Source organism: Pteronotus mesoamericanus, unplaced genomic scaffold (assembly GCF_021234165.1).
Source record: "Pteronotus mesoamericanus isolate MK-2021 breed Mesoamerican mustached bat unplaced genomic scaffold, CSHL_Meso_final contig_116, whole genome shotgun sequence".
In the NCBI taxonomy this organism is placed as follows: Eukaryota; Metazoa; Chordata; class Mammalia; order Chiroptera; family Mormoopidae; genus Pteronotus; species Pteronotus mesoamericanus.
Window position 1 is genome coordinate 29,782,911 of NW_026555027.1, and position 144,179 is coordinate 29,927,089.

Here is a 144,179-nt window from a genome sequence, read left to right on the forward strand (position 1 = left end):
AAATGTATTAATGATACAATAGTTACATGGTTGTCAACTTAATTGAGAAAAAGATCTACTTTATGTGGAACTCAAGCCTTCTAAAATATCTTACTTTGAACAATTTATACCGCCTTGAATATTACACACACCAATTAATTGAATAAAAAAGAAAACATTTAGATATGGTGAAGGAACTAACAATAAGGCATCTGATCTAAATGAAATATTTTACTTAAAAATTAAACTGTAAGTGAATCATGTTTTGAAAATTTGTCATACATGTTTTAAAATGTTATTACATTTATTTTCTTTAAGTTCTGCGTCAAAACAGTTATCTGGATTTTATTAAATTAATTACTCTGAAAATTATTAAGTTTGTTACCTTCTAATATTAAACCATTTAGTTTTAGAAAATAAAGTACTTTTTTTCCCAAGTCTTCAGAAACAATTATTTTTCATGAGTCCACATACTTTGTGATTGACTGTGTCAGAAAAAAATCATATAGTCCTCTTACTGTAATAAATGGAATATTCAGGTTCTAATTTCCATAAAAATAGATTTTAGAAAATAACAATTCTGAGATTTATTAGATTTTCCAGCAAAGCATTGTAATTATCTCATACATCAACCATATAACTAGTGCTTATTACAAGTGCCAGTTGTAGTCATTTGCTGATTTTGCTGATGTTCAAAGAATATTGAAGATGTATTTGGCACTTACCTTAAAATGATGTGTTCAGAGCTTTAAGATATCTTTTGTTTTTTGACAAATATTTGTAGAGAGAATGTAATGATTTTTTTAAATCAGAATTTATGGAAGTGCATCAAAGCTTAATTGATTCTTTTTTTCTATTGATTCTGGAAGGGTATCAGGCATGTACACATTTGGGATGTAAAATTCACATCTTGCCTGGTTTGCCTCACATCCTGTTTTTTTCTAGCTGTTAGAGACTTGAGTGTTCCTCACATTACCTGAACTGACACTTGAATACAGCTCTTGTATCAATAAGAAACCTTGGATCAAGGAGAAATATGACTTCTTGAAAATAATAACGCTAATAGAGTGAAGCAATTCATAATATAGAGCCCACTGGGTGGTGATAGCAGGGGCGATGGGAATATAAGGGGCCTAAATAGTAATGGAGAAAGTACAATAAAGATTAAATCAAAAAACAAACTAACACAAAAAGTAAATAAAAATGAGTCCAAATGTAAAACATCATACACCCCTCTCACTAAATTTTTAAAATTTAAAAACATAAGCTACCATATGACCACTCTGCATGTTCCATGAATTCTACTATGATATTTTTATTCAGTAATATGTAATATGTAAAGCTATACATTAGTGTAAATTGAATAGAAAAATATGCTTTAATCATTTTACATTTGATTGGTGTAATGATTTGCTCTTGATATTTTCTTCACAATTTTATTTTTAGTTTCAGTGAAATCATGCTATATGATTCTGAACTGATTAATGATTAATAAATAGGATAAAACTTAAAGGATGCTACAAAAGACAAAATGATTTCCAGGTAAATTACCAATATATAAACTAGGCTTCCTAAACAATAGTTTTAGAGACTTTCAAAATGAAAGGACTAAGAAAAATATTGCTGATATGTTTTCTTTCTATATACCCCTCTTGTAGATTCACAATAAATTGGTGATTAAAGGACCTGAAGTGTCCTGTAATAGAATACATCGAACACTTTAGTGGCAATCATTTGAAAAATAAAAAATTAGAACTACTTTGATTGAGCATTATTTTTAACCTTACCCATTAATACTACTTAGAAAAAGAGTTTTCTTAGCACTAATTGTAACAAACTGATAATTAAGTATGAGGAACTACAAATACCTATGACATTTCATTTCCTGTGTCACCAAAGATCTGATGCTAAGTTCAAGTGTTGACTTTGCAGCATAATGCATCGCTACAACTTTGAAACTATACAAGTCATTGTTAGCCTATGGTTCCCATTCAATGTTACTATTGCACCAGCTTGACTCTCACAACTTGGTAAATGACTGACTTACTTAACTTGAACTTCTAGTAAATTCCTGAACTCCATCATCTACTTCATTCATTAAAAAGTGTCAGTAAGTCTCTATGCAGCCTTGCACTAAATATGTGATCACCTGTTACAATTTAGTATCTCTGGTGGCTGAATCAAAATGCCTTACTTTTAAAACTCAAGTTTTTAGATTATTTAGATTATTGGACATTTTACTAAAGGTTAAGTTGAATGATCCTCAATCTAAGATAACAATTTTTAGGCTACCATTTCTTTCTTATTTCCTCTTCTTCCCACCTCATAATTAACATCAAGCCATCAAAAAAGCAAATCATACACAGTCCCATTTGATGACAACCTATATTCAATATTTCAATATGCATATGAAATAGGCAGGAATTTATTTACAATTCCAATTTGTTATTCTCATTTTCCTTGTTACATAGAGTAATTTTACATTACATTATAGGTCATCTTAATTTGTATATTATTTTGATTCTCCTTTATCTAATTTACTGACACATTAATAACATAATAGCATGATCTTCTTTAATTTGTAAACACATTTAAAAATTATGCACAAAGAGGAAACACTTTGTAAGTAATACATTAGTTATAAAAATTTAGTAAAATCTTGATTATTATTTAGGTGGAGAAACTGATTTAATGTCTTATTTTTCTGGATTTAGATTCTTATAAAAGATGTCAAGATATCCTTAGCAGATTTTTAAGAGCATATGGGCTTAAGAAGGAGCTTATATATTTGTTAAAGTCACTGAAAATCACAATAAAAAGACTGACCTTTCAATGAGGTTTTATAGATTATTAACTAGAAGGCAGACACCCAAAACCTGACGTGTGCCTAGATGAGATTTATGGAAATTACATTCTTATTAAAAAAGATTTACAATTTTCAGGAAATCTCAGCGGTAATTACCCAGGCTGCTTTTGGCACATGATTGGTTGCTTTTCAAACACATTAGAACTCTTTGAGCATAAGTAGATTGAAAGCTTAAGTCTAACCATGATGTCATCATCTTCATTATCATATTCTATGGAAAAAAAAAACGTGATTCTGATGACTAAACCATAGGTACCCATTGATAGTGATTTTCAGGGAATTGCATTATATATTCTTACTTGAATCCATTGTGATTTACAAATATGAGGATTCATGTCATTAGCCCAACATAGAAAATTATGTGTTAATATCTCTTCAAACAATAATTCTCTTCAATGTTCTTTACTTATGACTTATAGAATCCTATTATATTAGTATTGGCCCCTCCTAAAGATGTGGGAGCTTATTTATGTTGTCTTACCTCCAGGATCAATAGGAATAAATTGGTTTGCTTCCTTTCATGGGAGCCAGGTCTACTGTACCTTTCAGGATGAGAAAGGCCTGAGCCTGGAAATTATGACAAATTAGCAGCTGGAGAAACGGTAAGACCACAGTCAGCAAGCATATATTCTCTTCAGAATAGTATTTGAATCAAGCTGGGACACTTGTTCGCTGGTAACCAGAAAACTCACTTTCAAATGACTATTGAAAGAAAAGGGCATTTATTTCACAGATTGCATAAATTCACAGGTTATACATTCCACATTTGGCCCTTGCCATTTGCTTTTCTTTTCTCCTTTACCCATTCCATTTTCAAACAGAGTTTATTCTTTAAACTTTTGCAGGTCTCACTCATCCTGTCTACATATTTTGATCTAATTTATTTAAATAAACATGGTGAAAACTGGATGTCAGCAGATAGGCCTACCTACCCCCAGGTCCAAAAATATGGAGAGAATTTTTGTTTTGTTTTTCTTTTGACAAGCTATTACACATGTTCAGGACTGTTTCTGAAGGAGATATATTAAAATTTATTTTTCAATTTATATGTATCAATGTGGCTAACATGATCAACCTACATTGTTTGGAAAAGCATGTGTCACACTGTAGTTATGAGGTATTGTCTTCAAACCAGGTAGGGTCACATGAACCAAACTTACAAACCAAAGATACAGTGTAGCCTCATATAAAATACATGTACCCTAAATGGGTAAGATATAGTTTGGAAAAATTAAAAAAAAATTTTTTTACCTGCCTGGTGTGGCTTAGTGGATTGAACGCAAGCCTGTGAACCAAAGGGTCACTAGTTCGATTCCCAGTCAGGGCACATGACTGGGTTGCAGGCTAGACCCCAGTGGGGAGCACACGAGAGGCAACCACTCATTGATGTGTCCCTTTCTTTCCCTCTCCCTTCTCTTATGTGTAAAAATAAATAAATAGAATCTTAAAAAAAAATTAAGGTACTCTTACCAATAGTAAATGAAATTATTGTTGAGCAACATCTTATTAAGACATTGAGATAATTGATTAAAAATAAATTTTCACAAGTGTATAAGGTTAGAATAGAAAGATGTGTGTGGTCTATAAATAGAACTTAAAATTGCCTAAATGAGAATTTAATGAATTTATGCTAAATCAGAATATACGTACTTGGGATAGATTTTATTAATGTTTGCCAAATATTCATTTTTTTCTCCCTGTTTTGCCCCTCCCTGAAGCAAGATTATAAATCTTAACTCTAGAGATCTCATGGTTGACTTGGCTTGGCCAATGAAATGTGAATAGAAGTGCCATATGTCACTTCCTGGCTCAGCTTTAAAGCCATTGTGTGATTTTACATCTTGATTCTCCCACAATGACTTCAAATGTATCCAAATAGAGCCTGGGTACTGGAATAAAGACGCAGTGGAACAAGATGAGCCTGCTATGGACAGACACTTTGAGTAACAAATATTTTTTGATATAAGCCACTAAATATTTGAGCTTATTTGTTATAATATGCTGGTGAAAATCCTGACACAATCTTTTTCTCTTTTCCTTTTTTTCTTTCAAAATGTTTATCAACTACTCTCATGGTCAAAATAAATAACAAATTAAAGTTATTTACCTGTCATGAAGTATTTTACGGTGTTCTTCTATCATTTTTGGAGGATGGCAAATTAAGATAGTTTAATTGTAGATCATTTGAAAACAAAGAATGACTAGAAAATAAACATCATCTATGTTCCCCAGCATTAAATTATTTGAGAATACTGTTGTGAAGACTACCCTTTTAAGGACAGGCTGTATTATCCTGAAATGAAAAATATCATCACATTTCTTCCTTTGGATACACACACTTATATTATGCAAGCTTCCACCCTGCCTGACTACAGAAAATTATTTAATTCCATTAACCTTGAGAAACCTCAAGGGATGTTTATGCTTAGATATTCCACAAATGAGTCCTTGCCATGCACGCTATTCTTCCCCTTCTTAAATTGTTAATGTATCTTCTGAGGTAGCTGTTGCTCCTCTGTAATTTTTATATCCAGCATGAAGAAGGGTCCATCACCTAATACTATACTACATAGCTAAGACAAGACTATTTCACTTAGGAAAATGCCATCCCCGAAGGCTTGGGGATAAAAAATAAACTATAAACAAAACAACTTAAAACATTCCATTGGTTTTTGACAGAGAATTTTAACTTCAGCACTCTGCATTCAAGACTGCCTTTGAATTTGCATAATTAAAATCCAAAATAAACATTTTTCTAAACGCGGGACCCAAAAAGATCCCTTTCCAAAAAATCAATTAAAACAAAAATATATATTTACAAGATTAATGTTTTTTTCCACTTTTATAAAACACATTTTCATAATGCATCTGAAAATCTAGTCTTATTCTGAATATTTTCTTGCAATAAAACTCAAGCATGAAATATATTTGTTTACAGCCTATTTTGTTCATTTAACACTCATTTCCCTCTGACAGTAGTATTACCGAACAAATGGATCCGTGGGGGGCCGTTGCCCAGATGCTATTACCGACACGACACCCCCTTTCTTTGGGGTCCCTCATTTGCGGGTCCTTTGCCCGCCGCCCTAAAACAATTACCAGCTCACACACAGTCTTACCTTCCCCGCTTTGCCCAGTCAGGCCAGTCAGGCCTGTCAGGGGTACCATCCTTCAGAAGAAAAAGAAGTCCGGGGCTCAGCTAGGCAGGCCTCTCGCAGTTCTCAGCACCATCTGCTTGGTCGCCACGAGCTCCAGCTCTTAATCCATAACCATGTGGCACTTTCTCATGGCCCACTAGGAAGAATCCCTTTTCCCTTCTTTCTTCCTGCGTGGTCTTCACTCTGTTCCCCAGAGTCTGTGTCCCTTTGTCTCTCCCCCAGGCCCCTGTCTCTCCTCCTTCCTTCTCCAGTTACAGTCTGCATTAAGTATTTTAAATCTTCCTGATTAGTTTTGGTGATATGCAAAATAACCTTCTTTGCATTTGAGGAATGAACCTATCCTGTTATTGACATGCAAAATGACTCTCAATGGCCCTGCTCAAGGCTCCCATCCCCCATGGCAGCCGCCCTGGGGTGGGGAGAATATATTTTTTCTTGGACACCCCATTTTCTAGACCTTGTTACAAATACCCTTCGGGGGGGCCTTGGCTGTGCTACGTTACAGGAGGACATACAAATTAGTTCTAAAGAGACATAATCAATTTAGCATTTTTAAGTCATTTCATCTGTAATTTATTTCAATTCCAGATTTCTACTCATCATCTTCTCTTCCCCCAAAATGCCATAGATATTTGTGAATTTCATACCTAACAGGGGAGAAGTATCTGAGTTAAACCCATCCTTGGTTTTTTCACCATCCTTGGCCATTGATCCATGAACTATACCATTCAGATCTGTTGGCGCTCTTCTTAGTCATTCTTTACTCTTCTGCAAACATTTGAGGCTATCTCATATTTTGTCTACAAATAGGAGACTCAGGGGATCATCATGGTACAAAAAAATGTCCTGGAGATATTTGTAATTTCCCCAAGCTTCAAAAAGAAATAAAAAAAGAAAAAAAAAAGTAAGCAAAGCAATTGAGTTTACTTCCATCTTTTTATCTATCTAAGGTCCCTGTTATAGGCACTTCTCTTATTATGGGGCTTGGAACCTTCACAAGATGTAAGAGCAAACCAGTGTTTCTTCCATTGCCCTTCTTGCAGGAACTGCTCCATCAGCCTGGGTAACACTTCAACGATCATCGGGAGTGAAGTACTAGAGTCTCCCGTCTGTGCTCTTACCAATCTGTTGTTCTGGTTTGGCACAGGCTCTGAGTCTCAGACAGCTTACACATGAAACTCAGTTTCCTTTTTAATGGCACAGATGATGAAGTGTTTACAATACAGTATATAGATGTGTGTAAATAATTTAGAAAGATATTCAAAAATAAGATGAATAGGTTACATATAAGTAGATATTGAAGGGATTAGCCAAAGAAGGTATGTTTGTAAACCATAGACACGGAGAGCAGCGTGGTGGGTGCGAGGTCTGGTCTGGGGGGAGATGGCTGTGAGGGGAAATGGGGACCTCTCCAACAGTGTCACAATAAAACTGAACTGAAGAAATAAAACATAAAATACATTGAAAATAAAATAAATAGATATTCTGTGATAAAGATAATATAGCAAGAAATTCTTGGTAAAATACAGGATTATAAACTATTTTCAACATGTCTTTATACATAAAATTTTGGGGGGCACTGGCTGGGTGTCTCGGTTAGAGTGAAGTCCTGATATGCCAACGTTGCCCGTTCCGTCCCCTGTCAGAGCACATACGGAATCAACCAATGAATGCATGAATGAGTGGAACAACGAATAAATGCTACTCTGTCTCTCTAAAAATCAAGCAATTTTAAAGAACTAAATTGGGGGAAATTTGTCAGGAGTCCATTTAAATATGTAAAACATAAAGAATTTGGATGTTTGAACATTTTTTCTCTGATTTCATAGGCAAAGGTCAGTATGTTAAAAAATGTGAAAAGTAATAGAGTAGATCGTGGTTAATATAAAATTGTATTGTGTTACATGTATGGATTTATATTTGCATATATCATATCATATAGATTACATTTGATTTGTTAAAAATGCAAGTGAATTACATTTTGAACAGCTTAGATTCCTGTTTCTTTGCCTTTCCACAAAGCTCTCTATCATGGAAATCTGCAGGTATTATGAAATCCATTAGGTATATGATATTTCTTTACTGTGGAACATTTTGTGCTTTGAATATTTAATATTTATTTTGATAATTCTTTTTTTAACATTCAAGTTATTTCTAAATTGCTTTCATGAATAATAATAAAAATAATTACAATGATAGTTATGAGAATGCCCTCAAATTTTTTTGAAGGGTAAAACCCTAAGATGTGGCCTTATTGACAGGAACAATATGGAGATCTTTAAGATTTTTGCTGTATACTCTAATACTACTATCTAAATGGTTGTAAACCTGTCCTCCCACAAAAGATAAGTGTGTCTGTTTCAGCACATTTCTTCTATAAAATGATATATTTTCCTTTCTGTTAAATGCATAAGGCAAAATGATTTTTTATAAAATGCCTTTGATTTTTAGCAAAGCTAAACCATGCCATACATTTATTTGTATGTATAGTTTCCATATTTTTATTCATATTCTTTGACAATTTTTAACTTAATAATTTTATTATTAATCTTTAAGAACAGTTTACATACTAGATATTTTCTAGATTTTTACCCTGTAATATATTATAAATGTACTTTCTAAATTAGCTGTTTTCCTTTTAATTCTGTTTGTGTTATTTTGAGGACTATAGAACCTAATTTATAACTACACAAATTTATTAAATTTACATTTGTAATTTTTCTTAGCATTAATGCTCAACAAGACTTTTTACATGGTTAACTGAAATAAATATTCAATTATAATATTTAGTTCTTTACTGCTTCATCTATTATATTTTACATTAATGTATTTTCAGAAATTACACCAATGACAGAGTTATCTGTCAAATACAGTTAACCAATTATCACAATTTTTTTGATAAAAATTCTCCTTACTACTCTACCTCACAAATTCATTTTGGAGTAATCCTTCTTTATTTTTTTAGGAAAAGAAAATCACATGCAACATATTCAGATTCATTTCAAATGTCTCTTGGAAGATACTATTGGTATGACAAAACTGGAATGAATACATACTGGGCATTTTTTATGTAATACCATGTATCTTGATATAATTTGTATTAGAAAAATGATTGAAGACTATACAGCCTCTTGGTATTCTAAGTTTTCTAGATTTACATTAGCTACATAAATTAATATTTATAAACTATAGATTTATATTTTCAATGACATTTTGGAAGTCAAGGACTAAGATTCTAGAAAGAGAACTACCTGTTTTCTTGTCTTTTTCCTCTTTCAACTTCCTATCAGGGCTATAAAATATGTCAGTCAGAATGTATCTTTCACTCATACTACATATTTATTTTATATCAGTAGGAAGTTCTCCATTTCATTTTCACACAAAGCGAAGAGTGAAAGAAGCATTTCAGGCTGACATGCTGCCAGTAAACCACAGCAGGGTGGACAGAGAAAGCATGTACACATAGAGTCATGTGTTTGCTTTTCTTGGATTGTTCCTGGGGTCTATGGATCAATTTCAGTCATATCTTACTAGTCAAAACAAACTGGCATCATCCAATATTAAAACAGAAGGGCTATGCATCCTTACTATGAATACCTCTAATTGGATTAGATTAGGTTAGATTAGATTAGATGCAGTAATAATGGTGAATAGGTCCTTAAATAAAAGGTAAACTGTTAATACCTGAAGGATTAAATGAATATTACTTGAAAGCTAGATGAATAATCCTTCATTGCTGGAACATAGATAACTTTTGGACAAAAGATATTGAAAATTAAATAAAGTAGATTAAAACTATCCAAACAAGTGTGTGACCACAAAAGATATTTAAACATATGTCTTCAATTATAAAGGTGCCAAATACAGATGATTGTATAATTGAGACTTTATCTAACTTGAGGAATGTCTAACTTTTGTAAAGATTGAATGTATACAATTCCATAGCTTTGAATTGTTTACACATTTCAAATATATTACATGAATGAAGCCTGCATTGTTAGCAAAATCTAATAAGCATAATGTAAAAAAAAGAAAGATCACATACAATTTTCAACAAAATGTTAGCATATTTAATCCAGCAACATGGTAAAAGAATAATATAATTTAAGCCAGGTACATCAATGAATGTACTAACAGTGAAATTTAATATAAAAGACTATACTTTCTTTATCTCAGAATTTTCCCTAAATACACTATTGACAATAGGTGATACATATCATTTAATTCAAATTGAGTAAATTGATGACAGGCATCCTCCTGGGTATATTAAGAGGGGGCCAAGTGGATCCTTAAACCACTTATATTATTATGCCTTAAAAAAGTTAACTTACTTGCCAAAGCTTATATACTAAGTGGCAAGAAGGAGACTTTAACCAATTCTAGTCATTATCAATACTCATGACACATAAGACTGCCTAATATTGTTTTGAATAAGTTCCTTATTTTAAAATATTTCACCAAAATCACTAATTTTCATAAATGTTACTGAAAATACTTTAAATAATTAAATAGCTAAAAAGATACAATTCATAGTGTAAACAAGAGTATTCAGTTACAATAAGTCAATGAAGTACTTGAATGAAGAAAAACAACTTTACCAAACAACATAAAATAATAATTTAAAAACAGTTTCCCTCCTGTGTTTTTGCATAGGCAATTCCTGAGGATATGAAGTTTCTAGTGTCCTCTATCTTATCATACACTTTAGATGGGTGTGTTAGTCAGTGAAACACGTAAGAGGAGCCGTTAAGAAATTGACAGAAGATTGCCTTCCTGAATAAGATGACATAATATGAAGATGCTAATTTCCTATAAAACTCCATACAAATTTAAATTCATTCCATTTAAAACTCTAGGGAAAAACAGAACTTCTCAAAATTATTCTGACATCATCTGAAAGAAGAAATGGCTGAGGATAGCAAAGGAAATTTTTAAAAGAAAATAATTAAAGGAAATCTATCACGTACTAAAATATTTTATATGCTAAAGTAAATTAAAGCTGTGTATTACTTGCCTAAATATATTGAAGCAGACAAGTAGAACAAAGTAAAGAACAAGAAATAGAATGTATTGTTTCTTTACTACTGTATATACCAGCTGAGCTCCTAAGAAAATGCTAAGCTCCGTGGATACACACTGAGAACAAAAGTCAGCTCATTCTGTAAGTTCACTAATTAATTAAAAAATTATGTCCTTCAATATATTGAGTATGTTCTTTTTAATAAAATAAATGTTGCCCATTGGTTTCTTATGTTTACTAATTTTTTAAATGTTTTTTATTGATCTAACTTGGATGAAGAAGATTTTATTTTCTGAACTATTTGATAACTGGAAATGTAGTGAATATATTCTCCCTGAGTACCCTAAATATTATCACTATCTCCTCAGAAACAGTAAACACTCATTTTAAATAATAATTTAGAGGGATGATCTCTTTGTTCATCTACCTATCTATTTTCAACGTATCTTGTGAGGAGAGATTCATACAAATGTAAAAGGGTTTATTCTGAAGCAGTCCTGGTACTTATCTTATCCTAAAGAGTGAAAGTATAACTCCAATATGAAGAATATTAAAATCATTTATTTTTCTAGACTTTATGTTATCTCCTGCCAGTTTCATATGTCCAGATTTAAAGTGGCATATTATATTCATTTCTGTAGATAGTATGTTACTTAGCTTATTTTTTCCATGTATAGAAATTAATAATATAGCAATAATGCACAAAAGCTAGAATATTCTGATTCTGTTTATACCCAAATACTATTTTCAGACAACATACCTTTCACTTCTTCCCTCCTCTAACGAGACTTCTATGTCTCTGCATTAGAATGGATAGAAATATTCTACCAGCCTTGGCCCTTCCATGGTTTTCCATTTTGACTAAGGCAACAAGAGAAGATGGAGCAGAGCACATTCTTTCTCCTGTTTTTCAGCTCATGGCTTTCTGGCATCATTGTTTTTTTAAATCCAATCCGTATAAACTGGTTGTTCAACAACAGTATATCAATATCCACAGACCTGGAGTAAAGCATTTGTGAGACTAAAGGAATAAAAGTACATTCCTCTTAAATATTATGTAATGTGGTTTCTATTAATTTTTATTGGAAACCTTGTTTTCATTATCAAATCTAATGAAGATCTAGTGCATCAAATTTGATCATAAACTATTGATGTGACAGTCAAAAATTTGGTTTTGAATTAGTTTTCCACATGAATATGAGGTAGTAGTTTTTCATAAAGTAGGTTGAAGGACCTTTAAACTGTGAAATTTATTTCTCCATTAAATTTAAATGAATTTATATTTTATTTGAGCTTTTTAGTAGGTTTATTTATTATGTGCAGTCAATGTAAAACTCAAAAATATCTTTATTATTGATATTCCAACAGATAAATATTGTATTTTAAGTTTAAATCTCTCTAGCTCTCAATCCCTTTTTTTTCAGTGTAACAACTTTAAGCATCTTAGATTCACAATTAATGTTTCATAATATAAGAGATTTTGTGTGTGTTTTTGATATACATGAATACATGTTTATACCATAATAAAAAATATATATAGAATCTTTCTTTATATTTTTATAGCACTGATATATTTAGTATCTAATTTTTAATATTATTTCATCTTATATTTACTATGTATATAGTTTACTATATTTCTCTCTACTCATTTTGCTTTCTTTGTTCTTTTTGCATTACTTTTTCTTTTTTTTAATAAGAAAGATTTTATTTTTGTTCTTTGGTTATTTTTATGTCCAAAAAGTACCTTTTGTAATGCCTTCGCTCTGTTTTTCACAGATTTCTTTTCATTTTTAATTTTGTTTTTTTAAATTAAATTTACTTGGGTGACTGGTTAGTAAAATTATGTTTCCAGTGTAGAATACTATAATGCATCACCTGTATATTGCATTTTCATCTAGGTTTTTTTTTTGTTTGTTTGTTTCTTTGTTTGTTTTTACCAGCTTTAAAAGACAGTCTGCAACAGCATAGATGGACCTGGAGAAAATTATGCTAAGTTAAATAAGCCAGTCAAAGAAAGTCAAGTACCATATGACTTGACTCATATGTATAATATAATGAACAAACTGAACTAACAAGCAAAATAGAGACTGACTCAGAGAGAGAGAGCAGGCTGACACCTTTTGGAGATGGGGAAGGATTGGAGTGGTTGAGGGATCAAGCATAAAAAACAAGTTATGGACACAGACAAAAGGGGACAACAATGTGGTGATTTGGACAAATACTATTTAACCTAAAATGGAAATGAATTAAAAGTTTTAAAATAACATCTTCCATGGTAGAACAGTTTAAGTATTTCAGTTACATAAAAAGAGGAATAAAGAAGACACATAGGAAAAGAGGTTAAGCTTTTAGTAAATTATAGCATCAACTATGAAAAAAATTAAAAGTTTTAGAAAAATCAGTGGAAAATAAAAAAGGCTCAGAATGATGACAAGATGGTTCTCATTATCCCATAAAATCACTTTGATGCTACTTTAGTGCTCTGCTAATGAAAAATAGGAAGTGCAGAGGAAGCCTTTATTCCTAAAAAAGAAAATCTAAGTACAAGTGATCAATTGATTTTGAAAAAGAAATGAACACTCTACCTTCCATTCATGCCCTGTATTTCACAGTCGTTTATCCCCCTGTCCTGCCCCCATATACTTGAAAATATAACAAAGCAAAAGCTTTGACAACAGCAGCTAAACTAATAATCATTCTAATTCTGAAATTAATTTCCTTCATTTGACACTACTTCCAAACCACCAGAAGAGCTTAGAAAGCATTCATTTATATCACAAGGTAAGTGCACAGGAAAAAAAAAATGTAGTTTTCTTTAACTCAAAATTTAATTTAAAAATTATTTGTTACTTTTCTGTTTAATTCTGTTATATGTGCTATAGTAAAAGTCAGTGAATCCAATCTGTATAAAATAGAAGTAAATGAAAAGGAAAAAATAGTGAATGTTACCAATAGAGCCCTTCTCAATGGAAAAGTCTATATGATTCTGGAAAATAATGATCCCAACAGTGATTAATGTTTACTATGAACTAGTTCCTCCCCTGTTTTATGGTGTAAGTCCCAGGGTCCTAGTATAAACTAAGGATAGAATATAAAATAAGGACACATATTGTGGATATTAAACAACCTTTGCAAGTGAAAGCCCAAACTAAGATTGATTTAACTTCAATAAATAGACATCATACATCTTGCAACTCAAAAAATCATAGAGCAATTCATATGCGTTGCCTGCAAAATTCCCTACAGTAATCTAGTGCTTGCTATTCTGATTATAGGTTACCAAGAATAATTTATTTTAGATAAAGCCTAGTAGTAAGTTTAACTGGAAATGAAAATAAAAAGTTAAACAAGTCTGAGGATAATAAATTAGTACAGTAAAGTAGCTATTTCAAATATTTCTTTTAAAGCTTTTGAACAATTTATGTTTCAAAGATTTACAAAATGTGTATAAATTACACGACTTGGTCAAATAAAAAAACATAGTGAATAGTTTAAGGATTTTTCATTAATGAAAAATTATGACAAGGAAGCTTTTTTTATTCCCTATTAAAGCTTGCTGATAAAAGAAAAAAAAATTCACAATCTGTGTTCTACCTCTATCCAAATTCAAATAAATTTCAGGCTTTAATTAAGAATCCAAAAAAAATCACATTAGAGTGAACTAGAGAAGAATAATTTCCATGATTTAAAATGGAAATATAAAGAAAAACAATCTTAGAATAATTATCTAACCTCTATTTATGTCATTTAGAGTGACATATTGTTTCCTTTTTACAGGGAAAAGGTTAAAACATTTTAGAGACTGAAGAGGCTCTTCATAGACACAATTTAGCAGATAGGTTTAATTTCATTGAAAAAAGATCCCAAATAGCATTACAATAAACAATATAGATTATAGGTAATATAACACCTGGATGATGGGAAATAAAATTAAACATTCTAAAGAAAGACTAAAGAGCTAGTTGGAACACAGAACTCATATTGTAGTATTCTTTTTAATTTTAAAGTAAGAGTTATGACTAGGATCTGAATTATTTTTTCTGTACAAGTTATAAATTCAAGTTGGAAGCAAGATCAGTTATATAATTCATATCGTCCACAAAATAATGGCAGATTGCTTGTCTAATTATAATATAAATTTATTTTGAAGTTCTTCAAGAAGAGTTGTGTGTGTATGTACAATGTATTAAATAATACCCTAAATTTAAATCCCTAGAATTTAAATCCTAAACTGGTGAATTAAAACTTATAGTCATTGGACAGATGTGTAATTTAGGTAAGGTAGTTTATGCATTCAAAAGCTGATATCCTCAGTCATGAAACAAGAATACCCACCAAAGTCATTGTAGCAATTCAATATTGAAATATATAAAGAACATAAAGGAAGGAAATTATATGTTTAGCTAAGGATTAATAAGATGTATAATATAATATTTATTATTAGAATCTGGGAAATTAGAATAAACCAAGCATGTGGGGTGTTTGAGGTGGGACCAATAATTTTTAATCTATAATTATATATTAATTATATAGAGGGTAGATAGATAGATGATAGATAGGCTGTACCTATCACATTAATTTACCAGATGCTGATGGGTATAATTCATGTAAAGTAACTAAATATTAGCGGGGAAATATTTGAGGTGACATTGTTGCTGTTATTTTCACTCTAAATATAATCAGTAATCAGTCATCTTGATAAACCTCTTGACCTCCCATCCCACATTTCTATTTTCTTTGATCACTTTTCATTTCCTCCACATCTTACATGTTTTCTTTCCTATAATTATTACTTTTTACTCAATATCATATTTTCTGTTTGTGACACATATATCATTTTCTGTTCTCTTATTACTTCTCATCATGCAGCAATCTTTTTTCTTTTTATAAACTATTTTATTTTGAGATATTATAGATTTATAGGAAATGGTGCAAACTTAGTATAGAGAAGTTCCATGCACACTTTGCCCATGTTTCCTTAATTATTACATTTAATACATGTTTAGTACAATATCAAAACCAGGAAACTGTCATTGGCATAATATGTATGTGTACTTCTATGGCATTTTATCACATGTGTAAATTTATATAACCATTACCGTAATCAAGAAACAGAATGATTGTATCACACCCACCTGCTGGTCCTCTAAAATACCTCACCTCTGGAATCATTAATCTGTTCTCTATCTCTATAATTTAGTCATTTTGAAGATGTTATGACCATTTAATTTTGTTTTTTTCCCTACTCAGCATAATTCTCTTAAGAATCATCCAAGTTGTTGCATGTATCAATAGTTTATTCTTTTTTATTGCTGCATGTAGTCGACTCATATTTTTTAGTTTTATACCTGATCTACTAATCTCTCTCTTTTTTACATTTTATTTATTGATTTGAGAGAGGGAGAGAAAAACAGAGAAAGAAGAGAGAGAAAAAGAGAGAAAGAGGGAGGGAGGGGGAGAGAGAGAAAAACATCAATTAGTTGTTCCACTTTTTTATTCATTCATTGGTTGCATCTTGTGTGTGCCCCAACCCAGGATGGAATCCACAACCTTGTATATGGGACAATCCTCCAACCAACTGAGCTACCTAGCTCAGGCCATATCTCTCCTTTAACTGATTTTTTTTTTGTTTTCTACTTGTTTTTGTTTGTTTGTTTGTTTTTCTGTTTTCCTTCTATTTCTGTGGGTTATTTGACATTTTTAGAATTTTGATTATTTGTAGTGTACTTTTAGTGTATGTCCTCACATAGGTTTTCAAATAACTACTCTACACAAGTATATTAGGCATTAATAGCAGTCTGGTTGTGTCAATATTTTTATTAGATTCAGTGAATTATAGAAATATTTCTATATTTTACCTTGTTTTACCTTTCCTGATTTATAATTGTCTTAAATATTTCCTTTTAATAATTTAGAGCTGCATAAGACAATGTTATCTTTTTGAATCAACAAGCAAACATAACTTAGAAAACTCAAAAAGAAAATGATAATTTTTATATTTACCCATATTTCTACTCTTTTATTTGTATTTTATTTCTTCTTGACCTTATGAAGATTCCTTTCTTTTTCATTTTCTTTCTGTTTAGAGAATTTCCTCTAGCTATTATTTTATGGTCAGTTTGCTAGCACCAATTTTCTTCTTTTCCTTTCATCTGACAGTGTCTTGATTTTCCCTCAAATCTTGAAAGATATTTTTGCTATGTGTTGACATAGCAAAACTCTCTCTCTCTGAGCATTGGAAAAAATGTGTTACTTCTTACTAACCTCCATGGCTTCTGATGAAAAATTCAGTCTATAATTTTTTTCTATTACATCTCATTTCTCTAAATTTCAATATATTTTTCATTGTGTTTAGTTTTCCTAAGTTTGATTATGATGGTTTAATGTGGATTTCTTTGGGATTTTTCTGTTTGGGGGCTCACTCTTGAGTCTGTAAATCTGTAATTTTGTGAAATTTGGGAAAGTTTGGTCATGATTTCAATGTGTATAATTTACATCTACACCGTTTCCCCCGTTTCTTTACAGGCTAGTCATGACAGGAATGGTCGCTTTTTTCTTCTAGTCCCACTTTTCCTTGAGACTCTGTCTGTAATTTTTCATTCTGTTTTCTCTCAGTGGTTCAGATTGTGTAATTTATACTGTTCACTCACATTTACAGACTTTTCTCTTCTGATAAACAAATTTATTCATTTAAATTTTAAAAATTATTTTGTTATTCTTCTAAATTTTCTATTTGTTGAGACTTTCTGTATCTTCATGTATTTCAAGTATATACATAATTGAAGCCACCTCTGTGGTCTCCAAGGACATTGTAAGTGAAAGGAAGCTTGTTGCCAAATAGGAACAAATGACCCAGCTCCACACCTGGCCTTCTCTCGTCTCACAGGCGGCGCGCGCGTGAGTGTGTGTGTGTGTGTGTGTGTGTGTGTGTGTGTGTGTGTGTGTGTGTGTGTGTGTGTGTGTGTGTGTGACTGATGAACCTTTTAGTACTGCAAGAGAGAATATCTAGGCTCTACACAGTATGTGATGGTGAAAGCGGGCCATTATTTTTTCTGTGAGGTTTTGCTAAAGAAGAGTGGTTATTGTCTGGAAGTTCTGTCTGTTGCCTGACCTGTTCTGTTTTCTTTGGCTAGCCAGATCAGTTGTTGGGGGTCTAGGTATTTCCAGATTATTAATATTTCTAGCACCACGTCCAGAATACATGAAGAAAATTGAAAATTTTCTTCAATTTCTTTAAAGGGACTCATCATCATATTGTTTCTCAGATCCTGAGTTCCCTAGCTGGTATGCCTTTTGTGAACCTTTCAGAATCTTATGTGTAATCCCCAGGGAATTTAGCTCTACACAGTGGAACGAATAAGAAATTAATGCATCAACTCCATCTTTCCAGAAGTAAAAGTTCAGGCTTTTACTTTCTAAGTAGAATATTTAAAACATACAAAATAATATTGTAACAGTTATGCAATTTTTAAATTTTGTGTAATGAATATAATGAACATAAACTTCATGAACACCTACAAATTACTGCCTGTTACTAGAGGAAGAAAAACCTATATCTGACCTATCACTTTGCCCTAGGTAAGGTATAAAGTAAATTGTATGTTTATAAGTCCCTCCATTTTAATTGGTTTATCAACTTTCAACAGTTTATTTTATCCACGTAAAATTACCATTTTGTTTACATACAAGCATATGTGTGTCTTTTTTTTTCAAAGCTAATGGGATTATCTTTCCATGCCATTCTACAGTTTACTAAGTAATTGCACTTCGATGTCTTTGTAAGGTCTTCTTGCAAAACATATATTCTGGAACAATGTTATTCTTGACAAAGCATTTTTAAAATTGAGAATTCATAGTATGTATTATAGTTGGCTTATTTCAGTTTGGCAAACATTGTGCGTTTCATTTGACTTTGCCTCATTTGACTTTTTGTATGTTCAACATTCCTCTGAGACACATACAAACTAGATAAAAAATTAGAATAATATAGTTTTTGTTCACTGCTCCTCATTTCCTGGGTAAGTGTATTTATCTAGGCATAGTTTTAGCTTGCTTAACATTATTCACATGTGCATTCACAGAGCCATAAATTGTATCTTGAAAAGGATCGTGACACCGAACTTATTCCAAAAGCCACTTCTCATTTCAGCATCTCAAACTGTGGTACAAATGAAACGGTTTGGATTTTCCACCTGTCATCCTTCTTAAAGTCAAAGTTGAATAACACATTCTAGTTAATGAGGACAAAATTTAACTAAAGAAAATTCATGGACTGCACAGACAGTGTTGTTTAGCTGCTGCTTCTCCATATACTTGCTTGTTATTTGTTCCTTTAGATAAAATATACATTTGCAAGGTATTCAGAATAGAAACATGCATCAGAAGCTATGACATAATCTTGCAATTTTCAGCACTATTAAAAGAGAAAGGACCTATGAATCCTAATTAGCTTTTGACTTAATTATTGCATATTATCCCTAGTTCTTCTAACAACATAAATAGTAGGACTATAACTTATCAAACTTTAAAGTCTAGCCTAAATTTATAATAAAATTCTTTTATGACTAATAGTTGGACTTTTCATCAGAAATAATGTACACTTATTGATTTTATTTTCTCCTTTTCAACAGATATAATAAAAACAATAGAAATATAATATTCATAAAAAACCAGTCAGGAAAATTTTACCATTAAAAATACTGTTCAAGAAAGTATACATACATATATACACATGCATATAAATTACTTGCTCTGTCAGTAACTTTCTAAGTATTTCATAAATATTATAATATTAATTTAGGTCATATTCATAACAATCCTTGGTTGTTGGCACTGTTAGGTTCTCCACATTGTAGAAGAGGAAACTGTGGCGCAGAGAAATTAAGTTATTGCCAAAGAGCACACATCTTTTTAGGGGTAAAACTAGGATAGAAATCTAGGCAATATACCTACAGAATCTATATTCTTTATTATTAATCTATACAGTCTCAATTATCTACATCCCCACAAAATATTGAGGTGATATTAAAACTAAACACAAGAAAGAAATTTCTTAATTATTTTTAAGTCGTAGATAAGCAAAGTTCTTAGTACTAAATTTTTTGGGATTCATATATTTGTTTCTATCTCAATTATATGCATGAGTGTTCTAATTTTGGCTAACACCAAATAACCAATTACTTTTCTTAATGCTTGCTAATCTATGTATTTATCTCCATTTAATTTGACTATAATTACTTATTCAATATTTCCTGAATGGCTTCAGTTATTTCTTTACTAGGAATCCTTTAGTGTTTCTCCCATATTCGCATCACCTGTGCATGTGCTAGCTGACTTTGCTTCTAAGAGAATTTATGTGAATGACTACTTGTTAATTCAGCTTTTAGTTGAGAGCATTCTAGTGCAGACACAAAATGGAGGGACTGAGGGCAGGCTCTGCAGTCTCACTTATTAATATCTGGGTATGGTTAAAGAGAGAAAAGGGAAGTGGAGCTCATTTTCCCTGAGTTATCTTATAATTTTCCTTTTGCTCCAATTAGAAGAAGGATAACTTTTTATCTCAGATTCCCAAAGAAGTGGCTTTAGTTTTTCTGGTTAGAGAGAGCGTACAACAACAATATAGTGTAAGAATTCTGCGTATATAAAGATAGTTCTTATTAGGAGTTGATAATTGAGCTCAGTTGATTCATGACCACACTTTATATTAACCAATCAATTGCAAGTAGTCAATGTTCTAAGAAAATCTTATAATAGTGTAACAAATGACTTTTATAGTGTAAACCTTATATTTTTACAATAAATGAGATCAAGTTTCAAAGGAGATTTTCCAAGTATACCTCCAAACACAATACTTATTTAAATAATTTGCATTTGGGAGACAATTATCTTTTTCAAACAAATACTGTTTGAATCAATAAATGGATGCATTGATAAATAAATGAACATTATAGCTCAGAAATGACTGTTGTTTTACCTATTAGCACTTGTCAATCAAATTACATGTATAACCCCTATATTAGATTCCTTTTGCATCTCTAACACATTCCCACATATTCGGTGGCTTCAATACCACAAAATATTATCTATAATTTCAGACCAAAAGTACAAAAGGAATTTTAGAAGGCTAAAATCAAGGTACCCTTTCTTCTTCCAACTTCTAAAAGTTGCTGGCACAGTTTGGCTCCTGGCCACATCACTTCAATTTCCTTTCTCCTTCCATTCTTTTATGAAGACTCTGTGATTAAATTAAGTCCACCTGTATAAGTCAGCCTTACTGTCTCAAAATACTTACCTTAATCGCACATCCAGAACCCCTATTACAAGAAATCAGACAGTGGCTGGACCAGTTTATATTTTCTCTAGCAGTGGATGAAGGTTTCTTTTCTCCACGACCTCTCCAACACTTGTTGCCTTGTTGATCATAGCCCTTCTAACAGGTGTGAGGTGGTATCTCCCTGTACTTTTGATTTGCACTTCCCTAATGGCTAGTGAAATTGAGCATATTTTTATATACCAGTAGGCCATTTGCATGTCTTTTTAAGAGAAGAGTCAGTTCAGGTTTTCTGCCAATTTTTTAATTGGATCGTTTGGTGTTTGATTGAATGAGTTCTTTATATATCTTGCCTATTAACCCTTTGTCAGAGCTGTTGTTTGCAAATATACAGACTGTGTATCATAGAAATGTCCACTCAAAACCTACATAATCTTATTAACCAATATCACACCAATAAATATCATTTAAGAAAAGAAAAAAATCAAGAGAAAGAAAGGAACAAGAGAATAAATATGTGATAAATAGGTGCTGGATTCACTTGTCACTTTTTGTAATAAACATAAAAATTTTCCCTGAAGCCTAAACCTATAACTCTTTCATATTACATTTGTAAAACTCTGTCACACAGCCTACAAGATATCATAAAACTTAGGAAGAAGCTGGACACACTCCTTTCTCCAAAGTAAGAGGTAAGATTTTGCCCAGGCCACTGCCAACATCTGTCAGGGTTTGTTAATAACTTTCTTATATGAGTATTTTATCATAACAATCCATAATCAGAGTTAGTAGTTTTCAAGAGAAGTTGAGTGGGAAGCATTTTAATGCACCTGGGGAGCTTGATCAAAATATACATGACCCCCAGCTTCCCCAATTTGGTTATGGCACTATGAAGTACATTTTGGACATAAGGGCATAAACACAGAGATTCTGGTGAGAAATTCCATACCTTCTCCTTTCTAGCGCCCAACAACTGATAACTATCACACTAGATATAATAAGTTATGAACCTTCCACAAACAATGAAAAAAAGGTATGAGTCTCTAATCTTTATACAGAGATTGTCCATGAGAAAATTAATGAGATGTATTTCTTAAGCTACCTTCTACATTTCTGTTTAACTGCAAACTAAAGTTGAGAAATGTCTAACTAACGAGATCTAGGATATGTAGGAAACGTGTTCAAAACAGGTAATCTACAACATTACTCAATACGCAATAATGACTCTTTTAAATTAAGAAAAACTGTAATGAAAAACTCAGTTATTTAGAGAAGAGTTGGCTTACACTGATTTACATAACTTTAATGAGAAAGGATGTTTAGGAAACAATTATTATGACTTTCACTTCTTGAAATTTAATGTTGGGAGAAACGGTAGCCCATTTTATTGCATACTATATTTATAAAGGATAATTTATAGTCCTTGTTCATGGAAAGCCATGCTACTTTAATAAATGTAATATATTTTTCATTATACGCACTTTTTACCTATAATATTTTCCAAGTTTGGGAACCTTGACCCAATCCTTTACTAAACTTTAGGTGTAATAGGAGGCTAATTGCAGGAAACATCTTACTTAATTCTCTAATAATAGCAATAATTTTATGGTGTTTATCACAAAAATAAATCAAAGTATAACTTTATTTAATATGACTCGTAAAAATTGGGGGAGGTGACAAGACAAATGTTTCTTTTACCTAAGTGAAGGAATTTAAAACATCTTCAATTTATTTTTTCATGAGAATCTATAGAGTAGGTACACTTTTGAGATTCTATTGTCTTGCTAAGAAGGGAAAAAGTCAGCAGAAGGAAATAGAAATTGGAAGATTCATATGGAGCAAAGTAAATCTGAATTAAAATAATAAATATTTTTATGCCACCAAGGTTATTGCTTCTGTATTTCCAATATTTTTGATACGGCACTTTTATATTTTAATGGCCTTGTTATTCATAAATGAAAGATAATCCATAAGGCCATTAATTTTCATACAAAAAGCCATTTGATAATTCTCATTCACTAGAATTACTATGTAAGAGTATTATATATTACTATATATAATGAATTGGGATAGGCACATTATATCTTATTAGAATACTGTAGGAAGTTTAAATATATATTTTAGAGTTAAGGTTTCAGAAGTTGACAATGATCTGGAAAATACTCTATTTCTTTGTGTGCTCTGCTTTCCATTCCTTCTGAGAAAAATTCTCTTTGCAATGTCCTAAAGAGAGGGCAAGTTATGTTTGCACTGTACTGTGTAACAAGGTTCTAGAGTTTGATCTATTACCAGGACACAGCCAATTTTTAACCAAAACTAGTTCATAAATAAATATATATTAAAATGCACATATAAATATATGTAAATATACATATGTTCATTATATATTAATACATTATATATATTTCAATGAACATATGCATACATTCATATATATCAACATAATGGGGTTTAGTCTAAGAAGCAGTCTGGTCAAAGAAAATTATTGAAAAAGGTGGTATACACTAAATTGAACTAATTATATTGTCTTACATGTTAAGTTATATTAATGGTGGAGTACAAAGTTTGCAATAAGGGATTTCAAGCTTCTGTGGGAACAACTATTGTTCTTCAGAATTTAATCAGTGGAGGTGTTATTAACATGCTAGAACTATTGTTGTGTGTCATAATGATATTACAGACTCTGTAAGGCTTCACCAAAAGGTCAAGTTTCCTGCTAATATTATTTCTTTATGTATCCATGTTATTAACCCGAATTTTTAGAAACTAACTGAATTAACTGTTTCTTGCAAACTGGAAGAGCTCAGAATTTACACGATTGCATGTCATTGTAGCAAGCCCCCATTATATAGTGATTTTCGAAGGTTTGATGGTAGCTTAGGTAAAGGCAGATGATGTAGAATTCTGTGCATAAGATTTTAAGTAACCGAAAGTTTCTTACCATATTTTCGAGAAGCGTTCTAGTTTCAAGAAGCGTCTGGTTACCAGACAGCTTGATAACAAAGCTCAACCACTGTGTCTCTGTAGTACATAAACAAAGAACATCATGTGGAAGCTGAGAACTATTTTCACACATTCTAAATTGTTAAGCTTCTTGAGAAAAGAAAATTTAAAAGGACCAATCTTAAAATACAACAGGTGGATGCTGAGCCTCCTGCTAGAGCTCACACAGTAGGGGACCTCTAGCTTTGCTATTTATTTACAATGATTCTGGTTTGCATGACACTTTTATATAGAAGCAGGAGGCTATTTGGGATTTTAAAATTTGAATCATAGTTCCATTGTACTTCCACTGAATTATGAGTCAAGAGTTTATTTAATGTTACCGGTGTTGTTCACTCAACAGATGATTCTGTTTGGTATGTTAATGAAGTACGGGATTTGTTGCATCGGCAGGACAGTTTAAATGTCATTCAGAGAATTCTTTTTCAGGTAAATTGCATATTTCACTTTTAGCTTGGTAGAAAAATTCTAATGTGAAGATAATGTTATTGAAACTAAAAAAAAACAAGGGAGTATTCTAATTTATTAAATTATTCTCAAACTTTGGGAATATTATTAAATATTTTGTGACTAATTTAAATTGTCTATAACATGATAGGAAATGTATAAGGTACACTTCCCAGAAATGAGTGTGGAGAAGATGATTGTGCTTAAAAAATAGAATACATGGTATTACATACAGTAAAACTTGGTCTGTACTTTGCAACCCAGTATAGACTCAGAGTTGATTTGTATATAATCTACTACAGCGTCATTCTACTTTTCTTTGCCTTGTTGTACTGTGTTCCCATGCTCCAAATATACAGCATTTTCCCTTCATTTTGATTCATTTTGCTCATACACAATTGTATCAGTATAGTGATGATGATAATTAAAATCAAGATTGATATTATCATACCTGAAATTTTATATGTACAACACAGTATGCTAAGCTCTTACATGCATGATTTCATTTTATACTCAAAACAACCCAATGCAATAGGCATCAGCAGACTGGCTACATGAATTGGCTCTGGAATCAAAGCACATGCTCCAATTTCTTCTCTACCAGTAATGAGCTTTGTGACCTTTTTATCTACCTCCCTATGTGTTAGTTATCTTACACACAGATATCTCATTATCATAAAATGAAAATAGTATGTCCTATTCAGACAGTTGTGAAGATTAAATGAGTACTTGTCACATGGTAAGCAGTTCTTAAATTATTGTAAATTGTTGTTTTTATTAATATACTTAGATACAGTTACAGTTCAGAGAATTAAGGCTTAAAGATGTAAAGAAATTTTCATTATTAGATAGCTACTAAATAGTTCACACAGCATTTGTATATTTAGCTATTAGGTATTCTTTCTGAAATCAGAGCCACATTTGCAAATGCTTTACCTGCACTATAATAACACTAACAACAGAGGTTTCTAGCAACACTGAAAGGAAAGGAAACCAACAGAGACAAGAGGGAAGGAGAGGGGAGGGGCGGGGGGAAAAGGAAGGGAAAAGGCAAGTCAAGGAACATATAGCAAGGACTCATGGACAAAACCAAAGGGGAAGAGCTGAGGGAGGGAAGGAGGGAGGGGGCAAGGGAAAGTGGTGGGGGGAAGGCAGAGACAAATGTATTTGAAAAAAATAAATTAATTAATTTAAAAATTAAAAAAAAAGAAAGGAAGAAAGACAAAAAGAGTGGTAGAAAGAAAAAAGGAGAAAGAAATAATTTGAAAAGAAGTGAGGCAAGAAAGAACAAAGGTTAAAAAAAACCCTTGGAAATCAAGAAAGCTTAATTAAAAATACTTTTCTATAAATAAAAAATAATATAAAATATTATCAATATTTAACCCCTATCTATAGAGAATCCTATACCTTTAATATAAAGGGGTTGAATGTTTTAACTGAATACAATTGAAGATGTGCTGGGTATAGCAAGTAGATGAGAAATGCACTTTGGTAACGGTTATGCATATTAGAGTAGTTCTTGTTGGAATGAAGAAATAACCATATGGACAGATACACATTCTCCTATGAAAAAGCTGAAGAATGAATGTAAATTAGCAATTATGAATTGTGGAATGCAGAAAACATGACAACTGATATTTAGGGGGAAATAGAACTAACAATTACTGGCAGAGTACCGTGGTCCTACATGTTCATTCTTACATCAATTATCAAATGATTCCATAAGTATTTATTATTCAAATTGTGGAAGTAATAAAATTGATACTCATAGATGTTAGAAAGTTTTCTTAACATCATACTAATGAAATAAAAGATTAATAAAGACCAGCAAAATTAAGGAAACATAAGGATATAATGTTTTAGTTAAAAAAAATATTTATGGCAATCCAAGCTGAAAATCATTTAGAATGGTATTTTAACATCTGGTGACAGTTTTAAACAAACACCTGCCAGGTGCATTGTTGGATGGTTTTGGCTAATATCATTACCACAATGGACCAATGATGATCTCTGTGTTCCCGGTATCACTTCATGACCTAGTTCTTTGATTTGGCATGCATTTCACGTATCTGAATGTGCAGTCTTTAAATACTTACATTTTACTTTTAACTTTATTCTATTGTTCACACTATTACAGTTGTCCCTGTTGTTCCTCCTTTGCCCCCCTCCATGCCGCCGTCGCCCCCGCCCCTGCCTTGCTTCCCTCAGGCCAGTGCTGCACTGCTGCCTGTGTCTAAGGTTATGCATGTATGGCCGCAATTGTGTTTTTAAGCAATTTGTTCCATTTGGTTAACTTGATATTGTTTGGGGATTGACTAATAAATTACTAAACACAAAACAAAAATTACTGAGATAGAATCATTTAAAAGTTGTTCTTGATTAAAATCACTAAATAACAGAAGCAGGTCAGATAGGTATATTTGTGCTGAATAAATCCCATGTATGATGAATGACAATATTACAAGGAGTTTGGGTGTGGGAGCATTGACTCTAAAGTCACAGTGGAAAAGTCATTCAGTAGAAATATAAGAATGAGTTGGCTAAGCATCCCCTGAAAAAGTACGCTGGAAACCAGTTCAATTTGCTGTGGTAAAAAAAAAATGGAATAAAGCAAGCACCAGGATGTAGGAAAAAAAGTGTGTATGCTGTTAAATACATTCCTTCAGTTTTGAAGACAATATCAACCTTATCCAGAGGATAAAACCATTGAAAGAAATGGAAGATTAAAAGAAGATGAATTTCAAATGAGATGGGAGGATTATACAGGCATGAAGCTCAGCCAGTATTGTTATTTATAAAACAAGGTGATGATCACTTACTACAGGATCACCCTAAAAATTAACTTGATCATGTATAGGACAGTACTCAATACTTAATACAATCTGAAGTTTTATTTTGTTCACCTCTCTTAAACATCTCTAGACAAGTACAAAATAAAAGCCCCCATTTATGATTTAAGTTAGCTTTATCAAGTCTCCCTCAAGGTGTATCAGTAGAATCAATATTTTAAAAAAATGTTTATCTTTTGTAAACTTCTGCTTCCAATAATCTTTCTTTGCAGAGCTAGGACTTTTTTACAATTGTCATTTAAGTTCAGTGGTCTCCATTTTCCCCGTACTACCCTTTCCAGCCCCACTGACCATTACCAGAGGGGATAAGGGAGGGGCACGACTCGGGCAATAAGGGGAAAGGTCATCAAGGAACATGTATAAAGGACACATGGACAAACCAAAGGTGGGTAGGACTGAGGGTAGGAGGTGGGGCAGAGCTAGGATTTTTGACAAGAACTATGCATGTGCTTTGGAACCAAGAGACTCCAAATTAATATGTAAATCTCCTTTTCAGTTAACACTTGCAATTTCTATAGGCAAGGGACAAGCAAATGGCAGATTGACTTTATCCAATATGGTATAATGTATTCTGTTGCCCACAGATAGTCCTTATCTGGAGGCAACTGGGATCCATTCCCACAAATGAAATGCCTTAGCTGAAGCCTGGGAGTTGGGGAGAAAAACAGTGAGGAGTCATTTTTTTCTCTGTTTCTTGATTTAAGGTCACTTTCAAGTAAGTGGATAACCAACTTCTAAGATACCCCACTAGCTTAGAAACTTTAGGGACCCTCATTCAGGCCATAGTCTGGAATATAGATCTGTATTATCAATTAAATAATAATAAAACTGGGAAGCTACTAGTACTCATATTATAAAATGTAAATTCGGTAGGATGTTTTAAAGACAATGGATATATTCTAATTACTTTTTAAAATTTTCACTATTTTTCTCTTGAATGCAGCTTAACATTGTTGATCCCAAGTATATTAAACAATATACTGTATTGTTCTTTTCACTTTATGTGCATTACATTCTTTATTTAACCAGCTCTGTTTCTATGTATAACTATTTTTGTAAATATCCATTCTAATATTTTTTCTTTAGTATTCCATGTTTCTAAAAACCCATTGAACTTGATTTGTGTTTCACTGTAGTATCAATATACCTTATATCTTTCTTTAGTCCATTATTTTCTATGTAATTCATTCAACATATGAATTAATTAAATGTTTATTGCCAGGTATAAGGAATAAAACATGATGGAGACATTTGGCTCTACTTTGTAGGAGTTCATAGTTTGTGCATAACTGTTCAGTAGAATTATAAAGCCACATAGGTAATTTTAAATTTCTCAATAACTTTTAAAGAGTAAAATAAAATAGTTAAATTAATTTTAATTATATATTACTATGTGTAAAATATTATTTCAGTAAGTAATACAAACAAAAATTTACTAAGATACATTGTTTTTCTCATTCTTAGTCTTATAAATCTCATATAATTATGGTATACTTCAACTTTGGCTACCACATTTCAAGTGCTCAGTGGCTAGTGGCTACTTTATTAGACAGTGCAGGTATTATGAATCAATAAAGATATACAACAAAGTCTGTCTAGAAGGTATCCAGATAGGTAATATGAAAAAGAGATATTTATTGGAGAAGATACAATAAACATTGTACATAGGACAATGATACTTCAGTCCCCTTCAAAGTAGGCACCTTAGAACCTCACTCAGTTCTTCCAATCTCCATCAGCTGCCCTGAAGTATTTTCTTGAAACTTATTGATGACCTGAAATCTCTTTCCTTTCAAAGGTGATTTTACTTGGGGAAAAAACCAGGAGTTTCAGGGCACCAAATCTAGAATGGAGAGGGTGCTGTCAGCTGGGTGATTTGATGTTTTACCAAAAAACTGCACAAGATGTGATGTATGAGCCAGTGTGTTGTACTGATGAAGCTGCCAATCACCAGTTGCCAATAGCTGTGGCCTTCTGAATCATCCAAATACTTTCTGCGAAGGAATATCCAAGCCTAATGCAAACTGTGATGCAAATTCGTTGCTCTACACAGTCACTTTATGACAGCCATACCGTACACATGGTCACTTACCGGGGTCTACCACCCCAATTACTGCTACAGTGAAGTTGTCATTGTTCATGAATGCACATTCCTGTCCACACTCCTTGGATGTGAGGTTACATCCATATTGCTCAAACCATTCAATTATGTTAACAATGCCTGTACTTTTTTTGGACAGGTCTTGTATGTAAATGAAACAAATGTTCTTAGAATGAATAATTTTGAAGAATATTAATTGTTTATTGTGGGGAAGATTTTATAAGCCTATAGTAGAGGGAATTTTCAGTAGTGTAAAAGCATTTTCTTATATAGCCATGGACATGAGATGTCCAGTAATGAAATGGAATCAGCTTTACTTATTTAAATTTACAATACTTCCACAGCAGCAGATCTATAAATGCCATCAGTAAATTTTGATAAACTATAGTTTAGAAATCTTGTCTTGTATCTTAGCCTTTCAGAAACTTAACACTTGGAAAGTAAAACAGACACCATCATGAATGGTCATAAAATGGGAAAAATTATGTTTGATAGAACTCTAAGGTGCCTGGGAAAATCTATTAGCTTTATGGGACTACTTACCTCAAGAGAAACCTCTGGATGTGGTGAAACTATGTGTTCATACTCTGTGATTCTGTGATTTCAAGACTTGGTAATTTTCTTAGAACAGTAGTTTGACATATATTGAAGTTCCAATAAAATACTGCACAAAAAGAAATGACTATCAATCATAATTTATGTATGTCAACGTGCAAATATTTCAGTGTATTTGCAAAACTGCCATCTTTACCTTTCCATTTGGAAAAATTGTTTTAACAAAATTTTTTAATCTTTTTAAAAAGATTTTATTTATTTATTTTTAGACAGAGGGGAAGAGAGGGAGAAAGAGAGGGAGAGAACATCAGGACATGGTTGCCTCTCACATGCCCCCTGCTGGGGTCCTGGCCCACAAACCAGTCATATACCCTGACTAAGAATCAAACCAGCCACCATTTGGTTCGCAGGCTGGTGTTCTATCCACTGAGGCATATCAGCCAGAGAAGTTTTTGACAAATATTTTTATAGGACAATATTTGTCCAAAAAAGTTATCTTTTTGTATGACTCTTTTGAATGTTCACTAGATAGTTCAAAATCTTCATCCTTAATTTCACCCAATTTTGGCCTAGGGGATATACTTATCCAGTGAAAACAAGGTTTGTCAGCCCCAGAGCAGTTGATATTTCAGGAAAGATAATTATTTTTGTGGGGTGCAAATATGTACATTGTAGAATATTCAGCAGCATCTTTGGACTTTAAAATGACTGATATTCTTTTTTTAAAAAAAGGAAATTTGGAAACAGACAGATATCTAAAGAGGAAATACAATGTAATGACACAAAGAGGACATCTCTACCAGCCAAGGAATGCCTAAGGCCACCAGAAGTGAGGAGACAAGCGGGGTACAACAGATTGTTCCTCATAGCTCTCCGAAGGAATAAACTCTGCTGACACCTCAGTCGAGGATTTCTAGCCTCCAGAACTGCGAGCCAATTAATTTTTGTTGTTTAAACTCCCCAGTCTGTGGTACTTCATTACAGCTGCCCTAGGAAACCAGTACAGGTTCAGGTAGAAATTCTCTATCTTCTCGTCTGCATAATTTTCAATGTCTTAAATTTGCATTAGTTGCTATTTCATTTTACTGTCTGTTGGAAATTATTTTACTAACATCTTAGTATAAAAAAGGAGAGAAGTTACACATTTTTTTTCTTTGCAATTCACTGTATATCTCAGCAGTTAACATGTGTAAATCATAATATAACTTTAAGCTAAATGATTCTGTCTAAAAAATTGTTAGTGTTTAAGAACAAAATACTATACTATGGAAATAATGAAACTTTTAAAATAAATACTGAATAGGGGTTGTGAGACAGCACAGATCTTTTATGAGTTATGCCACTGGATTACTTTACATAGGATACATTTTTAAAAGCTGGAGCAGTGCAGATAACTGATTTTCAATGATGCTATATATCTTTTCTATGCCTGATTAGCTGCTTGCATTATTTATAGCTCTGAGTTTGCGATGGCAACATAGGTTAAGATTCATGAATCTTTATGCCTCAGTTGGCAAGGCAACTAATACATCATTAAGCTTCCCCATTCTTGTTAAACTTACCTGTAAACCAATAGTGTCAGTTCTGAATTATTTTTGATATCGAACCTATTGATGAACTGCGAAAGTTAAAATTAAAGTGTGATTTATGCTGTGATCAAGAGCATGGTGTTAGAGCAGCAAGTAATCTGTGCAAATTATAACCATAACTATACTTCAGATTCTGCTTTATAGCTCTGCTATGAAGCTCTACATTCTTTTGCTTTCTCCCTCAAGGAGGTTCCTTAGGATGCGTGCTGATAAAAACCAGTCTTTCAGATCTTGATGACTTTGTGAACAAAGCTAAAGCACCTGCTTTTTCCCCGCTTTGTAGTTTCATTCAGCTGGAATTTTAAGACTTTGAACAGATGAATGCGAACAATATGATCTGTGCTCTATTACTTGTAGCGGAGCATTATGGATCAGAAAACCACTCACTGTATTTCATGGTAGTTCAGAAAAGCTTGATCTCTCTCCTAGTTAAAGGAATACATGAGTCATTGAAAGCTTTACTTTCCCACATCTCTAGGCTCTATTTGAAGGCTAGCATTTCAATTCCCTTCAGCTTATCTCATTTAAGCAGACAGTTTTCAATGATAGCAGGTTATCAAGGTGCATGTAGGTACAGATTAAGTTAGATACAAAAATTACGGATAAACCCACTGGGCCAGAATGGCAGAATATCAAAGGTTATGTATTAAGGTGGGCAGATTATCTGAAATGTGAATGAGTAAATATCATCAAGCCTGAGGGTGCTGGCAGCAGGAGTCTCTGAAATGGCACTAATTCCTCCCAAATACTAGATATGCCCTAACTAGCCCATGGGATTGTATTAATAGCTTAATCATCATATCTCACCAAAAGATGAAACACAGGAGGTTTTTGCCTTCATTTTCTTCCTCTTTTATTTTGTTGATCTTGAAGTAAAAGTCAGTGGTGCAGCATATCCTTTGGTTTAAGTGCTTAATTTGTGCCTGCTTATAAATACAATATTATCAGTACTTTAAGTTTAGAAAATGTCATCCCTGAACTTATTCATGTTTTGTACATATGAAAATATAGATGTAAATACATTTTAATGATTATAGTAAAATCACATGATGTAATGGAATTCCTTATGAGATTTTATAAATAGAAGTTAAAAATAAATACTTACCTTATACATTGCTGTGTATAAAAATGGATTTGAAAATAAATTATTTTTAATTTACTTGTGAGACTGGGATTTAAAAATATGTAACATTAAGAATTATTTCATAGAGTGGAGTCCTATCAATTAAAGTTTAAAATTTTTCAACAATATAGAAATATATTTTTCCTGGTAAATATTATTAAGCTTTGACAAATGTAAATATATTATATGAAGAAATGAGTGATTAAAATATTTTATTGAAAAAATATATATATAATTTCAATGATCAATATTCTAATTTAAATTCAATAAGAATCTAAGGAGAAGAATATATCCTCAGAGAATAATGCCATTGTAGGAGTATATTTTTTTCTTTTCTGCCTCAAATGTCTTAATGTATCTTTGATTTCCTGAAGTACACAATCAAATTTTCAACATTTAATAAATGTATATGACTCAGTTGATGACTATATAAAATTTATAACATTATTTATTCAAAATTTACATGCCAGGAATATTAATATTTTGGGGTTTTTGTGATAAAATGTTAAAAAATTTTACTCTATTTACATATTCATTTTAATTGCCAATAGTTTCCCTTGTACTTTCTCACAGAAGTGAAATTATAACTGGATAAAATTGTTCTTTGTCACTTATTTGCTATGGTTTATTAAGCAGTGCCAACCAATACACCAGTGAGAGTTGTCAGGCTACACCCTCCTACTTCTCTGACAGAATGGGCGTATATAATTATGAACAAGTCCCACATTGCCTACATTGTTCCTCACTGGAAATCATGGGACTATGAAGTAGATTTACTTATGTGTGTGAATATATGTAAATATAAGCGTTAGGGTAAGATAAAAATGACTATTGTTAAAAAGTGTGTTATATTTAAAATGTGTTATGATTTTTAAAAGTATTTTCTTGTATTACACACATTTCAATGAAGCTATTCAATTAGCATCAAATTTACTAAATGTTAAGTACCTCAGTGGATACTAGAGCTATAAACATGCATAAGACAAAAGTATCCCTCTCCTCTTTTTAGGAGAGACTGTGGCAAATTTCCATTTGCTTATCTATTTTCCTGAGTCTCTCTTATAATTAGGTTGGGAACGATATGACTAATTTTATCCAACAGACCATGCACAGAAGTGCTGTGTGTCACTTTTAATTCAAGTACTTAAGCTTTTATCAGTTCTCTATACTGCTACTTCAGCTGTTACAGTGACACCAGGATAAATGTATTAAAATGAAACTGAGCCATAATACTGAAATGGTCTGAACACGTGCATCACTGCCTGACAGACAAGTGCCCTGCAGAGAAAGGCCTGCATCAGGCCACTGAGAGAGTGAGACTTGCTTGTGGCAGCTTATTCTTGCTCTCACAGATCCAGCCTAGATCGCTTTAATTGCAATGGATAGAAATCAACTTGGAATTAATGTAAGAAAATAAATGAAAATTATTACAATGATACAAAATTATCCCTTCTGAATGGTCTACCATCTCAACCATATGAAATGAAGAGATACAGAAAGGCTTGCAGAGACCTAGAAGCAGTTTTGGATACCTTAAAAAAGTTTTGATCTCTAATCTCTGCTTCTCCGTATAGTAGGATCATTCATTTCACTACCCATATCCTTCTTTCACAAGGGAGTGAATACAGCTCTGGGAGCTCCAAAACCTTAAACATGCAGTGCGTGCCACACAAACGCCCCTTCTTCCTTGGTAATAATTGAATTATACAGGAGGATATACTGATTTGGTTACTCTTATTTTATTGCACATGCGAGACAAATCGATTTTAGTCACTTGAGTAGAGTTCCATTTGAATCACAAATCCAAGCTTTCATAAGAAATTTTTGGCAGGTATGTGGACTACCTTAGCTCACATTCAAATCACTTGTTTGAAGCGGTGAGGTGAAACTTTTCCAAAAATTAGTTATTTCCAGAAGAGAGTGTTATTTTAAAAATGTGTATATTTCCCCAATACAAAATTGTATAAATTAACAAAATCTCATTTATTTAGTTTATGTTTTCTACAAATATTTATGAAGTTTCTACTATGTGCCAGATACTGCAGTGTGTACTGGAGATAAAGTAATATACAAAACAAATAAGGTCTATGCCATCATTAATTTTTATTGCAAAGGTTTACTTTTAATTTTCCTTTGGAATTAAATACCCCCCAAAAAAGAATAACCAAAACATCATTAATTCCCATGAGGCTGGGAAGGTCCTTAGATAATTAATATTTAAATAAATTACTATGTAAACTAAAACAAACTTGCTCTATCAAATATTGTGTTTCTGAGAATGAGGAAGAAGAACCGATAAATAACTCAAGTGTTGAATGTAAGTGAGAACATGAGGGTTAAGACTTAACATGGCTTCCCTGGCTGGTGTAGCTCAGTGGATTAAGCACCAGCCTGTGGACAAAAAGTTCATTGGTTCCATTCCTAGTCAGAGCACATGCCTGGGTTTCAGGCCACATCCTCAGTTGGGGGCGTGCCAGAGGCAACCAATGTTTTCCTTACACATGGATGTATCTTTCCCTCTCTTTCTTGCTTCTTTCCCCACTCTCTAAAAAACAAATTAAAAAAAAAAAAGAAAAGGATTTAACACAGCTTCTGAAGAAATGGTAATTTTAGTTCATTTACCAGTCAGAGTTCAGTTAGGACAGCAAAGTTACTATGAGTAAGATGAGTATAAAAAATATATTATCTAATTTATGCCTTACACAGATGTCAGAACAGATGATTAAGGAAGTATAGGCAGCCAGGGAAGGAATCCACAATAACGTAATGATGGCATGAGTGAACAAATAAGACTCTTAGAAATCAGAGACACCTATTGCATCTTGCCCATATAAGTTCACAAAGGGACTCTTATAGAAATATTATAGAAGCTGATATCTTCATATATGTATTGCTTTCGTTGATCTGTATCCAAAAACCAGTGATGAACCTGGGGGCACTGTTGGATAACAGATTCAACAGTTAGAAAGATAACAATTGAAAAGATATGAAACAGTGTGACCTGCCAGGTACCTTTGTAGGTCTGTAACCATATCTAACTGTGATAACCTTACAATAAGAATGGCTCTACTTCATTTTGCTATCCAAATTTTCTGTAAGTATTTCTTTTGGCTGGCTATGACTCAGAACTATACAGGAAAGCAGAGTTTAGGAAACACAATTCTTGGTTGTATCTACGTTAATGTAGAAAAATACAGTGCATTAAGGGAATAGTGCTAGTTTTCTCATAATAGCAATTAAGGGGAAATAACTGATTAAGTAAAATATAACATGTTAAAGTACCTCTACAGTGTCCTCTGTTTTTATTTAGAAACATAATTTTATCTTCATTTAAAAATGGACTATTAGACTACACATAAAACATGTATAGAATGTTTACATAAAAACAGTTCAAATAATATTTTTGTATTTAGTCATGTCATAGATATATCAAAATTAATTTTCTGTAAATAATATTTTGAAATTATCAGTGTATGTGAAATTTCTCTCCTGGTGAGTCAGGCAATTATTTTAGGCAGGGCACGTCTTGTTTTAGATGTCAGAAATCCAAAACCCAGTTGCTTAAATACAAATAGGGAATTTATTTATTTATAAAATGGAGAGTTCAGGGGCAAGTGTTTAAGTACAGATAGATACAAACACTTAAATATGCTGGGATGCTGCTTTTCTCTCTCAGGACTCCAATTTTCTCTATGTTGGTTTTATTATTAGCTACATTTTATTCATATGGTAGAATAAAGGAATTGATCAAGAGCTTTTCCAAGGTTTAATTCTAACATCCACCACATGAGAGTGTCCTTTCTTAATAGGTCAAACAAAACTTCAAAAGATGGTGCTCAGTAGCTTGGTTTAGCCATATTCCAGTCACTAAAACAATCACTGCAGCTGGGGATACAGCACCGATTATCATGGATAAAATCATATGCCCACTTCTGTAGAGGTAGGTAAGATTCATTTGCACTCTGGAATCATGAATGTATTTCTAAAAATAAATAGAGCTCATGTTGCTAGAACTAGGAGGAATCGATTGTGGGAAAATGTTTCTGGTTGAATTTTGTCTTCCCAGAATCCATGTGTTGACCTTTTTTGGAAATATAATCATTGCAGTTATAAGTAAAGTTAAGATGAGATCATTAGGTAAGACATTAAACCAAGACGACTACAGCCATTGTAAAAAGAAAAAAATTGCACACAGAGACATTAACCTAAGGAGAATGACATTTGAAAATAAACTCAGAGAGCAAGATGACTCAAAGACAAAGAGTTGTAGAGTTTCCCAGGAAACCACCAGCAGCTAGGTGAAAAATAAGGAACAGATGATTGTTCATAGTCCTCAGAAGGCACCGACCTGTGTACAACTTGATCTTGGACTTGTGGCTTTCATGACTGTGAGACAATAAATTTCTGTCATTTAAATAGCCCTAGAAAACTAATAGAAAAGGCAAAACCAATAACTCTCCATTACAATAGTTATTGTAGATTAGCTATCTTAAATAAATCCTAGTATTTCCTACAATATCACAAAAGCCTAATTATGCAAATTTCCAACTTTTTAAACTTTTAACACACTGATAGGAGATAATGAGAGTCCACAACTCTTTGTATGGAAACGTATACGTATTTATTCCCCGTGGTAATAGGCTTTGTGTCTGATTTATATTACCATGTACCTCAGAATCTAATAGAGTTCCTTGCATAACAAAATAGGTGCCAATAAATATTGATTGATTTTAAAAAACTATAAATTTAGTATTTATAGTAAGAACTTACTCACAGTGGTGTTGGTGAAATGTGCTAGTCACTGGATTAGTTACTATCATGGAAAGAAGCAAAAAACACAAATGTTCACTTTGAAAAATGTATTAGTATTCTATTGCTATTGTAGCGAGTTGCTACAAACTAATGACTTTAAAACAATATGAATGCACTGCCTTATTATTCTGTAAGTTAGAAATCTGGCATGGTTTTTAACTAACTAAGTTCAAGGTGTTGGTAGAGCCGAGTTCTTTTCTGAGGGGTCTAGGAAAAGTTCATTTTCTTATTTTTTTCCAGCTTCTAGTGGTAACTCATATTCCTTGCTCCTCCCTGAACCCCCTTTCTCCATCTTAAAACCCAGAAAAGTTGCCTCTCTGATCATGCCACCATAGTCTCATCACCCTCTGACTACTCTGCCTTCCTTGTCCACCCTTAGTGACCCTTGTAATTACATTGGGTTCACTTGAAAAATCCAGGATAATTTTTCTATTTTAAGGTAATCTGATTAGTAACTTTAATTTAATCTGCAAACATAATCACCCCTGTCATATGGCATATTCTTCGCAGATCCAAAGGATTAGAATATGAACAGCTTTAGGTATACATTGTTCTACAATACTTCCCACAAGAAGCTCACAGTCATTTCCTTGGAGTGAGATGGGAAAAAGGAAGAAAGTAGAGATGCTTATTTCAGGTTTCCAATGGAATGCTATAGTTATTCTTATCTTAACTGATTAAATGGATACTTATTTGAAGTGTATTATCACAGTACCCTAACTTCTTCCTTGCACCGTGGGAGTTGTTAATAGAAGAACAATCACACATTTGTGTTGTATCTTTTCCACAAAGTAATATATTCAAAAAATTTTATAGCTCTCTTATATTTAAAGCTATTGATTAACTATGATACTTTAACACAATTTAAAAACCATATTGAGATCTATTCATATTCTCTAAAGTGTTAACTCTAATTCAATACCATATTAATATAAAGCTTAATGGTAAAGTATGTTCTGGAATATGTATTTTCAGTGTTTCAAAGATGTGCAAAATTGATGAAAATATTTTCTTAATCCAGAAAAGTACTAAACTATGCAGAGTTAATTGCATAAAATATGTTAAAGAATAAAATATGGCCCACAGACATAGTAGGAAAGATTGAAAATAAACCTTTTACTTTTTTTCTCCAACATTTTTTAGCATTTAGAAAAGCTGGAATCATAAAATGTCTAATAGATGGTAAAAGACACAGTGTTATAGTTCCATTGACCTCAAAGATGAAGTTTTAATAAGAAATCACACTTGTAGGACTTGGCAAAAGCAGGGTGACCTGAAGTGCAGGACTGTATAATTCCTAAATTTACTGCTTAAAAATCTTTTTAAAAGAACTTAATCCTTGAGAGGTGAGTAGTCAGGGTTTTCTATAAATGAGTACATTGATCTCAAGGGGGTTAAAACCAATGACATCCAGTGAAGGGTTAGAAGAGTTGAATTTTGGGCTAAAGCTATGATGACAGTTATAAGCCATTGTCTAAGGTTTTGTCCATGTTTCATTGTTAGATCTTACTGTTGAGATTTATTATGTGTAAAAAAAAAAAAGCTTCTAATGTCTTGAAGGCATTTTGGGCTAATTTCTTATTCTGGATGTTTAATTCCATAATATGATTTCTGAGCCAAAAAAAAAAATCAATACAGTGTATTCAAAAGTAGGTTAAATTACCAGCTATCATTACCTAAAAGACAAATAATTAGTAAGGATAAAAAATAACTACAATAAAAATAAGACAAATAATGCAACAATAAATAAATAAATAAATAAGAATAAATCCTGTGTTTCATGTACTCACAACTGTAAACCTACATTTGCCCACTCCTTTATATGCAGGGTAGAAGAGAAAATAGCCCACTAAACCTTTTATTTATTCTCTGAACTAAAGTTTCAGTAAAGATTTTGCAAATCATGTACCTTCCACACTTTTTCACACCTTATAATATCAAACTTTTATAACTCAACATAGTAGCTTAACTGGTATTTATAGATCCCTAATAATTAGGAGAGCAGGCCAGTTTGCTTTGCTTTTACAATACTTTCTAGAGATTCTTAAGGTCATGTAAAAATATTGCATTTTCTCTGTGCTACTTTTATTTTGGAAGCATAATCTGAATAACTGCATGGGAATGACAGTGATGTGAACAATTTTACTCTCTAAACTTTGGCTCAGAGTCTCTCTATAAATTAAGAATATAAAGCTTTCATGGGTGACTGGGACAGAGGTCATGGAGAAGGAGAATTATGATGCTTCCACTGGAGGCAGTTTTTGCCTCCACTGATCCCTGTTGGTGTAAAACTTCAACCAACAATTTTGGTCCAAGATGGTAGAAAAACAAATGGAAGCTGTGTAAACCTCCTCCCAGGATCAAATTAGAATTACAGTTAAATTGTAGAAAAACCATCCTGAATAACCAACTGAACACTAGCTGGAAAGAAGCCTTATAACCAAGGACTTAGAGAAGGAACCACTTCACCACAATGTGACTGGTAGTGAGTGCAGAAGAGGTGTGAGAATGCTGTCTGGGCATGCATGGGGTGCTTCTGAACTGTCAGAGGGATATTTGAGCAGCCAGGGGGTTCTCCCTGGGAAGTATGTGATCTAAACCTCAAGCTGGGCTCCCCAGCCTACAGTACCAGAACCAGGAAGGGAACCCAGATAACATCCAGCTGTGAAAATCAATGGAGTTTCTGTCCGCCAGGGAGAGACCACTAGAGATGCAGATGCCCCTTAAAGGGCTAATACACAAAATCCGTTTGAAGCCACTCACCCTGGATTCTGGCAGTGGGAGAGCAGAGTGGACCAGAGATGCATGAGGAGAGTCTGGGGCAGGTGACTCTGAGGAGACAAATGAAGAATCAGCAGCCAGGATTCCTGTGCTGAGTCATTTCCCGTGCTGCAGAAACTATCTTCTTGGGCAAGACACTCAACTCCAAGTGGCATCAGTCTGAGAGGAAGCAATAGTGGTGCCCACAGGAATTACTCTGCCCCACCCTGTGGAGTTTAAAATGAGAGGCTGAAGAGTACAGCTGAAGGCTATCTCAATGATTAAGTTTAACAACTAAGGCAGATCTCTGTGGGCTTGGAGACTTTAGCTGAACAACCCCTGGACCAGTGCTGGTGAAAGGAGGCCTTGGTGCACAGCCTGGTTCTTTCTGCAAGCAAACAGGCCCTGTAGGGGAAGCCACAAGCTGTGGATCACTGATAGGTCCAAAGAGGTTACCCAGGGCCAGTGACAGGCAACACCTCACGCAAGTCTGAACCAGAGACTTCCCAGATCCACCTAACACATTGAAACAAACACAAACAGGCAACCAAAAGGGGAAGGTAAAGAAATGGGCCCCAAATGAAAGAATAACAGAATCTTCCAAGAGAAATAAATAAAACACAGGCAAGCAATGTGTTAGATATAGAGTTTAGAGTAATGATTGTAAGGATACCAAACAGAATGAAAAAAGGCATAGAAGCAATAAAAAAGGAAGAGTCAGAAATAAAGAATGCGATATCTGAAATAAATAATACACTGGAAGGAATAAACAATAGGTTAGATTAAGAAGAGGACTGAATCAATGATTTGGAAGATAAGGTAGAAAAAAACACCCAAACAGGGCACCAAAAGGAAAAAAAAAATTAAAAAGAATGAGGAGAGCTTAAGAAATCTTTGAGACAATATGTAGCATAAAAACATCCACATTATGGGAATACAAGAATGAGAAGAGACTGAGCAAGGGTTCAAGAAACATTTGAAGAAATAATGACTGAAAACTTCCCCAAGTATGGTAAAAGGAAAAGACACACTCATCCAGAATGTACAGAGAGTCTCAAACAGGATGGACCCAAAGAAGCCTACACCAAGACACATCATAATTAAAATGACAAAGCTTCAAGAAAAGGAGAGAATCCTGAAAGTCCCAAGAGAATAGTAGGCATTACTTACAATGGAGCTCCAATTAGACTGTCATCTGATTTCTCAAGAAACATTTCAGGCCAGAAGGGAGTGGTGTGAAATATTCAAGGTGATGAAAAGCAAAGACATACCACCAAGGTCACTTTACCCAACAAGGCTATCATTTGAAATTGAAGGAGAAATAAAGGGCTTCTCAGACAAGAAAAAGCTAAAGGAGTTTGGTAGTACCAAACTAGTGTTACAAAAAATGTTAAATGGCTTGTTTTAATAAGAAGGAGAAAAAGAAAAAGAAGAAGAGGAAGGAGAGGAAGAGGATGAGGAGAAGGAGGAAGAAGAAGGAGGGGAGGGAGAAGGAGAAGAAGAACAACAACAATAACAACAACAACAGAGGAAAACGGTTTAAAAATAAAAAGGCAATAAACACATCTCTCAATAATCGCCTTAAATGTAAATGGCTTAAATGCTACAACCAAAAGGTACAGGATAGCTGCAGGGATAAGAAAACAAGACCCATGCATATGTTGTCTCCAAAAGACCCACCTCAGATCAAAAGATACACACCAACTAAAAATAATATGGATGGAAAAAGATATTTCATGCAAATGGAAAGAAAAAAAGCTGGGGTAAAATATTTATATATGACAAAATAGACTTTAAAACAAAGGCTACAGTTAGAGACAAGGGACACTACATAATGATAAAAGGAAAAATCCAACAAAAGGATATAACCTTAGTAAACATTTATGCACCCAACATAGGAGCACCTAAATATGTAAAGCAAATCTTTATGGACACAATGAAGGAGATTAATGGAAATACAGTTATAATAGAGAATTTTAACACTTCATTGACTTCAATGACTACATCTTATAGACAAAAAATTAACATGGAGACAGTGCCCTTAAACAACACACTAATTCAAATGGATTTAGTTGATATCTCCAGGGCATTTCATCCCAAAACAGCAAATATACACACTTTCCAAGTACATTTTTCTAGGATAGACCATATGATAGGAAACAAAACTAATCTCAATGAATTTAAGAACATTGAAATCATATTAAGCACTTTCTCTGACCACAATGTTATGAAACTAGAAATTACTTGCAAGATTAACACTGAAATGTACACAAAGATATGGAAGTTAAATAACATGTTATTGAACAATGAATGGGTCAACAGAGTGATCAAGGAAAAAATAAAAGATACATTGAAACAAATGAAAATGAGAGCATAACAATCCAAAATCTACTGGACACAGGGAAAGCAATCCTAAAATAGAAGCTGCCCAAGAGTCCATCCGTAGATGAGTGGATAAAACAACTATGGCATATTTACATATTGGAATTCTACTCAGCCATAAAAAGAATATTTTACCCTTTGTGACAGCATGGATGGCTTTGGAGGACATTAGGCTAAGTGAAATAAATAGTCAGAGAAAGCCAAATACCATATGATTTCACTTGTATGTGAAATCTAGTGAACAAACTGAACTAATAAGCAAAATAGAGACAGACTCTACATAGATAAAGAGCAGGGTGACAGGTATGGTGGGGGGCGGGGTAGAGTTAGGAGATAGAGGGATCAGGCAAAAAGGCAGAAGAACTCATGGACATGGACAACAGTGTGGTGATTGCAGGGGGAGGCGTGTATAGGGGGATAGGTAGTAATGGAAAAATACATTAAAAATAAAATTGGGAAAAATAAAACAAAAAACAAAAACTTCAACAAACCAATTTAATTACAATAAATAGATATTTCTGGTTTCCACTGAATTCTAATTGGCTGGTATTGCTTTGATATGTTAATAGCTGATGATCCAAAGATACTGAAACTGATTTAAATTTGCTGGATAGATCCGAGGAGGAAAGAACAGATTTGACAGTGTATTTCAAGTCTGGAAATACAACACTTAATATTAACATACATTGAATACTTGATCATCCTTGTGTTGAAAGAAAATTAAAATGGCAATTTCTACTCTTTTACAGTGTATTCATTTCCATTAAAAATGTAGAATATGGCTAAATATAGAATAAAAACTTCTTAAATAAGGACTTTATCAAGTACGATTCTCAAATACTTTCTAAAATTGATGATATAACTCAATATGTTATAAATTGTCACTAAAATATCGTGATTGTTGCATTAAATTCTAAAATACCTAATGCAGGCTTGGAAGTCCTTCTCTTTTCTTTTTTTTTTTATTTATATACTTATTTTTTACTAATTGCATTTCCATAGCAGAAACATGTCCTCTTTAGTGAAGTTGCCAATATATTAACTTAGAGAACCACAATATAGAAGTAGTTTTCCTTAGCGGCTCTCTGTTCAAATCCCAGGTCTACTATTTGCCAGATATACGACCTCAGGAAATTTTACTGCAGTTTCCTTTTTTTTTTAAATTAATTTATTTACTTTTTAAATACATTTGTCTCTGCCTTCCCCCCACCACTTTCCCTTGCCCCCTCCCACCTTCCCTCCCTCAGCTCTTCCCCTTTGGTTTTGTCCATGAGTCCTTGCTATATGTTCCTTGACTTTCCCCTTCCCTTCCCTTTCCCTGCCCCGCCCTTCCCTCTTGTCTCTGTTGATTTCTTTTCCTTTCAGTGTTGCTGGTCATATTTTCCTTGCTTCTTTGCATTGTTGGTTAGGTTCCGCTTATAGGTGAGATCATATGGTATTTGTCTTTCGCCCCCTGGCTTATTTCGCTTAGCATGATGCTCTCCAGTTCCATCCATGCTGTCGCAAAGTTTAGTACTTCTTTTTTTCTTTCTGCTGCGTAGTATTCCATTGTGTATATGTACCATAATTTTTTGATCCAGTCATCTACTGATGGGCATTTAGGTTGCTTCCAACACTTGGCTATTGTAAATTGTGCTGCTATGAACATTGGGGTGCATAGGTTCTTTTGTATTGGCGTTTTGCTGTTCTCAGGGTATAGTCCCAGCAGGGGAATCGCTGGATCAAAAGGCAGTTCCATTTTCAGCTTTCTGAGGAAATTCCACACTGCTTTCCATAGTGGCTGCACCAGTCTGCATTCCCACCAACAGTGGACTAGGGTTCCCTTTTCTCCACAGCCTCGCCAGCACCTGTTGTTTGTGGATCTGTTTATGATGGCCATTCTGACCGGTGTGAGGTGGTACCTCACGGTGGTTTTGATCTGCATTTCTCTGATGGCTAGTGATGCTGAGCATCCTTTCAAATGCCTCTGGGCCCTCTGTATCTCCTCCTTAGAAAAGCATCTGCCCAGGTCCTTTGCCCATTTTTTGATTGGATCGTTTGTCTTCTTGGAGTAAAGTCGAGTGAGTTCTTTGTATATCTTGGAGATCGAACCTCTATCTGATGTATCATTAGCAAATATATTTTCCCAAACAGTTGGCTCCCTTTTCATTTTGCTGATGTTTTCTTTAGCCGTGCAGAAGCTTCTTATTTTGATGAGGTCCCACTTGTTTATTCTTTCCTTTATGTCCCTCGCTTTAGGAGACATATCAGTGAAAAAATTGCTGCGTGAGATATCTGAGAGTTTCCTGCCAATGTTCTCCTCGAGGACTTTGATGGTGTTGCGACTTATATTTAAGTCTTTTATCCATCTCGAGCTTATTTTTGTGTATGGTGTCAGCTGATGATCCAATTTCAATTTTTTGCATGTAGCCATCCAGCTCTCCCAACACCATTTGTTGAAGAGGCTGTTATTGCTCCATTTTATGCTTCTGCCCCCTTTGTCGAATATTAGATGTCCATAGAGACCTGGGCTTATTTCTGGGCTTTCTATTCTGTTCCACTGGTCTATGGGTCTGTTCTTGTGCCAGTACCAGATTGTTTTGAGTATAGTGGCTTTGTAGTAGAGTTTGATGTCCGGTATTGTGATCCCTCCTACTTTGTGTTTCTTTCTCAAAATTGCTGCGGCTATTCGAGGTCGTTTATGGTTCCATATAAATTTTTGAAATGTCTGTTCTATTTCTGTGAAATACGTCATTGGTATCTTAATAGGGATTGCGATGAATCTATAAATTGCTTTTGGTAGTATGGACATTTTCAGGATATTAATTCTTCCAATCCATGAGCACGGTATATGCTTCCATTTATTTGTGTCTTCCTTAATTTCTTTTTTCAATGTTGTATAGTTTTCTGCATACAGGTCTTTTGTGTCTTTGGTTAAATTTATCCCTAGGTACTTTATCTTTTTTCGTGCTATATCGAATGGTATATTTTTTCCTGATTTCTTCTTCTTCTATTGCATTGCTGGTGTACAGAAACGCCTTTGATTTCTGAATGTTGACTTTGTATCCTGCTGTTTTGCCAAATTCACTTATTAGGTTGAGGAGTTTTTTGGTAGAGTCTACAGGGTTCTCTATGTACACTATCATGTCATCTGCAAACAATGATAGTTTTACTTCCTCCTTTCCTATTTGGATGGCTTTTATCTCTTTCTCTTGTCTGACCGCTGTGGCTAGGACTTCCAATACGATGTTGAAAAGAAGCGGTGAGAGCGGACATCCTTGTCGTGTTCCCGATCTTAGTGGGAAAGCTTTCAGTTTTTGCCCGTTGAGTATGATATTGGCTGTAGGTTTTTCATATATGGCCTTTATTACGTTGAGGAATGCCCCATTGATTCCCATTTTGCTGAGTGTTTTGATCATAAATGGGTGCTGTACCTTGTCAAATGTTTTTTCTGCATCTATCGAGATGATCATGTGGTTTTTGTCTTTTCTTTGATTTATATGGTGTATCACGTTTACTGATTTGCATATATTGAACCATCCCTGCATCCCTGGGATGAATCCCACTTGATCGTGATGGATAATCTTTTGAATGTATTGCTGGATGCGGTTTGCCAATATTTTGTTGAGGATTTTAGCATCTATGTTCATCAGCGAAATTGGCCTGTAGTTTTCTTTCTTTGTAGGGTCTTTATCTGGTTTTGGGATCAGGGTGATGCTGGCCTCATAGAAGGAGTCTGGCAGTCTTCTCTCCTCTTGGATTTTTTGGAATAGTCTGAGAAGGACAGGGGTTAGCTCTTCCTTAAATGTTTTGTAAAATTCTCCTGGGAAACCGTCTGGCCCTGGGCTTTTGTGTGCTGGGAGTTTCTTGATGACTGCTTCAATTTCCCCAGCTGTTATCGGTCTGTTCAAGCTTTCTGTTTCCTCCTCCTTCAGTGTTAGAAGATTATACTTTTCTAGAAATTTGTCCATTTCATCAAGATTTTCAAATTTCTTGGCATATAATTGTTCATAATAGTTTCTGATGATCATTTGTATTTCTGTGGTATCAGTTGTTATTTCTCCTCTTTCATTTCTGATATTATTAATTTAGGTCCTCTCCCTTTTTGTCTTGATGAGTCTGCTTAAAGGCTTGTCAACTTTATGAATCTTTTCAAAGAACCAGCTTCTGGATTGGTTGATCCTCTGAATTGTTCTTTTTGTCTCTATGTCATTCAGTTCTGCTCTAATCTTGACTATTTCCTTCCTTCTACTTGCTCTGGGATTTATTTGTTGTTGTTTCTCCAGTTCTTCAAGTTGTAGTGTTAGGTCTTTTATTTGAAATGTTTCTATCTTTTTAAGGTAAGCCTGTATTGCTATGAACTTCCCTCTCAGGACCGCCTTTGCTGTGTCCCATAGGTTTTGGACAGTTGTCTGTTCATTTTCATTTGTTTCCAGAAATTTTGTGATTTCTTCTCTTATCTCATTATTGACCGATTCATTGTTTAATAGTGTACTGTTCAGTCTCCATGAGTTTCCAAGTTTTTGAAGTTTCTCTTTGAGTTCGATTTCGAGTTTCAAGGCCTTGTGGTCTGAGAAAAAGTTTGGTATTATTTCAATTTTCCTGAATTTACTGAGGCTTGCTTTGTGTCCGATCATGTGGTCTATCTTTGAAAAACTGCCATGAGCATTTGAAAAGAATGTGTATTTTTCTTCTTTGAAATGTAAGGTTCTATATATGTCAGTTAAGTCTCTTTGATTCAGTGTGTCATTCAGCGCCACAATATGTTTATTAATGTTTTGTTTGGAAGATCTGTCCATTTTTGACAGTGGGGTGTTGAAATCCCCTACTCTCAGTGTGTTGCTGTCTATATCTTTTTTGAAGTCATCCAACAATTTCCTTATAAACTTGGGGGCTCCTATATTGGGAGCATATAAGTTTACAATGTTGATGTCTTCTTGATAGATTCTTCCTTTAAGTATGATAAAGTGCCCCTCTGGGTCTCTCTTTATGGCCTTTGCTTTGAAATCGACTTTGTCTGATACAAGTATGGCAACGCCAGCCTTTTTCTCATGTCCATTTGCTTGGAATATTTTTTTCCATCCCTTTACTTTCAATCTGTGTAGGTCTTTTGCTCTGAGGTGGGTCTCTTGTAGGCAGCATATGTGTGGGTCATGTTTTCTTATCCATTCAGCTACCCTGTGTCTTTTGATTGGGGCATTTAGTCCATTCACATTGAGAGATATTACTGATAGACACTTACTCATCTTTTCTCTTTGTACTTGTGTTCCTCTCTGTCTCATTCTTTTCCTTCATCTGCCTAAACCAGTCCCCTTAGCATATCTTGGAGTGCTGGTTTGGTAGAGATGTATTCTTTTAGCTTTCTTTTGTCTGGGAAACTCCGTATTTCTCCTTCGATTTTAATGGAGAGCCTAGCTGGGTAGAGCAGCCTTGGCTGTAGGCCCTTGCTTTTCATGGCTTGGAATATTTGTTGCCATTGCCTTCTGGCTTGTAGTGTTTCTGTTGAGAAGTCAGCTCCTAGGCGTATCGGGGCCCCCTTGTATGTTACTTTCTCCTTCTCCCTTGCTGCCTTCAGGATTCTCCCTTTGTCTTTGACATTTGCCATTTTAATGATGATGTGTCTTGGAGTGGACCTCCTTGGGTCCCTCTTGAGTGGGGTCCTCTGTGCCTCCTGGATCCATGAGAGCCTTTCTCTCCTCAAATTAGGGAAATTTTCCATCATTACTTTTTCGAGGAGGTTCTCTATTCCTTGCTCCTCTTCTTCTCCTTCTGGTATCCCTATTATACAGATATTATTGTGTTTCAGGTTGTCCTGCAATTCCCTAAATGCTTCTTCATTCTTTTTGAGCCGTTTTTCCATTTCTTGTTCTTTCTGGGAGCTTTTTTCTACCTTGTCTTCCATCTCACTGATTCGATCCTCAGCTTCATCCAGCCTGCTTTGGATTCCTTCTACTGTGTTCTTCAATTCAGAAATGGTATTCTTCATATCTTCTTGTGTCTTCTTCATAGTTTCTATGTCTTTTTCCAGGCTGATATAGTTTGCTGTAAGATCCTGATAGTTTCTCTGCAGTTTCTCATAGTTCTCTTTGAGCTGGCTGAGCTCATTGAGCTTCCTTAGAACCATTGTTTTAAATTCCATATCTGATAGTTCCCTTGCCTCTATTTCATTGAGCTCTCTCTGTGGGGAGTCCCCTTTTCCACTCATTTGGGGGGAACTTCTTTTTCTTCCCATTTTTGTGTGAGTCTGTTAAGTATTTTTGTCCTTTACTTTTCTTTCTGGGCTTGCCTCTGATGATGTCAGTTGTTGACCCTATAGGGCCTTGGGTTGTTTGTTTGAGCCTTTCAGGAGTCTAATGCCTGTGTCTGACTCCGGCTTGGAGCAGCTCTGTGACCCCTTCGGTCAGGGCTGGGCTCTTTTTTGGGATCTCTCTGCGCTCTCACGAGAGCTCCTTGAGCGCGTTCCCAGCGCGGCAGGGTCCCCCCACCTGCCTGGGCTTGCATGTGTTTGCCCCAGACCAGGGGGGCTTATTCGCGACCTCCCGTGCTCATCTGGCCTCCCTGGCACGCGAGCTTCGCGGCACTGGTCAGTTTAGGGTCTTCTATTGTGTGTTTTCCCCGCTTTTGGCTCTTTGGGTGCGTTGCTTGCCCTCGCCAAATGGGGACTACGGAAATGGGAGGAAATCAGCTCTAGGACTCTCCGGTTAATCCTGTTTCTGGTCTCTCCTCCAGGGACTCTGGGCAGCTCTACTTATTTTGTGGGCTGCTCCGCAATCGCGGCGGGTAAGTCAATTTACGCCTGCCCTTGCCCCTCTGTGCAATCCCTCGCAGGCCGTATGGGTGCCAGTCTGTGTGAGGCCTTGCCGGCAGGTGCAAGCGTTGGCCAGCCCGCGTGGGTCACACACACGCTCGCCAACCCTCGTCAGTCACTCGGCGCAAGTGTGCGCGCCTGCTCTGGGTGTTTTGGGGGTGTCTATGTTTGCTTTTCGGCTTTTGGCTCTTTGGGGGTGTGGCCTCTTCCCGCGCAATGGAGACTTCGGCAAGGAGAAGGAGTCGGGACTCCCCGGTTCCTCCTCCCGTTCTTTCCCCAATGCCTCCGTTTCTAGTCTCCCCTCAGGGGCCTCTGGGCAGTTCTGTGACCCCTTCGGCAGAGGATCCAACCCCTGTGCGGACTGCGTTTCAATCGCAGGCAGTCTGGTTCATGCGCGCCCCGCTTCTGCCTCTTTGGGGTCGCGCTTTCCAGCCCACAATGGAGACTACCGAACGGGGAGGGAGTCGGGACTCCCCGGTTCCTCCTCCCGTTCTTTCCCCAACGCCTCCGTCTCCAGTCTCTCCTCAAGGCTCTCCCAGCCAGTCTGCACCTAGCCCCGTAGCTCACAGGCGTACAAGCTCTGTGCGGAGCGCACAAAAGGCAGGTTAATTGATTCCCTTATGCCTGAGCGAGATGGTAGCTGCAGAGTGGGAAGTGCGTTATCACCCGGGCTCCACCAGCCACAGTGTCAGTTCTCTTCACAAAGGTTTCCTCACCAGTCTTTTCCCAGGCACCAGCCCACCCTGCTGCCGCCTCTACCCAGAGATCAAGGAGGGTGGCTGCCGCTGCAACTTTTGCGTTTGCCCTTTAAATGTCTTTTTGCATCCCTAGCCACCTGTCTCTGGCAGAGAGCGCCCCTAAGCTTTTTGGGGTTGCGTTTTGTCTGTATTTTCTCGGCTTTAGCGGCTGTAGTTTAGGGGTTCCTGTTTATGATTCAGACCCCGTTCTTCCCGGGGGGACGCTAACTGGCCGTTTCAATGTCCCTCTGGTGCCAGTGCCAGTGCCCGTGCGCACCCGGCCCACCCTCTCGAGCCTCCACCGCAATTCTCACCCGTTGGGATGTGTGAGAGTCGAATCCACTGTCCGCGGCACCAAGGCTCCTCTCCCACTATCGCTCCACTGCTTTCCAGGTGATTACTCCATTATTTAGTTGCAATTCCAGTTTGGTTTTGGGAGGAGGTCAGCGTGACTCCCTTTCACTCCTCCGCCATCTTTCTCTCTCTCGGAAGTCCTTTTCTGATCAAAATGACTTACCTAAGGGACTTACTGTTCTTTAGTGTATTTTTTTTAGGGTTTTCTTCATGGAACATTATTTGATGTCTATTAGCTTAAACTTCAGAGGAACAATGATAAAGATGACACGGTAATAATGTTTGAGAAGTCCGCACATAATGGGGAGATTTGTAGATACCATTTTAGTACATGTTGTAAGTATTAAAAGTATATGAACAAAGTGAATAAAGAGTAACTAACTTTGCTTGAGGCCTGCACAGACACAAAGGGGATTTAGGTCTGGGAGAGATTTCCAGTTGTACCTTGTACAAAATGAGCATAGAGGGCTGAAGAAGTTACCAGGCATAAAGAGGAATGTATTCACCAGTCTAGTCAAGACACAGAAACCACAGGAGGTTTAATGTGAATTGTTAATACTAAAGTGTATAAAAGAGGAAAATGAAAACTCAAAGATATGAAGGAACAGTAAATACAGAAAATGGTCACTCCCTCTAGAGCTGAGGGAGAGTGCCCAAATAGGGAACGCATTTGGAAAAATGCAGCCCTCCCTCCCTACCCCTCACCCCAAATCCGGGTTGAGAGCCATAGTTCCTTGGAAAGAGTAAGTAAGCAACTTGCTGGTGGTGAAGAAGGTTGGGGCTCAAGCCAGTTTATGGGATCAGGCTATTATATACCTGTGAGAGGATGAGGGTAGGTAGAGTCAGTTCTCAGGAACCAGGACCATGTGGCTGATATGTTCATGGGGGTGTCTACAGGCAGGAGGTGGCTTAGAGGACTGTGGCAGTGTGTGTTGCTGGACCTCCGTGAAGCCACTGGGAGCTGTGCTGGAGGAACAGGAGGGATGCCTTTTGGAACAGGAGCAACTTCTGTTATGGCCCTGCAATGGGCAAAGCCTTCACCCTTTACTGGCAAAGCCTTATTTGGTATCAGCTGGCTGAGGAAAATGCATGGTGAAGTCTCACAAAGCAAGGCAAAAATGAGTGGATTAGAGCTAAGAAGCAATATGACTTGAGGGATGTTGGCTCCAGGTGATCATGGAACAGCGTATATTATTTGGGAAATATCGAATAGTTAAGTATGACTTAGAGGGAGTAGCTTTGGTAAGGTATGTGGAGGGGCTGGGATACTGAAGCCAGAGAGTCAAAGAGCTATAAACAAATTCTGAGCAGACCTTCCAGACAGTGATTAGGAGAGACTTGTTCTTTTGAATGTTCTCATGGAAGATTCAATGAATGATTGAAAGTCCTTAAAGGAATGAATCTTACTCTTGAATGTGCATCAGAATCACCTGAGAAGATTAAAAATATCACAGGATTCTTTGCCCATTCTACACCCTCTGTGTCAAAATACATATATAGGGTGGCACTCTTAAACCAGGAGATTCTAAGGCTGATTGAACTGGGTTTTATCACAGTGAGGAGATGAGAATGGCTGACATCAAGATAGCAGTAATGAAGACAGTAATGGGAAAACTGAATCTTCTAAAATTGCTTATTGTTAAGTGACTTTTGTTTTCTCATAAGCACCTTTGTACTTGAAATATATACAGTTATCTCTAGGCAAAATTTCATCTTCTGTACCCTTTCCCTTTGACACTATCACAACAAGTAATTCAAAAACTCATCAAAATATGTCTGGAAACTTTCTCATGTCAATCACTGGTATTTTGGTGTAAATTTAAAACACAGTGTTATTTTTTTTCTTAGAAGTATTTGAATTTTGAGTTTGACCTGCCGCTTCAGAATATAAGACTTTGTTCTCACTGTAGTGATTCTAGTACAAGGGAATGAGGGGCTCCGGTGGCTCGCCCTGGAACACTGAAATTACATAAAGAAATGATCACTCCATCTTACAACACTTAAATCATTTAAGTGTTATGAAAAAATAATAAAATATTAAAACTCAGAACCCAAATTTTCATAATCCTTAATTAACAAAGCATATGTATATGATTTTCCCTTTAGTTGATTCATTTCTTTTGTCATTTTCTATCTGGTAAGGGTTAAATCTTACACATAAGAGACATGGTAAACTGATATACCTGGTGTCTTTGAATGTTTGGTCATGCTGAAGCTGTTGTCCTGTGCGGAAAGAACCAGAAAATATTGATCTTAAAGGAAGAGAAGAAGCTTACTTAGTTTTATACTAAGCAAAGTATGAGTATCTTGAATCAAAGACTACAATATTTAAAGTTTTTTTTAAGTTCCTTGGTAGAATAATTAGCAAATCATTACTGAAGCCAAATTCACATGACATTTTCCGACAGTTAATTATGTTTAAGGTCTGAAATAATGCAGTGTGCTATGTTGACAATTAAAAAATAGATTTGAAAAGGTTTCATGCTTCAGTGCAATTTATTTTAGTGTCTGAAAAATTAGTTTAATCAAAAAAATGGTTCCTCCCTTAAAATGGCCAGTTCTGACAATTAAAATGTTAATAAAAGTCCACTTGGTTCCACATGTGAGACATATTGAGCAGATATGCTTTAGAAATTGAAAATCTTTCAAATCTGCAGTTGCTGTACTGCACCCTTGATACTGCTTTATGTATTGGCTCATTCAAAAATAGCTCTCATGGTTTGGAATTGTGGTTTATTAAAACAAAAAAGAATGGAAAAGTAACCGTACCAGAATTGTCTGAAGTTTCCAAACAGTTTCTTACTCATTCCATTAATAGAACTGTCACGACAGAGCACTTCATTGGCAATATTCACAACAGTTTTCAAGGACCACCCAAGAAAGAAACCAAGGCTGTTTATCATATCTTATACTTGACCAGTTGTTAAAAAGACATGGTAATGACAAATAATACAAATGTATTATAAAACCATTCTGAGCATTTAAATTATTCATCCATTTGGCTTAATCCACAAAGGGTTCACAATGAAATGCAGATGTTAGGGGAAGAGAGTGACAATGATTGTTTATATTGCAATTAAATTCTTCAGAATTTTTTAGAGCATCCTTTTTTCAAGGTCTCTGGGTAAGAAGGCCCAGTGTGGTTGATATTGATTGAAAACGAATACATAGAGCTCACCACCACAGTAGATAATCTGAATAAGATAAATAAAAGGGGATTCTGAAATATGATTGAAGGAAAACAAGGTTTATCCTTGAGAGTGGAGATGTATTTTAAATATAGCATTTAGGTATATGAGTACTCATTTCAAGTGATCCTGAAGGCAGCCAGTCAACACAAGAATGAGTGTTGTAAGAAATGAAAACCACTGTGCGAAGGCCTGAAGGCACACACAATTAGTAAAGATATATAGGACTTACGGGAGAAAATAAAGGAAGACATCTAGTAAACAAGACATATATGGTCATCATTTATCATGATCACAGTAGAGTGTCCAGTAGAGAGTGTCCTTGTTTCTGCAATACTTTACATATTCACTGGGTGAGAGGTGAGAAGACAGCACCTATAAAACTATAATATGAGAACTCACCAGTTAGCTAAGTGGACATGTTATAAAGGGTAAGTGTGTTGCAGCCTCCTGAGGCTGGGCAAGTCCACTCAAGACTCAGATAAATGGAAGAAGATACGTGGAGTCATGGGATGCTTGACATGCCTTTATTTGGGATAGTCACACAGGCCGCAAGCTCATGTCTGTGCTGGCACCCAACTCTCTCTTTCTTTCTTTTTTTCTGTAACAAGTCCCTATCTCCTTAAGTACTAGCACAAACAAAGCAAGCTTCAGGCCAGAAGGAGAAGTAACCTAGCATGAGCTGCGCATGAGAGCCTATTCAAGGCTAAGGGACAGTTTATCGCACCAGGGCTCGAGGCCCTGAGACACAGGCTCAAGGCTGTGAGAACACTGCTTTATCAAACTCCTTCAAGGCTGTGAGAAGCTGCTCCCCCTAGTTACTCAACTATCTGGGTGAGGGAGCCAGACTGCCTTCATTTACCCTACAGGGAGTCTCTAGATTTTACTTTTATGTATCAGCTTGTTCTGTTGATCTCACCCAGACCTGCTATGCAAAATGTTGAACCTGCAATCTTTGCATCATGTCTTATCATAACCTTCATGTCCCAGGTTCTCCTCTGTTTTCTGACTCTCATGTTTTCTAAGGACAATTATTTCCTATCTCCTGATATTTTTCTGGCCTTCTGTTGCCATTTGTTACTATCAGATTCCACATTCCTTACTGCCTCTAGTTGAATCCTTTGGTTAAAAATAACTTGAGAGTTACCTCAGATGAAGACAGATAAAGACAATTCCTTAGCATTTAAATGGGTTGAAAGAACTATTATCAGAATCTAAAAGGGCCACAATGAATACAGAATTTAGTAACTCCAAAATTCCATATTCAGGACATAATACAGTATGTTACACATTTTTTTTTCTATTTGAATGATGCACCTGGTGTTGAATGCAGTTGGAAATATGTATCAAAGCCTTTGGTCAACTATTTGTTGTCAACTATTTGTTCCAGTGGGAAGTCAGACTCAAGTCTCATGTATTATCTGATCAACGTAATGAACACCACTATAGTAAGAGACAATGTTTAAATCTACTTATAAAGGATCAATGGCATTCTTGTCATTAGAAGTATGAATCATTGGAAGCAATTTTTTTTCATTTTTTTGCAAGGGAGGGTGTTTGTTTTAACATCTTCATAATGAATACTTATTAGATGTGTAGATCTACTTCCCACTGGATCAGTGACCTTATCTTGTTCAGTGAAATAAAATTTAATTGCCTTAGGATGTAAAATTTGTGAGTTAGCAGCTACTGTTCAGTACAAAGTTCTTACTTTTGCCTACTTAGCACAGGATATAGCGTTAACAGACCAAGAGTTACACACTTTTTCTTATATGTCAAGACAAAGTAATTGAAAATAGTTTTAGGAACCTTTTACATACTCCATATCTCAGATCCCTGGTTTTTCCTTTTTTCCCCCAGTTCATAACAAAGGAATATGCTTTCACTGTAAAGTGAATCTATTTTTCTTTGCACGCAAGGGCAACACCCTAAATATGAAAACTGATACGAACCACATAGGTCCATAAATATTTTCCACAGAGAAAAAAATGAATGAAAGCTTGGTGCTAATAGTGTTTGATGTTAATAAGACTTCTATTAGGCTGCAACATGGACTAAATTTGTTTTTGTGGAATTATCTATGAACCAACAATCATCCTGTATATCATTGTTTCCAAAGAAAATTACTTTCCAAGTGAGGAATAACTGATATAATAATAAAATAATCAGAATATAACATGTTTGAGAACTGATAACAAACAGCTTTTTTTCTTGTTTTGGTCTCTACTTGTTACATACTTGCATTTTACATGGAGATGTGTGTGTGAGGTATACTTCACACTTAGGAGTGAGGTATACCATTCTATGCAAATTCAATATTAACTCAATTATCTTTAGTCATTACCTGTGAAACAATTTTTAAAACCCTCTTATTCCCACTATTAAATAAAAAAAATGCTAGTGATATTCTGTCAGCTTCAAATTGACTGATTTATCACATCATTACCTGGACATCCTGCATCTATATTCTGTGGATGGGTATACCTTTAAAATAATAAACCACTATGCTTTCTATTGTTGAAAATGTTAGCATAAAGGCAACTCACATTACCCCAAAAAATGACCTTGGAATATTTAGATGGTTTTAACTTCTATAGTAATGATTCTTTAACTATGTGATACCTCTACCTCTGTAATCAATTACCTACATAAAATATCTAGATTGGTTGATTCTGATTATTGACTTTATAAAGACAGATTTTATAATCACAGATTATAAGTGGATAATGGTTAGGTATTTAGGATGTTCATGGTCATAACAACTCAAACTCCTAAAGAAGGGGATAAATTTTAATGGGTTCACTCCTAAACTGCTGATTGAGACTGTGAGTTTCTAGTAAAAAGTAAATTTTAAAAATCAAATAATGATTTCCTCTAGATACAAAAAGACAATATTTTTACATCCTTTTAATTTCCAAGTTATGACTGTATATTTACAGAATATATATAATGTGTGGGGACCCAAAAACCTGGAATTTATTTATTCCACACACATGCAGGGAAAAGTAATACACACACATGCAGGGAAAAGTAATAAAAAATGTATTTTTATCTGTTTAAATGATTAAAATTATTATGTAATCCATACGATTGTTTTTGGTTTTAAACCATCCTCAAGTATCTTAACTAAGTATTCCATTAACCAAATCAAATTCACAATTAGTTAGATTTAGTAAAGCACACATTATTACCTGTATTTGCAAATAATTAAAAGTAAAAGAGAAGAATATCTTGAAAAATTAATTTAAAAAAGAATCATTTAAAATGGTAAATTGACTTCATTAATTTGAAAACAGAATTGAATCTAGGTAGAATCTTATGCTAAATGATTTGTCCAACCTAAATGAATGCTGGGTGGATGTGGGCAAAGGAGGAAGGGTGGGGACATCTTTAATACTGTCAACAATAAAAATGAAGTTAAAAAAGAAACTAATTGGGGGCCCAATCAAAATTAAAACTAAACTACAGAACCATCATTCAGAACCACCTGATATCTAGTTAAATGGAAGCCTACAACAGAGATTTAAAGAAGCCACATTGCCATTGGTTAGAGGGGTGAAGATGCAGAGCTGGTTGGCTCTACATCCATATATGACACATAAACATCAGGGAGGATCTCTCTGCTGTGGAGATCCTCCCCTTAGGAGGAGCGGCCCCAGCCCCATACCAGGCCCTTAGCATAGGGTTCTAGTGTCAAGAAGAAAAATACCCATGACTCCTGGCTATAAAGACCAGTTGGCATTTTAGCTGAGGGAAATGGAGTTTCCTGAAGTCCCAAGCATTCTTCTTAAAGGGCCCTTGGGTAGACTTATTTGGACTCACTATATCTGAGCTCCAGTGCTGAGGCAGCAGTTTGAAAGGAGATAGGGACACGTGATGAGAAACTGCATTGCCTGGCATCAGGATGAGAACTGGAGGGACAGCTTTCCCCAAGGCAGAAATGTTGGCAGAGGCCATTATTCTTTTTCTGAGATCGGTCCTCTCCCCTGGAGCCAGCAGGTTGGTGCCATAACTGTGTCTTCATTAACCTGGCTAAGGACCTGAGCCTAACAATAATGATTCTCTGAGATCCTGCCCTCCCAAATTTCTGTGCCCTTATAGCTGTTTCCAGTGCTTTTCCATACAAATGGGCTGTTTTGGTTCTTGCTTCTCTCAAACGAACACCATCAGGCCCCAAGGTGACCCATGCCTCTGGCTAAGTGGCCCCAGACCCGGCACTAGCAGTGGTTTGGCTTTTCCTGGGTGTCTCCAAGACCAGAAAAAGTAACAGCTATTTGCAGATCACTTTGTGGCTCATTGTGGGTGGCCCCAGAAAAAAGCACTGGTGGCAGCTGACCTTGGCCTGCAACTTCCGGGAGGCACCAGAGTCAGCAAACCCAACTGACAGCTTCAGACCATATCACAACTCCACTCAAACAAGCTACACTCTAAAGGGGCAGACTGAATGTCCAGTAGAGCCCCACTGAAGTAAGTCCTGCTCCCTGGGGTGGGCCTTTGCACAACTGCTCCTGCACAGGTTAGTTTTGGTGGTCACAGACAGTGTTTGCAGCTGATAGGCCTCGGGGTGAATCCCTCTCATTGACATGGCAACAGCAAACAAGACTCAACTACAACAGAAGGATGCATGCAGCCCACATGGCAGGGGGCACACCTGGAGTGCCCAGCTTGGGTGATCAGGGAGGGACTGCCACTGAACCCTATAGAACACCTACTACTTAAGTCCATGCTACTAAAACCAGGAAACATAACAGCTCTACCTAATATATAGAAACAAAAACCAACAGGCAACCACAATGAGGAGACAAAGAAAAGTGTCCCAAATGAAGGAATAGAATAAAACTCCAGAAAAAGAACCAAACAAAAATGGAGACAAGCAATCTACTAAATGTAGAGTTAAAAATGCTGGTTATAAGGATGACCAATGAACTTAGTGAGAGTGTCAACAGCATAATAAAGGACACAAACCATAAAATAAATGAAGGATACACTAACTGAAATGAAGAATAATTTACAGGGTATCAACAGTAAAGTAGATGAAGTCAGAAATCAAAACAGCAATTGGGAATATAAGGAAAAAAAGGAAAAACACCCAATCAGAACAGAAAAATGAAAAAAAAAATAAAAAAATGAGAATAGTGTAAGGAGCCTCTGGAATAACCTCAAGCATACCAACATTTGCATCATAGGGTTGACAGAAAGAGAAGAGAGAGAGCAAGAAATTGCAAACCTATTTGAAAAAATAATAAGGAAAATCTCCCCTAACATAATAAAGGAAATAGACATACAAATTCAGGAAGTGCAGAGAGTCAAAAACAAAATGAATAAAAAAAGTTCTACACAAAGATACATTATAATTAAAATACAAAAGGTTAAAGACAAAGAGAACCTTAAAACCAAGAGAAAAGCAGTTAGTTACCTATAACAGAGTTCCCATAAAATTATCAACTGATTTCTCAACACAAACTTTGCAGGCCAAAACAGAGTGGTAAAAAATATTCAAAATGATAAAAAGCAAAAAACTACAACCAAGATTATTCTATGCAGCAAAACTCTCATTTAGAACTGAAAAATAGATAGTGTTTCCAGACAAGGAAAAATTAAAGGAGTTCTTCACCACCAAACCAAGAAGTACATGAAGTGTTAAAGGATCTTCTTTAATAATAAAGGAAAAAGAGATCATAAATATACATAATAAAATGGCAATAAGTACATATCTATTAACAAATGAATCTTAAAAAACCCCAAAAAACAAAGAAGAGAACAGAAACAGATTCATGGATTCAGGGAAAATTTTGACATCTACCAGGTGGAAGGAGAGGGGTGGGAATGGGTGAAAAAGTTTAAGGGATTAAGAAGTACAATGGGTTGTTATAGAATAGTCACAGAGATGTAAAGTACAGCATAGGTAATATAGTCAATAATATTCTAATAGCTCTGTACGATGTCAGCTGGGCAATAAATTTCTCAGGACGGTCATTTAGCAAGTTATATAATATTGAATCACTTGGGTGTACACCTGAAACTAATATATTATTGTATGTCAACTGTAAATGAAAAATTTTTAAAAAATTTAAATTTTTAAAAAGAATTAACCTTAATACTCATAAGAAAGTGTTTTACAATTTGTAAATGTTATAATGCTAATTTTATTATTTTTATTTTGGGAGAACTTGAACATAAAAAATAAAATGAAGATGCTAAGTAGAAATGTAAGGACACTTGTCATGATTCTTTAATTAGAATATAAAATTAAAATATTGTTCTACCTAAATCAAAATTACATTGTAAAATATATTCTCCCCAAAGCAGATTTTAATTACTTCACTCTATAGTAATCTTATTAAGAGTTCCTTTCTAATGTAAATAAGAATATTTTAAGTCTATTATGACATTGCATTATACAAATTTAGTGTATTTTTATTTTTATTTAACACTTTGAAATACAAAATGGACTGCTAAAATGTTTAGAAATATTAGTAATATTTAATTAAATGTAAATTATATACATATATCTCTCTAATAGTATATATTTTCTATCAATAGAGCTTTCCTGAAAACACATATCTATATTTATATCTTTGTAAACATATCTATACTTATATCTATATTTACTGTCAATAAATCTCCTCTAAACACATGCAAAATAATATATTTAACTAATCCTTTACTGATATATAGTTTGTTTCATTTTTTGCTTTGAATAACAACTCTATGAAGTATAATAAACTTCATAGTCCCATAGGTATTTGCATACATATTAGATTACATTTACAGGTAGTGTATGAGACAGAATAGTTCAATCAAATAATATGTTTTTCTTAGATGTTAGTAACTGCCAATATTTCTTTCAATTGCACCAATTTATTCTACCATCTACCCAGGCTAATGCCTATTTCCCTACACCCTTACCAGTACTTAGGGTACCAAGACTTGTTCTTGGTAATATGATAGGTAAAAAATATTGCATTGCTTTAATGTGTATTGTTTGATTATGGGAAAGGCTGAACATCTTTTTCAGGACCACTATGATTATTCACTGCCTAGGGATGTCTAATTGAGGGGATGATCTGAAATTTAGTCTATAAACAGCTGTAAGCAATATGCTGTGATGGGGGATGGGGATTGGGCTGCTTGTTCTAACTCACAGCAAATTGTCAGAATAGTTACTAGTAGCGGCACTGATTTGCTTAGAGATATTCTTTGCTATTATTCTATGAAATTGTCTATATCTGCCTTAGAGATACGATTTTTTAATGTTAAGCATATTTTTACTTTGTCAAAGAGGTACAAATAAATTTCAGTTTCCTTTGGATTGGTTATTAGTATTGTGGTACATATTTACCACATAAAGTTTTCATTTTATGTAGTAAAATAGCCACCTTTTCCTTGTTATGCTTATAAAGAATCCTCTTCTTCAATGTAAAGAGTTACTCTTCACACATATTTTCTTTTATATATTTAAAGTTACATATTTACATTAAAATTTTGAATCCTCTAAAATATAGTTTGGTATAAGACTGACCTAAAAATCAGCTTTTTCTTGTCTCCAAATAACTAATCATGTCCTCGTTCATTGAAATGTCCTTTTAAGATTATTTCTAATATATATTGAAATCGATTTCTGGATATAGATTATGCTTTGGACATATGTCCAAGTACATAGAACTCATTTTATTGTTTTATGATTATAATGTAATTTAGGCTATAGGGGAATTACTTCTACCTCACTTTGTTTTTCCCAGAATAGGTTGTCTGATCTTAAATGTTTAATATTATAGGTATCTTTAGTGTCATATTTTTAAAAATCTAGCTTTCATTTTAATTGGTATAATAATTTCCTGGAGATTTAAAAATGTTTTTCATGTGAGCCCGGACTGGTGTGGCTCAGTTGGTTTGGCATAGTCCCACAAAGAGAAGGGTCACTGGTTCAATTCCCTGTCAAAATACATGCCTACATTTTGGGACCACACACCTATGGGGTGCATACAGAAGGCAACTAATCAGTTTCTGTCTCACATCGATGTTTCTCCCCCCGTCTTTCTTTCTCCATTACCTTCTCTCTAAAAATAAATAAATAAAATATTTATAAAAAATAAAAGCGGAAAATATTTTCCATCTGATTAGAAACAATAGAAAACTAGAAGGTAGAGGAAATTCTTATATGAAAATACATCTGGAAAAAATTACCAATATACTGTACTATTTACAGAAGAGTTGGATACAGTGAGATAATACATAAGGTATCATGCTCATCAGTGACACATTTTGGAAGTTCTTATCTTTCATGAATTTTAATCTTGCTTAATGTCCCTTGGTTTAACTGCAACTATTTTTATAGTTTATATACAATCTCCCTGATGTTGTACAATGAAAGTAGTGTTTTGGTGACATTTGACTGAGCCATTTACCCTCTTTGGATGAACTCTTTGTAGATTTATTTTATTTTATTTTTAATTAAAAATTAAGTTTATTTTCTGGAAAAAGGTGAATCAAATCCTAAAACCCATGTCTCCAGAAATAACCACTTTTATTATTTTGATGAACATCATTTCAGTTATCTTTCTATATAAATATATGTACACATGTAATTTTATAAAATGAGATTCATACTACAACTGCTGCTTTTATATGCACAATACAGCTGCTTTTCTGTTTATTCTTTTTTTTTTTTACTGTTTTTGGATTAATCTTTGCTTCTTGATTTTTATGACCCATCATTTTATAGTTCTGAGACATTGATTTCCCCAAGGACATGTAGATTTATTTTTTAAAAAATTCATACCCTATATATCTGACTTCGAATATCTGTCATGACCATTTAGATCCCAAGATCTTATGTCAACCTGCAGATTATCCTAGAATCCATCCCCCATATTTTGTTGTCAGTTTCAACTGTTTGCTGCTGAACTGGACAGAACAAATTAGAAATTTAAAATATGCTAAATGCTGAAACAGGTAAAAATAAATGAGAGATATAAATCTCATAAGTGATTAGTTGAAAAACTTGCACCAAGACAGTATTTAGTTTTGCAAAATCACTAATTTGTAGCTCTGCTATTTTATCTGCCCATTGCCTCACCTATATATCAAAAAAAGTAGCACTAATATTAAATCATACTCTTGTATTTAAGCAAACAAATAGTACAAAACTAAGAAACAAAGATATTTGAATTTGGGGTTTTAATTATGCTGTATGGGAAATGTTTGAAAATATAAATTATGAGGAGGACTGCCTGTTCATCCTTCCTTCACACTAACCCTTAATCAAGCCTCTTTAACCTTTATTTCTGGATCTATTTCTATCTTCTATTAATTCCTAAAATTCTATCATTGCTTTCCGTGTAACTCACAAAAATGAGTCAGGTCCTCAACCTTTAGACATTCCTTTCGTCTTCTTGTACTCAGAGATTGATTGAAATCAGACCATTTCTTGATGACAACAATAACAAAAAACAATTCATAAAGACCTTCTTCACCCACGTTTCAGTTGCCTGAGTGTGCTCCAGCCAGGAGTAAACCCTCAACCCGGGCATGTGCCTTCACCAGGAATCAAACTGAAGACCTTTCACTCTGCAGAAAGATGACCAACCAACCAAACCATACCAGTCAGAGCTATAATTTAATATTCTTAAAACACATTTTCCAGGTGTATTGGCTGCTGAAGAAATACTGAACAAAACATACATGGTTTAGGCTTGCAGAGATCTATATTTGGTGACTTATGTCTAGTTGCAAGAGGAATCATAATCTATTTCTAAGTTTCCCATATATAAAATATATTTCATAAGATCAACAAAATGGAAATATATATAAAGTGAAATTTATAAAACTTAAGTATTCATTTTGTGCAAGTTGGACTAAATAGAACTGATCTAAATCACAGATGTTAGAGAACTGTGAAATCAGATACACTGGAAATTGGACAAACTTTCTTGTTTGCCTTACAAGCATTTTATATGAATATACAGGATCTGACACAAATAACACCTCTTTATTATTACAAAATCTTTTATTACAAAATCATAAGCATGTAATTCTGTAACACAGCAATATCACACTCAAGCAAACAATATGACATTTTAGGTGAGATGTTCAAATTAAAACTATAAATTATTATACCCATATTATTACCCTACTAACCACACTAAAGCAGGTGCTATTTCTTCCAGACCCTGTATATAAGTGGCAAAAAAAGAATTCATAATAGATAACATTAAATGGTGTGCCATGAAAGTAAAAATCTGGTATTGATTTTCTTATCTTAAGGAAAGTCATTACTTTTGATACTTGCATTTTACTAATTTGATGACTGAGGAGTAGTTATCACCTGGCCAAATGTATAATTTAATCATTTGAATCTGAATGTCCTCATGGTGAAGTTATTTCAATATTGGCAAATTTTTAGTTCTGTGCTCATAATTAATCTTGTGCAGACCATTTTTACATAATGTAAATCTATTTCTTGCTTCTAGTAATTGCATATCTAATCTACTGTGAAAAGAAGCAGCCAATATTGCATCTGCTGAAGTAACTAAAAAGTACAACTGAAAACATCATCCACTAATGATTTTTATCACTTAGCTTTACTTTGTTAACTTTTCGAACTTTGCAAAATAGAGTTATTTTTGGCCAGAACCTTGAATTCCAACTTCTATTTGGAAAAAGAAGTATGTCTTGGCACGAAGGAATCCTTTATTGTAAACACCACAAGTTTCTTGTTGACGATTATGTAAAGAAAGCAATCCAATAACCACTATTGACAGAAAACATACTTAAATAAAGCTGCTTTTCTTTTCTAAATTGAAGCCCAAGGGACAAATATGGAACAGTGAAAAATATTTTGAATAGCAGTGCTATTATAAAATATGCTTGAAAAAGTGATTACTTCATTATAGTTGTTCCTTCCTTTAGTTGTAAACCATCCTGCTCCAAGGAAAATGATCTTGAGCGTAATGTGTTACTTCTGGTCATGTCAGCATAAGGCCCTAAAGGTCTGCTCTGTGAAATTAAGGGGTCAAAGGCAAATTCATCAGGTAGAAGAATCAAGAAAAAGAACTCAGTTTCCTGTTGAACTTGTCCCCCAAAACACTAAGCTATTATAGGTTAAATTCTGCTGATCAGTAAAAGCTGGGGTACTTATTGTCAACAATTTCAAATTAAGAACAGAAAGTAAGGATCTATTTTCTCCATCAATTTCAAAAATATGTGGGGAAATTCATTTTTGTCTTATTTTTCTTTATAGAATCAATAATAGAATATGAATTATTTGGTTTTTTGTTTATTATTTTTTTCCTTTTTTTTCCCCTGGCAAAACATTTTAATTCTGATTTGTCCCCTGAGTTGGTTTTTGACAGGGCTACTTGATTTCAAGTTCTTCTTATCACTCTTTGAGTTTCTTTTCAAAGCATTATTGTTAATGGAAGATGATATCTCACTAGAGAGAAGTCAGTTTTCCTTGGTAAGAGAGGTATTCAATTCTCTACTGGACACCCAGTCAAAATCCTGATGTCTTTGTGTAGTATCAAGGGCCTCGGCATCAAATTTCATCACGGAATACTTGTTTTGTCACAAGGTTTACCACTCATGGTTTTCTAACCCCAGAGCAGCAAGCTATTTCCAGTTGTGTAAAAACATTCATTTTCCCCATCTTTCTTAATTTGACTAAATAGTAATGATTTTGAACCCTATACTATCACCACTGTATTTATTTTATTTTATTGCTTCATCAAATTTAATATCCTAGAGCAGGGACTTATCATAACCTCAGTAAAGATTTTTGATTTATAATAATTCCTAACTATTGCTCAAATTTGAGTTCTTACCTCTACCTTAGCAAACTCTTCCATAATTTTTCTCAACTTCAGTTATTAGAGCAGGCTTTATGAAAATTTAAATTTCTTTGGAAGTATGAAGTTTTAAGTGAATATCAGTTTGTGGTGGGATATCAGGTCTTCCTGCGATTTACCTGATTTATCAAGACTGAAGAAAAGCTAAAAGGTCATATTTATTTCTGGTTCAACACAAAACGTTTAGTAGCAGAGATTTAAATACCACTACAAATCCATCATATTCTTCTTTAGAGTATTTGCAAGTAAAGAAAAAGGGGTATATTTTACATGTGAAAGCGTTTATTCCATTGCTTGGTTAAGTATTTAAAACTTGACTTCTATGTGAATCTCAACCAAAATTTTATGTTACAAATAAGTGTTTGTTTTCACAGTCATTTTCTGCTTTATACATGAAGTTTTCAGGTAGACTTCCGTCGAATGAATCAAGGTAACTAGTTTGAAGTTAAATGTTATTTTGGATCAGGTATCACCTTCTGAGTTATATTTTATTATTTTCTCAGCAATAATAAATACTACCCTATAACTGAATGTTACATAATAGAAAAGTCACAAACCTTAGATATTTATAATATATTTCTTCCACTGCAACAAAGAATTGGAAATATGGATGCATCATATATAGTTTTTAATAAATATGTGTTCTAAGTAGCATAAATTCTATGCATGTAACTTATTATTTGATAATTATAAGAAAACAATTTAAACTCTTTGTTCATATCTTCATTTCCATGCATCATGTATGAATATAATGTTTTTATTAATTCTGATAAACTCATAAGTATATATCATTCCTATTGAGCAGACTTGTATAAAAACCAATTTTAGAGTAAAAATTTTCCTAGTTACATATAAATTTATTTTAAATTATTCAGCCCATTAAAAATCCATAACTATTAAAATGTCAGCTATCTCTGTTCACTTATTCCAATGAAAAAATGTATGTTGTTATGATTTCGGAGCACTGTATTTGCTTTACCTCTTTTACTAGAACAAAAAGCGAAGTCCTCTTGATTTATTACAATAATTAGTGACTTCATAAAAGAGTATGCTGTAAGTTCTGAGGCATTTGGTTACTCTTTTGACTTTATATTTTTCAGTGTAGATTCATAGCTTTATTATATATTCACATAATTTTATGAGAGCATGGCATCTAAAGTAAATACATGCATTTACCTCTTTCCATAAAAGTTAAAATAGAGGCACAGTAAACTTATTGTTATTAAATAAGGTCAATAGTCAGAGTTTAAATTTTACTCTAATGTTCCAATTGTTTACTCTCAGTTAATGTTATCAATAGGTTGTAAACATTTTAAAAATTATATTCATTCAATTTTCTTGTTCTTCTTAATGTACCTTGTAATTATCATTTAAAAATACTTATAGATCATCATAATATATTCCTGTCTTAAAATCATATGGTAAATTTAAATGGCAATCTTTTTATTATGAAACACTGCAACATGCTGTTCAGTTTCACAAAACATTTAATAAAAGTTTATTCATATATTAAACAATTTACCTACCTAATATAATTAGGCTAATGTATGAAGAAAGTCAGGCTTCTGACAATATTTCTTTCATAACAAATCTTGAATTATTTCTTTTTTGTTGATGAATCTCTGAGAATTTTTTTAATTTGACATACAAATGTCACTTATGAGAATATTGTAGTATTCTTTTCTGGTATATAATATTTGCTGAGAATTTAGACAAGAACTTTAAATTATCCCTGGAATTTAAATATGTGACTATAAAATGTCAGTTTTATATTGTACTTTAAGGTAGTAGCTGATGTTTTAAAACTGTCTGCTTAGTTGGAAAGATGTAAAACTAAACACTCATGTTTTTCTTTAATTGCCTTTGTCTCCTTCTTTATTCAAATTCCTTCCTCATTTTAATATATACTTTCTGCCTCAACAAAGGCCTCTGTATTTATCATATGGTTAAATTCTTTTTCTCCTGAAGCCTCAAGTTGATAACATTAGTTTCAATTTTAGTTAGCAGATTTTCCTATGCAATGGCCAACTCCAATCTGTGATATGTTGTTTATTTAATCTACCTGTCAACACAGAATATTCAGCTATAAATCACTGGCTTATTTCTATTCTATATACACTGTCATATCATATTCCTACTGGTTGGCTTCAAAGTGGCTGCTATTTTGTTCTTCATTTTTTGGGTGTACATTATAAAATTTCTGGGCAATTGTACCCTGATCAAATCTATTTAAACTACTGAATTCTCATAGTGTGACAATCACCTCAGATTTCCTGGTTCATTAAAATTGGATTATGGTTCTCATTTCATTTTCTAGCCTTGAGTTTAACCTTCATTGGAAGCACTGAAGCCTCTCTTTGTTTCTTGGTTGTGGCAATAAATAACTTCAGAACAAGCTGAAAAGGTCACCAGTTCTGTTGGAGGATATATGCATTTACAAATAGGTTAATTAAACTGTTAAGTTAATTTCAAGTTTTACTTCTTAATGTCTCATTGTTATTTAATCTATATTTCTGCTGCTTATAATACAGTTTAGTTAACATATAATCCATATATAGTATGTTATATATCACCTTTAGACATCCTACTTTACTTCCTCATGGCATCAAAATGTTTTTAAAAAATTAAGACATTATGTTTAGTTACTTTTAGAAATGTTATTTACTTTACAATTTTAAAATGACTATCAAGTTCTAGTTTACAGCACATTAAACCATGTAGATGTATGGAATAATAAGAAAAGAGCTAACATATTTCAAAAGATCTTACCTATTTACTTTCAACAGGCATACTGAGGCCCACTTTGCTTTACTCTAGTGTTTATATTATACACACAAATAATATTTTAACTTTGGTCACACTAGCTTTTAACAAAGTATGTGCATTATTTTTTTTTTTTGCTTGGCATATAATCCAGTTCAATTTCCTGTATCATCAACGCTATTATTTCAATAAAATAATATCTGGAGTTGTACCTCGATATTTTGGGAAAAAATAAAAAGGTCTCTGTATAACTTTCTTATTTTTCCTAAAATAAAAAGACCTAAGTAAATAAATTATCAGTCATTTAATTTCTAAAATTTTAGCATTTCTCCATATTTTTGAGCTGATAAATGACCCTCTTTAATTAGACAATATTAAGTGAATTTGAGAAGATTTGTTGGTTTCCATGTCTAGTACCAATATCTATCTCTTTTTAAAGAATGTGGACAAGAGGTCTTCTTTGACCTTATTCAATTATTTCTATGTCAAAAAGATTTTTATTAAAAATATAACAATAATTTGTTTTGCCATATTTTTTCAATTTATAATTTCCAGTTAAAAATAAATAAATGTTAGCTCTTTCAGTCTATTCAAAATTGTTAAAAAATTAGTATTAGGCATTTTTCACAAATATGTTTAAGCCAACAAATAATTTTCTTTTAAAAATATAAATATAATGACAGGTATATATAACTTTTATGCACTTACGTGTACATTTACATGTATTTTTTTATTATTGTTCAACTACAGTTGTCCCCACGTTTCTCCCCATCACTTTCCCCCTCTTTACACACCCCACCTCCCACTCTTAATCCTATCCCCCCTTTGGCTTTGTCCATGGGTTCTTTATACATGTTCTTTGATGATGTTTCCCTTTCTTTCCCTCATTATCCCCCTTCTCCCTGCCCTCTAGTTACTGTCAGTTTGTTCTTTATTTCAGTGTCTCTGGTTATATTTTGCTTGCTTGTTTGTTTTGTGGATTAAGTTCTACTTATGGTTGTCTTTTAAATAAGAGTATTTTGTTGATCATTATATATATTATGAAGAGAAATATGACTTCCAAACATTAACAATCAACAATTTAGTATGAGTTGTTCAAGGTGCTTCATCATCTGTTTCATTTAATATTGAGAGCTACATTAAGTCAAATAATTTCAGTATATATTTTTAAGATTACTGTTCTATTTCTCTTATGTAAAAATTATTTTACTGATTATTATATTTGTGGTATTTGTGTGATATATATGTAGGTAAAGGTTGGGATAAAATGAATAATTTTATGATATTTTTTATTTAAATATATAAGCTCTTTAAATATTTAAAAAGCATTATTACTAATATAGCAGTATTCCCAAGGATAGTTCAAATATAAGTATTTACCTACCAGAATGTTTATAAGAATTGAAGTTAAATCACAGATTACTCAAAACAAATAGATCATGTCATACTCATTTTCTAAAAGGCAAAAGCTAAAGGTTCAATGTACTCAAATGATTATCAAACAATTTGTTTCTGAAATCTCATATATACTGTAGCATTCAGATTATCACATTATATGTTACTCTATGAATTATTTTAGCCTTTATAACAATGTAAAATGAGGCCCTGTTTTGCTTGTTTTGAAAACACTGCTTGAAAGGATATTACTTGCTAAATGAATCATATATTACTGGAAAATATTTTATATATTTAGCATAAATTGGCTTATAGATAAATAATTACAAGTTTTTAAAACTGTTCTGAGGAATAGAAACAGAATGCCATAGAGAAGAGAGGTACTCCCCTAAAAGACAAATATATAAGATAAATTTTTAAATACCTAAATGCCTATTTGTAGGTGGTCTCCTTCAGTGAATACTTGGGTGAACTTCTGACTTGATATTAATTTCTGGCTGTCAGGTCTTAAGTGATACAGATTACTGGGGCTTTTTCCCATAGTGTTGATGTAAATGATGAAAGCAGTGATGATGTTGAAGCAGATTAAAGAATAATAAGATTCAAAAAATGTCAGGGCCAGAAAAGCAGTGTTTTGTGTTTCAGTCAGGAGAGCAGGACTGAGAACCTGGATGTCAATGGTCAGTTAGGGCATCACTGGCTCCATAACAAGTACCAGAGACTGGTGGTTTAAACTATAGAAATGTTTTGTATTGTTTTTTTCTCCCAGTTTTGGCACCTAAAAGTTTAAGATTAAATGTTGACTCATTTGTTTTTTTTCCTGAGGCCTTTCCCCATGGCTTGCAGATGGTCATCTTCTCACCATGTGTTCAGGTATTTTTTTTCTATATACACATATCTCTTGAGTCTCTCACTCTTCTAGTAAGGACATTAATCCTATTAGATGAGGGCCCCACCCTATGATTTTAATTACCTCCTGAAATGCTCTGTTTCCAAATTCAGTCACACTGCAGTGTTAAAGCTTGAACATATAAATTTGAGAATACAATTTAATTCATACAGTTAGTTATTATAAGAATAAACATAAAACCATGATAATAGGCAACACACTCTTAGTACTCATTTACCAGTTGTATTCTCAATAGACTCTTGAAAGAATCTAAAATTAAAATGCACATCAGTTATAACAAATAACAATGTCAAAAGGCAAAGAAAACCATGTGGTCGATGGGAAGTCATGAACTGAGAAAGAACTAGATCTGATGTCTCCTATGATATTTTCAGTCATGAGATACAGAGGGCCCAGAGACATTTGAAAGGATGCTCAGCATCACTAGCCATCAGAGAAATGCAGATCAAAACCACCATGAGGTACCACCTCACGCTGGTCAGAATGGCCATCATAAACAGATCAACAAACAACAGGTGCTGACGAGGCTGTGGAGAAAAGGGAACCCTAGTACACTGTTGGTGGGAATGCAGACTGGTGCAGCCATTGTGGAAAGCAGTGTGGAATTTCCTCAAAAAGCTGAAAATGGAACTGCCTTTTGATCCAGTGATTCCCCTGCTGGCACTATACCCTAAGAATTCCAAAACGTCAATTTAAAAGAACCTATGCAGCCCAATGTTCATAGCAGCACAATTTACAGTAGGTAAGTGTTGGAAGCAACCTAAATGTCCATCAGTAGATGATTGGATCAAAAAATTATGGTACATTTACACAATGGAATACTTCACAGCAGAAAGAAAAAACGAACTACTACACTTTGTACAGCATGGATGGAACTAGAGAGCATGATGCTAAGTGAAATAAGCCAGGGGGCAAAAGACAAATACCATATGATCTCACCTATAAGCGGAACCTAACCAACAAAACAAAGATGCAAGGAAAATATGACCAGCAACACTGAAAGAAAAAGAAACCAACAGAGACAAGAAGGAAGGAGGGAGGGATGGGTGGGGGAAAAGGAGGGGAAGGGGCAAGTCAAGGAACATATAGCAAGGACTCATGGACAAAACCAAAGTGGGGAAGGATTGAGGGAGGGAAAGGGAGGAGGGGGCAGGGGACAGTGTTGGAGGGAAAGCAGAGACAAATATATTTGGAAAAATAAATAAATTAATTTAAGAAATACCAACATTAAATAATTTGAAATTAAAAACACAATACAATTTACATTAGCCTACCCAAAAATGAAATACTTAAGGATAAGTCTATCAAAATATGTAAAAAAAAATCTGTAGGAGGAAAACTACAAAAAATGAAATCAAAGAAGTACTAAATAATTAGAGAGATAGACCATGTTCATGGACAGAAAGACTCAATATTGCCAAGATGCTAAGCGTTTCCCAACCTGATCTATAGATTCAATGCACTCCCAATAAAAATCACATTAGTTTATTTTATGGATATACATAAACTGATTCTAAAAATGATATGAAAGATAAAACATACAGAATAGTCAACAACTATTGAAGGAGAACAAAGTTGGAGGATTGATACTTCTTGATTTGAGATTTACTCTAAAAGTACAGTAATCAAGATAGCGTGGTATTGGTGAAATAATAGACAAATAGATAAATGAAATAGAATAGAGAACCCAGAAATGGACTCACATAGTTAACTGATCTTTGACAAAAGACCAAAGTAAAGGTAGCTTCTTCAACAAGTGGTGTTGAAACAACTAGACATCCAATCCATACACACAAACACACAAAGAAAACTGTACATAAGGAATTAACTCAAAATGTATCATAGACCTAAATGTAAAATGCAAAACTATAAAACTTCTAGAAAATAGCATAAGAGAAAATCTAGATTGTCTAAGGTGTGGTGATGCTTTTTTTGATACAATGTCAATGGTACTATCAATGAAAGAATAATTGAAATGCTCAACTTCATTAAATTAAAATAAAAATAAAAAATTTCTATGTGAAAGACAATGTTAAAGAATTAAAAAACAAACTACAGACTGGAAAATATGTGAAAAAGATAGATCTGATAGATTTCTGTTTTGTGTTTTGTACAAAAAGTTGTTCTACATTCTATGCCATCAGGGCAATATAAATTAAAACAAAAAAGATATTGCTAAAAGGCCAAGTCCAGAAAACTAAAAACATCAAATTCTGATTATTATGTGGAGCAACAGGAACTCTCATTCATTGCTCATGGGAATGCAAAGTGGTATCACTATCTCAGAGGACAGTTTGGTAGTTTATTAGAAAACTAAACAAACTCTTAACATATGATCCAGTAATTGTGTGTTTGTTTGTAAGTACCCAAAACAATTCAATATTTGTTTCCTCACACAAACATATGCGTGGTTGATTATAGCAGCTTTACTCATAATTGCTAAAATTTAGAATCAATCAAGATTCCCTTCCATAGGTGAATATATAAATAAATTGTGGTAAACCCAGACAATTAAATGTTACTCAGTAATAAAAAAGAAATGAGGTATCAACTATAAAAAAGGGAAGACACTTAAATACATATAATTAAGTCAAAGAGGCCAATCTGAAATGTTACTTTTCAAAATTTGATTTTGGTGATTTACAAGAAAGAAGATCTTTCTTGCTTAACTTAAATTTATTTATCATATTAATTTCAAAAGTAAAGAATTCAAGTACAGCTTTACTAGAAAAGAAGCATTAGAAGGATGGGAAAGACTGTGCCTACTTTTTTCTATGATAGTCCAAATTCCCAGTATAGTAGCCAATTAGGCATTTATGAGTATTGTTGAATAAATTATTCAGGTTAAATACATAGAAAATACTTCAAACATAATCACCATATGATTTGTTCATTTACACATATTTGCCAAGCATTTTTAATCAAATCAGGTAGAAGAGGGTATGACACTCCCAAAGCAGAGCCCTCCCATGCTGTGGAGGAAGCTCATGAGAAAGGTACCATCATTTTGGAGTCATTCCAGTGGCATAATGGATTGATTCAGAATTTCCATGAAACATGAAACAGAATTAATCACCACATATCACATTTGTCCATGCTAAAAATGACTATGAGTAATGAGAGAAAAGGACCCCATAAATTTAGGGTGATTTATGCAGTCCTAAATATAGGAGGACCCCATAAATTTGAATATAGGTGCTTTGGTATAAATGACCCATATGTTGTCTAAGAACATAGATGTCCTAAGGTTCAATCTCATGCTTAGAGGAGTCATCTTTAAACAAAACACTTTCAAAAATAATTTATATAGTTCAAAATAATAGGGTCTCACTTCTGCTTCTGGTGTGCAAGTGTGTCTTTTATACTGAGAGTTGCTCTTAATGAAGGGAGAAAAAGCATTCGTGATGAAGTGGCCTAGAAGGGCATATGAGTCATTATTTGTAGTTTCCTATAAATATATGTTACAAAATTATCCTTGGAAACACTGCTTAAATTGGATTCTGAGAACAACCACTTATGAGAGGTGTTACCAATGAGAAGAGAAGTGGCTTATAGGGCGAATAATGCTGAATATCTCTCTCTTCATGAATTAAAGGAAATAATGAGACCATCAGAATATGATGTACTCTACAAGGAAAAAAAAGCAAGCGACTCCAGAGTTCCACACTAAGAATAACACAGAGGATATTATACAGTTCTAGAAGGTTGTACCTTTCCCACAACTGTTTGCAATTTATGCTGTTTCTATCCATTTCCACAATGTGATTACAGGAAAAGCCTTTCTTCTGGGAGAAAACAAGTATGTAGTGTCTCAGCACTACACAAATTGACCTTGTCCACTTGCATAATTTTGAATAACTGGTCCCTTAAGGCAAACCATATCTCTAAAACATATGTTTACAAGTGTGAGAAGAATCATGTCATACTAACTGGAAAGTTAGGTTGAAAACTTTTAAGTGCCATTATCATCTAAACTGGGGAAATCAAGTACGTGAGCTTTGAAGCAAGCAAAATAATTATCATCTATATGGAATTTCAAAAATGTAATAATGCAAGCAAATTATTAATGGGTTGGAAAGGCTCTTCATAGAAATGTTAATATCACCTTCAAATTAACTCAACAAAATTTTTTATGTTAGTTTATATGCCAGATATGAAAGTTCTAAGTCCTATGAGGCCTGCCATGAATTTCAAAATAAAAGGGAAAAAATGGAATGATTTAAATGTTGTATAGAGAAATAATTTATAAACAAGATTATGAGAGGTTACTAAAATCCCACAAGGTAATAAACGCATCCCCAAATCATGAATTATGGTGAACTGCAGCATATGTTTTGCATTTTGAAAACTGAGTGAATATATTTAAAAAAAAAATAAACTAGCTTCTCCAGTTGTTCAAAGTGGGAAGACAATACAAAATGCAGTGATCGAATGATGCATGTCAATATATTCCTTCCAGGCAATGACTATAACTTATTTGCTTTAATTTCTCAAGACACGTAGAGTGTGTGCCTAAGACATAAAAGGGGATAAGTAAGTGTTTAAATAATGAAGTTAAATTGAGTCCTGATTAAAATAAGCAATAGAGTCAGACAGTTTTAGTTCCATCCTTGGAGCCATCATTTTTACATGCTGAGCTGTCTTGGAAAAAGTTATTTAATCTGACTCTTATTTTTGTGTTCTTTAAAATAAGAATAACTGCTCTCCCTTTGTCAGGTCTTTTCAAAGATTAAATGAGGCTATATAAATATTATCAAATATGACACACAGGGGCATGCTGTCAGAACACAGCGAATGGCAGCTGTTGTTCATAATCTCCTCCGGGTTTTAGGAATTTCTTATTCCCCAGGACTGCTCTCTTTGCCGCAGCTAAAATGCCACCTGATTAAGAGTACTACCTTGTCTATTCCCAGTTTAGATTACATCTCCACTCCTCTCCTGTCATTTCTAGTCAATTCATTCACTTAGGTTAATTCTTATCATTGCATATACTGTGTTATTTAAAAATGAAGTGCTTTTTCATGAATCCTCTTTAATATTTTGTGAATTATTTAAAAATAAGAAACTTGTCATGTATCTTCATCTCTCCAGTGACTGCTACAATTTTATTAAATTCTATTCTACCATTAAATTTATGGAGGCACAGGAAATAATTTTCCTTACATTTCTTTAGTTTTTATAGATAAATCCTTGTTGAAGAGAACAATTTAGTTTTTGGACATTATGTTATAACATTATTAAAAATAAAATATAGCCCTGGCTGCTGTGGCTCAGTGGATTGAGTGCTGGACTACGAGGCAAGAGGTTGCCAGTTTGATTTCCAGTTGGGGTATATGCCTGGGTTGCGGGTCAGGTCCCCTGTTGGGGGCACATGAGAGGCAACCACACATTGATGTTTCTCTCCCTCTTTCTTCCCTTCCCCTCTCTCTAAAAATAAATAAATAAAATCTTAAAAAATATATAATGTTATGATACAAAATATTGTCATCAATTCATTTTGAATGCGGAGTCTTTGATATCTCCTTATGGAAAAAGTAACAAGACCAGGAAAAAGAAGAGAAGTAGTGCTAAAAGAACAGTCTAGATATAGGGAGACTTCTTCGGTGATTGTCATACACAAAATGTTCATTCTGTTTACCTAGAGGTAGATTAGCGCAATGTCAATTAACCATAAGATCCAAGAAGAGGACATATTATGCTATGTCCTGACACTATTGGAGTTAATCAGTCTATTACATGGGATAAACATACTTCGGTATATCTTCAGAGGTCAAGTAAAATAAATTTTAATTTACTTTGTGAATCATAAACTTCAAAGGTATTTGAGTTCCTTATAAAAATGAATTAAATAAGGAATTGGGAAATGCCATGAATAATATATCCAAAATAGAATATTCAAAGGAAACAACATTAATGAAAAGATAATATATTCCTCACCTTTGGAAATTTTCATCCTTGAAGCCTATTTATATGCTTTTCGACAAAAGCATTTTAGAGTTACTTTCAGATAAATTTAGATTAATTTCACCCATCACAGTATTTCTTATATCCTTAACTATGAAGACAGTTGAAATATTATTTACTCTGTTTTGATATTTTAGAGAAAAGAGAATTGTATCACCTAAGTCTCTGGAATATATTTAATAGATTTCAGAAATTATAATATGATCAAGTTCCCCAAAATATAGAACTTTAGGACAAAATAAAATGAATGAAAGAAAATGAATGAACAAAGGAAGGGAGGAAGGAAGGAAGGAAGGAACGTAGGAAGAAAGGAAGGAAGGAGAGAGAGAAAGGAAAGGAGAGAGGAAGGGAGGGAGGAAGGGATAAAGGACAAAGGAAAAATGAAGTCTCTTGGGATATTGTTTTTAAGATCTTTATATAGCTGAGGTGTGAAAATTAATATTATATCAGAACTCTTACCTCTAAGGCAGACTTCAGGGAGATTTTAGGTGAATTTGGTAGGAATATCTCAGAAGAATTGTGCTTCAGATTTGAGATGCAGAGACTGTGGTCATTGAGGGAACTATTACAATGGCCTGACAGATTTCAGCTCTTTTTTGTCCCGCTTAATATAATCTTCTGTTATATACACTCCATTGCAAGAGCTTGTAGAAGCACACTTCTCAAATTGTTATAACCTAATTCTTACACAAATAGTGGGTACATGTTAAAATTTTATTTTACATATTAAGTGATAATTTCAGCAGAATGACGTGAAATGGTCCAAAAATAAAATACAGAAGCAGAGATGTACACAGTTAACTATGGCAATAACAAGATATGATTGCTAAATTATGCACAAACTGGTTAATGTTCTGTAAGCTAATTGAACTGCAACTTATGAGGTCATTTTTTTTCTGTAGGTAAGAAAAAGAAAACAATTAATACACCATATACTTTTCCTCAAAATTAACCTGTAACTATATAGCATTGTAAAACAACAGACTCCCAATCAATTATGAAGTTATTCCAACAAAGTTAAATTCCATGAGAGAGACAGGTAGCATTAGAGAAACCTATTAAGACATGACCTAGCATGATTTTAAAGTCTCACAATTATCATTTGCCCTATTTATAAGTATTAGATATTTTTTGTCCATACCAGCTAAAGAAGGTTTAAAAGAGCTCAAGGCATGGCTCTAAATTATTTATTAAATTCAAGGATGAGGAAGAAAAAAATTCATAAATAATAAAAAGACTGTTCTAAATATGTGGAGGAAAGTGAAATCCCATATTGACACTGATGAGTGAAAAAAAAAAGATGCAAGGTAAAAACGACAAACACACACACAGCCTTAGCTGGTGTTGCTCAGTGGATTGAGCCCCAGCCTGCAAACCAAAGGGTCACAGGTTCGATTCCCAGTGTATGGTACACACCTAGGTTGCCGGCCAGGTTCCCAGTAGGGGGCGTGTGAAATGCAACCACACATTGATGTTTCTCTCTCTTTCTCCCTTCCCTGCTCTAAAAATAAATAAATAAAATCTTTTTAAAAAAAGAGACACGTATACAAAATTCCTATTTCTTTGAGTTTTATGATAGACATGAAATAATTTTTAAACAGGGAAAATCTCTATTTTCTGGCAGAGTGGGAAAGGGACCAGTTTCAACTAACAGTAGAAGAATCACAGGTATTCTCAGGGACTAATAGTACATACAGACAACCACGAACATCTCAAAAGTAGGACACATGGTGATGATTTGTAAATCTTCTCTGAAAATCAGATACAGACCAGGCCAGACAAAAAGGGTGGCATAATACTGCTTCTGATTATGTATTAGACTGACAAACAGGCCTCACTTACCATGGCACTTTCAGACAAATAACAGAGAGACTTTGCAGGAAGAGAAATCCAAATGCATTCTAATTAGAACCCCACAGTGGTTTAGTGTCATGAATGCTTCCTCTGTTTACCTTTGTTTTTTCCATATTTACATTTCTAAACCAACAAAGGATGTTGAAGTTTTATCTCTTACTTTACTCTTGAACTCTTTATGAACACATACCTCTTCCATATTTCCTACTCTCTCTGTGACTTATTCTATTTCTAGGAAATCACTTAATAAAAACTCTGCATTTTGTCAGCTAAGGCAAATCCTGCCTTTTCCCTAAGGTAGAATTTTTCGCACCCTCCCCGGAGGAGACTTTGCACTCCTCCTTACCTGTGTATTTCGGGGCTGTGGGTCAGGCTGGAATCCTTCTCTCACTCTGCTGCTGCTCTTGTACCCATGTTAGTGTGCCCTCTTCTCATTCTTATTTCCTTGATGAAATACCTGCTTCGGTGCATTCATAAAGAACTTTGGGCTCTGACTGCTGTGGCTTAGTGGGTTGGGTGGTGTCCCAGGGCCAGAAGGTTGCCAGTTTGATTCCCAGTAGGGGCACATACCTGGGTTGCAGGCCAGGTCCCAGTTGGGAGCATGTGAAAGGCAATGGATCTTGCACATTGATGTCTCTCTCTCTCTCTTTCTTTCTCCTTTTCTTAAATTCTCCCTAAAAATAAATAGCTCTGGCTGAGGTGGCTCAGTGGATTGGCACTGGTCTGGGCACCAAGAGGTCGCCAGTTAGATTCCCAGTCAGGGCACATGCCTGGGTTGCAGGCCAAGTCTCCACTTGGAGGTACATGAGAGGCAACCAAATCAATATTTCTCTCACGCACTGATGTTTCTCCCCTTCTTCCCCTCTCTCTAAAAGTAAATATAGAAATTATTTTTAAAAAAAGAGCTTTGCCTTTTTTTTTGGTACTTGCCTTATAATTTTCATTTTATGAAGTTTCTGACTTTATTATTAATATGTTTTCATTAAACTGGAAATATCAGTTAGACAGCCAGAAGTGTCCTAAAGAGACAAGATGCTGTCACAAAGGTATTCTGTACACTATTCTCCAGTAAAACCATCTAACGAGGATTTAAAGAATTATACATCTATTAAGCAAAGTATACCTGCTTAAGAACAATAAACAGTGCCATGCTAATGCATCTGATTTTTAGTAAAGTTAATGGACAGGAAATTTCATGAGGACAAGCATCAAGGATTACACCTATTGTACTCATCATTCATTACTTAGCAATGTTTCTATTACCACACAACAGGCATTTATTAAAGTAATAAGTGACTCAAAATCAATTTCCAATCATCATACGTATGGATATCTAGCTGGTATTTAAGACAGCTTCCTAACAGAGCTTGGGGCTTGATACTATGAACCAGTCAAAAGATAACTAATTAAAAGATAACCAGTCAAAAGATAACTTCTACTTATATTGTTTTGGGTAGACACATCTAAAACAGTCCCCAAAATAGGGGGTGTATTATCCGTTTTGTATTATTTTGTTTGGTTACTCTATAAAATAGATTAATACTGAGGTATGTAACCAGTCCAAGATTCTGAATTTTTATGAAGATTTTTAAATATATTGTTCAAAATTAAAAACAATTTGTTGAAATTTAAAATCCATTGATTTATAAATGTGTCATCTTTCTTTAGGGTAAGAAAATGTAGGATTCTTATTTTTTCATGATTAATTGGATGGAACAAAAATGTCAGTATATGGTACTGGGAACTCTGTTCTTTCATTTAATTAAGAAATTAAGAAAAAAACATAAAATTCACATACTTTATCATTATGAAACTTCAGCCCCAATATCCTAATCACATGTTTCAACAGAAGTGAAATATTTAAGATTCTAAATTATTGGGAAAATACTGATATTCTTATATCATTATATCACATTTCAGAATGAAGCCACTTAGTTTGGTATTTGGCATTTAACTGTAGAGGTCATAGATTGTGAGTAGAAAACTACTATGTTTTAAAAAATACAATAAAATAAAATATAAACAACATAATTCACTGTCATTATGAGAGCAATTTTCATAGTGGATAATAAGTTTTCAACTTAAACATTTCTGGGGTAAACAAAGCTTGTAATTTATGAAATTCTTCCTAGATAATAGTTACACATATTTTTGTAAAGACATAGGGAAAACTACTAAAAATATTTTTTTCTTCTTTGTCATTTTGAAATGTGAGTCATCAAAGACTATAAAAATGGAAAGTTCTGAAAACATAAAACAATCTAAAATTAATTTATTATTTTCTTATTTAAACAAATCTTTTTTATAGATAAGCAATGTATATCAGAAGAGTCTAATATTTTTATAATACTATGTTTAAATTCAAATGATATATTTTTCAATAAATATTCATTTATATTTATTTGTTTTAAAATAATTTTTGTTGTATTTTTCCATTACCACTTGGTCCCTTATACCCCTTCCCCCTACAATCACCATACTGTTGTCTATGGCCATGAGTCCTTTTTCCTTTAACTACTATTGTAGTTAATAATTAATATTAAAACAAGTATGCAGTATATCAGAAATTATATTTTAAAGTACTAGCATATTGGGTTTATAATAACATTTGGACTACTTTGAGGAAACTTGAAAATTTTTGCTGTATTAATAAATAAGAGACATGATTTCTGTAACTAAAATCAATTTAACATGCCTTTGTTTTATGGTCTTGTTTTTTAATAACATCAAATGAGAAATTATATATTATGTCTTCACTATGAGTTCTTTGAGAACTGAGAACTTACAAGTTACCAAAGTTAGTGTCATGTGAGTCCATTATCAGACTTTTAACAAAAGTGAATTTTCTGGATAATGAAATTTTAATAATATTAACCCAATAACAACTATTTTCATGAAAATATTTCTAAAGTGCTAAATATTTCTATGATTTTCTGAAAAGTACTGTGAATATGCAATTGGTGAGTATATTATTTTTTCACTCTTTATTTTATTCTTTTAAATTACTTTTTTTTGCATTTTATTGTTTTCTTCCGTTATCATTTATCCCCCTTGTACCCCTCCCCGCCCGCCCACAGTCACTACACTGCTTGTAGCGCTGTCTATAGTGCTGCGTTGGAATGTACATGTGAGTGTTGTAGTTCAAATAATTCGACTTAATCTTAGCATGCTTTGGTGCTTTTAAAATTCTTCCACCTACTTTTCTTCCATCTACTCATTAGCACAGTTTTAGCTTGTTATAGTAACTTCTACTTATATCTAATTGACCTCATTTAAAATATTCTGTCTCTAGGATGTTCTATACATGGAAATAAAATATAACTCATGATTCATATTGTACATACAATGACTTAGAATCTCTGGTTAAGGCATTGAAGACAATTTCTATGACCATACAGCATATAGATTTTCAATACAGACATTCTGTTACTTAGATATTAAAAATAATTCTGTTTTGTCATTCTATCATCTAAATAATATGAAACCATTGTTAACAAACTTTAATATAAATAAGATGTTTGTAATCCCATTAACTAATAGTCTGCAAAACAAGTAAGCAGAAGCAGAAACAATTATAGAAAGGAATCTTTGCACACAAATTAAAAACTGGAATTATTGCTGGCATTGTAAAAGAAACCTGATAAATTTTTAGGCAATAATTATGTAATTTAGAGTCCTCAGACAAAATTCAGGGTCCTAAAAGTATTATGTACTTGGAAAATAAAAAAAAAATAAAGGCAGGCGAACTGAACTACAAATATAAAAATTGCAACTATATGGTAAGAAAAACCTGCTTAAAATAATAATTGAATGCCATGTGATTCAGTTTTAGTGATTAACGTGGATGTAGACTTCTAAAAAGGATTCTGGGAAGTTTTCTGCTTTTGAGATAAAAGAAATAAACTGAGTGGGCATTGCCCCCTTTTCCTTCGTCCTAGCTTGAGCATTGATCTAATGACTAAAGTTAGACAATCATTTTGCAACCAAGAGGAAAAGCAAATAAGTTGATGGGAATCAGAAAGATACTGTCACTGATATCATCAAGGCACTGAACCAAATTTAATAAGTGTGCCCCTTATTTAGTGCAAACAATATTCCTGACTGATAAAGACATTGGCTAAAATGTGTTATAGATAGATGAAATAGACAAATCTTGGAAATAAATATTAATTTAATTTGGTTAATTACTTTTGTTTTGAATCTTTGTAGAAGTAAATGGTACATTAGTGTCTGCAGCTTTCCATATATGCAGTATTCTCTGATTTAGCAGTTGATGGTACTGATAAAAGCATATTCAGTAGCCTGAGAAGATCTGTTTAAATATCAATATGTCAATTTTTATTTGTGTTTCCCTAGGGGCCTCAGGTTCCTCCGTGGTTACTAAGTTTACTTATTTCACAATGTCAGGAACAGATTAAATGCTGTAATGTATGTAAAACACACAGCAGAGTACCTGCCATATAGATTTGTAATATATTGTTAATTAGGTATATCAATTATTTTATAGACTACATAAGATTAAATAAAGTAATAATAATCTCTTAAAATTATAATATCTTTATAAAACATAATTTACTTGACTTATTGGGTATTTTCTAAGTGCTTACTAAGTATCTGGAACTCTACCAGTTGCTGGAAACACAGGCATAATTAGAACATAATTCTTCCTGGAGGTCTGGAATAACAGGGAATATGAAGATATCAACAAAGCCTGGTAAATGCTAAAATATATAGTTATGGACAAGGTACAGAAGGAGTAAAGAAAGAAGTATACTTAACTTTCTTACATATACTAAAGAGGGGACGTCAGATATTTGTCCTGAGTAGTCGAGGGAACTTAGGATACAGGGAGAAAGAAGACAATGACATTTCAGGTGGAGGGGGAGCATACATAGAGGCTGGCAGATGCACAGCAGTGCAGTATGTTTGGGAAAAGAGAACTATGTTTGTATCACTGTGACAGAGGCTCAGTGAAGTGGCTGGGATGGAACAAAACATTTTCCTCAAGTAAGATTTTGAAAGCCCTTGTATAGTTCTTAAAGTTTGGATTTCAAATCACTATAAAGACTGTTTTTCAAATTATATTCCATAGAATCCAATTAGTCCACATAAACCTTTCAAGACTTCTAGCTTTTCTAAGAATAAAAGACGAAGAGGTTCACTTTTAGGATTCATTCCACAATTTAATCAATTTCTTAATTTTTTGTTAGTGCATGATTGGTTTTGAAAAAAAAAGCAAGCTACTGAAAAATTACCTGATCATCCAATAAACTAGTTGTATTCGCATAATTATTGTGCAGAAGTTTGTTCTAGCTAGAATATGAACCATGTTCATGTGGAGGACATTACCAATCATTGTGAGAAAGTAGATAAGGTGAACTAGAACTAAAGTTCTAAGAGTGAGAATGAAAAGGAGTTGGCAGTTGTGATAATTTAGAAGATAGAATCAACAATTTAGGAGATGTAGTACAAAGATTTGAAAAACACTTTCTTTTGTGCCTCCTAAAAATAACTGTTAAAATTAGTGGTTAAAATAGTTGATAAAAATTTTTATCTGTCTTCATACTTTATTATATTTATACCTATTTTTTGAAGTTTAAATATTTAAAAATAGAATGTCTGGCATAGTTAACAATGGACATTTAAAAGAATGTTCATTTCTATAAAATGTATCCAATAAAACCTAAATTCTATAGTAATTGATTCCAGTCATTATATTTTACAGAAAGAAACGAATGTTAGTAAATATTTACATTTAAATATTTACACTTGTGTGAAATTAGCATTTGGATGTATACCTAAGAAGTCAATTTGTTTCTAAAGTTACTCCAACTGTTGCTAAGAAATAAAATCATTTTATGTTTGTGACAGTACAACAACCTGGGCTAAATTTTTAGAGGACAAAAATTCTTAACTAATATTAAACCATTTCTTTAATATCTGGACCATTCAATTACGGATTTTTTCCATTAAAATGAGGAAATAATATATTTTATTTACTTAACATTTATAAATCTTTATAAAACATCAGACATGTGACAAAATGAAAGTTGCATTATCATTCTAAGGAAAATATATATAATATAACAGTCCAAATAAAAATATTAAAAACATCTTGGGTTAAGTATCTTTTTTATTCATATTTTCTTCTAAGGAGAAAAGTTGCTTCTACAAAACCTTCAGGGAGCAAGATGGACTAATTCTTCACCTGCCACAACTACGAATGACCTTAGAGGATCAGATGAAAGACATAGCTTTGCTGACCATCTACTGTGAGTGGGCCAACAGAGGAAAAGAGAAATTTTAAAAGCCATTGCTAGCTGAAGTTCCTAGGGGGTTTCGCTCTGGGACATTTGCCCATGGCTTTAGAGTTGAATGAAGAATAGGAAACCACCTGTCTATTTGATAGCTTGTCTTCCTGGAATGAGCAGAAATCTGTTTAAACCTAAAGAAAAGCCATGGGGGCAGAGGTGTATAATTTATGTGAGACTAAAACTGTAATTAGCTATAGGAGCTTGAGAGCTAATGGTGCATGATTTTGAATGGCTGTGTTTCATACTGTCATACTCCTCAGGAAAAAAAAGTCATAGAATTGATGAAATGTAATTGGAGAATGATATTTGGACAGAATAAATAAAATTCTCAATAACTGAATATAATCCTTAAAGGTTGTTTTCTTATTTCATAAATTTAACATGAACAAAATTAAAATTGATATAATTGCTAAAATTGATTTAATAAGCATGAGTACACCTTGGTGGAAGACAGGTGCATGTAACACAAAATGTAAAACTAGTGATTCAGGAAGAGCCTATTAATAAATACTGACAATTATGAATACATATTCAAACTACAGTAGGATTTGTTAGGATTTTATACACAGAGTTGAGCTTCAGGTACAAATATCACAGAGAAGCAGTCAAGAATATTGACATAGAAGCACAATCTATGTTAATACCGTATACATTTCTTTATAAATGTTCAATTCCTGCATTCTGTTCTGAAATCATTCTAATTTGAAATGCTATATCAATAACAAAAAGTATTTTAGCAGAATTATGTTTTATATATTTTACTTAGAAAAGTGTATGCTGTATTCATTGTTGTTATATCTATCTCTTTAAAAAGTCTATTAAACATACCTGTGAGTTAAAATTCAACCATAATTTTTATCTTCCTAATTAGTGCCAGTTCCTGGTTTTGTGCAAATGCATGTGTGTTTTTTGTGTGTATTTAAATATAAATGATACACACATTCTACTTTTGTCCAAAGGTACAATGCAATGTTATACTTGAACTATGACCAATATCAATCCGAATACTTGCACTTAAATTACATTTGAATTAATTTCAGTATTAAAATATCCACCATAAAATATCTCCAACAAAATTGCAATGAAATATGAACACAGAGTTCAATTGGTTATCAATTACTTCTATTCTAGAGTGATTCTTCTTTTTCTTTCTCACGTCTCCTTCTCTTCCTTTTCATTCTTTATTCTTTTCTGAAGATAATCTTGAGGTGTGAAAACGGTGATCATGGATATGGACACAGTGTTGTGATTGCTGGGGGAAACAGGGTATAAAGGGACTAAATGGCAATGGAAAAATACAATAAAGATAATGTATAAATAATTAAAAATATAAAAATAAATAAAAAGTATAGTATTACAAAATGCAAAAGATAATTAAACTAATCTTACCAGTTTAAGGGGGAAATAAATGTTATTTCTGGTGTTATTTAAAAAAGAGATTTTGCAAGCAATACTTTGGTTAGTCTGCTCTTTCCACCCATTCATTTAGAATGCAAAAATCAGTAATTGCATGGAATTTAGTATGCTATCTTTGGAATTAAATTGCCTAGGTTACATTAGCACTGTCAATACTTCTTATAAAACCTTAGGCAAGACGTATTCTTTCTTAGGATAATTTCTGCATCTCTGAGTAGGAGATAATCATAACCATATTTCCTAATGTTAATATGTGAATGTGAAAATACATTTTTATTATTTTTAATGTGAAAATACATTCTTTATTATTTTTTGTCTATAAATCATGTTAATTCTATTACAGAAAATACATTTTTATTATTTTTAATGTGAAAATACATTCTTTATTATTTTTTATCTATAAATTATGTTAATTCTATTACACTTGTCTCAATTTTTCCCCCTTTCCGCCTTCCACCCATCCCACCCCCACTCCCCGCTCCCACAGGCAATTCCCACCCTGTTGTCCATGTCCATGGGTCATTCATACATGTTCTTTGTCTAATCCCTTCTCTTAATTCCCACCATCGTCCTCTTTCTTCCTCCCCTCTGGTCACTTTCAGTCTGCTCCATGCTTCCATGCCTGTGGCTTACTTTGCTCATCAGTTTATCCTGCTGAACAGAGTCCACTTACAGGTGAGATCATATGGTAACTGTCCCTCATCAACTGGCTTGTCTCTCAGCCCAACACTCTCCACTTCCATCCATGTTGTCGCAAAAATGCGAGTTCCATCTTTCTTCCTTTCTTTTCTTTCTTTCTTTCTTTCTTTCCTTCTTTCTTTATTAAATATAGATTGATTTTATTTATTTATTTTTAAATGTCAGAGTTAATTATAAAATATTAAAAAAATTTAAAACCATTATAAAGTCTCAGCAATTAAACCAACATGACACCAGCATGGAAATAATCAGGTAGATAAATGAAATATAATGAACATTCTAGAGACAAACGTATATATCTGATTAATATATGTATGATTAAATTGGTATTTCAAATCAATGGGGAAAATAAGGCTTATTCCACAATTAAAGTGCATGGACCACTATTACTTGAAATAAAACAAATATAGAGCCCTATTTCAAACATTATACAAGAAATATTCAGGTGAGTTAAAAGTCAATATGTAGAATCTAAGGAGTTTTAGAAGAAAATAGAACTAATATTTTTCATGACCTGAAGTAAAATATTCAACCCTAGAAGTTATAAAGTAAATATTGACAATATGACTATATTAAACATTTAACTATATAGTCATATACATATTAAAAAAGTTAAAGGACAAGGAATAGAATACAAAAGTATTTGCAACACATCTAAAACATGGTTAATAGGTTTTTTGTTTCTTGTTTTTTTTAGGGAAAAATGTTCTACAAACCTTTAATCAATAAATGGGTAAAGAATACCAAAAAGTCATTTAAAGCTTTAAAAAATATAGAAATAGGCAAGAAATATACTAAAACAGGTTTAGTTTCAACAAATAGTAAAGGAACAATTAAAATAAGATCACTGTCCTAATGTTAGTGAGTACTTGAATCATTATAATTGCTTTACATAATATAGGTGAGTCCCTTTGCATGGTGGCTGGCGTAGGTTTCATAAATGGCATCACATAAAAAAAAGTATAAGAATATAAAGATAAATGGTATTAAGATTAGCATGCATAAAATAAATAGGTTGTAATGGTAGAACAAACATTTATTCAAGTACAAATGTATAATTGGTAAAACTATATTTTATTCATTTAACTAATATATTGAATGCCTATTTTATACCAGTACTATGCCAGACCTGCAGATAACATATGAGTATGCAATGGTGAATAAAGTTTTTTTTTTAATTCAATATATTTGACATGTAGCATTGTGTAAGTTTAAGGCATAAGTGTGTTACATTATTACATTACATAATTAGAGTTGAATATTATTCTCTGTATTCACTATATGGTGCATTAGATCTCTATGGCATATTCATTACTTGTTACAAATCTGTGACCTTAAACACCATCAATCTTCCCCAGCTCCTATTCATTAGTAACAATCATTTTACTCTAATTTTTATAGCTTTGACTTTTTTTAGATTACATATATAAGTGAAATCATAGAGTATTTGTCTTTCTCTGAGTATCTTGCTTAGCATGATTTGCTCAAGACCCATCTATGATGTCATGAATGGCAGAATATCCTCCTTTCTCAATGGCTGAATAACATTCCATTTTGTATGAATACCACATGTTTTTTAATGCATTCATCTGTTAATGGACATCTGGGTAGTTTCTGTAACTTGTTATTGTGAATAATAGTGCAATGTATATACAAATGCATATATCTTATCAAAACCCTGGTTTTCATTTTCTGGATAAATATTTAGAAGTAAACTTGCTGGATCATATGGTACATGTATTTTAATTTTTTAAGGAACCTTGAAATTGTTTTCCATAGCGGTTACATCAATTTACCATCTCAACAGCACTGTACAGTATAATATTCACCTTTTCACGACATTCTCAAGTACTTATTGCCACTTGTCTTCTTGATTATACCATTCTAACAGGTGTGAGGTGATATCTCATTGTGGCTTTGACTTGCTTTGCACATCTTTTCATGTGCGTTTTAGCCATTTTGATATCCCCTTTGGGAAAAAATGTTTAGTTCTGCTCATTTTAATTGGATTGTTTTATTGTTACATTGTATGAGCTCCCTATATATTTTGGATATTAGCCCCTTATCTAATACAAGGTTGGAAAATATTTTGTTCCATTCTGTAGGTTTACTTTTCACTTTGGTAATTGATTCTTTTATTGTAAAAAAAGCTTTTGAGTTTGATGTATACCTATTTTTTTTCCTTTTTTTGCTTGATCATGCCACTCCCTCACCCCTTCCTCCAGAGTTGTCAACCTGCTCTCTATCTATGAGTCTGTCACTATTTTGCTTGTTAGTTTAGCTTGTTCATCAGGTTCCACATATGAGTGAAATCATATGGTAATTGTCCTCTGACTGGCTTATTTCATTTAGCATAGTGTTTGATATTTCATCATTAGGGTAAAGGAATGCAACTGATTTCTGCATACTGATTTGGTATCCTGCTGCTTTACAGAAATCATTGCATAATTCATTAGTTTTTTGACTGATTCATTGGGGATTCTCCATGCATAAGATCATATCATCAGTAAGTAGCAACAATTTTACTTCTTTCTTTCTGATTTGGATGTTTTTTATTTCTTTGCCTTGACTCATTGCTCTAGCTGGGTCTTACAGTACTATATTAAGTAGCAGGAGTAAGAATAGCTATCTTTGTTTTGTTGCTAATATCAGAGAAAATGTTTTCAATAATTTTTCATTGAGTATAATGTTAGCTGTGACTTTGTTATATAGACCTTTATTACGTTAAGGCATGTTCTTTCTATACCAAATCTCCTAAGTGTTTTTGTCACAAAGTGATGTACAGTAAAATGTTTTTACTGTATCTATTGAGTTGATCACATGATTTTTATCTTTCATTTTTTCCAATGTATTACATTTATCAATTTATATATGTTGAACCACCTTTCAGTACAGATATAAATGCCAGTTGGTCATGGTATATAACCTTTTTAATGTATTCTTGAATTATGTGTACTAATATTTTTAAAGAATTTTTACACTTATATTTATCAGAAATATTGGTTTGCAGTTTCTTTCTTTTAAAAAGTTTTTGTACCCTCCTCTCGTTTTGGCATCAAGGAAACAACAGCTATACTGAATGAGTTCGGAAGTGCTTCTTGCTTCTTAATATTTAAGAAGAATTTGATGAGTATTGGTATTATTTCTTTAAATGTTTGGTAGAATACTCCATTGAAGTTTAGTTCTGGAGGGGTTTTTTTGTTTTTGTTTTTGTTTTTTTAATTACTGATTCAATCTTTTTACCTTTTATTGGTCCATTTAGACTTTCTATCTTTTCCTGATTCATTTTTGGTAAGTTTTGTGTTTCTAGAAATTTATCCATTTCTTCTGGATTATGCAATTTGTTGGTATATAAATTTTAATAGTCTTTTGATTCTATTTATTTCTGTAATATCAGTTATGATGTCTCTTTTTATCTACTTTCATTTACTTAATTTTTTTCTTTTTCTTCTTTTTTTTAAATTTTATTTTAATTTATTTTTTCAAATACATTTGTCTCTGCCTCCCCCCCACCACTTTTCCTTGCCCCCTCCCTCTTTGCCTCCCTCAGCTCTTCCCCTTTGGTTTTGTCCATGAGTCCTTGCTATATGTTCCTTGACTTTCCCCTTCCCTTTTACTTAATTTTTTTCTCTTTTTTTCTTAGTCTAGCTAAAAGTTTGTCAATTTTGCTTATCTTTTCAAATAACCATCTCTTGGTTTTGTTCATTCTTTGGATTGTTTTTCTAATCTATATTTCATTTATTTCTGGTCTAATCTTTGTTACTCTAATCTGCTAACTTTAGGCTTATTTTTCTTTTTTTGTAGCTTCCAGAATATAAAGTTAGCTTGTTTATTTAAATAGTTTCTTATTATATGTATATATTGCTATGAACTTTCCTCTCTGAATTGTTTTTGCTGTCTCCCACAATATTTAATATGTTGTATTTCCATTTTAATTTGTTTCAAGGTAAGTTTTCACTTCCTTTTTGAGTTCTTCTTTGACTCACTGGTTGTTTAGAAAAGTGTTGTTTAGTTTTCACATATTTGTAGATCTCACTTTCCACTCATTGAGTTCTAGTTTCATATCATTGTGGTCAAAAAAGGTAGTTGTTACCATCACTTGATTTATGCTAAAGAATGTTCCATATTTACTTGACAAAAATATGTATTCTGACATATATATATATATGTATATGAATATATATATATTCCACTTGTTCTAACACAAGGGGCAATTCCCACTCTACCTTGATGATCTTCTATCTGGACAATCTATCCTTTCCTTGGTGTGGGAAATAATTGACTATTTTTTAAAAATATGTTCTCTGCTCTCTTCTTCATCTCTTTTTATTCTGGTATACACACAAGCTTATTTTAGATCTTCCAATGAACTGTGAATGTTCTTGTACAATTTCTTCACTTTTAAAAAATCTTAGTTATCTCTCCCATTCTGCATGAAACATTTCTATGTTTTTTTCCTCAAGCTCATTTAGTCACTCTTCCACCTGCTCTGCTCCATTTCTAATGTCTTTTTATTCATTCTTCATCTCGTTTATTGAGTTCTTCAGCTCCATAATTTCTGGTGTTTTTGTTTTGTTTTGTTTTAGGATTTCAGTCTCTTTACTAAAGTACTCCTTATGTTCATTAATTTTATTCCTGATATCATTACATTGACTTTCTGAATTTTTTGTAGTTTATTGAATTCCTTCATAACACCTTTTTTGAATTCATTATCAGTTATATAACAATATCTCATATCTTTGGGTTGAGTTGATGGGAAGTTATCATTTTCTTTTTGTAACACTGTATTATGGTCACTTTTCATGGTGTTTGGTGTAAAGTTTCTCTGTCACTTTGAAGTAGCTAACATCTTTATTATTTAGGTACAACTTGGTTCATTTTCATTCTAAGAGTTCATTAGGTTGGTAATTAGGAGCATTTCTTTTGGTTTCCAGAAAGTGGAAATATAGCACTTGGCTATTGCAAATAGAGCTGCTATGAACATAAGGGTGCATAAAGTCTTTTAAATAGGTGTTTTGGGATTTTTAAGGTATGTTCCCAACAGTGGAATTGCTAGGTCAAAGGGCAGTTCCATTTTTAATTTCTTGAGGCAACTCCAAACTGTTTTGCACAGTGGTTACACCAATCTTCATTCCCACCAACAGTGCACTACGGTTCCCTTTTCTCCACATCCTTGCCAGCACTTGTTTATGTATTAAAGATAGCTATTTTGATACATGTGATGTGATGTTTCATTGTGGTTTTAATTTGCATCTCTCTGATGGCCAGTGATGTTGAACATTTTCTATACGCTTATCGGCCATCTGTATGTCTTACTTGGAGAAGTGTTCTATTCATGTCCTTCACCCATTTTTTAACTGGATTGTTTGTCTTCTTGTTGATGAGTTCTTTAAATATTTATATGTGTTCTCATTTTTCATTTTGGTGATGGTTTCTTTAGCCATACAGAAGCTTTTTAATGTAATGTAACCTTATTTATTTGTTTTTTTTCTTTTATTTCCCTTGACCTAAGAGATATATTGGAAAAAATATTGCTAAGTAAGATATCTGAAATTTTTCTGCCTATGTTTTCCACCAGTATATTTATGATACCATGGCTTATATGTAAGCTTTTTAACTACATTGAGTTTATTCTGCTGTATGGTTAAGTTAGTGGTTTAGTTTCTTTTTGGTGTGTGTGTGTGTATACCTGTCCAGTTCTCCCAATACCATTTATTGAATAGGATTTTTTACTCCATTGTAGGCTCATGCTCCCTTTGTCCAATATTAATTGACCATAAAGACATGAATTTATTTCTGGGCTCTCTCTCTGTTCCATTGATCTTTGTGTATGTTCTTATGCCAGTATCAGACTGTTTTGATTACAGAAAGTTAGTAGTATAGCTTGATATCAGGTATTATGATCTCTCCATCTTTGCTCTTCTTGCACAATATTGCTGAGGATACTCAGGATCTTTTTTGGTTCCATATAAATTTTTGAAATATTTGTTCTAGATATGTGATTTTAATAAGAATTGTGTTGAATCTACAGACTGCTTTGGGTAGTATGGACATTTTAATGATGTCGATGCTAATTCTTCCAATCCATGAACATAGTATATGTTTCCATTTATTTTAGTTTTATTGATTATTTTCATGGTCAAGAGTTACTTTTTTATGTTCCTTAGAAACAAATTTTAGTAGTTACATCCTTTTGATTTTGAAGTGGAAATAGCTGCAAATATTGGGAAGAAAATTATAATAGTTAACAAGGAAATTTTTAATGTTGTTTACTAGCTTATAAAATATGTTAAGGTAAGGATTACTAACAAATACTGTAAGATTAATTTAAATAACAGTATAAGCAAAAATCTCTGTCAGAAGGGTAGAAAAAATTAACAAGACAAAAGAATATAAACCATTTTTTAAAAAGTAATAATAAATCTCAAACATAAAAACATTAGATACTAAGGAACAACTTTGGCTCCACATATAAAAAGTAAAAGTATCTTGTCCAGTAACTAGAACGATGCAGCATACATGTTTTACTAGTTTTTTTTTTTAGTAATAACTTGAACACTAGCAATGCAGAACTCTTTTTATATCATTAAAATGTTAATTCCTTAGTATTTGTACAAAATAAATGAATGGTGTTTTTCAGAGTGCTTTTGTTTCAGGTCTATCTAACAGAATATTTGAGTCTAGATAATTAACAGATATATTCTTAGAGCAATTACTGAACTTTTAAGAGTCATAATAAATGACTGCTATGCTTTTTTTTGTAAACTGCATTTCTCTTAATTTTAATTTGTTTCAAGGTAAGAAACAAATAAACTCTTAAAACTCTAGTGAGTAGTAATGGAAGCAGTAGGAGGACTTGTGCCTGGCAGAACACTATTGTATGTTGCCATAAATCAAATGTTGGTAGGATTTTTGTTGTTATTTTCTAAATGTGCAAAATGAAAAAATGCATTCCTGGAGACTAATAAGATATGTAGGTGAAGATTTCTAAACTTTTCTAAGATTCCCAAGTTTAATAGGAGGCCATTGAAGCTTTGGAATACCTTACAGTTCCATTATTTTGATATATCAAGAAAGATATTCTTTTTTCTAATGTTTTACTTATAAATGTATAGGTACATTCTCCAGATGGAGGTTTAATGCTGTTTAAAAATACTCCATTTTAAGACATTTTTTCCTATTCCACTCTACTCTGACCACCTAAATAAGTGATGTGATCTTCACCTGGAGAACTTTGCCTCCATGGGACATTTGGTGATATTTGCAGATATTATTGCTTCTCGAATGAGTGACAGGGAAATGCTATTAGCATCTAACAAGTAGAGGTTGGGAATGTTACTAAACATCTTATAGTGACCAGGACCACTACACCACAAAGATCATCTGCACTAAAGTTTACCAGAGAGAAGCTTGAGAAACTCTGGTCTACAACATAGAAAACCTGGCTCTAGAAGAGGCTGAAGCTGGGAAAATGGAGTAAGAAAAACTTGTGAAGTGTTTTGTGTAATAGAGTGTGTTTGCATAATAAGCTGTCATTCCTTTTCCTTCTCTACTAACTGGACCTAATATTCAGGAAATAAGTTATAATTGGTAAAACTATTCTGACCAAAGATGTCTGCTGGAGACTTCAGGGACTGCTGAAGTTTTCTCTTCAGCAAAGTAAAGAAATCTACACTACGAATCTGTTTTATTCTGTTGCTCTTTTCTGGCCTTGAGTTCTGTCATTTGAATTTATGATACCTGAAGTTACAGCAGCTATCTTATAACTATCAGGTAGCAAACAAGTGGGTCAAATCCAACATTCAGGAGATTTTAGAGTGAATAGATCCTGTGTCAGTATTCCACTTAAAGAACTCTTATTTATAGAATATGACTAAATAAAAACATGTGAGATGGTCATATCCAGCTATAGTTGGATAGTTGATAAATGACACCTCTGCTGACAATAAAATAAAATCCATAAAAGGTACTAAATAGGTTTTATTTTTAATGTACTAAAGAGGAACGAGGCATCCAGACTTGAGAGTCTAAGATCTTTTGATAGAAAGTAAGTTCAATGATGCAGACCTTCTATTTGCTGCTGCTATTTATTCACAGAACATTTACTGATTAACATTAAAGTACAGAGCTACAAAATATTTTAGGAGTCAAGGTTCTGCAGAAAAAGAAATTGAAGACAAATGAGTCAAATATTCTACACATGAAAGAGTCTGAAAAGGTGAACAGAAAGTAGGTGTTAAGGGGCTAAAAAGCAAATTTAACCATCTGTCATTGTTGAGAATTCAACAACTGGAGCTAAGGGTCAGCCAGAAATATAAAATAAAACAGGTAAAAAAAAAAATCCCTGCTTTTAGTGAAGAACACAAAAAGCCTAAGTCCTAGGAGGAAGGGCAAAGTGGAGATATCCCACCTATCAAAAATAAAGCAGAAACGGCCACAAAATATTTTACTTTCTTATCAGATCAAGCTAAACTATCCACATTTTTTTGTCTGCCAGAAGAAGAATAATTTTATCTGAGGGAATATAATACCACCCAGAGACTCCATAATTTTTAATCATAATATCCCACATTTAATATAAAATACCAGATTTGACAAAACAATAAGAAAACAATCCAAGAGGAAACAAATTATTTTTTAAAAAGACAAAAAAATAAATGTACTGTGATCTAGATATTAGCATCAGAGAATGGATTTTAATATAACCACGACTGGTGATTGTTGCTTCTCGGATGAGTGAGAGGGAAAGGGAGAGAAAGATAAAGTGATTTATTAACAATTTATATTGTAATATAACAAAAATATATTAAAAAAATTCTAGAATTTAAAAATACACTAAAAGATCATTGAATAGATATATTAAAGGCAGTTGGACATATAAAAGAGGTTTAGTATTTAAAAAAAAAAAACAGTAAAATAATCCAAATTGAACTATATACAAAAAAGATAGTAAATACAAGGGAAAACATAAAACCCCATACTAGTCACAGTAAAAGTAAAAATATGCATCTGTTTTGAATATCAGTTTCAGAGTTAAAGAGAATGGTTCAGTAGTAATATTTGAAGAGATATTTACAGTCTAGCATTTGAAGAGATACTTATTTCCAAAACTTTCAATGATATCAAGTCACAAATTCAAGAGTTGCTATAAATACCAAAGAAGACTTTCTAGAAAAACTTAAAAACCCCTAGAAACATTTTGGTCATGCTACTGCTGAGCACTGAAGAAAGCAAGGGAAAAATATTCAAAGCCACCACAAAAATAAATAAATAAAAAAATAAAAAGGAAGGAAGAGAGAAAGAAATGGATAGGAAAAAGTTTATTTTTAAAAAAGAGCAATACTAAAATAACTTCTAAGCTCAAACAATGGGAGCCAAATTACATTAGAATGAATTCTAAAAAGTAAGGAAATTAAATAAATGTCAACCTAGATAGAATTCAATGTACAATATAAACATCTTTTAAAAGAAATATAGATAAAAATTTTAGCGAAAAATAACTGTAACACATTCAGTAAGAATATAACATTTCTAATTTTGTATGCATTTAATATATTAGCTTTATTGTATGTAAAGCATAGATTCACACAACTAAAAGGAGGAATAGTTGTATTCATAATCAATTGAATATATTAATGTTTCTCTTAGTAACAGACAAATGTACTAACATTTGAGGAAATATTTAATAAATAATGAATTATAAAATTAATAATTTTAGTTTATTAACTTAAATAAAATGTTATAGACAAGAACTGCAGAATATATAACTCTTTAATGCCTCAAAATGGAAGATATTAAGAAAAATATTATATAGCTGTATGTGTATATTTATGTCCATGTAGGTGTATGTGTATATAATGAAGAATTCATATCCAAATTATATGAAGGATTCTCACAAATAAGAAAAAAATAAATAAATAGAAGAATACTCAATACGTCACAGAAGGGAGTAGCAAAATGCCACTTAGCATAAGCACCCATATTCAATATTTAGTCATCAATAAAATGTGAAACAAAACCACAAAACTCCATTATTAGACTTCATTTTAAGCTCAAATAAAAATACATAGTAAAAACAAAACGACTAAAAAGGTTAGGTTTAATTTGAATAGGGAGCAATCAGAATACTTACTACTGATAAAATAACAGTTCCTAATAAAACTGACTATATGCACAACCCCAAATTCAGTAATTCCATCCACAGATATATATTTGACATAAGTATACTTTTGAGCATTAGAAAATATATATGTTAATATGAATATGTATCCATTATTAAGAATGAACTGATGTCCATCAAACATTGAATAAATAAACTGTACTACTGTCATACAATGGCATAGTCCATAACAATTAAATGAACAAACTGCTACATGCCTGAATGTGGATGGAACTCATTGATATTATATTGAATTAAAGGAGTCAGCTATAAAAGAAAACATACTGCTTGATTTTACATGTAAAATGTTGAAAATACAAAATTTATAATATACACTTATATCATAATATTATATACATATTGAAGCATTACACCCTGGTAGGCGCCTGAAGAAAGCTTATAGAGTGTTGGTAATAGTCTGTATTTTGATGTGACTAGTCATTGTACAGATACGTTCATTTTATAAAAATGTAACAAGTTGTAGAGTCAAGGCTTGTACATATTATTTATGCATGCATCATCCTTTAATCCAATGAGTACCAATGAAATGTTCTTAAATTTTCTGTGATTTAGATTCAAAATTTTCCAACATATAGACATTGAAAACATAATAGTAACACTGTTACCATGTGCAAATAGCATCTTGAAAATAAATTGATGTAGAAGAAACATGTTTATGTCTTTATTTTGGAAGGATTGTAGGTATGTAGGATGGATTACATGGTGCAATTTTGTTGGCAGAATGATTAGTTTGAAACTGATCTCATTGCATGCTCAGTGGTTTCCCTGTGAAGTTGGCAGTGAATTCTTCTCAGCTTGGTATAATGCAGTGACTTGAATTGTCGATGCCCTTCAGCCAAAGACCACCAGGAAATGCTACAGTTGAGCAAGCTGGGTTTACTGCCGGTAGCAGCAAGGGAGAAGATACACCATTTTAAACTATGGGGCATCTCAGCAAGAGACTCATAAAAAACTTGTTATAGGATTTGTGATTTGGTTGGATAATTTTGGGGAAGTCTATGCATATGAGGGATTGCACTGAATTGGGGGATGTCAGAAAGCGTGGCCAATTTTCTGACTTACTCTAGTAAGAATGAAGCCATGATTTCTGAAAAAGCAGTAGTAGTCATTCATTTAGTGAGAGAAAGGGATGTCTGGCATTTTATATATTTCACAGTGACCCTTTGTCTCACTTTATCATGATTTCAGAGTGACTTCATTTGACAGAGATGTTCTGTGACATTCTTTGTGTCCAACAGGAGAATAATATGATTTAGTTATAAACCTCCTATCACTTGGAATAACATTGAGAATTAGCTCTGAATGCCAAATAAGTTTGAAATAATATTTTAACATTGACACCTAGCTATGAATGCCATAATAGCTTGTACTAGTAACATTTTAACATTGAGGTATATCTGTAAGATCAGGTCAGTTCAGCAACATCATGGACTGTTTTTTTCTTTGTCAGTATCAAGACAATACCATACAGGTTCCTGGTTTTCCTAGAGGCAAATACACTCATACACTCATCTAATTCATTACAAAATCACAATAAGCTCACATGGCTACTAATACAAGAAGAGAAGTTGGGGTACAGGAAGAGGTCATGAAAGAAAAAGAAAAACATGACTATGAAGTTTTAAGAACTGATGGATGTAAATATATAGTAAAAAATGTTGTCTGTATCTTCTACCCTCAATTAAAAGAGAGATAAGTATCTTGTTTCTAAAGAACAAGTCAAAGAAAATATACTGTATCCTTTCACAGAAACCCAGAATGGAAATGTGTGGTTGGAAACGTGAACACACAAGCAATGAACCAGGGAAAAGGGATATGTTCCCAAACTAGATTTTCTCACCCAGGGAGACTCGTCTGGGGAGTCAGGCAAGGCTCCTCCTCTAGGTTAGCCCAACAGCTCAGAGCCAGTCAAATATATGTCCCCGTGCGGATTTCGACAAACTCATCCAGGAATGACCTACATGGACTAAAGGGCAAAAATACCTTCCATCAGTTTTTAAGCCTTTTAAATCAGAGATCTTTATAAGAATGAACAAGAGACACAGTAATAATTGAGTAATAATTTTCATCACAATAGAAGTGGTATTCTAAAGCTAGATTAAATATGATTTAGAAAAGAAAGATAATTATTTAAAAAATAGTTTTAACTTAGTGTACCAGCATAGTAAAATCTATATATTCTCTTATTATTTCTTAGCCCAGAAATACTGAAAATGTGCAAGAATTAAATGTTCTGTCACCAAGCATGTCAAGAGACACACTTAATTAAGTTTGCTACCACTCTTCCTTAGATGGGCACAGTACCAACATTTCAGATATTTCTGTATCATGATTTCCCCCATATATCCTTTGAATCTTGTCAGTGAAAAAGGGGCCTTGATCAGTAGTTGAAATAGGTATTTAAATCATAAATTGTCAGGCACCCTCTCTGTGGGTGGGTAAAATTGATTTTAAACACAGGTCACTAATTGTGGCCTTGCTGAAAAAGTGAGTGAGTCAGGCATAGACAGATTGCAACACCAGATTTAGGAAAGACTGCATTCAAAGTCTTCGTCTTTAAAGTTGCTGTAACTTGAAGGATCCTCTTGTTCACAGGAAAAGTTTCTTAAGGCTATTATCACAGGATGGGACCTGTTAGGAAAAGCTTGTGAATATGAAGAGTTGCAGAGATTACAGATATTTGATGATATATATCTTTGTAAAAATGTGCAAATTGGAAACAGAGTAAATGGGAAAAATGGGGTTCATCAATATATTTTTAATATGTTTTATTTTAGATTAACAAAGTTTAATCATAATAAAGAATCACTGATTCCAAAAATAGAACAACATAGAAGACTAAGGTATTGGGTTATCCAAAACTGTGTTTTGTTTCAATAAAACAAAAGACACATATTTCATTTCACCAGTAACTTCATTGACTTGGATATTTTGAGAATGTTGGCTATCTCCTGCATGGTATAATGTAGCTTGCTTTCAATTAATGTCTCAGTTTGATCACATTCAACATCAACTGGTCTATCCGACCTTGGAGCACTGTCTAGCGAGAAATCTCCAGCACAAAATCTCACAAACCACTTTTGACAGGTTCAATCAGTCTCAGCACCTTCTCCACACACGGCACACATTTTTTTTTTTTTTGCATTTCAGTTATTTTTACCTTTCTTGAAATAATAGAGCATAATATGCCAAAAATGTTGCTTACTTCCTTCTATCTTCAATATTAAAAAGACTACACAAAAATTCACCATTATTGATAAGTTTTTTTAAATGCATGCTGATATGACACTTGTCAAAATACAACCTAACAAAATTGCTTCAAATTAAGTTAAAGGTGACTAGATGCTACTAGAAACATCTTATGAAAACAATCAAATGAGCTTTTTGGCCAAACCAAAATGAGAGAAATGCACTATTACAGCACAAATTTAACATTATATGTATGTATTACAGTATTTAGAAGATAGCTTTTGGCATGTTTTATTTTATTGATTTAATAGGTGTCACCTTTCATGTTATAGCCTTGTATGATAAGCATATATTCAGGTGTTAAATGATTACAAATCTTGTGTTTTAAATCTCTAAGTATAGAACAGATATGCAATTGCAACTTAAATTTAAATATATATATAAAAAACGGTCATTACCCACCTTCAAAATCAATTTTACTCATTATATGCGTGAGATTGCCTCTATTCTTTAGAGTTTTATATTATTATTTAAATTTTTTTATTCTTGTTTATTCTACTGCAGTTGTCTGAATTTTCCCTCCTTTGCCTTCCTTCGTCCTGCCCAGCCCCCACTCCCACAGTCAATTCCCACACTGTTGTCCATGTCCATGGGTCATTCATTCATGTTCTTTGCCTAACCCTTTCCCCTTCTTTCCACCACTCCCTGCTTCCTCCTCCCTTCTGGCAGCTGTCAGTCTGTTCCATGTTTCCTTGTCTTTGGTTCTGTTTTGCTCATTAGTTTATTTTGTACATTAAATTCCTCTGAAGTGAGATCATACCGACTGACTTATTTCACTTAGTTTAATAGTCTCCTGCTTTTTTCTATGCTGCCTCAAAAGGTAGGAATTTCTTCTTCTTTCTTCCTGTTGTGTAGTATTCCATTGTGTAAATGTTCCAGTTTTTTAATCCATTCCTCTGCTGATGGACACTTAGGCTGTTTCCAACACTTGGCTGCTGTAAACAGGGCTGCTATAAACATAGGGATGCATTATTTAGATCCTTAAATTCTTATATTATTTTTGTTTTTACTTAATACTAATAAAAATCTTTTAAATGTTTATAGTTTCTAACAAAAGGTGCACTATGCTCTTATATAATTTAACACTTTTTATTTTTGAAATACTGTTTTTTTAAATTTTTAAAGCAATTTATCATACTCAATCACAGTTTTTGAACTTAAATTCCTGTGCGAATTGATTTCTGAGGAATAGTCTGTTCCCTTTAGCTTCTTCAGGTGGTCAAAAGACAGTATTTGTACATACTTCTCTTTGTTGTAAATATTTAAACCATAAAAGAACTGAACAGACTTTGTAAACTAAAAAAAAAAAAAAAAATATTTGGATGAGATTCTGATTACCCTAAAAATTATCTATCAGTTGAAAGTGAGTCACCAGTCAGGATATTAAAAACAAATATTCATTCATGTCAATGAAAATAAAATGTATCATCATAAAATGTCCCTGGCCCACATCTCTGTTAAACAGCTCTTATCACAGATGTTTTCCTTCAGCTGCTCTAGGAAGATGTGCCCATTGCTGCCTTTGGCCCTCATCGGTCTTTTGTCCAAGGATCGCTTTACCTCTCAACTTTACCCTCCCTTATCTGTGGTTGGTCCCTTCTTATCTTCTTTTAATATCTCCAATATGCCTTTCTTACTTTCTGTCACAAAATTATTCTCATAACATTTGTTATCACATACAATCATCTTGATCATCTATTATTTTAATGCTCATTGTTGATTTTTATTTTAAAATGTTTATTCCCTAAATTCAGAAACTTACCTGCTTGCTTCACTGAACTACTAAAATCTTTAAGGAATGGGGTAGCAAGAAGTAAGGTATTTAGGGAGTCATTTGCCTTTGAAGGTTGCAATTTGCTGAATGTTTGCAGTATAATTATACTGTTCTCAAGTCCAGGGCTAAATGCTCGTACAGAAAATGCATATACCTGTTTGCATATACTTCTTTTTAAAGCACAGAGAATTATCAATTATTCCAGTTCCTGTGTTACAATGAGTAGAGCTTTTTTGTGTGAAGGCTTAATTTCTTCCTTGTATCATTTTATCTTTCAACTTAGAACACTGTATACCACAATTTCTGTCCACAAATATGGGTGCGTGCACTTTATTTTTGTCTCCTAGAACCAAACAAGAAAGGTACTGGTTACAGAATTTTTTGACATTTGATTTACACTTAGATCAACAGGAATGATAGGGAATGAGGGCCAAATATTTGTTTTCACCAATTAATCCATTTATTTAAAAAATAATTATTAATCATCTGGGCCAGATTCTGCTGGAAGCACTCAGGCTACAACAGTGAATAAAATAGACAAAATTTTTGGAACTAATGGAGCTTACGTACTTTCTCCTATGGAGAAACAGGTAATAACATGCATAAAATAAGTGTTATATTAGAATTAAATAAATTAAATGCTGTTATAAACAGAAAGTCACTATAGGCAAATGGAGTGATATAAGTGGTATTGGAACTCCTGGTGGGAGGGTATTATAGTATAAATGTGTTCAAGGCAGGGCTTGTTGTAGAGGTGAGATGTGAGCAAAGGTTTAGTGAGGGACTGAGCAATGAAAGTAACTGGGGTGAAGGCATTCAAGACAGTATGACAAAAAGACTTTGAGAAGTCTACCATGTTTGTGCAAAAGCAAAAAGGCTAGTGAGGCTATAACAGAATGAGCTAAAAGCGGAGATAATATCAGAGAAATAACAAAGAGCCAAATCGTGGACGGCCTTGTCGGGTAGAGATAAACCAATGATATGTAAGCCTACACATGACATAATAATCTTTGAGTGAATGAACTTGTTACAGAATTTGATAAACAGCAAAACTGGATAGAAGTATCTAGAACTGTCCTTTAGAATAGAGATTCTCAGTTGTGAGAGGCTTTTCCTTTCTCCTTTCTGTAATGTCTGCACATCTTTTTGAGTGTTATGACTTAAGGAAAGGGTTGGGGCAATGCCCTGGAATCTGGAGAGTGCAGGCCAAGGATGTTGCTAAGAAGTCCATATTGCACAGGACAGCCTCTCTTAACAATGAATTAGCAGGCCCCACATCCAAAAAGTGCTGAGGTTAGTTATATGGTAAGTTCCTGTCTTAGAGCCTTGACTGCTGTTTCCCCGAAGATAGTAGATATCCTAAAGTATCTTAAAAGTATATATAAATAACCTTGTATATATAAGGTTAGATATAAATAAAAGTATATATAAATTATATGTATATATATGCTGTTATATATGTGATTAGAAGAGCTATTCTGAATTTAAGAATATATTTTAGATTCATAAATAGTACTATAACACTGCATCATTATTTGCCTTTTTGAAAAATTTCAACTGTAAATTACCCACTCTACATACAAATGAGGTATTTCCAATTCTATCTAAAAATGTTTTATCTGAGAAAAGAGAAAAAAAAAGCATGGTCTGCCTCATGGAAGAAAAATCATGCAAAGAAAATATCAGGTCTCCAAGTGCTGATTTGGGCTTCCTCTGCTGCTTGGCTGCCACATGACCCCAAGCAGTCCTTGGCTTCTCTGGCCCTTAATGTAGCCATTCCTAAATGAACACAGCACTGCCAGCTCATAAGATCATTGTGAAGAGGCTCTAATAAAAATTCACTTTTCAAAAATGCTGCATAAATGCTAAATAGGGTAAAACAGGTCTTGTATCTATCACATTTATGGGAGCTTTACATGTGGATTCCCCTGTAATGATGAGCACCTCACTGAGCTTCAACATCCTTTTCAAATACCGTAGAGGCCATCATTTTATTCATGTGAATGGAAGAGATATATAAGCTTGTCTATTTTCCACACAGAGAAGCAAATAGATCATAAATATGCACATGTTCTGCTATATGCATAAATATATAAAATCTGTTCATAACTGCTCTTTAGGTAAAGGATGTAACATTGTGTTTTGTAATAGAGCAAGATATTATATGTCATATTTGGGTGCAAAGGGAAACATGATAGATTAAATATTCATATCTTAACTTGTCAGAATTTTTAGGGAGATTTGAGAGTAAATAAAATATACTGATAGCATAATTAAATAACTATTTTATTGGAATTGGAATACTATGTTCTTAGGTTAGATTGTTTTCTTATTTTAATTAATATATATGTAGTTACAGATGAATTCAGATAAATCATCTTCAATGTTGTCCAATTGGCATAATTCACTCTTTCAAACATAAGTTTTAATAAGTTGTTTTATATTATGTACTTAGAATTAATATTATATTTTAAAAAATTATAAAAGTGTAACAAATGAGAGTTTCAAAATTCTATTGGCTGAAGATAGATAAGCATTGTATATACACATGGGTCTAAAGTGGCTGACCCTATGCATCCTTGGAGATGTGAGTCTAAGTCAGGTTGTATACAGAAATCTTCACCTATCACTATTTTTTTTTTCATTTCAAATGCTAAAAGGAAAATATTGTGGCTCCAGTGATATCAAGTGTGTGAAGCATGTAATTTTAACTTTACAGTGATATATATTTTTTCTTGTGTGGTATATACCCATGGCCTCTTCAAATGCTGAAAACAGAAGAGATAATAGTAGTAATCCAGCCTGGTGAGTCTCAAAGTGCTGCTCATTTCAATGACTTCTGAAATTCAAAATTGTAATAATACAGTTTACTGGGCACTGCTTCATTCAGTGTATCTGAGCTTGCGCCTCAAAAAATCAATATGGATCTTTAAAAATATTAGTTTTTCAGTGATTCTGTTGAGCAATCAGTGATAGAAACTATTAACTCAATCAACCTAGTATTTAATAAAGAAGGAAAATGAGTCTTAGAAAGGTTGTTATTTCGCAAGAATGTATAGCTAATTTGCAGAGCCAAGTCTATAGACCTAATACCCAGTCCGAGTTTATTATAACTTCTTCCCTTAAAAACAAAGGATACCTGTAGGCTTAAAATTGTAGAAATTTAAATTCTATGAATGAATTAGCGTTCAGTCTTTTCCAATTCCATATGTGCATGTTTGTGGTATGTTTGTGTAATGTTGAATTTTACTTTTTTTCCTGAATCATGTTTCTCTTACCCTAATTTTCTAGTCATGAGATTGTTTCTTTCAATAAGTTGTACCTATGTTTAGCTTCAATTTGTGTAAAGTTGATATTTTTAAAATGCTAATAATTTTGAATGAAAAATAATGTCTCCTTACTATTTCCTAAGGTGTCTTACAGGCGTCAAACACCGGAGAGGTTGCTCAGGAAGCATGATCCGTGCGATGTGCTGTGAGCGAGGACAGAATGTTGAGATCTCAACAATACCGAGGCTCCTGAGAGCTATCTATCGTATGAAAAGTGTCCAGAAGGGCATGGCTGTAACCATAAATGGCTTAAAGTAGTAACTGAGCTTTGTATTGGAATTATGTTAATAGCACATCGATCGTGTCATTAATGATTTATCATTACCTACAGCAGGAAGATGGTTGCATTTTAGGTTGGTTGTTATGTTCAACAACTATTGTCTAATGTATATATATTCTTCAAAGGTAAGACATTCTGTACAATTAAAAGAGTGAATATGGATGCTACCATCACTTTCAAAGAATCTTCTAGAACCCTCTGAACATTGACTAGTCTTTTACGTTTAAATGTATACGTTATTGTACATGATATATTCCACAATGTCTATTATTTATGTCTGTAATCTATCAACAATATATAACATCATCATCATCATAACAAAATGTATATTCAATCTAAGCCTTTTTTACTTCTATGTTTGTATTTTAATGTCTTGTTTTACATATTCACTCAGATGTCTAAAAAGCATTTCAAACTTTTTAATGGAGAAAATGTTAATAGGTTAATCTGTTTCTTTTTCCTTTCACAAGGTATTGGCCTATTGCACTTACCCCTTCTTTTAAGAAAAGATTCACTTTGACTAAAGTAAGGTATCAGGAAAACAGGAAGAGGGGAAAAAATGTTCAGTTCTCTTTGGATGTTGTGCTCACGTTGAAAAAATTGAAAAATTCAAGGTATAAATTTAAAATGTATGTAAAATATATGAGAAAAATGGGCAAAACATTGAAATTTGCCCCCAAAATATTATGCCTCCTTAAAAAACAATTGCCTGGGTTGAGATACAGTGGACTGAAAGTTGGAGACTAGCGATATGCATTCCAATTACACACAAGCCTGATAAGGTAATAAGACATCAGGCAGGAAATGGAAGTGTGCAGAATCTGAGGGCAGAAGCCATTTGAAGCCTGGTAGAAACTCCTGAAATACCTCTAGCTTGCTCTCGTCCCTCTCACTTAATTATTTCTACTCAATTTCTCAACTTAGATACACTATCACATCTTCATAAATGTACTCTGTTACATACCCACAAGTATTTTACTACTTAGCACAACATTCAAAATTGGAAATTTATTTTAATGATTTTATAATAATGTCTATTTTCTCCTGTACTGTGAAAACTCTAGTGTTTTTTCAGTGCTGAATGTATGGTAGGTTTTTAGTATATCTGATCAAAGAACAAATAAATGAATGAAATTATTAGTTATCATAATTCACTTGGTATAGTGTTCCAAAGTTGTGTTGTGGTTGGGTAAAAAAGATCTTAAGAATATATCCATACATACAGAAAAAATATTTTCTTTTTGTGCTCATTAATCTTCAAAGCAACATATTTGAGGCTACTTGAGGATCTTATTCTTGTTTTTTCTGAGATACATTGATCTCACAAAGCCAATTTCTTATGTGCACCTGAGATGAAATAAATATAACAAATACAATAAAGGCATCCCTCAAACAAATCATGGGTGAAGTATTGGGTAGGTCAAAAAGACAGTATTGTTTTTCCATAAAATAAAAGACACATTTTTCATTTCCATTAATAATTTTTATTGATTTGGATATTTTGAGTATGTTGGCTATCTCCTGCATAGTATAGCACTGATTGTTTTCCATTAATGTCTTAATTTGATAGCTATCAACTTCAACTGATCTGTCCACCAGACCTTGGAACATCATCCAGCAAGAAATCTGCACAAAACTTCACAAACCACTTTTGACATGTTCAATCAGTCACAGCACCTTCTCCATGCACTGTACAATTTTTTTTGTTTTTGCATTTCAGTTGCATTTTTACCTTTCTTGAAATAATAAAGCATAATACGCCACAAAAGTTGCTTATTTTCTCCCATTTTCAATATTAAAATGGCTACACAAAAATTCATCAATTTTGATTTTTTTTAAATGCATAATGATATGACAGATGTCACAATAAAATCTAAAAAAAATTGTTTTAAAAGAAGTTAAAGACAACTAAGTGCTACTAGAGCCATCTTATTAAAACAATCAAATGAAGTTTTTGGCCAACCCAATATATTTTACATGGTTGGAAAAACTTGCTTAAGGTTACTAGACTAACCTTCCCCTGAAAGGCCAAAGCTGCAAATACTGAGGAGCATTTCCAAATGAACTCTCTACCAAGTTATGAAATCTTGTTTATTTATTCTTCAGAATTTCATAGTCTATCATCCTTTTAAAAAATCTCTTAATTTACCCTGGCTGGAGTGGCTCAGTGGATTGAGTGCTGGCCTGCAAACCAAAGGGTCACTTGTTCGATTCCCAGCAGGGGCATATGCCTGCGTTGCAGGCCAGGTCCCCAGTGGGTGTATGTGATAGGCAACCACACATTGCTGTTTCTCTCCCTCTCTTTCTCTCTCCTTTCCCCTCTGTCTAAAAATAAATAAATTTTTAAAAAATCTCTTAATTCTTAAATATTTTACCTCCAGTAATTGTATAAAAGAATTTTAAACATGCAGTGTTATTTCCATTTATATAATAGCTCTCTGAATAATTATACCATGTATTATCACACCCACAACCACTTTAAAAATGAGGATGCTAAAGTTTAATGAGGTCAAATTACATGCAGAAGTCTGTACAAAATGTACATGGGAGAGTTAAATTTTAAACCAGCCTTATTACACTAAATATAATTTTTCTATTTCATCATGATTTTCTAATATATAAATATAATATACCAACTGTTAGTAACTTTCAGAGAAAAGCATTGCCAGTAATTAAACATCAACAACTCTCTTCAAGTTATATGTTATCTGCAGTTTTGTCACTGGACTCCTATCAAACTCTGTAAATGTTTGGATATGTGAGTGATTACAGTATCAGATATTTCAGAGCTGGATTTTTACATAATCTACATTAAGCACCATTTAGTTCAAATATTTATTTTATGCATAAGAAAGCTGAGACCCAAGGAGAAGGGATCCTTCTTTTAGAAGAAGCCAGAATTGACTCTTCTAACATATTTTCTACTATATGTAAATTTTCAAGTAATTGTTTATCTATGAGAATGGACTAAGAGATTAGATCTCAACTTTGCCTGTACATTCTCTCCCTGCTTTGGGCACTTCTTTACGTTTATATTTTTATTGTTCAAGTACAGCTGTCTCCATGTTCCCACCACCACTTTCCCCTGCTCCCCCACCCCCACCTCCCACCCTCAGTCCTTCCTCACTTTGGCTTTGTCCATGGGTCCTTCATGCATATTCTTTGACTTGAACTTTCCCCATCTTTTCCCTGTCCCCCCGGCCCCCAACTCCTCCCCTCTTGTTACTGTCAGTTTGTTTTTTATTTCAGTGTTGCCGGTTATATTTTCTTTGCTTGTTCGTTTTGTTTAAGTTTTGCTTATAGGTGAGGTCTTTCAATCCCTGGCTTATTTCACTTAGCATAATGTTCTCCAGTTCCATCCATGCTGTCATGAAGGGTAGTAGCTCACCCTTACTTTCTGCAGCATAGTATTCCATTGTGTAAATGTACCATCATGTTTTGACCACTCATTTACTGATGAGTACTTAGGTGGCTTCTAATACTCGACTATTATATATCGTGCTGTTCTGAATATTGGGGTACATAGGTTCTTTTGAATTGGTTTTTCAGGATTCTTCGAGTATAATTCCAGCAGTGGAATTGCTGGGTCAAAAGGCAGTTTCATTTTTAGGTTTTTGAGGAAATTCCACACTGTTTTCCGGCTGCACCGGTCTGCATCCCCACCAACAGTGCACTAGGGTTCCCTTTTCTCCACAACCTCACCAGCACCCATTATTTGCTGATTTGTTTATGACGGCCATTCTGACTGGCGTGAAGTGATATCTCATTGTGGTTTTAATTTGCATTTCTCTGATGGCTAGTAGTGCTAAGCATCCTTTCATATGTCTCTGGGCCCTCTGTATGTCCTCTTTGGAGAAGTGTCTGTTCAGGTCCTTTGCCCATTTTTTAATTAGATTGTTTGTCTTCCTGAAGTGGAGTCATGCGAATTCTTTATGTATTTTGGAGATCCAGCCCTTGTCCGACATATCATTGGCAAATATATTTTCACATACTGTTGGTTCCTTTTTCATTTTGCTGATGTTTTCTTTAGCTGTGCAGAAGCTTCTTATTTTGATGAAGTCTCATTTGTTTATTCTTACCTTTATGTCCTTTGCTTAGGGGACATATTTCGGTGAAAATGTTGCTGCATGGGATATCTGAGAGTTTCCTCCCTACTTTCTCCTCTAGGACTTTTATGGTGTTGTGACTTATATTTAAGTCTTTTAAAGATGTAGGCCCAGAAACAGTCCCTAAAATCTCAGGTGTTAGATTTTAGCCTCAGTATAATTACATGAAATTCTTCAGTTGATCCTGGTGTATACCATGAGTGGAGAGCCAACAGTTTAAAAACTATGTAGTTACCGAATATTTCGTCAGCATTTAAACAGAAGTTCTCTCTATTAACTCAACTGAATCTCCCCCCCCCTTTTTTTTAAATTTCCTTTATGGACATTATTTTGCATTGTTCCTCCACTGAGCTGAATATTTGCATGTTTGTGGTATGTATTTAGTCTTAACCACTTCTATGTAAAGGACAGAATAGTTAACCTTTTCTTCATGCTGTTTATATAAGTAACAGAAGCAAAATCCCATTTTAAGCATTTATAGTATTGACTGTGTAAACATACATCTGTGGACCTTCTGAAAATGAAATTTAAAAATTACTTAAATTTAAAAAATTTGTCATTTTTGCCACCTAAAATTTTCATATGTATGCTGTCAGATATTGGAACTTAATTATAAATTTATAGATACAGCCACTTTATTCTGATGTGTTTACCCTTTTTCCCATTCTCTACTATGTTTTTGAAAGGAAGGGATTAAGATTCAATTGTTTAATAGTTGAATTAACAGTTATAATTCTTAATGGCTGTTAAACATCTCTATTTATGCACCATTTTATTTCTTTCAGTGAAATTTAGCTTACTCCTTTCTTTAGGATTGCCCTAAGGGTAAATGATTAATCAAGGGAGTCTTTATGCTGATTCCTTATGATGCACATATTAATTACATGAATAATGACCATAGTAGCCAAGAAAAGGAAAACAGCAGGATAAATCATAATGTAAATATATACATGAAAGCCCATAAGTAATATTGTTTGAGAGAATGTGTTTGATATAATACATGTGATGACATTGAAGAAACATTTATCTTCATATGGAATGTGATTGGTATCCCAATATATTAAATGTGTATAATTAGGTATATTTATTTTCTTCAAGTTTTAACAATGGTCTCATGATGAACAACTTTATGAATCTATGATATATATATATACATACACATATATAAGTATATAATATATATGCTGAAAAAATATAAAGTCCATGCAATAGATCATAATTATTTTAGAATAAAGTTACCAAAATTAGAAACTGTGTTTTTGGTAGCTACATTATCCTCAGAAATGGAAAAGAGAACTTTCTCAGCTAGAGTTAATTCTAAGATGATCTGCATTTCATTAATTTACAAATGAAAAATGAACTGAAGAGTAGTAAATGTGTTCAAGTTCATGGTTATGATTATGCATGACTGTAAAATTGAAATGAAATGATTGATATTTTGATTTTGCCTTCCAGATTTAAGTTTCTGAAAAACATTTTCTGAGAAAATTTTTTATATATATATATTTTTATAGCCTAATTATATAATATGCTTATATGCTTATGATATACTCAGAATAAATTTAAATAATAATATGAGTTCCTTTTATTTTAAATTTATGAAAACATAAAATATCTACCAAGTGGGTTAAAAATATTGATAAAATATCAAAACTGTCTTCATTTACCACAAGATTCTGTTTTCTAACCTTTCTTTGACAAGACATGTCACCTTGACAAGCCTGTTAGCATAAATGACTTACAGCTCGCTGAACCCTTGTATTTAATACAGTCAGGACCTTACACTTCAAATTGTCATCCACCCTTATCATGTTTAAGGATGTCAGTCTCTAATCTCAAGGATATTACCTTCCCAAACTGTAAATTCTTCAGATATTTGTCTTTCTATATCAGCATCAAAATATGCAATCTTTGATCACTAATCTAATCCTTTATGGAATGTAAGCAGGTAATAACCAAATAAAATACAAATTTTACTTAGATTGATAAATTGTCATTGTTATTTCCTTGGGATTCAGGAAATGACTTCAGGGTTTGCTGATGTCTTATATTATTTAGGATAAAATTCAAATCTGCAGTCTTGCACAACTTAAATAGAAATATTTTATTTTTAAGTGCTATTTATGGTCTTTAAGTTTAATTTTCAGAGAATTTATTTACCAAATGTAGACTAAATTAATAAAATCTTGTATAACATCTATGTATATGAAAAGGAGTACAATATTGCATGTAATGAATGGTTAGATAACAATTAAAAACAACAAAATATTAACTATTTAAGAGGTATCTGCATTCATGAACTCTTGTGACTTCAATAAAATTGGACACCTTATGGGTGCTAACTTTTCCCTAATTATTACCCAATAGTACTAATCATTGGAAAGCTCTAACATAACAAATCAACATAGTTGAACACTATTATGTACACATGATACTATGTACACATGTAGTACACAATAAGTTAGTTACAGAATTTCTTTGTAAGTGCAAAATAACGAAAAAAACTATGTGACTAGATTATAATGTAACAAATCATGAAGTATCTATGTAGTGGAATATTATATCATGCCAATATTTTACTTTTCATGAAAAGAGAGTAGTGTTTTAATGTGTTTTTGCCCTATTGGAATTTGAGGTTTATGCCTTATCAGCATAAACATTTGTAGAATGGGAAGACTTCTTTAAGAGGAAATTATCCAAAAATTTTATTTACCATGTGCATTTAAATGTTAATAAGAGAAAATACATGATATGCAATGGATCTGTATAATAAATATCTCTTCCTTAATCTAAAAAATGTTTAAAGTATTTAAAGAGAAACATATAAACCACTCACCTTTCTTTAAGAACTAATTAGCAATACAACTAAACTCACTTACTCCTCAATCTGTAAATGTTGGAATCGCCTAATAGAAGCAAACATTGTTGGAAACTGGAGATACAAAAGTTATATTTATGCGCTCATGAAATATAATATATGGGAACACTGGGGATAAGCAGATATATTAGAACTGAATACATAGAATGTTTAAAGACTTAATATGAGACAATTCTCAGTTTTTACATAGCCAACAAGTAGTTATAAAACTGAAGGCACTATTGAAGAAACTCTAAAATTTTTCATATGTCAGAAATTTGAATGGAAAAATCCCCAAATCATATTTTTGTATTGAAGCACCAGGAATAATGGACTATGAACTTGATCTGAAATCATTCCAGTGGAAAAAATTAAACTTTAGGCTGAGTAAATAAATGCATGAAAGGAAAGGTAGCCCCATCAAATGAAAATCAAGGATGCAGTTTGACATTAATAGTCTTTTACAATTTTTTGAAAATGTGACAATCATTCTCAAAGTCTCATCAAAGTAGCTAATCAGATAGTTTTAGAAACTTGTTTGAGTTGTACATATATACATTAAGTATGTTAATGTATGAGTATATATGCTTATTTTCATGATAAAGATGACATTTTGAAATAACTGCAAAGAGAATAAATATTCTAAATTATCATTTCAACTAGTAATATATTTTGATAGCCTCTAAAATAACAATTAATGTATTTTATTAAAATATATTGTAATATGTTTGTCAGGTATATTTGGCTGAATCACTTATGAGATGAAAATAGTAAGACTAGGTGATAGAAATCTAAACTTTCCTAATAAATCTTATTGCAATGAAAATTTACATTCTACTGTTGTATATAAGGGGTAACTGGGACAGATGTTTTATTTTCCTTATTAAAATTCATCATAAGTGAACTATCAATTTAAAATAGCTCTAAGCACAAAAGCCAGCAAAGTCAAATTATTGAATGCTGCTTTGTAATGAGGGAAAAATTAAAAATAGTTAAAAGATAGCCTTGTAGTAACAAATATGATGAAACAATAACTTGAATTTGACCTCACAGGTACTTCTTTTAAGAATGTCTTTGTAAAGGATAGAAATAGTAAATAGTGTGTCTTGCTGGCATTTTTTGTGTGAAACATGGTAGTATTTTCTTTTTACATATGACAGAGGACACATGCTTTTCTCATGTTTATATGTTGAGAAGGGACTTTTCATTCTGTTTCAGGAGAAAACAGCAAGAGAACCTTCCAGAAACTCCAAGCCTCCTCTTATTTTCCCAGGCTGACTTAAATGACTACTGTATTTGAGAGAGTTGCATAAAAATGACAAGTCTGCCGTTGGGAGCTCTCTCTTTGGGAATTGCCTGCCTGCAAAGAGAGCACCTGGGATCTGCCGGTGGCGGTCCGTTGTCCAACACTGCCTGTAACACAGCAGAGCTCTGCTATGGAGTATAGATTAAGAAACCTATTTGACCATAAATCCATTCTACCTTCTTTAGTGTGGATTCATCAGGGGAAAAACTGAGTTTTGATTTTGAGACTGGTTCCAAAATGATTCTAAATTTGGGCACTAAAAACGGTGCTATTTGTCATCCCTCTATAATCTATTTGTATATGATACTCACACATGGCAGCAGTTTTATCAATTAAATTTCTCCTTTAAAATTCAAACAACATATAAAACACACCTGATTATTTATTTATTTATTTATTTATTTATTTATTTATTTATTTATAGAGAGCAGGGTAGGGAAGGAAAAAGAGAGGCAAAATGTGTAGTTGCCTCTCACACGCCCCCTACTAGGGACCTAGCCCACAACCCAGGCATGTGACTTGACTGGGAATCAAACCAGTGACCCTTTGGTTCACAGGCTGGCACTCAAATCCCTGAGCTCCACCAACCAAGGTGCACACCTGATCCTTCATGGTACTTTTCATTTTCTACATCAGATTATTCTGGTTATGTAACCATTTTATATACATTAGATTATTTCATATATTCTGGATTTTGTTTGTTTGTTTCTTTGGTTGGTTGGTTGGGTTTTATTAGCTATTTCACATAAGAGGGTAATTCTGGTCCATGTTAGTCCCTCTTGACCAGAAGCAGAAGTGCTCATTCTTTCTTTGTTTATGATGTTTCTAAATATCTATCTGTAGTTATTCTCAAATGAGCTATCAAAAAACAATTATATTTGCCAAATATTCATACACTTCAGGTATTGTAGTCATTCCATTTAATTTTCTAGAAATCTCCTTCGAAGGGCCCTGCTTTACCAACCTGGACTTCTCTCTCTTTTTTTTTTAATTGGCTATTTTTTAGAACAGTTCAGGTTCACAGAAAAATTGAGAGGAACAGAGAATGCACATAAACCATCTACACCTTAAAACATACATGTTCTCCCATTAGCAATACCCTCACCAAAGCTATAGATTTGTTAAAATTGATAAACATTATCAATTATGACATTAGTGTGTCATAATCACCCAAAGTCCAGTCTAACCGAAGGACCATGTTAGATATCAAGAATTATCTGGGTTTACATGAATGTTTTATAACATATATTCAAAATCATATTATCATACAGAGTATTTTCAAATCTAAAAATCCTTTGTGCTCTACCTCACCCAACTTTCTCACCCAACTTCTGATAATCACTGATCTTTTTAGTGTCTCCTTGGTTTTGCATTTCCCAGAATGCCATATATTTGAAATTATAAAGTAAGGGCAGAATTTTCAGATTAGTTACTTTCTTTTTTTCAAAATAAAATATATTTACTGTAGGATATTTGGAATATACAGAGAAACCATAAATATGGCATTTAAACTTCTCCATTATGGTATAGTCAAGCTAGAATAATTATTGTTAACATATTATTATATTATTTTATTTATTTATTTTTTTATTCTTGTTCAAGCACTGTTGTTTCCATTTTCCCCCCACCAGTTCCCCCTGCCCCACCCATCCCTGCCTCAGACCCTCAATCCTACCCCCTTTGGCTTTGTCCATGTGTTTTTTATACATGTTCCTTGACAATCTTTCCCCCATTTTTCCCAATTATCCCTCTCCCTGCTCCCCTTTGGTTACTGTCAGTTTGTTCTTTATTTCAGTGTCTCTGGTTATATTTTGCTTGCTTGTTTGTTTTGTTGATTAGATTCCATTTATAGGTGAGATCATATGGTATTTGTCTTTCACCCCCTTGTTTATTTCATTTAACATAATGCTCTGCAGATCCATTCATGCTATCTTGAAAGGTAGGAGTTTCTTCTTTCTTTCTGCTGTGTAGTATTCTATTGTGTAAATGTACCATAATTTTTTGATCCACTCTCTTACTGATGGACACTTAGGTTGCTTCTAATTCTTAGCTATTATAAATTGTGCTGCTATGAATGTTGGGGTGCATAGGTTATTTTGAATTGGTGTTTCAGGGTTCTACTTTCACTGAATAACATGCATTTAAGTTTCTCCCACATATTTTTATGACTTGATAGCTCATTTATAGTTAGCTCTGAATAATATTCCATAGTCTGGATGTGCCACAGTTCATTGACCTGTTCATCTAATGAAAACTATCTGGACTGCTTCTAAGTTTTAGTAATGATGAGAAAAGCTGCTGTGAATATCTATGTGTAGGTTTTGTGTGGGCATGTTTTCAACTCTGTGGCATAAGTACCAAGGAGCATAGTTGTTGGCTCATATGGTAAAAGTATGTTTAGTATTCAAAAAACCCTGAAACTGTCCTCCAAAGAGAGTGTGCCATTTTTCAATGCAACTAGCAATAAATGAGAGTTCTTATTGCTCCACATGCTCATCAATATTTGGTGTTGTCAGTACCCTGGATTTTGGGTATTTAATAAGCATGTAGTAACATCTTGTTGTTTTAATTTGATTTCTTTGATGACATATGAAAAGCATTTTTTTCATATTTTTATTGTTGTTCAGTTACAGTTGCCACCAGTTTTCCCCCATTACTCTCCCTTTTCTTCATATTATTAATTGCCATTAATGTATCTTATTTGGTGAGGTATCTGTTCAAGTCTTGGGCCTATTTTATAATGGATTATATTTTTATTATTGAGTTGTAGGGTTTCTTTTTTCATTTTTTGCAATAGTCCTTTATCAGATATGTCTTTTAGAAATGTTTTTCCCAGTGTGTGGCTTGCCTTTTCATAATCTTCACATTGTCTTTTGCAAAGCAGAAGTTTTCATTTAATGAAGTTTAGTTTACCAATTATTTCTTCCATGGATTGTGCCTTTAATGTTGTTTCCTAAAAGTGACCACCATGCCCATAACATCTAAGATTTCTCTTGGATTATCTTCAAGTTTTATAGTTTTGTATTTTTCAATTAGTCAGAGACCCTTTTTGAATTACTTTTTCTGATGATTCTAAGGTCTGTGTCTAGGTCATGTTTTGCATGTGGATTCCCCATTTATTGAAAGGACTCTCTTTATTCCATCATATGTCATTTCCCTCTTTGTCAAATATCAGTTATCTATATTTATATAGGTCTATTTTTTTCAGCCTCTATCTTCAGTTCCATTGATCTATTCATTCATTATTTTGTTAATACCATACTGTCTTGACTACTCTAACTTTATAGTATCACTTGAAGTCAAATAGTGCCAACCTCCAACTCTGTCCTGTTTTAACATTGATATATCAATTCTTGGTCAAATGACCCCATATATTAAGTCACATGAAGAAAAAAGAGCAACAGTAAAGGTAGTTATATCATCATAAAAGGTAGGATAAAGACATTTTATTCATTCTTCTTTTAACTTACTTAATAAACAATTACAAAAACTATATGTATATAATATATTGTTGGGACTATAACATATAGAAATATAATACATTAACCAAAAATGACATCAAACAGATAGATTGGAGAAAAACTACATTGTACTGTTGTGTTTTGTGTGGAAAGAGATAAGATTAAAAGATAAGTGTCAGACCTGCTTGGAGGATTATAAACAGATTTGTAGAGCAGAAGCTACAGACTTGAAACATGCTTTTAGGACATCATATTTGTGAAAAAGTAATTTTGTGCCATTTGTACCATTGCACATGTTGGAGCTACTTGTTTCAGGCTATAGATATTCTTTAGCAAGACAGAAACTGTTTGATAGTTGGGATGCTATTGTAACTGATAAAGGTGTAATTAAGCAGTTTAGTAATGATCTGTGAGAAAATTAATATCAGCAGTTACAAAGTAAAGATCATTTTTATGCAGAAACAATGTAATTAGCAATATTGTTATGGTTGATAACTTGGAGGGCAGTCCATGACCCTAAGAAGACTGTAGCTTGGTGGGGAGCGTTTGGAAAGAAACAGTATAATAGCATTCATTGGCATTCATTTTCTGCTTTTACTGTAGTACTAAACAGGAGAGTCAAGCCCAGGCACAGGGAAGAAGTCACAGTTTTCAAGCAGAAATCAAAGAGAATAAATGAAGTCCAGAAATTTGTGGCCTTGTTAGCATGGAAAACCCAGATGATTCTAGTCCTCAAAATCTAGTAAATGAGACTAAAGTTGTTTTGGTGATAAATGTTCTTTAAGTTTCCCATTATATAGGTCACTTAGCCTTGCAACAAAGTAAAAACCAAAGGTCTTTCCTTCCCACACAGCCTATAATTTCAAATAGCTTCATGTTGAAAAAGAGCGAACATATCTCAAAGAGTTGAAAAATAAAGCCAACTTAAAAACTTAAGTCTAGAAAAAAATTGAGAGAGGTTATCAGGATATAGACAGTTTTAGAAGCTTATTAATTGTTTGAGGAAGTTGCTTCATCAAAGATAACAAGAGCCTAATATAATAACAGCTGTGTCTGTTGAGTATTAAATCATTCTTTTGCACTCCAAACTTTCAATAATAGGATTTAAGTGCAGACTGCAAAGTGAACATGTTTTTCAGTAACTACTCTAGATGATACTGTAAGCAAGGGTGTCCAAACAGCAGCCCTCAGTCCACATGTGGTCCAGGATGACTATGGATACAGCCCAACACAATATCATAAATCTACTTAAAACATTATTTTTGCTCATCAGTTTTCTTTAGTGTTTATGTATTTAATGGGTAGCCTGAGGCAACTCTTCTTCCAGTGTGGCTCAGAGACAACAAAAGGTTGGACACCCCTGCTAGAGGATGGTGAGCAAGGTAGGATTTCACACACACACACACACACACACACACACACACACACACACACACGAAGTTGAAGAGACTTGACAAGGCTACTCTTCCCAAAGAACAGACTCTCTCTGAATCTAAGGAACCTCCCCCACCCACAGGGAAGAAGGCTTTTACAAAGGCTATCCAGCAAGACTTCATGCTTGTTATAAACTAGTAATTGCTATGCGTGGTTTACTATCTTTACTCTTCTCAAAGTGTTTATGAGGGGAACACAGAAGAAATCAAAATTTATTTATTAAAAATTGTGTATTTATTTTTACACGTTTAAACTTCAGTTACCTTCAAAGTACACCTATCAATACATTTTTTCCACTACTCAAAACAGTTTCTGAACTCATCAATTTTGAGGCCTTTTAGTGCTTCTGCAGTTTTTTTTCCTACATCTTTCACATCCCACATTGGCAAAATATTTTCCTTTGAGTACTTTTTTCATCCAGGAAAACAAAAAAGTCACTTGGGGCAATATCAGGTAAACAAGGAGGGTGGGGCAGGGGGGGTCATTCCATTTTTGGTTAAAAACTGTTGAACACTCAGCGCAGTGTGGGCAGGTGTGTCATAAATCACCCATCATGAAATGGGCACACACATTGAAAGGGTCTTCAGAAAAATTCACTGAAGCTGAATGTAGCCTCTTACAACAATGCCAGCTGTTAACGCTGATGCATATGGATTCCTAGAACACTCACCTGTAGTACAGAAGAAGCCTGTACTATGAGGGGCCCTCCCTCCAGAAGATAATTCTAGTGCTTTTTGTGTCACCTTTGCTATAAAGGTTATTTTCTCTTTATTTACTATTGCACATTACTGGGTAGGGCAAAATAACTTTTCTTTTTAGTTCATAGCTTGACAGTCCATAAGAAACCATGCAGTCAGTGACCTAATGGAAGGGACTGCACATTTGTTGGGTGTTTGGGACTTTGAGGTGAACATAATGACTAGAATTATGAAATAAGCACCAAGACTTAACACATACTTCTCTTGGACACATACCTTTATACAATTTTGGAAGTTATTATTGACAAATAGCTTGTTTTAGCCAATAAAATGTTGACAGAATTTATGAGTTCCATGTTCACTTCCCGCTGCCACAGTGATTATGAAAGCTTCCACCTGCCTGACTCCAAGGTGATCACTATATTCAGAGCCCCTCTGGTGAGCTGTGTTTAACATGTATTGTGACTGAGAAATAAATTTAAGTGGCATTAAGCCACTGAAACATTGTCTTTGTTTATGAGCATAATCTAGATTATTCTTATTAAATTCCCTGAGAATACGGTGACTGTCATCTGTACTGGATATAACGTGGCCAAAAAGCCAAACAAACAAACCAGAGAAGAAACTGAAATGTTTGTAATCCAATTTTTCCTCCTCTCCTTGGACACATAGTTTGAAACTTCCAGGTTCCCTTGCATTTAGATGTGTTCATGTAACTTAATTCTAGCCATTGAAATATGACTACAAATGATGTGTCCCTCTTAGAATATAGCCTATTATTATTTTTCATATTTGGTCATCACAGTATTTCCATTTTAGCCACCCATCCCTGCAAAGAAATACAAAGAACTTTGGAAAATGTATTGAATAGGGGAGCCAAAGATATATTCATCTTGAATAAGTTATTCATAACTTGGAGAAAAGCCTTCTACCAAATAGAAAGACCTGCTTTGGAGCTTAGTAGCATTTACTTTGACTGTGGAGTTATTTTTTATCACAGTTGGTGTTCATTTTCCTTAGTCCCCTTCTTCATTGTCTTTTTCTTGTCTACAGACAAGAAAAAAAAGTTCTCATTGGTATGATAGATGTTAAGATGCCTATCTGGGGAGTCAATATTTTTGAAGAGAGGTTTTTCCTTCCGCAAATCAACAATGGAAAAGCAAAGGAGGCACATAACACAGTCTTGTTTTCCCAAACCAAATAATTAAGGCACAATATGATTAGTAGATTGTACCTCAATAATCTTTACTTCCTCCCAAAATAAAAGAACAGAACGACTACACAAACACTGAGCTCCCTCTGAGGATATACTCTTTTTTCCCTCAAGCACTCTTCTTATATGAATAATGGAAAGTGAGAGCCTGGAACACCACATTTGCTGAAATGAGAAAACTAAGGTGGTGATGATCTCATGCAGGGTGGTGACGCTCAAAAGCTGGTGAACTATTGAATGTGGTGCACATAATAGCTTTTATTCTCAGTTGTCACTTTTAGTCTTCCAGTCTTTGTAGTTAAACAGAAAATACCTGACCTGTCACCAGATTGAATCATGTTAAACTACTATTATTATCATAGTCCTGTATGGTTATTGACAGGACTGATTCCAAGACAAATGCTTCACTCTTGTAATCTGGGGGAACTTGTCAGAAGTGATTAATTTTATTGCTCTAGTCAGATTCTGTGCTTGCCTTCTGACTATTGATTTCAGTTTTTTTTTTGGCTTCTTATCGCTCAACTTAGTAAATGTTTTTCTTCAATTTTACATATTTTCTGCATCTTGTTTATTCCTTCTTGAGCCTGTTTTCTCTGAACCCCTTTCTAGATAAGGCTTTCAGTAATTTCAGACTGACAGTGAACTAACGTCTAATTTTTTTCAGTTTTACTGAGAAATAATTGAACTACATCACAGTAAAAGATATATAGTATGACAGTTTAATTTGCACATATTATAAAATGATTATGGTTTTGTTTCAAGTTAAATGTCTATCTTTTCTTCCCATATACACCACTCTAATCAGAAAAACAAAACAAAAACTAATAAACTTCCAGAATCAGCCTCCTTGAGGGCCTAGTCTCTTCTCTATTCAGTTATGATGTTGCGTGCGGCCCTCATAATTAATTGTCTTTGTATAACGGAGTTCCTAATTTTCGGAGCTTCTTTCTTGGGGCTTTTGTAGAATGGAAATGTAGGAGTACGGCAAGAAATAAAGCCTCTGGTCATTAGCTGACATTGGTCATTAAGTATATGTCAACTATTAATTATGGCTATTGAATCTTGTCCTGGCCTGTTTCAGACAATGAGAACACAAAGAACACAGTAGAAGATAGAGATGCAGCTAATAGCAGTCTTGACATTTCTCTGTCACAAAGGCCTGATACAATTTCCAGCACATATTAGTTCTATAAATACTTATGCAATGAATAAATGAGTGAATGAATACCTTTAACCGTTCTTCCTCCTCCTCTCTTCACCTTTACTTTCCTTTTATTTATTTTCTACACCATTTAAAATTTCCCATTGTAACTCAATGTCAAAGCTACCATCAGATACTTTCCATATCATTCCTCTCCCAGTCTAGTTAAACATCAAGTCCACAATTAAATTTAACTCAGCTCTGATAATTTCACAATTTATTTATGGTAATGATTTCTTCTCTTCATTTTATGTATCCAAATATTACTTTTGCTACTTTTTTTACTGACCTCAATTTGAAATTACTTGCCATAAAATAGATTTAAAAAACAAGATATTGTTTTTTGGTAGGCACAATTTTGTATATTTGTTTTATTTTTATTTTTAAATGTTTTACTGTATTTTTTCCATTACCATTTAACCCCCATACCCTCTATCCCCCCTGCAAATCACCACACTCTTGGCCATGTCCATGAGCCCTTTTTCTTTTTTGCTTGATTCCTCCCCTTTCCAACCCTGCCCCAGAGCTGTCAGCCTGCTCTTTATCTATAAGTTTGTCTTTATTTTGCTTGTTAGATCAGTTTGTTCATTAAGTTCCACATATGAGTGAAATCATATGGTACTTGTCTTTCTCTAACTAGCTTATTACACTAAGAAAAAAGTTCTCTAGGTCCATTCATGGTATCATAAAGGGTAAAATTATCTTCTTTTTTACTTCTGAGTAGTATTGCATTGTGTAAGTAACCCATAGTTGTTTTATCTGCTCATTTACTGCTGGACTCTTGGGCTGCTTCCATATCTTGGAGATTGTAAATAATGTTGCAATGAACATAGTGGTGTTTAGGTTCTTTCAAATTAGTGTTGTGGGTTTGTTTGGATATATTCCCAGAAGTGGGATCAATCAACCCAATTAAAAAATGGGCAAAGGACCTGAATAGACACTTCTCCAAAGAGGACATACAGATGGCCAATAGATATATGAAAAGATGCTGACCATCACTAATCAGAGAAATGCAAAGTAAAACCATAAAAAGATATCACCTCACACCTGTCAAAATGGCTATCCAATAAATCAACAAACAGCAAGTGCTGGTGAGGATATGGAGAAAGGGGAACCCTTTTGCACTGTTGGTGGGAATGCCAATCGGTGCAGCCACTGCGAAAAGCAGTGTGGAGATACCGCAAAAAAAATTCGAAATGGATCTGTCTTTCGACCAACAATCCTACTTCTAGGAATAAATTTTGTTTTAAATTCTCACTAGCTCTCCATTCCTTATGAAAAACAAGGAAGTTCATAATCTTTGATTGGACATGTATGACCATCTGCCAGATAGACACAAACCATATACCCGAAGCTAATACACATTTCCACATTGCACTGCAACTCATACCCTCTCTTGAACTATAGCAGGACTGTTATTGCCTGGGTTAGCATTTCTGCAACTTCCTCCCAGCTCTGCAGTTCTATTACTCTTTCATGGTGGATTGCCTTTGTCTTTAGTTGATTCTCTCTCCTTTTCCTTTATTTTTAAATTTTCAACACCTACATAAATTTTCATAACTTCTAGGAAATATTTGTTTTGTTCTAATGTTCAAAAATAATGCCTCTTTATTCAATGGTATTACAGTTCACATACCTTTACTTAGCAATTATTTCATTTGAACTTATTATTACAATTATTTCCTGGCATATATATCTTCTGCATCATTACTTCTGAATTTTATCTGCTGGTTTTGAAGGCAGAAACACATTATTCAGTTTTTAATTTTTTTAATCACTCTGCAATGCCTAGGGAACTTCAGAAAATGTTTTAAATTTGGTTAAATGTTTGTATATTTTTCTTCAAATATAACTATCAAAGCATAAAAATTTTACAAAATTCAAACCATATAATAAAAATAGAATCAGTAAAAACAAGAGCTAACGCTAAATGTACTCATAATTGGGGTTTTTTTTGGCTATTTTTGTAATATAATATACATTAAGAATTTATTATTAATGAAATTTATTACTTGATGATATTAGTATCTAACAATTATGGAACATTTTATACGTGATTTCATTTGGACTCCACAAAATCTTCTAGAAAGAAAATATAATAACCTGTTATCTTCATCTTATACAATAAGAAATAATGTCACAGAATTACTTAATATCTCAGACCGAATAAAACCTTCACTGTAAACTCAATTCTGTGTCCTAATAGCTTGTTTAGTTTTTCCTTTATAGCATGGGGGAATACAATAAAAATATATTTCCACATGGAAGGTGTTTTTCATTAAAAACAAATTGGGCTTCACTTAAACTACAGGTCCTAAAGATAAAAGGATTAAAATCTAAAATTTTGAAAATTTAATGTATCCAATCTAAGCACAATATTAGTATCCATGTAACATGGAAATTATTTCCTTATTATTAAAACATTTACTTTAAATATTTGACATACCCTCTCTTAATGGAGATTATGTTATTTTATATAAGCTTCTGAAAGTTTGTTATAAGTAGTTTGATATGCAAAAATTACAAACACTAGTTATATGGAGTAAATATATGTTTTATAGTATTAAATGTACTTTGTTTATTCTTACGGTTGGTAGCACCTACTTATTGACTGTAATTTAATAAAAAATGAATTACTATTCCTATTAAATGTCATGGAGCCTGGGTATTAATGCCTTGGTCTATATCATGTGGCAGGGAGTCAATATGTAAGGACTAATTCTTTCTTGTTTGAGTACTAGGAGAAAATGCCCCATATATATCTATTTAAGCAAGTCAGGGTGATACATGACAAGATGCAATACCAATATGTATAGAGCTATAGAGAAATATAAAAAAAACAGAAAACATCTTCAAAAGTCATTAATGCTTAAAACCATATAGTTCAATAAAAATGTATGATTTTGTACCTAACCTGTCAGTCTCTACCTAAATTTCTGTTGCACTATGACTGCTATCAGATTAGGAAGAACAAATCACTATTGACTGCTAAGCAAATTTTCCATGAGAGTTTCAACATTTATAATCTTTTTATAAAAATTGTCAATTAAGTTATATGCTGCTCCTTGAATAGCATATAGTCAGTCACTGTCCTTTAATTCAGCTCAGAGAGACATGATATATAATGTTATTTCTTTTCAAACTAAATTTTAGATAATAATGTATGTCTATGGAAAGGCAGATTATGAGAGTTAGGAAGGTCAGAGAACATTGAAGAAACAGAGATATACACACAGGATCTTTTGTAAAAATCCAGAAAGATAGATTAAAATTCTATATAGAGCTAAGTACTGGATCTGTGACAGTTTTCTAATCCCAAGAATAATTGAAAATGAGTTAAGCTTTATAGAAACAGCTTATTGATTCAAGAATCAGACAGAATTGTAATATTGTAATATCCAGTGCAATTTTTACTCTTAAGCTTAGATTTTGTTGGACATGAATATAAGAAAAAGAGAACTAAATCTCAAAGCAGCCAATATAAAAAAACAGTTCCTATGTAACTTACATTAGGACTTCAAAGAAAGTGATATGAATAATATTTTAAATCTATATGGTCTATATTGTATAATATTATATCTGCACTTGAGAAGAATGTGTATTCTGGTCTTGTTGCATGGAATGTTTTATAAATGTCAAACAAGTCAAGTTGTCTGATAATGTTAATCAGGTAATCTATTTTTCTACTGAATTCTCAATTACTAGTTCTATCAATTATTGAGAAAGAAATGTTAAAGTCTTTGACTATATAATTGTGGACTTACCTGTTTCTTCCTTCAGATTTACCACTTTTTGCCTCATGCATTTTAAAGTCTATTATTAGATCTATATGCAATTAGAATAGTTTTATATCTTCTTATAAAATTGATAACTTTAAGATTTTGTAGTGCCCTCTTTACCTCTAATAATTCCAAATCCTGGAGTCTACATTGACCAAAAATAGCTCCTCTTATCTTTCTTTTGGATAGTGTTAGGATGACATTTCTATATTCACCCTTTTAATTTTGAACTGTCTATTTTTAGACTTTGCAGCCTCTCAACTCTACCACGGTAGCATGAAAGCAGCCATTGACAACATGTGAATGAATAACCTTAGTTGTTTTTTTACATAGCTTCTGACAAGCAGTTGGTTTGAATTTTTTGCTGGTTTCTCTGTACCATATACCTTTTACTTCCTTATCTTAAAAATTTTCTCATCTTTAGTTTTCAGCAGCTGAAAATATGGTATGACTAAGTGTGTGTGTTTTCTTTGTTTTAATTTTGATTAATGATTTCTATCTTATTTGTCACTAATTTGGGAATATTTTTGTCCATCATTTCTTCATTATTTCTTCTTATTCCTTATGGATTCCAAATATGCATATGTTACAGTCTTGGATCCCGCTTCAATGCTTTATTCTGTTTGTTGTTGCATTGATTTTTCTTCATTCTTTTATTCTCACTTCCTTTTAGTTTGGGTACTTCTATCTACCTGTTTTCAAGCTCTCTAATTCTTTGTCAGCTGCTTTGAGTTTACTGATCCCTCAAAAGGACTCTTAATTTCTATTACTGTTTTTTCTAGCATTTATATTTGCTTCTTTCTTATAACTTTGATCTCTGTGCTGAAAATATATATGTAACCTTGCATGTTTATTTTTTCCATTAGGGTCATTAACGTAGACCTACTGGACCTGATATTTCCAGCACACCTGTTATATTTGACTCTTGTACTGATGATTAAATTGTCTCTTCAGAGCGTATTTTCTCTTACCTATTTGCATGTGCCATAATTTTTTGTATAATGGGGGTCGTATTGTATAGGACAGGGATTAGTGAACTGTGGTTGTCAGGCCAAATCATTCCTGCCAAACCAGGTCAGCTTTTACACAGCCCATGATCTAGGCATGATTTTTAATTTTAAAATGTTTGAAAAGATCAAAAGAAGAATGAGTTGTGTGACATGGAAAATTGTAAAATAAATTCTAACAAAATGAAAGTCATGATATTAAACCTATTTTCATCATATGTGGTGCATTTTTAAATCAAATAATTTAACATATATTTTCCTTGGTGTTAATCTTCAACATTTGTAATGCTCACCATCTGAGGCCAAATAACATTTTTCTTCCATTAAATTAACTTTATCTTTCAGTATACTCATTAACTATTCTAAAAGTTAAGTCTTTAATAATCATAGGAATCCTCTCTGGAAATTTAATCTCCAGTAATAATTGTCATCTTCTAATATTGACATAATTGTTCTTTATATGCAAATACATATTATTTTAAGAAATTGAGATGCTCAACTAATTCCTAAATTTCAAAAGCTTTCTGTATCTGGAGAGATACCTGAACTTCAACCTTTAAATAAGTGTGGGGGGGGGCAGAGACAAATGTATTTGAAAAAATAAATTAAAATTAAATTAAAAAATAAATATTTAGTTAAATTTTTGAATTATTTAAAACCTTTTATTAATTCAAATTCCTTCTAGCTCATTGAAGAATCTTATCCTATGAGATTCCACAGATATTCTTGAGTTTTTCCCTGAAAACCCTTTAGACTACTCAGTGCATCTTTAAAATATACATGTTAAACACAAATAGGATTAATGCTTTCAAATTTTTGAGTTTTTTAATGACCATAAAATCTTAAAATTCTTAAGCAAAATAAAACTATTTTTAATAGAACAATTTCTTTTTTAAGATTTTATTTACTTATGTTTAGAGAGGGGAAGGGAAGGAAAAAGAGAGGGAGAGAAATATCAATGCGTGGTTGCCTCTTGCACAACTCCTACTGGGGACCTGGCCAGGAACCCAGGCATGTGCCCTGACTGGGAATCTAACCAACCACCCTTTGGTTCACAGGCCAGCACTCAACCCACTGAGCCCCACCAGCCAGGGCAAAATAAGACTATTTCAAAACATTGAAATCAGGATGTTATATATTGTATTGCCTTCTGCAACCTTTACGTCAATTTTGTTTACTAACTAGAGCAAAGTCATCTCTGTTAGAATATGCATTTGAACTGTCAGAGCTTGAATGATGACACCTGATACTGGACATAGAAAAGTTACATGACAAAATGCTATTCTACCAAGTGCCATAAACAATTATTATACATACTATTGACAAATTTGGGGTGCACCTTTATAATGCAAAAATTAATATTGAGCTCCAGTCACATATGAGATAAATATTAGTTCTTTAAATTGTGATGGTTTGTAAGTTATAATTATAGTTTCTTAGTCTATCTTCCTTTACTTCATTCACTGAGAAATGTTTAGATAATACTTATACGATGTAGAAATACATGCATGTGCATGAGCACATGTGTCTATCTATCTATCATCTATCTACTATATCTACCTCCTATCTGTGTGAAATCAAGATGGCTTATATTATAGTACAGAAAGAAAAAAAGAAACAAAATATTTACATATCAGTTTTGATTAAAAAATTAATATTCAAATGTCACCTTTTCAGCTTTATTAAGAATACCTAATATTTGCTTACCTATATATTTCCAGAGTCATTTTATTAAGAGTTGTCCAGGAGGTTTAACCTATAAGCTAATCTATTTTTAATTATTATTGGACTGATTTAATAAATAGTTTGCAAAACTTCCCTTTCTATTACGTCTTCTTTTCTTTCTTTTGAAAGACTAAATGCCATGTTACTAAAAAGTATTATATAATTACTCAGTAAGTATTATACAGTTACTCAATATTCTCTATTATGCCTGAAAATATTAAATAAATTACTCTTTAGCACAGTCAATATATGTGGATATTTAAGGTTTAATTATTATTATTTAGAGAGCATTCATCTACTTATTGTAAGGCATTTTAAATATAACATAATTTAAATTCTATTTAGTATTTTCAAAAAAGCATAATGAAAAGTGTTTTTGAGCATTTGAGTAATGATTTTGGACATGAAAAAATTGAATAAAAACAAAAAGGTGTATTTTGTCAATTATCAAGTGAAGATATGGTTTATATAGAACCTAGATTAGCCTTTCCTTTTTTAAGTGAATTATATAGGTCTATTATATTTCCTTTCTCATAACATCAATAAGAAGAAAATTATATTTCTAAAGATTTTTTGGGGGTAGAGCTGAAGGCCAAACTTAGGCTGATACTGCAAACAACAAAAGGAAATATATCAATTGTGTTTCATTTGCAATGCAAATTGTGAAAGTCGATTGTCTAGGTAAAACTGTTATGGTTTCATTAATTAACATGATTGCATTTTAACCATTTCTTTGCCTAAAATAGGTATTTTAGTGTTAAAAGCTTGAATAAATGCGGAATTGGGGATCAAAAGATAAATTAATAAAAATGATCAAATATGGAAAGTGAACTAATATTATATAGTACTATTTATAAAATCAGACACTGACTAAAATTGCAGGTGAATGCTATTACATGGATGGAAACTAGATTTCTTACTATATATCATGACAGTAGAAAACCTACTTTATTTCATGTTAATAAGAGTATAAGGAATCATGAATATCATCAAAGTAAAACTGTACTGGGTAGAATTAAATAAGAAAAGAATGCTTTATCTAAAAATGCTACAGTAAGAATTGAGGCTACTGCAATAAGAAAGAGAGATCAAAAGCAATGCCATTGAAACAATATAGTTCTTAAACCCTGACGTGAGCTAGTGACAAAATACCAAAGAACATTAGGGAGGAGAGTGGTCAATGTGACTAGTTCCTATATCTTTGCTAATTGGTAATTATTGAAGTTAGGTTCTTTTCCTTCCACAGAGACTCAGCAATAAGAATCTTATCTTTCTTGATAATTACATTTCAATAGGATGACTCCCAAGTCCTTGAGAAAGACATTCGTGGGTTGTAAAACTGGGGAGAAGATTTATCTACATTTTAAAGGAGAAAAGAAAGAATTAGCAATTACATTTTCTAAAGTAAATAGCTCTAAGTAATGGGTAGTCAGAGGTTTATAGTCAGGAAAAAACTTGTCTAAAGTTTAAGCCAGCTGTGAAGGACACTAAAGTTATTTTGGTCAGTATCACATAAATTATTTTAGCTTTAACAAATAGTTTGTGATATCTGAATACAAGGAGGTATGCTAAGATGTTTAATGATTAACATCACTTGAAAAAAGAAAATAGTACATATAAAAAGTTAAAGAAAAATAATTTATGACTTGGAATATGTAAGAAACATTCCATATTCTACAATACATTTTCGTCAGAGAAAATCACTACATATTGAACAGATGTTACATTTATTATTGTGGTGGTTTTGTTTTTTGTACTTCAAGGAGGAAGTAGAGGGGACATTGATTAAGTAGAATAGAATGTATTTGCTAGAAAACTATAGTGAATTGTTATATACAATTCTCATTTGGTAAGTTAAGTGCATCTATCATGTTCTTTTTTTGAATGTGTAGCAGCATGAGTGCTCATCAAAATCCTATTGAAATTCTATAAATCTGCAGGTAATGAGCAATGGCAATGTTAAAAGATACATACGTAGACACTGAACAGTATTTTAGAAACCGTCTTGGCACGCTTAGAAAACAAATAACTGGGGAATCTGGGCATGACAGTGAACGACACCACCATGGTGACAGTGTACATTTTGTGGACTAAATTCCTCCTAACCTTGAAGACAGCACCTAGTTTCCAGCCTTTTATGATCCACATAGGATAATTTATCATAGGCTACCGATTCAGATGTGAATACACAGTGGGAGTTGCTTTTCTAAAATCTATTTGAAACAAGGGAAGTGTCACTGCCCAGTTGAAAGAGTGCATGTAAGTGTCAGGGCCAAATTAGAGCAGAACTTATCAAGATATAAACTGGAATGCCACAGTCAGGTTTAGGGAAAATATAAGGCTATCCCTCTCTTGGGAAATTTAGCTCTTAATAATATCAAAGTATATGGAGTAAAATAAACTAATATCATTATATAATGAATCCTAAGAAAAGACCAAGTCCTTGTGTTACGCCAAATTTCTTCCTGACTGAAGAATATTGGCTGCAAAAGTGTAGGGTCAAGAGGGTAAAACAAAACTGGAATTGATAGGATCCGGCTACTGTTGGCAGTACTTGGAGTGGAAGAATAGGGTCAGATTTTTAAGTAGTTGGGTCAGAGGTTTCTCTATAGATAGAATATCTCAGGCCAAAATGTATAGCACTCATTTGGTGTTATATATACCTATATTTGTCATCAGGATGAAGGCTCAGGTAGCTAGATAACTTTGTGTTTTTCTATTTTCTGCCTTGAAAAAAAAGGATCTATTTTAAAACTAGTGTAGCCAGGTCCCTGCCAAGTCTTTTTTCTAGTATGTATCTAACAGTGTTAAGCAATTGAAAATACTGGTCACTCTAGGCATTGAGTGTGTCCCTAGGTAATGGAGAGGGAAAGAGCCTATGATTAAAAAGGTGAGATTTGAAGAAACCCATAGGCTTAAGGTCCCTTAAAAATAACAGGCATTTTGTTACTTATATCTCTATAATTATAGGAAAACAAGTCATAGTGCAACTTCCCTGTTTCAGGCCAAACCTTTTCTTGTTCTAAACCCTTCTGATTGCATCCAGGGTAAACAGAAGCACAGAAAGTTCCCTTAGGTTAATGGTGCCTAAAAACATAACACCAACTACTCTGTTTTCATATGTGTTATTTTGTAGTGTAAATATAAGCATCTGTTCATTGTGCTTTCAGGTTATAACAAATTATATTCAATGGAGATGGATTAGAGAATGGCTGACTCAGAGAATTATGAGAAGAAAATAAACTATAAATTATCAGAAAATAACTATCTGAATTTCCCTTAGTCTATTTGGTAAGTGGAGTAATTCAGAAAAAATGGGGTGTGGAGTGACAAAGTTTAGTAAATATATAAAAATCAAGATGATATGTTATTTTAGAAATCAAAGTCTTAGGAAGTTGAAACAAAAGTCTTGGCATGTCATCAAATCAAATGGGATGCTAACTGGAACATTAAGATATAGGTTAGAATCAAGAACCAAGACTTGATAAATTGAAAAAACAAGTATATAAGAGTCAATTTTGAGATCATGAAAGTTCAGGGCATTTGGTGTTTAATAGACATGAAGTTTTGGGTGTGTGGACTGGTTGGATTTAAATAAAAAACAACAGAAAATATGCTAGGATCTATCTCTAAAATTTTTTATTTATAAAATATATAGAAGTAGGTAATAACAGAGAAATTGATATAAATTTATATATCTAAAAGTTAATGACTACCTAAAGGTTGGAACTGCATAATTTATGTCTTCCAATAATTCATATTCTTTCAACAGGTCTTCAGATAACATTTGCTATGTATCAGACACTAGCACAGACTGGATACACAACTATAGCTAAGGCATAATCTACTCTTAAGGATGCCAATATCTAACATTGGAGACAACATTAGTTTCTTACCGTTGCAATATAAACTATCAAACATTTAGCAGCTTAAAATGCACATGCATCACCTCACTCCTTCTGTGGTTCAGGATCGGAACACAATTTAGAAGAGTCCTCTTTCTCAGGGTCTCACAAGGTGGAGGTCATGGCATCAGCCAGTACACTTTTTGCTTTAGTTTGGGAAGAAATCTTCTTCCAAGGTCTATCGAAGTAGGTTTATTTCCTTGAGGGCCATTACTTATTACTCCAATTTATCTGCTGGAGGCGGCTTGATGTACCTAGAGTCTAGCATTAGCTTCTAGAGTCTGCCAGCAGTTCCTAGAGGCCTTTCACATTTTCTTGCCCCATTATACTTTCTTAATGTGGCCACTTATTTCTGTTAGCCAGGCAGGAAAATCTTTAGAACAAGTTTGCTGCAGCAAAATGAAGTCTTACATAATGCAATATATATATGTGAGTGACATTCTACCACCTTTGCCATATTCTCTTATGCACTAGCCAGTCACAGATCCTGCCCACAACCAAGAAAAGAGGATTATACAAAGTCATGAACACCAGGCATTGGGAATCCTTGGAGGCCATCTTGGAGTTTTTTCACCAGAGAGACTGGTATACGAATAGAAATGCAAATCAAAATTGTAAGCCCTGGCTTGTATAGTTCAGTGGAGTAAGTGCCAGCCTGCAAACCAAGGGATTGATGATTTGATTCCCAGTTAAGGAACATGCCTGGGTTGTAGGCCATATCCCAATTGGGGGCATGCAAGTGGCAACCACACACTGATGTTTCTTTCCCTCTCTTTCTCTCTCCCTTCCTCTCTCTCTAAAAAAATAAAAAAAATACAATTTTTTTTTAAATTATAAGACAGTCATGAGCCTAAAATAAAAACTTTGGATAAGAAGGACATAATTTGCTTTATGGAGGACAATGGAAAAAGAGATTGTGAGCATTAACTTAGCATAGATGGTATTTGAGGTAATGACTCCAAAATGAGTAGTACTTTGAGTAATCTGACAAGACAAGAAGGGAAACAAGGAATTCTGAGAGAGCAAACATCATGAGTAGCTATGCCAAATTTAAATATAGTGATATGTCTCGTCTAAGTACCTTTAAATAATGAAATATTAGATACAGAAGAGTAGAAATAAAACTAGAGACAAGTATCAGATCGTAAAGACTCGGTTATAGCTCTGTGAAACTTGAACTTCATTGAAAAATCATGGATCCATTAAATAGTTATTCTCAAACAGATTTTCAATTCAACATTGAATCACAGCGTATGAATGAAGGGACACAAAATATCTCAAGTTTATTCTGATATACATCTTGATCTACTACTACTGAAAACCATTGGATTAGTAGACATGGACCATGCCTAATTTTACATACTTGATGGTTATTTTGGCAATAATATAAAGATACATTGGAATAGTATAATACATAGATTAATTATGAGGGCCAGAATAAACGCAATGGTAATAACAAAGAAGTGAAGATGGCAGATTCAAGAAATATCTAACAAATGTGTAGAATATGATGAAGGATTTGAGAAAACAAGGATGGACTGAGAGAATAGTTAAGATTCATTTCCCCAACTCTTCCATTGTTTATGCTGGTGATAATACTACCAAGTTAACTGAGAAGAAGGTAGAATAATAGAATTAATAATGAAGGTCAATACTTCACTTTTAAAAGTATTAATTATAAAGTGACTATCATAGACCAAATACTAAGAAATATTCTCACTCTTGGATAACTTCTTGCCCTCTAACTTTGGAACCTGTAAATATGATGAGATGTCATCCCCATGATTATGTTATATCTTATAGAGAAAGGAAGATTCAAGCCTTTTAAAATAAAAGTGGAGAGAGGGTACATTCAAGAGTAAAAGTACTCTTCTGATGGTAGAAGGAGAAATCAAAATATTTGAAGTATAAAAAGAATTTAATATTAGTTTAAAGATGAATAAACTACACAACAAAATAAACTAACAGAAATCTCTAGAAGCCTCCAGTATTTGAGAGCCTGACTGAAAACAAGTTTGTACACGGGGACCTCAGTATAACAAACACAAGAAATTGTATTCTGCCAACAACCCAAATGAACTTTAAAGCAAATTCTTCCCCAGATCCACCAGATAAAATCCTAGCCCAGAAGATACTTTTATTATGACCTTGTGAGAACCTAATCAGGGAACCCAGCAAACCAGCCAGGCTACAGAGCTGTGAGATAATAAATGAGTTATTTTAAGGTGTTAAATTTGTGGTTACTTGTTATACATTAATGGAAAATGAAAACAGTGCCTACAAAATATTGAGATCAATATATAGCACTGGCATTAGGTATTTAATGTTGTAACTGGAGTAAAGAAGCTGCAGATGTTGGTAAATATTAAGACATCATAGGAATGTAGGTTATAAGGACTGAGCCATGTGAAATCACTGATATCAAACTGTTTTGAACTAAAAAGTTAGAAATTTAATCCGATTCAATCTAATTCAAAAAGTTAACATCCTAAGAGTACACTAAGTTTTCCAACTTTTTTCTATCAGATACTGCTAGATGTACAATGTCAATAGTTCACATTTTGAATTCTATGTTTGTCAGAAATGCAGTATCTGTAGAAATATATGATCAAGTAGATACTTCTAATAAACGAAGGATACTTTGTTCCCTCTCATGAGTCCACTTACTTGTTCAAATAATTTTCTGAAGACTTTTTGGAAAATATTTTATTTATTTATTTTTAGAGAGAAGGAAAGAGAGGGAAAAGGAGAGGGAGAGAAACATCAGTGTGTGGTTGCCTCTCGTGCACCCCCTACTAGGGACCTGGTCCACAACCCAGGCATGTGTCCTAGACTGAGAATCGAACCAGTGACCCTTTGATTTGCAGACAGACGCTCAGTCCACTGAGCCACACCAGCCTGGGATGTGACAACTTTGAATAGCTGTCTATGTAGAAGTTATGAGAGGATGTAAACTTGATATATCGGGAGAGTGGAGAGAGGGTGCATTGTTTTGAGTAAAAACTTGGCAGATGTAATGATTCTCAAAATAATCTCTAAGCATAACTATATTTCAGTATAAAAATAGAAATGGTTATACAAGAAGCTCAAGTCAAAGAGCATGTACCCATAAACTGGAATGGTAAAAAATGCATTGAGTTACAAAAATGAGAAGAAAAATTCTAAGTTATCAAATAAGAATGAACCCATGATCCTCTATCAGGAAAACAATATTGTCAAGAACAATTGAAACAAATTAATGGGAGAATTTGGCCTTTTTAAAGATCAAAGCATAACAAGCAGCACTAGACTAACTAATATTGGTATACTTATAAACAGCAGGGAATAAGAAAAAAATCAGTGATGAGTAGTTTGGAAGAAAAGTCTAAAATAGATATGTCAGAAAAGATGACAAGGTTTAAACAGTGAGCATGGAAAGAAGCATATTTTTATTTTTATTTTTTTTTGTTTTTTGTGTTTTTTTTAAATTAATTTATTTACTTTTTAAATACATTTGTCTCTGCCTTCCCCCCACCTCTTTCCCTTGCCCCCTCCCTCCTTCCCTCCCTCAGCTCTTCCCCTTTGCTTTTGTCCATGAGTCCTTGCTATATGTTCCTTGACTTTCCCCTTCCCTTCCCTTTCCCTGCCCCCCTTCCCTCTTGTCTCTGTTGATTTCTTTTCCTTTCAGTGTTGCTGGTCATATTTTCCTTGCTTCTTTGCATTGTTGGTTAGGTTCCGCTTATAGGTGAGATCATATGGTATTTGTCTTTCGCCCCCTGGCTTATTTCGCTTAGCATGATGCTCTCCAGTTCCATCCATGCTGTCGCAAAGTTTAGTACTTCTTTTTTTCTTTCTGCTGCGTAGTATTCCATTGTGTATATGTACCATAATTTTTTGTTCCAGTCATCTACTGATGGGCATTTAGGTTGCTTCCAACACTTGGCTATTGTACATTGTGCTGCTATGAACATTGGGGTGCATAGGTTCTTTTGTATTGGCGTTTTGCTGTTCTCAGGGTATAGTCCCAGCAGGGGAATCGCTGGATCAAAAGGCAGTTCCATTTTCAGCTTTCTGAGGAAATTCCACACTGCTTTCCATAGTGGCTGCACCAGTCTGCATTCCCACCAACAGTGGACTAGGGTTCCCTTTTCTCCACAGCCTCGCCAGCACCTGTTGTTTGTGGATCTGTTTATGATGGCCATTCTGATGAGCGTGAGGTGGTACCTCATGGTGGTTTTGATCTGCATTTCTCTGATGGCTAGTGATGCAGAGCATCCTTTCAAATGCCTCTGGGCCCTCTGTATCTCCTCCTTAGAAAAGCATCTGCCCAGGTCCTTTGCCCATTTTTTGATTGGATCGTTTGTCTTCTTGGAGTCAAGTCGAGTGAGTTCTTTGTATATCTTGGAGATCAAACCTCTATCTGATGTATCATTAGCAAATATATTTTCCCAAACAGTTGGCTCCCTTTTCATTTTGCTGATGTTTTCTTTAGCCGTGCAGAAGCTTCTTATTTTGATGAGGTCCCACTTGTTTATTCTTTCCTTTATGTCCCTCGCTTTAGGAGACATATCAGTGAAAAAATTGCTGCGTGAGATATCTGAGAGTTTCCTGCCAATGTTCTCCTCGAGGACTTTGATGGTGTTGCGACTTATATTTAAGTCTTTTATCCATCTCGAGCTTATTTTTGTGTATGGTGTCAGCTGATGATCCAATTTCAATTTTTTGCATGTAGCCATCCAGCTCTCCCAACACCATTTGTTGAAGAGGCTGTTACTGCTCCATTTTATGCTTCTGCCCCCTTTGTCAAATATTAGATGTCCATAGAGACCTGGGCTTATTTCTGGGCTTTCTATTCTGTTCCACTGGTCTATGGGTCTGTTCTTGTGCCAGTACCAGATTGTTTTGAGTATAGTGGCTTTGTAGTAGAGTTTGATGTCCGGTATTGTGATCCCTCCTACTTTGTGTTTCTTTCTCAAAATTGCTGCGGCTATTCGAGGTCGTTTATGGTTCCATATAAATTTTTGAAATGTCTGTTCTATTTCTGTGAAATACGTCATTGGTATCTTCATAGGGATTGCATTGAATCTATAAATTGCTTTGGGTAGTATGGACATTTTCAGGATATTAATTCTTCCAATCCATGAGCACGGTATATGCTTCCATTTATTTGTGTCTTCCTTAATTTCTTTTTTCAATGTTGTATAGTTTTCTGCATACAGGTCTTTTGTGTCTTTGGTTAAATTTATCCCTAGGTACTTTATCTTTTTTCGTGCTATATCGAATGGTATATTTTTCCTGATTTCTTCTTCTTCTATTGCATTGCTGGTGTACAGAAACGCCTTTGATTTCTGAATGTTGACTTTGTATCCTGCTGTTTTGCCAAATTCACTTATAAGGTTGAGGAGTTTTTTGGTAGAGTCTACAGGGTTCTCTATGTACACTATCATGTCATCTGCAAACAATGATAGTTTTACTTCCTCCTTTCCTATTTGGATGCCTTTTATCTCTTTCTCTTGTCTGACCGCTGTGGCTAGGACTTCCAATACAATGTTGAAAAGAAGCGGTGAGAGCGGACATCCTTGTCGTGTTCCCGATCTTAGTGGGAAAGCTTTCAGTTTTTGCCCGTTGAGTATGATATTGGCTGTCGGTTTTTCATATATGGCCTTTATTACGTTGAGGAATGCCCCATTTATTCCCATTTTGTTGAGTGGTTTGATCATAAATGGGTGCTGTACCTTGTCAAATGCTTTTTCTGCATCTATCGAGATGATCATGTGGTTTTTGTCTTTTCTTTGATTTATGTGGTGTATCACGTTTACTGATTTGCGTATATTGAACCATCCCTGCATCCCTGGAATGAATCCCACTTGATCGTGATGGATAATCTTTTGAATGTATTGCTGGATGCGGTTTGCCAATATTTTGTTGAGGATTTTAGCATCTATGTTCATCAGCGAAATTGGCCTGTAGTTTTCTTTCTTTGTAGGGTCTTTATCTGGTTTTGGGATCAGGGTGATGCTGGCCTCATAGAGGGAGTCTGGGAGTCTTCCCTCCTCTTGGATTTTTTGGAATAGTCTGAGAAGGACAGGGGTTAGCTCTTCCTTAAATGTTTTGTAAAATTCTCCTGGGAAACCGTCTGGCCCTGGGCTTTTATGTGCTGGGAGTTTCTTGATGACTGCTTCAATTTCCCCAACTGTTATCGGTCTGTTCAAGCTTTCTGTTTCTTCCTCCTTCAGTGTTGGAAGATTATACTTTTCTAGAAATGTGTCCATTTCATCCAGATTTTCAAATTTCTTGGCATATAATTGTTCATAATAGTTTCTGATGATCATTTGTATTTCTGTGGTATCAGTTGTTATTTCTCCTCTTTCATTTCTGATATTATTAATTTGGGTCCTCTCCCTTTTTGTCTTGATGAGTCTGCTTAATGGCTTGTCAACTTTATTAATCTTTTCAAAGAACCAGCTTCTGGATTGGTTGATCCTCTGAATTGTTCTTTTTGTCTCTATGTCATTCAGTTCTGCTCTAATCTTGACTATTTCCTTCCTTCTACTTGCTCTGGGATTTATTTGTTGTTGTTTCTCCAGTTCTTCAAGTTGTAGTGTTAGGTCTTTTATTTGAAATGTTTCTATCTTTTTAATGTAAGCCTGTATTGCTATGAACTTCCCTCTCAGGACCGCCTTTGCTGTGTCCCGTAGGTTTTGGACAGTTGTCTGTTCATTTTCATTTGTTTCCAGAAATTTTGTGATTTCTTCTCTTATCTCATTATTGACCGATTCATTGTTTAATAGTGTACTGTTCAGTCTCCATGAGTTTCCAAGTTTTTGAAGTTTCTCTTTGAGGTTGATTTCGAGTTTCAAGGCCTTGTGGTCTGAGAAAAAGTTTGGTATTATTTCTATTTTCCTGAATTTACTGAGGCTTGCTTTGTGTCCGATCATGTGGTCTATCTTTGAAAAACTGCCATGAGCATTTGAAAAGAATGTGTATTTTTCTTCTTTGGGATGTAAGGTTCTATATATGTCAGTTAAGTCTCTTTGATTCAGTGTTTCATTCAGCGCCACAATATGTTTATTAATGTTTTGTTTGGAAGATCTGTCCATTTTTGACAGTGGGGTGTTGAAATCCCCTACTCTCAGTGTGTTGCTGTCTATATCTTTTTTGAAGTCATCCAACAATTTCCTTATAAACTTGGGGGCTCCTATATTGGGAGCATATAAGTTTACAATGTTGATGTCTTCTTGATAGATTCTTCCTTTAAGTATGATAAAGTGCCCCTCTGGGTCTCTCTTTATGGCCTTTGCTTTGAAATCTACTTTGTCTGATACAAGTATGGCAACGCCAGCCTTTTTCTCATGTCCATTTGCTTGGAATATTATTTTCTATCCCTTTACTTTCAATCTGTGTAGGTCTTTTGCTCTGAGGTGGGTCTCTTGTAGGCAGCATATGTGTGGGTCATGTTTTCTTATCCATTCAGCACCCTGTGTCTTTTGATTGGGGCATTTAGTCCATTCACATTGAGAGATATTACTGATAGACACTTACTCATCTTTTCTCTTCGTACTTGTGTTCCTCTCTGTCTCATTCTTTTCCTTCATCTGCTTAAACCAGTCCCCTTAGCATATCTTGGAGTGCTGGTTTGGTAGAGATGTATTCTTTTAGCTTTCTTTTGTCTGGGAAACTCCGTATTTCTCCTTCTATTTTAATGGAGAGCCTAGCTGGGTAGAGCAGCCTTGGCTGTAGGCCCTTGCTTTTCATGGCTTGGAATATTTGTTGCCATTGCCTTCTGGCTTGGAGTGTTTCTGTTGAGAAGTCAGCTCCTAGGCGTATCGGGGCCCCCTTGTATGTTACTTTCTCCTTCTCCCTTGCTGCCTTGAGGATTCTCTCTTTGTCTTTGACATTTGCCATTTTAATGATGATGTGTCTTGGAGTGGACCTCCTTGGGTCCCTCTTGAGTGGGGTCCTCTGTGCCTCCTGGATCCATGAGAGCCTTTCTCTCCTCAAATTAGGGAAATTTTCCATCATTACTTTTTCGAGGAGGTTCTCTATTCCTTGCTCCTCTTCTTCTCCTTCTGGTATCCCTATTATACGGATATTATTGCGTTTCAGGTTGTCCTGCATTTCCCTAAATGCCTCTTCATTCTTTTTGAGCCGTTTTTCCATTTCTTGTTCTTTCTGGGAGCTTTTTTCTACCTTGTCCTCCATCTCGCTGATTCGATCCTCAGCTTCATCCAGCCTGCTTTGGATTCCTTCTACTGTGTTCTTCAATTCAGAAATGGTATTCTTCATATCCTCTTGTGTCTTCTTGATAGTTTCTATGTCCTTTTCCAGGCTGATGTAGTTTGCTGTAAGATCCTGATAGTTTCTCTGCAGTTTCTCATAGTTCTCTTTGAGCTGGCTGAGCTCATTGAGCTTCCTTAGAACCATTGTTTTAAATTCCATATCTGATAGTTCCCTTGCCTCTATTTCATTGAGCTCTCTCTGTGGGGAGTCCCCTTTTCCACTCATTTGGGGGGAACTTCTTTTTCTTCCCATTTTTGTGAGTGTCTGTTAAGTATTTTTGTCCTTTACTTTTCTTTCTGGGCTTGCCTCTGATGATGTCAGTTGTTGACCCTATAGGGCCTTGGGTTGTTTGTTTAAGCCTTTCAGGAGTCTAATGCCTGTGTCTGACTCCTGCTTGGAGCAGCTCTGTGACCCCTTCGGTCGGGGCTGGGCTATTTTTTGGGATCTCTCTGCGTTCTCACGAGAGCTCCTTGAGCGCGTTCCCAGCGCGGCAGGGTCCCCCACCTGCCTGGGCTCGCATGTGTTTGCCCCAGACCAGGGGGCTTATTCGCGACCTCCCGTACTCGTCTGGCCACCCTGGCACGCGAGCTTCGCGGCACTGGTCAGTTTAGGGTCTTCTATTGTTTGTTTTCCCCACTTTTGGCTCTTTGGGTGCGTTGCTTGCCCTCGCCAAATGGGGACTACGGAAATGGGAAGAAATCAGCTCTAGGACTCTCTGGTTAATCCTGTTTCTGGTCTCTCCTCCAGGGACTCTGGGCAGCTCTACTTATTTTGTGGGCCGCTCCGCAATCGCGGGGTGTAGGTCAATTTACGCCTGCCCTTGCCCCTCTGTGCCATCCCTCGCAGGCCGTATGGGTGCCAGTCTGTGTGAGGCCTTGCCGGCAGGTGCAAGCGTTGGCCAGCCCGCGTGGGTCACACACACGCTCGCCAACCCTCGCCAGTCACTCGGCGCAAGTGTGCGCGCCTGCTCTGGGTGTTTTGGGGGTGTCTATGTTTGCTTTTCGGCTTTTGGCTCTTTGGGGGTGTGGCCTCTTCCCGCGCAATGGAGACTTCGGCAAGGAGAAGGAGTCGGGACTCCCCGGTTCCTCCTCCCGTTCTTTCCCCAATGCCTCCGTTTCTAGTCTCCCCTCAGGGGCCTCTGGGCAGTTCTGTGACCCCTTCGGCCGAGGATCCAACCCCTGTGCGGACTGCGTTTCAATCGCAGGCAGTCTGGTTCATGCGCGTCCCGCTTCTGCCTCTTTGGGGTCGCGCCTTTCCAGCCCACACTGGAGACTACCGAACGGGGAGGGAGTCGGGACTCCCCGGTTCCTCCTCCAGTTCTTTCCCCAATGCCTCCGTCTCCAGTCTCTCCTCAAGGCTCTCCCAGCCAGTCTGCACTCAGCCCCGCAGCTCACACGCGCACAAGCTGTGTGCGGAGCGCACAAAAGGCAGGTTAATTGATTCCCTTATGCCTGAGCGAGATGGTAGCTGCAGAGTGGGAAGTGCGTTATCACCCGGGCTCCACCGGCGCCGTGTCAGTTCTCTTCACAACGTTTTCCTCACCAGTCTTTTCCCAGGCACCAGCCCACCCTGCTGCTGCCTGTGCCCAGCGTTCAAGGAGGGTGGCTGCCGCTGCAACTTTTGCGTTTGCCCTTTAAATGTCTTTTTGCATCCCCAGCCACCTGTCTCTGGCAGAGAGCGCCCCTAAGCTTTTTGGGGGTGCGTTTTGTCTGTATTTTCTCAGCTTTAGCTGCTGTAGTTTAGGGGTCCCTGTTTATGATTCAGACCCCGTTCTTCTCGGGGGACGCTAACTGGCTGTTTCAATGTCCCTCTGGTGCCAGTGCCCGTGCGCACCCGGCCCACCCTCTCGAGCCTGCACAGCAATTCTCACCCGTTGGGATGTGTGAGAGTTGAATCCGCTGTCCGCGGCACCAAGGCTCCTCTCCCACTATCGCTCCACTGCTTTCCAGGTGATTACTCCATTATTTAGTTGCAATTCCAGTTTGGTTTTGGGAGGAGGTCAGCGTGACTCCCTTTCACTCCTCCGCCATCTTTTTTTTCTCTCGAAGCATATTTTTAAAAAAGGAAAGTATACCTTTTGCAACAACATGGATGGACCTGGAGAGTATATGCTAAATGAATTGAGCTGGTAAGAGAAAGTACTATATGAAATCACGTATATGTGGAAACAAATAAACAAAACTAACAAAGTATGGGCAGACTCATTGATACAGAGAGCTGTCAGGAGGGAGATGTTTGGGGTTAGGTGAAAAGGGTGAAGGAATTAAGCAAAAGGAAAGAAAAAGGAAGATTCATAGACAAAGACAGTAATATGGTGATTGCTAGAGAAAAAGGGTGGTGAAGGGAGGTAGAAGAGGTAAAAGGGGTGTAACTAGTGATGAAAGAAGACTTGACTTGTTACCGTAAAACAGTCAGTTAGTGTGCCAGGGAGACTCCCCCACTGTCCAGGATGGTGTAAGGGGAAGGTTCTTAAACAGAGCACATATAAAGCTAGCAAGATAATTGGACAAAAGAAAACCTCTTCCCTGCCTCTGGTACTATATTGGGAGTGGGACCAGAGGAAGGCAGGCCACATGTGCCATATAAGTCAAAATGGAGCAGGAGAAGGTGCTCATATAAGTGAGATCATAGGACACCTGTATTTCTCTGACTTGACCAAAGGGTTTGTCGGTCTAGCCTGGGGAAAGAAGGGATTGGTTGGGAGGTGGGCCTACCAGAAGAGTGCAAAGGTTTGGGAAGACGATTGGTCATTTGGAGAAAGAACCTGGCTCATCCCACATCCAAGCCAATGTAATCCCAGGGAAGCAAAGAATCTCTCTTGCTTTGTGACCTGCACTCTCACGGTTCACTTGTCTGCTCTCTCCATGGCTACATGGCCCTAGCAGTCATGTGGCCCATGGTCTACAAGAGGGAGCCTGAAGTAGAGAGGCCAAGAAAAAACTAAGCTACCTGGATGGGGACTAAAACTGTTTGCAGCAGCCTGCAAGCTCCAAAGGACTAGACTTTAAAATGGAGCAGGGACTCTGCACACTGGCTTTGTCTTGGACTTGCTAAGGGAACAGTTGGACTTTTTCCATGGCAGAAAGAGGAGATGGGGTTTGACATGGCAGTCTGCCAGCTCTAAGATGCATGGCACCTGAATAAAACCTCTTTCCATTTGTATTGCCATCTGCCTCACGAGTTTGGTTTTTGAGGTGACAAGCAGTAGAACATCCAGTTTTATTAAGTTACAGTTTGGCGACTCCACCAGGACTGCATGGACCTTGGTATGTCCC